This window comes from Tachypleus tridentatus, chromosome 9 (genome assembly GCF_004210375.1).
Source record: "Tachypleus tridentatus isolate NWPU-2018 chromosome 9, ASM421037v1, whole genome shotgun sequence".
NCBI lineage: Eukaryota > Metazoa > Arthropoda > Merostomata > Xiphosura > Limulidae > Tachypleus > Tachypleus tridentatus.
This window is the reverse complement of record NC_134833.1, coordinates 40,186,157-40,306,570: the sequence shown is the minus strand read 5'-3', so window position 1 is coordinate 40,306,570 and position 120,414 is coordinate 40,186,157. Positions and strand designations below refer to the sequence as shown.

The 120,414-nt window shown below is 34.1% G+C and overlaps 2 protein-coding genes across 8 annotated transcripts; one reads left to right on the top strand and one right to left on the bottom strand.

Annotated features, from left to right (window-relative positions):
• Positions 1 to 6,049: 6,049 nt before the first annotated feature.
• LOC143225112 (uncharacterized) lies at positions 6,050 to 92,372 on the top strand. 7 transcript variants are annotated; one of them, XM_076453903.1, is made up of 19 exons: positions 6,050 to 6,182; positions 7,383 to 7,551; positions 50,776 to 50,855; positions 59,057 to 59,171; positions 60,709 to 60,768; positions 63,917 to 63,991; positions 64,270 to 64,447; positions 66,842 to 66,900; positions 67,040 to 67,066; positions 69,736 to 69,864; positions 72,503 to 72,614; positions 73,718 to 73,848; positions 75,135 to 75,204; positions 80,561 to 80,622; positions 82,961 to 83,074; positions 86,616 to 86,744; positions 87,964 to 88,080; positions 88,316 to 88,414; positions 89,813 to 92,372. In XM_076453903.1, the coding sequence occupies exons 3-19, from the start codon at positions 50,851 to 50,853 to the stop codon at positions 89,855 to 89,857; spliced, it is 1,527 nt and encodes a 508-aa protein (XP_076310018.1). In that variant the 5' UTR covers positions 6,050 to 6,182; positions 7,383 to 7,551; positions 50,776 to 50,850; the 3' UTR covers positions 89,858 to 92,372. The 7 variants fall into 7 exon arrangements, 5 of the variants coding, with proteins under 5 accessions (XP_076310018.1, XP_076310016.1, XP_076310019.1 ...); XR_013013618.1 differs by lacking the exons at positions 6,050 to 6,182; positions 7,383 to 7,551 and adding an exon at positions 23,795 to 23,986 and having other exon boundaries at positions 89,813 to 91,685; positions 91,803 to 92,372; XR_013013617.1 differs by lacking the exons at positions 6,050 to 6,182; positions 7,383 to 7,551 and adding an exon at positions 23,795 to 23,986 and having other exon boundaries at positions 89,813 to 91,724; positions 91,803 to 92,372.
• A 1,384-nt stretch (positions 92,373 to 93,756) lies between these two features.
• LOC143227059 (venom allergen 3-like) lies at positions 93,757 to 107,486 on the bottom strand. Its single transcript, XM_076458602.1, has 8 exons — positions 107,175 to 107,486; positions 104,480 to 104,567; positions 101,785 to 101,951; positions 101,152 to 101,249; positions 96,421 to 96,518; positions 95,857 to 96,000; positions 95,394 to 95,659; positions 93,757 to 93,968 (listed from the first exon to the last, which is right to left on the bottom strand). The coding sequence occupies exons 1-8, from the start codon at positions 107,445 to 107,447 to the stop codon at positions 93,876 to 93,878; spliced, it is 1,227 nt and encodes a 408-aa protein (XP_076314717.1). The 5' UTR covers positions 107,448 to 107,486; the 3' UTR covers positions 93,757 to 93,875.
• Between the last annotated feature and the right edge of the window lie 12,928 nt (positions 107,487 to 120,414).

Here is a 120,414-nt window from a genome sequence, read left to right as displayed (position 1 = left end):
ACAAAACTATCAACATAATTTCACAGAAAAGAAAATCTAAAAAACAACTTCACACAAAAAGATATTAATTCTGTAAACAGCTTAACACAAGACTACAACGTCAAAATTTTAAAAGCAGATAAAGGCAATGCTATAGTTATAATGAACACTAATGAATAATTCAAAAAATGAACATCTTGTCAGATACAAACAAATTTAAATTACTGAACACAAATCCAACAAAAACACATGAAAACCTGTTGAATAAAATACTTCTACAAATGAAAAAACCAACACAATCTCAGAAAACATTTATTCTTATCTACGAAAGACCGACTCACGCACCCCCAAACCTCACAAATATGATTGTCCACTACGACCAATAATGTTGACTTACGAATCATTTAACTACAACATTTGTTAATATATAATGTGGACATTTTCTAAATATGTAACATCAGCCAGCTCTTTTTCTTGAGAGACTCTTTTAACTTTAAATTTATTCTTAATCAACTAAATCATAAAGCCTTAATGGTCAGTTTTAATGTAATCTCCCTTTTCACAGAAGTCTCAACCACTGAAGCCTGCAAGATAGCTTTAGAACTTTATACCCAAGACCACAACCCATTGATACATATCCACAGCAACCAATTAATTAGCAACCCTTTTAGAATTCACAACCACCAAAACTAACTTTATGTTCAATAACCAAAACTACCTACAAATAAATGGCCTAAGTATGGGGAATCCCGTGTCACCAGTTCTAGCCAACATTTTATTGACACTGATTGAATCACAAGCGATCAATTCAGCCTTATACTCACCACTACACTGGTACAGATATGTTGATGATAGAACTACTGGATTCACATTTAAAGAACACAAACTTAGTTTCTTCAATCACGTTAACTCGATACACCCCAACATTAAGTTTACCTATGAACGGGAAAAAACTAATCAAATAGCACTTCTTAAGCTCAAAACCACTAGAATCGATACATATTTCAAAACAGAAATCCACAGAAAAATCACCCATACTGGATTATACATTCCCTGGGATTCAGCACATCAAACAAAACAAAAGCTTAGCATGTTAAGATACCAAATAAACACAGCCACAAAACTATGTTCACCTGATAAAATTAACGATGAAATCAACAAAATAAAACAACACTTCATTAACATCAACAAACTTCCTCAAGAAAAAAACAGTGGAAAAATTATACGCACAAACATAGACCAACAACAAACAAACATCAATAAACCCCAAGATACAACAAACTACAAAACCTTGTATTGCTGCATACCATATGTTCTCTGCATCAGTGAAAAAATAACCAACATTTGGAAAAAACTTATAACAAAACAAAACATTTCAGTAAACACCAAATTTATTTAAAACCAAGTACAAAACTAAAGTCCATACTATGTAAAACCTACACTGCCAAACACAACACCAACACAATTTATAAAAATATAATGCAACAACTGCAACGACTTCTATATTGGAGAAACAAGCAGAAAAATGGAAACTAGGTTCAAAGGACACAATAAAACACCTTCACACGTTTTTGAACACTGCAAATCAAAGAAACACAACATAACCATAGTAAACCCCAGATATTAAATAGGAAAACAAAGATAAACAAACGCAAAATCAAAGCAGCTCTACTTATACAGCAACTAAAACCAAAATTAAACCAATATAAAGGAACGCCTTTATATCTATACTAACTAATAACCAAACATCCACCTACAATCCGATAACCGTTTATACTCTCGTCCCTAAGACATCTGTCCATCAACAGTCACACTCAAACTCTCTCTTTCTTAACCTGAAGATGACCTAAGAATGTCAAAACGTTGTTCTCTGCTTATAAATAAAAGTGTTAATACTTATACCAGCCGTTTTGGGATACATACCAACCTTTGTTTAGTAATAGTAATAATCGAAATTAAGAAAGAGGTCTTAAGGAAAAAAACAAACAAACATTTGATGCTGAATTTTAAAATCACCAAATAAAACAGCAAAAAGAATAAATACGCTTAGTGTTTTTATCCGCAATATATATTTAATATATCACATTATAATACCAGTAATATAATAGACTGAACAAAAGTGTATTGATTAGATTCTGCCGAATATTTTTTCTCACAGTCCAGATAATCTAAGGTGTAGTTCGGAGCTTAGTAACAAACAATTATCTTTATTGCCATACGGTAAGAACTTTACTTGATTGGCAATTACTTTAACCAGTTGCTCATGTGTGTGTTTTCTTCCGGTTCTTTTGAAAAACCACACTCTGAAATATTATGGATAATGAATGGATTCCCTAAGTAAATAGTTATAGATTCGGATAACACTTTTGGTCAAGAGGACAGGAGTTGTAGCGATATTACCGGGTTGACTCACACATTAGGCCTCTGAAAGCCTTTTCGCGACAATATGAACTAAACAACTCCGACAAAGCACAGTCAACCTTCCCCTTGTGAGAAACATAACACTTAATGTAAAGGGAGAATTCTGTATGCATGATCACACATTGTAAGCTGGGGGAACAAACTTTCCTAACAATGAAATCACACAAGCAGAACAATACTCATAATTCAGATACAGTAATATCATCTATATAATCTGAAAGAACCCCTAATTTTTATCAGAATTTACGTCAACTACAGACGTATATTAGGTTTGTATTGTTTAAAATTCAAAGAAATGATGTAACAAGGTGCATTCGGAAAAGTTACACAATTGGCAAAAGAAAAGAATTATACAGAATACTTCAATACAATTTAAAGTAATACATAGGTAACCTTCAGACAAGATGGGTGAGTGTTTCATCCTCACTGGCCTGTGATGCAGGAAAAGAAAAGTCCTAAGGAAGTCCGAGAAAACTTGTACGACAAAAACTTAAAAGGATAGACTGATCGAACCAGAAGCTGAAGAGATATGTCTTGGATTGATGACTTTAGTGTGAAAACAAACCCCCAAACAAAAGGTTTTCATCTGTGAGGAAGTAACATTTAAAGTACGGAGACATTTAATATATTCGATGTTTTCAATGTCTACTCCTACATTTGCTGATGTCACAATGTCAGCTTCTGTTTCTATCTGATTTCCAGGTTTATAATTATAAGTACAATAGTACCAAGAGTGGGAACAGGTTGGAAACACAGTACATGCAGCACAAACTATTCATTCATACACACCTTTAACAACTACATAATAAATCTTTAAATGTATTTTAAAACACGCTTATGTGATAAACAAAACACATAGAAAATTACAAATCATAAAACAAATTAGAAAATCAGCAGAGTAGACAAAAAACAGAAGTTTCCCAATCTGACTGACTCACATTGTTGAACGCTTCTAGCTGTGTAATAAACAGACTTACCATAGTTATATGTGGAGCGAGTAAATCTATATTACTAGAACCACGTGCTAGTAATAGCGCTTGTCCATATCAAGAACCACCAAAAAGAAGAGTTGTTTGACGTGCATCAGGTAATACCTTGAACAGGATTTGTTTGTTTGCTTTTGAGCTCCGCTCAAAACTACACGAGGGCTCTCTGCTCTAGCCGTCCTTAATTTAACAGTAAAAGACTAGAGGGAAGGCACCTAGTCATCACCACCCGCCGCCAACTCTTGGGGTACTCTTTTGCCAACGAATAGTTGGATTGACCGTAACATTAACGATCCCACGGATGAAAGAGCAAGCATGTTTGATGTGACGGGGATTCGAACCTGCGACCTCCAGATCACGAGTCAAGTGCCCCGACCACCTGGTCATTACAGGCCTTGTTTAATTGAATTTTCTTTATGCAACTACTATCATTAATGGGTTTCTTATCTTTTCACATAACTCTAATTAAAAACATACTTTTAATATTCGTCAGTACTATTTCGATATTTTATACTAGTTATTTAAATTTTTGACTTCCACACTTATTTTTCAAGCTTTATTTTAACTCATTTCTGTAGACATTATCCCCCATCCGAATATTGTTTGTATAATCTGTTATGAATTTCTATTCAAAATGTGTTCAAATAATATTACTGAGTAATATGTGACACTAAAAAGAGATATTAAAAATGAGTTAAAGCGTTTAACATGTTTCTGAATCAGTGATTAGTACATTCAAATATATAAATTAATTTGTTATAACTTTTAAAAGCCGAAACGCTGCGCTATTTGAAAATATTCCAGGGTACAAGCTATAATGTGAGATTATAAAATGTACCCTAGGTTTTGGAGGTGACTAAGAAGTAGGATCCACATTGCGGTGGGAATACACCATCTATCATTCTCCACCTCTTTCCGCCAGTCTCACATAACAAATAAACGAGTAGCAATAGATATAGAAATAGAGATTAGGAGAGCAGGATGTGGGTGCTCAAGCCCACAACGTCCCACATCTATATCACCCTTTACTGCCTGCAGACGGTTGTGAGAAGGTCTATTTCTATTTACACAGCTGTTACCGCTCTTCGTAGTAATAATAATAGTGAAAATTCGCAAAATGTTAAGACGTAAAACGACTTCTACTAACTGTTTACTTAGGAACGTAAGCTGAGTAATAAATCGTTTGCTTTTCAGATCACGTGACCACGTATCAGACGCCTGATTTGCATAAAAATAACCTGAGAGGTTACTTACGTTATTTTATAAGGACTTTTTTTAACCTTCATAGCTGAAATGTTATGATTTTCAGTTGTTCTTCACTTAGTTTATGCAGCATACGTATCGTTTACATTAATTTATAAAAAATATTACTGAATTTTTAGAATGAAGATGATGAAAATATTAACCGAATTAAGATTTCAATATTCATTGTACGGGATGTGGTTGAAGTAATGTTTAATGTACTTAAATGTGAAACATATGGTCCGCAATTCGATCTCCGTTACTATAATTTCAAATTCCGTACATTGAGGTCGTAAGTGCGTTATAAGAGTAACTGTCAAATCTCACTATACGAATAGAGTATCCCAAGTGTTAGCGGTAGGTGCTGTTGTCTAGCTGCACTCTTCATAATCTATCAGTTCAAATTTAGGGAAGACTAGAGTAAATTTACTTTGTATCGCTTTGCGCAAAAATACAAACAGTTTCATTTAATATTTGTTACAACTACCTAAAATAGAAGAAACCGATAATTATTTAATGTGAGTGGTTTGTTATAGCAAAGCCACTGAGGATTAATAATTTAGTTTCAGTTAGGTTACCAACAGAAATGTATCTTCATAATGTTAGTTAGTGTGTTTGAAAGACCAAACTGCCTTAGCCTGGTACAGTCAGTTTATCGGCACAAATGGAAGTGTTATTTGTTTGTTTATATGTGTGAAAAAAATATATTTAGAAAGTAATTGAATGCTCAACATATTAATAATTTAGTTAAAGATACTCCACTACTGACACACACAAAAAATGACATTTTTTTTCGATTTATTTTTCAGAAACAATACCGAATTTTGAGGTCAAGCTCGTGCTGCAGGTCTCAGACCTTCTCCTACCAAGAAATAAGGGTTCTGTGTTGTCGTGGCGTTGCTATTGGATACCCACTGGAATTACGGACACGCATGTTATTTAGGAAATTTCTAATGATCTAAGAACAATACAGTGGTAGTTGTATAAAACCTACAAGTACGTAGATTACCACTGAATTATTTACGTTATGTACAACTAGACTGATAAAATTATAAATATGTTTATTGTAATAATTTATCAGTTTGTGTAAAGTGAAGTGGAAAATTATTTTAAAATCGCATATTTTTTACTCTTTTAAGGAAGAGGGTATAATAATATGTACCTAAATGCTAGGATTTTAATTTACAGATAAATAAGAAAGTACACACACAAATATATGTATATGTACGTATACAATTGGTAGATAAATAGAGAAACAAAAATTTTCAGATTTACCTAAAATTTTGTCAGTTACTATTTATGAAAAGAAATAGATCAATCCTACAACGTGATAGGAACGTTAATAAACTTTTACCTAAGTACTAGTATGTTATGAAGGTTAGTAACCTATAGGGGGAGCAGCTACAATAACTGAATTAGCTATAAATATGAGCTATTACAGTGTGTAGCAATAACAAAACCAACAGACGACAACTGCAATAACAGTAGTATTGACTGTGGAGTTTCCAAGCAATGTTCTTTTAGTAGCGTATAGGGAGAAGGCGTAACTAAAACGTATTGTATTTTGTAAATTTCTTATATGTAAATCTCTCTTTTTCTTAAGCGAAACAGTAACTGTTTTTTCTCAGAATTATAGTACTTTTTTAACTGCTTTTGCTTTTCATATGCTCCATTTTTATCACAGAAATAGAAATATTTCTAGAGATGTTTTAATGATAGCTTTAAGTCAACGAAATAGCAAGAAACTAATTTTATTTTGAATAATTTTTGTCATGTACAATACAATTTATGCCACCTGAGTCTAGCTGTTGAGATTCAGATAAAAGCATGTTATTAGTTATTTAAACAAAATTAAGACAAAAACAATACAAACAGTATACAAGGTAAAAACGAAAATAACTTTTGGAAAATGATGTTTAATTAACACCTTTTCTTATATGGATGTCTAAAATTAAATTCAAAAGTTAAATAAACGAAGTTCGAACAAAATCTAGCGAGCACTAAAACATATTTTTAAACAAAACGAATAATCTGTTTTAATTTTATTGTTCAAGTTGTATTATTCGATACTAGTTTAGCAGTAACATAAATACAAAATCAACCAAGATCTTTTACAGTCCGTTTTTTAACGTCTGAGATGATGATTTAAAGTTTTAGAAATATAAGGTCTGTTAATCTTCAAACAAAAGAAATTTGTTAGCTTTTACTAATACATGAACATCAAAGAGTTAAATATTTTATCTGTTATTGAGTTTCTATTCAATATTCAATTGAATTTAAGTTAGCAGTTCTTAAATCTGTCTTTCGTGTACTCTCTTCGAGTGGTCCGTAGAAAAGTTGTATAATTACAGACAGGAAGCAGCAGTACAGTGTGTAGATTTCATTGTGTATACTGGGATAACAAGAAGGATTCTTGACCAATAGCTGCACCACTTGAAATTCTTTTAGGCAGGATAAAAGTTAATTAATCTATGAAACTTTGGTCATGGTTAAATACATCAGTCGAAAGGTCCTGACCTCTTTAGTCCAAAACTATAATTTGATCTTAAATCAGCTGAGAGATAACGGAGCTATGACTTAAAAATTTGTACTTGAAAAACTGAGAGCCGTTCTATGAGCTGTTGTGCCGAGGTTAAAAATACGAGATTTACTGAATCAAGTAATATACATCATGCACAAATCATATTATTTACCTCTTTTCTTTTATGAATATTCTGCCTACTTATTTTGAGCAATCTTTCTATATTTGTGTAGAGGAAAAAAGAGAGACTTTGTAGAGTTTCGGAGCGAAAAAGGACTAGTGGCAACATGATTCTGTCGACTCAGACACAGCCCCTAAGGGACACGAGGATAAGAGGCTTTGCATCTAATAATTTCACGTTTCCAAGGCAACGAATAATTCACCAACCTCAACAAATTCAAGGTAAGATCTGCATTCCTGTTGTTTGATAAACAATAAGAAAAAGGTCACCGGAAAGAAAGATTGAGTTTTCAGGGCATGTGAAATATTCCTTGTGAGTCATTAAAAAAATAGTTAAGTGATACTTAGGTGGACCTTAATCTGGTGTTAAACTTCACATTAACGGCTTTTACCGCTCTTTTGTATTTTTTGTTCTAACACTATTTAGATCGGGATTAATATACGGTACTTGGTTACCAGTTAGGATTGTAGCAAAGCCTGTATGTAGCATAGATGAGTAATAGATATAATTATTTTAAAATTCTTTCTATATAAATTTTAGTACATGCAATTTCTGCGACCATGTAATACTATATTTTACTAAGGCGGCTAATAACTGTAATAAATGTTGGATTATAAATTAAACATTTTACGCATCGTGGTTCTGTTTCAGTTGTGATATTTTTGTTTATTTGTTGTAAAACACAAAGCTTCACAAAGGCCTATTTGTATAACACTCAACGCGGGATTCGAAACCTGACTTTCACCGCTGAGCCACTGAGGGGATTGCGAACTCTCTGTATAGTACATGTACTTAATATAAATTAACCATTTTAAGTTCACTTTTTCATGAATTTTCTCATTATAGATCCAGTACAAAATTAATTTTTCAGGTTAATTTTTAATTATCATTCCTTCTACGAATCATTGTGTTCATAAATCTCACAAATTAAATAGAAGATAAAGCATGTTAACAGTATCTTCGTACTACAGACACAAAAAACGTCTTTATGTTAGGGATAATAGCGCACAATAGTTGTAGCATGAGAAACGTTTAACACATGCTCGTGGTTTCAAAATCGAAATCCATATCTGAAAGCGTTAACACGTTCAACAAACGTGTATATGCAGGTGAATTAATCATTTTCGTTTCACCTGCAGGATCGAGAAGAGACGAAGTGTTAAAGAATATACAAAGACAGTCACATGTGAATTAGTCATTTTTCACAACACCCACAGGAGGGAAAACCGGAGAACTGACAAAGGATAAAAGTTTAGAATACAACGTGCCGTGTTATTATTTTTTATATTCATTTTTCTCTAACTTAAAAATTAAATACGATCGGTTCGAACTTTATATATCAGCCTCATATATTTTTCTCATAGAAATGAAAAAAAAAGTATATTGAAGAATAGACTAGTTTTTACTTACTTGTAATTTTCAAGTTATAAGTAGATAATTCGAAAACCTTTATCGCTAATGTCCTTCATTCGATATTCATGATTTCTACTGATCGTGAAACTTCAATCTAACTTTTTGGGAAGAGAAGATTTATGAAGTTATACAGTTTTCTAGTTGTATGAAAAAGAGATAATATAGATCTGTAATCAATATTTTCGTTTTACTATATGACCTTGAATATTCAACCTAGAGTATAACACTCATAATGATATCAATTCCACATTTTATAACTGCGCGAATATGAAAACTAATATATGTGTATGTAGATATTAGGTTATATATATCTTAGAGGTTCTCGTGAAAACGCCCTGAAGTAAAAATAAGCTATTCTATGATAATAATTTTCAGTAATTAAGCGTAAAGCACATAGTAAAATATGTCTAATTTCCATGAAACATTAGTTCTAGAAAAACATTTGTTATCCAGGTTTGTTTATCTAGTTTCAGGGTTATTAAAAATGTTATATTTAATAAATAATTAACGCTAAAAAATCACTATTAAATGATACTGATGGATTTACTTTCTAAATAATGATTCAATTTCATTACCAATAAATAAAGAAAAAATAGTGTTTGTTTGATCGTTTTTAATCACAAAGCTGCTCAGTTGGCTGTATGTGCTGTCCTCAGTGCGGAGATCAAGCCTCAGAGTTTAGAGATACTCATAGATTTTAAGTTTACTGCTGAGTCGCTAGGAGTGAGAAAGAACATAAAAAAAGAAATGCCAAGTAACATAGATGTACGTTTTCAACCTCAACTTATTGGTATTTTTCAAGCATTAAACACCTGATTTAAACATTCTACAGCTATAACAAAGGATAAAAAAGTTAATGAAGTTAATATACGACAAAACCTAAACTTTAGTACGAACTCACTAAAGGTATAAGATCTCTATATAGCTTAGTAAGTGAGTTTTAAATTAAAATTAAAAGCTTTGAAATGGCTAAGCTTTATAAATTTCTATGAATTTTCACTACAATCGTAACAATACACAAACTGTATTTGCATTGCTTTCTAGACAAACTTACCAAATTGAAATACGATTAAGTTCAACTTTGGAAATAATTAACCATCAAACTTTAGTAAAAATTCGGTTAAGTTCAATTTTGAGAATAATTAACCATCAAACTTTACAAAATATAAATACGGTTAAGTTCAATTTTGGAAATAATTAACTATCAAACTTTACAAAATATAAATACGGTTCAGTTAAATTTTGAAAATAATTAACCATCAAACTTTACAAAATAGAAATACGGTTAAGTTCAACTTTAGAAATAATTAACCATCAAACTTTACTAAAAAATACGGTTAAGTTCAATTTTGGAAATAATTAACCATTACTCTTTACAAAATAGAAATACAATTAAGTTCAATTTTGGGAATAATTAGCCATCAAACTTTACAAAATAGAAATACGGTTAAGTTCAATTTTGAAAATAATTAACCATCAAACTTTACAAAATAGAAATACGGTTAAGTTCAACTTTAGAAATAATTAACCATCAAACTTTACTAAAAAATACGGTTAAGTTCAATTTTGGAAATAATTAACCATTACTCTTTACAAAATAGAAATACAATTAAGTTCAATTTTGGGAATAATTAACCATAAAACTTTACAAAATAGAAATACGGTTAAGTTCAATTTTGAAAATAATTAACCATCAAACGTTACAAAATAGAAATACGGTTAAGTTCAACTTTAGAAATAATTAACCATCAAACTTTACTAAAAAAAGTTCAATTTTGGAAATAATTAACCATTACTCTTTACAAAATAGAAATAGAATTAAGTTCAATTTTGGGAATAATTAGCCATCAAACCTTACAAAATAGAAATACGGTTAAGTTCAATTTTGGAAATAATTAACCATCAAACTTTACAAAATAGATATACGGTTAAGCTCAATTTTGGAAATAATTAACCATTACTCTTTACAAAATAGAAATAGAATTAAGTTCAATTTTGGGAATAATTAATCATCAAACTTTACAAAATAGAAATACGGTTAAGTTCAATTTTGGAAATAATTAACCATCAAACGTTACAAAATAGAAATAGAATTAAGTTCAATTTTGGAAATAATTAACCATCACTCTTTACAAAATAGAAATAGAATTAAGTTCGATTTTGGGAATAATTAACCATCAAACTTTACAAAATAGAAATAGGGTTAAGTTCAATTTTGGAAATAATTAACCATCAAGCTTTACAAAATAGAAATATAATTAAGTTCAATTTTGAGAATAATTAGCCATCAGACTTTACAACATAGAAATAGGATTAAGTTCAATTTTAGTCCCCTTTGGATACTTCCCATACTTTACATTTTAGTTTTTGTTGAGATTGGCACAAGAGACTCGGAGGAGTTACGGTGTAAACAAACACACATTTCGTTTATATATATATAAACACAAACTATTGTTTCAGTGTCTTTGTTTGTTGGGCCTGGCATGGTTTAGCACGTTAAGGCGTGTGTTTCGTAATCTGAGGGTCGCGGGTTCGCGCTCGAGTCGCGCTAAACATATATATAAACACAAACTATTGTTCCAGTGTCTTTGTTTGTTTGATTTTAATTAAGTATAAAGCTACAAAGCGAGCTATCTGTACTCTGCTCACTACGGCTATCGAAGCCCGGTTTCCTGCATTGTAAGTCTGCAGACATACTGCTGTGCCAATGGGTGACAGGGGCGTTCACGTGTCATTGGAACGTATGTTCTGCAGCAGTAGTTTCGTGTAAATGTGAAGTCGACAGCACTTTTTTTTTCTTATTTTCTCTTCAGGATTTTTTGAAGTGTTAACTACAAATATATATATATTATTTCATCAGCTTTACCCCTTGTACTTATAAAAATACTGACCAAACACCGAAATATTTGAATTAACATATTTTGTAAATATTTAAATTGCTGACACCACGAAGAACGGGATTAAACCTTCTGTGCATTTACTGAAATAACTTAGAATACACCACAGCCAACAATACATTAGTTATCTATAAATACAGTTTTCGTGACAACCACCATAACATAAGCTATTTTAAAATATATAATTATCATAAAAATTTCAGTTTTGCTGCATGCTATACTAATGTATATTCATATATATATATATGCATACATAAATTTGTATTGGAAACTTCGAGAAAAATTAGTTCAGTTGAGATTCACATAAAATAAGTAACTATTTTATCGCATTCTGTACTCAGTAGGTTTGTACTTTTCATGAATACCAATGAATCGAATGGCCTCTTGACGGTTTTGTCCTGTTCATGAATAATTTTACTCGCATGTCGGAAAATATTACTTGATTAGCAATTATAATATTAAAACTAACGTGCACGAGAATTATCTTATTACGTAATGGCCACTGGGGCATAATGAACACTGATAATATACTTTTTATCAAAAGGACCCAAGAGACAAATGTTTAAAGTCGTTAAGTACAGACAACCATTTTTAAAATATCAAGCCTTGGTCTTTTTGAAACGTTGTTTTAAGAACGAAAGTACATAATCGGGTGTTTGCACTTTGTAAGACTGAATCGCGGATTTTGGTTCAGAAATGTTCCAGCAGGAGATATAGTGTTTATTTTTGAATTTCCCGCAAAGGTACTCGAGGGCTATCTGCGTTGATCGTCCCTAATTTAGCAATTTTAGACTACAGATAAGGCAGCTAGTCATTACCCCCAACTCTTGTGCAACTCTTTTACTAACGAATAGTGGGATCTACCGTCACATTATAACGCCCCATAGCTAAAAAGGTAAACATATTTGGTGTAACAGGGATTCGAACCCGTCACTCTCGGATTACGAGTCAAGCGCCTTAACCACGTGGCCATGCATGGTATATACTAATTTTACTTAATTTATTATCATTTAATAAATAAAACAATTTACTACTCGAACCCATACAGATAAAAAACAATCATGTAAACCAGCGTGTTCACATTTATGTTCAACCAACCATAATAGTTGCATATATATATACTTGTGTGTGTACATTCACTTCTTTCAGTTACAATGCTAGAAACTAAATTAAAAAACCCTAATAAAAACTGGAAATGAAAATAGAAATGAAAAAGTAAGTTGAACTAGAAGGCTTAAAGGCTTCAAACTTGAAACATGTAGTAACCTAAAACTTTATCCTTGTGGAAACTGAGATGCGTAAAATATTTCTTACTATTTATTGAATATGTCTACCTTTAAAGGCTGAATGCGACCTAATGTTTAGCGCACTGGACTCTAGATTTCGAGGTTCCATGGTACGCTCTTTGGTGTCGTAGGTGCATTATAAGAGTGACGGTTACATTCCACTCTTCAACTGCAAAACTCACGAGCTGACAGTGTGTGGTGTTGACAAGCTAGCTACCAATCACTTCAAAATTAGGGACGGTTAGCGCAGATAAACTTCGAGAAGCTTTGCTCGAAATTTAACAAAAATATATCTATCTTAAGAGCCGTGTTACGTCATGATGAAACACACCCAAGCAAGAGAGACAGGCTTAGCTAAAAAAAACAAACAGACTCAGTTGGATGACATGTCAGATAAGGAGAAAAATATTCGGGGAACTCAAGAACAGGCAAGATGAGTTGGAAGTGTAGATAAAATGTCATTGGACAAACTGTTGTTAATTTAAATTAAAAAAAAAAGCTGTTTCATCTTACCAGGAAGTTCACTTTTAAATAAATCGATCTGACTTCTAGAGAAAAACCCGGTATGGCTTAAAGAATTCTTCACCATTGTTAATCTAAAAACAAGTACGAGGTTTATATTGGCTGAGCGTTGTTCTAAACTTGATATCGAAGGGTATGTAAGAGAGAGAAATGTATTTGGTCAAGGTCATCACAAATTCCATACTGTTATTACGCCTAACCTAGTTTTATAAATGTTATTTTATACTCTTACCTGTACATTAAATTAATGTACAGCCAAAAGACGACACTTACGATATATACCGTATTTTAAGCCTTGTAAGACGCACTTTTTTCTTTAAAAATACTTTGAGAAGTCTCCATGCATCTTCCAAGACAAAAGTGACGGGTTAAGACAAGAGGTATACTCAGAATAGATCGTAATCTCATTACTTACAAACTACAAGTATTTTCAACAGCATAAATCATTCAATTTAACCAATATTGTCCATATACTGTGAAAAATACGATGTATTTGACTGTATTTACTCAATAGGTTGAAAAAAGGTTACATCAAAGTGTTGGTTGCTGAATCAACATATTTTTTCTTAGAATTGTCCTTCCATGATTACGGTGCGGTTTCCACAATGTAGCATCTTACAAGGCGTAAAATACGGCAATTTTCTCACCAAGGATCAACCATGTTTGGCATTACGCTGTTCTACCCAGTAGCTGAACAGACAGGCTGAAGCAGTGTTTTTCTCTTAACTATAAGAAAAATACCTATTAATGTACAGGAATTTTATCAATGACTAATATGTATAACTGTAATTAAGCGCCGTGTGAAGCAATAATGTAATAGTAACGATAAAAGTACGGAAAATTATTTTATTATCAGACACACATCCACTTTTGTTGGGAGATTAGCGGTTTGACTGAAATCCCTGTGTATGTGAATACAATGTATAAGAAATACAGAAAATAATTATGTAGCTAAACCGAAAGTATGATTAATTAACACAGAACCATGAGTTACTTTACCCAGACAGATGTCAAGGTCGTCACCACTAAGTTAACTAAGATCGTGTATAGTTAACTTTAATTATAACTACAACTAAATTAAACTAATAACCACAAGTAACTAAAATTAAAGGTACACACCATTAATTATAACTACAAATATATAAAAAATCGTAACTACAAACACTAGTCTGAAGACTTATAACGCTAAGTAACAGGTAAGTAACTCATTGCTGAAATTTGTGCTTAACAAAAATAAACAAAAGATATGAAGATCTCATTCCGTGGTATTATCATCTATATTTTAAACATCCATTCGAATAACACTATTTTTAAACAATGTATTAAAAAAATCGTTATAATATTACAAGTCCATTTCATTGAATAACTTGTATGTTTTAAAACTGTAATAAATTTTAGCTTAATTTCTGACATAAGCAGATTCGAAAATTTGTTTCTACACTTTACATGCCGTGTAACTGTATTGTTGCTTATACTCACATCGGGATGCGAATTATAAAATTAAAAAGTGATGTGAAATATTACAAGTCAAGTTCTCAGTAGGGAAGGGGGTGCACCGAGCTAAGATAGAGTAAGTGTCCCTCTAGGTGGTCCATATGTAGAGTAGTATTATAAATATACAAATAGTTTTGTGTGTTGAACGTACCAAATTAGACAAACAAAAACACAGCAGAAGAACATAATTTTTATTCATATACAAAATATATTTTTAAAGAGCGGCGTTATATGTTCAGAAAATATAATAGGCAGACGTCATTTATTGATTAATTGTTTTCGTAAATTAGATAAATAAGTTTTCCAAGACATTCAACAAGAAGTTACAAGTTTGCTCTTTGCGTATGTGGTCTGTGTATTTATAAGAAACTGGCCCATTCAAATAACGGTCAGAAAATGGAAATCACGGACAGAAAACATAGTCAATGACCGTTAGAAAAGATTTTGCTCATTCTTTAGGAGAATCCTGTTGTTGTTGTTTTTTAGAGTATACAAGCTAGTTATAATCCGGCCTGGTTATTGTTGCAGTTCGATAAGCTCAACATCACCGGTCATAACGGCTTTGTACAAACTTCATATCAGATATGTTTTGCCAGATACATCATGTGAAAAAGTTAGGACACCCTATGAAAGCCTGTGTATTTTTGTAACATTTTTGGATATATAGATATTTAATCTCAATTTCAACAATACTGAGAGATTATAGGAATATAACTAAACAATTTAAACTGAAGAAAAGACTTTTCAAGATCTTCTGTAAATGTAATTCTACAGAAATGCATATTCTAACTGAGCAAAAGTTAGGACACCCTACCCCTTATAGCTAGTGTTACCCCCTTTGGCTGAAATAACTGCAGTGAGATGCTTCTTGTAGCCATCTACTAGTCTCTGACATCGGTCTGAAGAAACTTTGCCCCACTCCTCAATGTAGAATTCTTTCAGCTATGAGATGTTTGAGGGGTTTCTTCCATGTACAGCCCGTTTCAAGTCACCCCACAGCATCTCAATGGGATTAAGATCTGGGCTTTGACTCGGCCATTCCAGGACTCTCCATTTCGTAGTTTTCAGCCTGTCCTTGGTGGATTTACTGGTATGTTTTGGGTCATTGTCGTGTTGCAGGGTCCAGTTCCGCTTCAGCTTTAATTTTCGTACAAATGGTCTTACATGATCCTCAAGCACCCTCTGATACACAATAGAATTCATGCTGGATTCTATAATTGCGAGCTGTCCATGATACTTCCACCTCCATGCTTCACAGTTGGTATGAGGCTATTTTCCTGGAATGCTGTATTTGGTTTATGCCAAACATGTCCTCTGTTTTGGTGTCCAAATAATTCAATTTTGGAATCATCTATCTAAAGAACATTATTCCAAAAGTCCTGGTCTTTGTCTACATTCTCTCTGGCAAACTTCAGTCTGACCTTGATGTTTCTCTTAGAGAGCAAAGGTTTCCTCCTTGCACACCTCCCATGCAAGTTAAACTTGTGCAGTCTTTTTATGATTGTAGAGGCATCCACTTTCACATCAACAGTAGCTAGAGCCTGCTGTAGGTCCTATGATGACATGTTAGGATGTTTGGAGACCTCTTTTAGCATCTTGCAGTCTGCTCTCTGGGTGAACTTGCTTGGACGACCAGACCTGGGCATGTTGGCAGTTGTTTCGAAAGCCCTCCACTTGTTGACTATTTTCCAGACAGTGAAATGGCTGATTTCAAAATCTTTTGGGATCTTTATAAATCCCTTACCAGACTCATAAGCTGCTACAATTTTCTTTCTGAAGGCCTCAGACAGCTCTTTTGCTCTCACCATGGTGCTCACTCTCACTTCAACAGTCAGGATAACACCAAACTAAATGTTCGAAATTTAAATAGGGCAGGCCTCACTCAAAGTGCTGAGTAACGATCTTCTAATCATGTACACCTGGTGTGATACACCTGTGTGTGAGTTGAGCCATTTTAAGTGGGAATAAATGTGGGGGTGTCCTAACTTTTTCCTCAGTTAGAATATGCATTTTTATAGAATTACATTTACAGAAGATCTTGAAAAGTCTTTTCTTCAGTTTTAGTTATATTCCTATAATCTCTGAGTATTGTTAAAATTGAGATTACATATCTATATATCCAAAAATGTTACAAAATACACAGGCTTTCATTTTGTGTCCTAACTTTTTCACATGACTGTATTTGGGGACCCTGTTGAAAATTGATAATCTGGAACTTTTCCGAAATCTTTTCATGTATAAAAGTGAAAATTTCGAACTTATTTTGTTATAAAAAAAAACAAATTAATAATCGAATTGAAAACAAACACACATACAAAATATGTTGAAATACTTATGAGGCTCTACTATTTTAAATTCTCAATTAAAACCAAGATTATATGTTCTGGACGCCACTGTTTATTTATACAGAGGTTGAGCACGTTATTTTAAAACGAGTTGGAACCCCCCCCCCAAGTCCTTAAAGTCTGTATTGCAACATGCGATAACGTTCTGTTTGACGATCATCATCTTGACAATAGATCTGCATCGCAGTGTCCATTATAAAGAGCTCTGTAAAAGTACATCACTCCATTGCGCCTGATTTTATTAAGCAATCTAATGTAAAACAACGTTTTTCCAGCGTCCGTTTCAACATTTTGGTAACATAGAAATCCATAGGTGCTGTATTTGGCAACTTGACTGACATGTCGTCCTATGGAATAGCACAAATAGGCGTTCCATTCTCCAGCTAATTACGGTGTGACACAATTGAAGGGAAAGTATGATAGAAAGAGTCTTATCTTGATAATTCCTATGATTTTGGCCTCTTTTTTTTTCTGATGGAGACTCTTTATGGTTGTGTTGCATAGCGTTGCCTGGGGCACGTGGACAGCTTTCCACAATGTCCTTAGTGTTTGAGGCTTCTAACCTATAAAGAAACTCCACACTTTTTCTTTACCACGCCTGGTTTACTTGCTGCAGGTCTATTTCTGGATGGGCTTGGTATCTTAAGTCGATGCACTTTCGTTTGTTTTCCAATAGCGTTAAATACAAGAGATAATTCTGTCTTAGAAAGTTTAACTTCCCGATCTAAACACTCTTTTATGATCTAAGTATATGAATATTTTACGTCGGAAAAGGTTGCTCAATACATTTCCAAAACTACAAATCTTTGATGACATAAATAATCTACGTAACACTTAACAATGTCACAATGTAGTTCTGACACGTATTGTTCCTCCAGACTTTATATCCGTTGTAATTATCATATAACTTGCTGATCTACACAATAAAAATCATTTTACGAAGCAATCTCTTATTTAAACAGCAGTAGAAATGTTAGGGTATTGTGAAGGTAATATATAAGCCTTATACATTATTTATGAGGAACTCAGAGTTGTATGACAATATACAATTGTATAATATCCAAATAAATTATCATTTGTTTTTCATAGTAAGGTTCAAAAGTTGTATCTCGATTCAGACAATGGTTATGGCATTGTCATAATAAATTATCATTTGTTTTTCATAGTAAGGTTCAAAAGTTGTATCTCGATTCAAACAATGGTTATGGCATTGTCATAATAAATTATCATTTGTTTTTCATAGTAAGGTTCAAAAGTTGTATCTCGATTCAGACAATGGTTATGGCATTGTCATAATAAATTGCCTTTGGAACTCTCATCATTACCGAACTCTGTGAAACCAGTGAGAAACTGCTGAAACAACGTGTCTCTTGAGAGTTATTTTTTCTTATCAAGATTGAAGAGAGGTTGGATTCCAAAATTGCCTACACATGTAAAGTATCAAAACGTCCATGGTGTTACAAGTGTAGCAGGTGAGGAAATGACCACGATGACGTACCAGTTGCTCAAAAAATTAACCAATAGAAGAAGAACGATGCAAGATCAGGTAGGGAACAGAAAATACTGACTTTTCTGAGTAAAGTTAAAAATATTAGAAGAGTGACTTGAGAAAGGAGTACAAAAATAATGGAAACTAGCATGGCCATAACATGAGGATGGTCACTTTGATAGAATAGAAATACCTTAATGACTATTCGGTTCAAGAAAACAGTATAACAAAGTGATACCTGATTGAGCCCTCCACATCTATGTACCTCACATCTAGACTTACAGATCTGATGGGATACTTCACCACTTACCAAAATAGTCATGTGTTTTGCTGTTGAGTTCAAAATTGCTCGATAATATGATGAACCTTGCGCTCTATATCATGAGAGCTCTTCAGGAAACACTTCATAATCACTTACAAATTGTTGATAACATCAAATTTAATTTTACGAATAGATAAATGATGTCACATTTAGAGTTTAAACCTAATTTCTGTTCGTAAGAAAAGACTATAAATACAAAATGTGAGCGATATTCCGTTCAAGTTGAGGATATCAAACATAATAACAATAAGGTTTGATCTATTTACGTTTCCGTTAGTGGTTAATAGAGGAGACTCATTTTTTATGGAATTTGTTACAGACAACCAGATGAAATTCATGATGAATTCTGCATCGAGATAAAGAATTCAACTGTTAACGACATTATGATTATTGTAGATTTTAATTTTAGACACATAAATTGGGTAATTTTAGAGACAATTTGTGAAAGAGACAAATTTTTTCAAAACCGTTCAAAATGATGTTTCTCAGTAATTGGTCAAAAAAACTTACTAAAAACAATGCTGTTTCAGGTTTATCTTTAATTTCGAATTAAAAAATGATTGATAGGATGAAGATTAGGAAACATTTGGGTGCAAGTAATCATTTCTCAATTAGACTTCATGTTTTGCTGTGCGTGAAGATAAGGAATATCATTTTGGTTCCAAGTTGTAATAAATGCAAATTTTGAAGAGATCAAACAAAAATTATCTGCTGTGAGTTGAACAAGTAAATTAATTTGAAATTCTGATCAAATGTGGAAAGAAATTCTAAATACTTAGTGTAGCATGCTTCTTATATAAAACCGGATGGCCGCAAATAAGAAAATCAGGTTGACTTACAAAGGGGCCAAGCGTGTTAAGGCGTGCGACTCGTAATCCGAGGGTCGCGGGTTCGCATCCCAGTCGCGCCAAACATGCTTGCCCTTTCAGCCGTGGGGGCGTTATAATGTGACGGTCAATCTCACTATTCGTTGGTAAAAGAGTAGCCCAAGAGTTGGCGGTGGGTGGTGATGACTAGCTGCCTTCCCTCTAGTCCTACACTGCTAAATTAGGGATGGCTAGCACAGATAGCCCGCGAGTAGCTTTGTGCAAAATTTTAAAACAAACAAACAAACAAACAAACAAACAGACTTACAAAGGATATAAATGATGAAACTGAAAAAATATATATTATTAATATATAAAGTTTGAATTGATTGTAAGGATGACAGGTTTGTAGGCTTATGGAAGATCAGGACAGCTGTTCAACAAAGAAATTATTAAATTAAAAAGTATATAAAAAACGTGGCTGAAAATCTATAATTTAATAGTGGGATTTCTTCAAATATATTAAATGTTACAAAACGTTAGGATTGGGATAGAGCCTTTAACTGGTAATACAGGAAAGCTTATATCTGATGATCATGAGGTGGTTATTTAAATTAACTCACGACATTACTTTTCACGATGTTGCTGATAAGGATGCTGCTGGTTTACAAAGGGATTTTGATTTTTTGGTGAGAAGGACGAAGAAATGGCAACTGTGTTTTAATTATAATAAATTTAAAGTAATCTTGAATATCCCATTCAGAATTATGATAAGTTTGATGGAAGTAGCCTTAATAATGTTATGTAAGAAAATATTTTGGTTTTCATATGGCAAGCTTGATTGTCACTCTTTAAAAAAGCTTACAATTGAAACCTCGGAGCGTGTTCAGCGGCACCGTGACGAGTCTTGGACTTTCAGATACGTAGCCCGTCACGCTAATCACTCGTTTACGTCCGGTTAACGATGATCAAATTTAAATAGTTATCTAAGAGTAAAAGTTTCCAGTAAGTAGATCAGAAAATACGAAGTTCCTGGTGTATAGATGTAGAACTACCTAACAGAAAAATATGTTAAAACCGTACGCTTAGGATCTTTTAAAATGAAGTCTACTTACACAGCGTTTTACACAACCGTATAATTAATTGTTTCAGTTTATTTGTATCACGGTTAAGTCATCTATATTCTGAGGTTTCGAATAATAATGCGTGATTAGGCTTTAATCTTTATAAGTATATTCCCTCCGTGGCTCGAAATGCACAGCGAATTTTTTGTGACGTAAGAACGCGAGCCACGAGCTTCAGGATTCACAGTCTGAGCACATTAGCCACATGGCCACACCAGGCCATATTCAAAACAATTAGATCGAGAAGAATTTTAAGAGGGAATTATCCCTAACAAATCAATGTATATCATATTATGATAAGACTGATCCTTAATTAAATAATACCTGTTATTAAAACCAACATGCTTGTTATCCTAATCAATATACCCCCCGCTAGTACAGCGGTATGTCTTCGGATTTACAACGCAAAGTCAGGGGTTTGATTCTCCTCGGTGGACTTAGCAGATAGCCTGACGTGGCTTTGCTATAAGAAAACACACACCTAATCAATATAATTGCTAAACTTATTCTTAATAACTATAAAACAATTACATTACAAAATTAGGTAACTTAAAGTTAAAATATCTAATAGCAGGAGGGCATTTGAAAGGCAAAAATCTCCATTTACCACTGATTAGTTTGTTATTAAGCACAAAGCTATACGATGGGCTATGTTCCCTCTATTTACTGGGGTATTGAAACCAGATTTTTAGTATTATAAACCTTCAGATTTATCGCTGAGTCATTAGGGTCTTCCTCACTGAAGAAAGAAGATAATGAATATCATTCGTTTTCAAAAAAATAAGGTGAATCTTTGTTTGTTATAATTTTTTTGTGATTCTCTCTTATTATCACCGACATTTATTTAAAATAACTTGATTGTATAGTGATTCATTAAAAATATCATGCTAAGAGCTTTGGTTGATTGTAATTGTGAAGGTACAATATTTCCAACGAAAGTCCTTAACAATAATCTCATTATAATGGGCATGATAAAGAACTGGGATTTTAATACATGAAAACAGATGCAATTAAAATGGTCCGTAGCCGCAAAAAGGTGAAAAAAAACAACAAGATTCGATAAGAAAAGAGTTTACAGTAAATAATGTTTGGTAAAATACAACAAACAAACAAAGCATCTGATGATAAAGATTACGCTTGTAGACCACTACTCTGCACTATCCCAGATGGTTTGATAAGCAACAGATATGGCAGATAATGTGGTTAAAATATTATTACATGTTCTTTGCTTTGATTCTTACGTTCTTAGACTTTCAGTTATTGTCCCTTTGCTGACGTGATCTGTGAATACGGTTATTTGCAATTCACCTTAGAGACATGGGTACGTTGTAAAAGTATATCTCGAGTTGTTGATGACGCTGTTGGTTAGCTGACTATCCGTTTTTATCTATGAGTTCAAAAGGTAAAATGGAAATGTGCTGATGGCACTTGTGTAACATTACGAAACCTTTTAAATGAGCCTTAACACCACAGTGGTTTCTCAATAGAATGCACGTAGTAAACATGATTTACATGTTACGTGTTATAAACAGAAGTACCGATGGCTGCTCCTAATTTTCATTTTTATGTGAGGCTTAAAAAAAGCTTGTACCGTATTTTTACTTGCCAAATGTTTTAAATCTGTTTTTTTTTTTTAAATAGGTATGGTTTGTTTTGAATTTCGCGCAAAGCTACTTGAGGGCTATATGCGCTTGCCATCCCTAATTTAGCAGTGTAAAACTAGAGGGAAGGAAGATAGTCATCACCACCCATCGCCAATTCTTAGACTATTCTTTTACCAACGAATAATGGGATTGACCGAAACTTATAACACCCCCACGGCTGATAGGGCGAGCATGTTTGGTGCGACAGGGATTCGAGCCCGCGACCCTCAGATTAAGAGTGCCTTAACCACCTGGTCATGCCAGGCCTTTGAAATAGGACTAATACCTCAGCAATTGTATGAAGACGCCGCTGTATTACATTTCTTTGTTTTTGCTTAAATGTCCCAAGTCACTGTCTCTGTTTCGTTTTGTACTAAGTTATTAATCTTAATACATTAGGTTAGTTTTTACTAATATACTGCTATCAAATATCCAGGTAACTCAGTGAGTCAGTGGTGACGTTTTGGAATTAGAATGCTGAAGTCTAAGGTTCGATTCTGCATTTAGACAGATTACAAATAGTCCATTATGAAACTTAGTATTAACGAGACAAACAAACCAATTAATACTCTATCCCCTTTAAATAGTGCATTTCGATTACAGTATTGAAAATATATAATTGCAAAACGTCTCTAAGCATCTTAATTTACTGAGCTCTTGTATAATGTTCACTTTATCTATACTCATTTATTCGCATTGCGCATTTACATGTTTAGCAAGTACCTTAGTATTACTACGTTTGATTTATTTCACATTTACACCATTAAAGAGTATATTAGTTCTGCCTTTAATTCATTCCATATTTACACTCTTAAACAAGTATCCTCGTCCTGTCTTTGCTAGTTCAAGCAGCTTGTCACTTTACAGCATTATACATTAGAGAGGTTCATGTCTCTGCTTTTAATATTCTCCAAATACCAAAGTGAAAGTTTGCGTTCACTTCTTCTTTTATAATTTCAGACTTAAATATGCAGTGGTAGCATTCTTATCTTCTGATTAAGAATTGGCTTTTTCTCAGTTTATTGGCAAAAGAGTCAATTCAGGAAAAGTCGATAATGTCCACACGAAGCGGGTGGCGCTGCTTTCGTTTATTTTTGTGGTCTAAAGGATACCAAGTCAATGCAGGATACCGTTCACATTAGTTAACAGTTGAGTTACCAACTGTACGTCAAGAGCAATGTTGATAATGTTAAGCCTTCCCACCTGCTGATCCAAGTAAACCATTTTATTTTTTCGAAAAGTGAATTATGCGTTAGACAATTATTACCTCGTTTCATCTCAAATTTTACTACGTGATGCACATCATATAACTGAGGTGAGTGAATGATATCGAAAAAAAATAGTTGCACAGAACTATGTTAGAACAATAATTTTAATAAATGAAAAAGTTCTGGAAGAGAGTAATTATACAACATTATGTTCGAACAGTGTTTATAGTAATCATGTTTGTGTTTCAAGAAGGGATAAAAATGTACAAAAATACGCTAGAATATGTTATTGTACTCAATTAGCCCCCCGCTAGTACAACGATAAGTCGAGGGATTTACAACGCTAAAATCAGGGGTTCGATTCCCCTCGGTGGGCTCAGCAGATAGCCCTATGTCGCTTTGCTATAAGAAAAAACACAAAAAACACATTGTACTAAATTAAGGGCAAAGTGGATAGTTTCATATAAAGTGTACTATATAATGTAACAATATGTTTAATAAGTGAGGAATTATGGGACAGTAGCATTTGTATAAAATTATTATAAAACAAGGTTTGTAATCCGAGGCGGTGTGAAGGTTCTTAGTAGAGAAATCTGTGTATAATTACGTTTGAAAGGTATTTGTGATGGATAACTAAGTTCTATGATCATATAAGTCTTATAAAGTTACAAGACGTAATATTTTGTAATGGGTGCGTTTTCCCGTGTACAGTAAATTTCACACCTCTGACAAGACAGACGGTTTTACTGTATAACATTACATTGTAATAAAATTTATAATAAGTAAAATGGTTCTGAGCTAGTCTAAACTGTACAGTATTATTAAGGGACAATGTTTCTAATGAGTGTGAAGGTTTTCAGACTGAGTACGCTGTAAAAAACTATGTTGATTTAATGTCTTCAATGAAAAATTGTTTGTTTGTTTTTGAATTTCGCGAAAAGCTACACGAGAACTATCTACGCTAGCCGCCCCTAATTTAGCTGTATAAGACTAGAAGGAAGGCAGCTAGTCATCACCCCCCACTTACCAACTCTCAGGCTACTCTTTTACCAACGAATAGCGGGATTGACAGTAACTTATAACGCCCCCATGGCTGAAAGAGCGAGCATGTTTGGTGTGATGGGGATTCGAACCCTCGACCCCCATATTACGGAGTTGAGTGCCTTAACCATCTGGCCATGCCGGGCCGTAATGAAAGAGAAGTCCTGAAATAGTATATAATGGATAAAATTACATTGATAATAGCAATGGGTGAAGACTTTTCTGGTTGTTTGAAGTGTACATTATTATTTTTGCAATAGCTACAATAAGAATGTGGGAAACGTGAAATACAACTTTCGATGAAACATATCTCACAACATTTTCAATTTTAGATGCCCAGTTTTTCAATTAATAATGTCACGTCAAAGAAAAAGCTAGCTTGACTGCATTATAATTGCTTATACTCGTAGAAAATAAACATCTTCCTAAGATTATTATACAAACATTAGCTTACTTATTATGCTATAGTCATTCGTATTTTTTATTATTATGTACACTATGATTGCTTATACTCGTAGAAAATAAACGTCTTCCTAAGATTATTGTACCAACATCGGCTTACATATTATGCTATAGCAATTCGTATTTTTTATTATTATGTACTCTGTGATTGATTATACTCGTAGAAAATAAACATCTTCCTTAGATTATTGTACCAACGTTAGCTTATTTACTATTTTTATTATTATGTGCATTACTATTGTTTATACGGGTAGACAATAAACATCTTTCTTAGATTATTGTACTAAAGTTAACTTATTTATTATGCTATAGTTACTCATATTTTTTATCATAAGTTCAGCACAATAACCTACACACTATATAAGTTAGCTCAACTAGTTGGAATTGCTTTATTTAAAGCTTAATTTAAAGTATTTTACCTGCCATTGAAAAATTTAATTCATTAAAATTCGTAACAAAAGAAACTAAAACTAAGACGATGTGAATAATATTATTTATCATATGAATTTATATTGTGCACTTTTAAAACCCAAACTTAATACAGAAACAGACGTGAGTTTATTCTCCATACTAACGTGTTAAAAGTATTATGCGTTTACTACGTTTGTTGGTTTTAGTATTTCGTGCACGAAGACGATCTAAATTATTTATTTGAGGTTTAAACAAGCTGGCACAAACTTACATCTCAATTTGTTATTCTATTCAAAACAAAAGTAAATAATTTCACTTGAATATAAAGTATTGGAAACATGTTTTTAATACGTTTTAGCATTTTTTATGAAATGCTTATTCGTTTAAAATTGGGGGTGTGAAAGTGGGGGTTGGGGAGGTAAACTAAGAAAACGACTCAGCTAGGGCGTTATACTCCCATTCAGCTTGTTGCGGGTCCAAAACCCCAAAGTATATTTACTCTTTAGGGTTACTCTTGACAGTAGCAATCTCCCTTGGATAACACAAAATACCCGATTGGCCGGCCTCATATCTTGGTAGAATTAAAGCCGAGTGAAAAAAAAAAAAAAAGATAACAAATTTACTAACCAATGTAATCAACAGTAGTTTTTGAGCACTTATCATATAAATGTCAAAACTAGGTAATATGTTGTTTTTATTGATGAATTAAACAATACAACTGTCGTTAAGATTAGTGTTTTTTAATTGTTTGCCATTGTATGAAGACTGTGGAGAGATATTCGTGTAAGATTTTTATGACATATATAAAGTTACAGAATATAGAATTTTCTTCACTTCTGAAGATAATTGTTGTTTTGCCTCATATATATTTAATCAATGCTAAAATGATAACAGTAAATTAGTACCACATCTCACCATTTTAGTGAAAATAGAGATAATCTAATTTCTCCTAAACATACACCTTGGTGCTTGATACATGCTTACAGGGGCTAACAAGTAGCATTAAACAAAACAGAAATATTACATGAATGCAGACTAAATACGTGAAATGCATTGTGATTGTCCACGGGCAGATTGTTTCTTTGTTAAACAAAAAAAAGCTACACAGTGGTTATGTGTGTTCTTCCCCTCTTGAGTAAGCCTGGCACAGCCAGGTCGTTAAGGCACTCGACTCGTAATCTGAGGGTCGCTGGTTCGAATCCCCCTCACACCAAACATGCTCGACCTTTCAGCCGTGGGGGCGTTATAAGTGAGGGTCAATCCCACTATTCGTTGGAAAAAGAGTAGCCCAAGAGTTGGCAGTGAGTGGTGATGACTAGCTGCCTTCCCTCTAATCTTACACTGTTAAATTAGGGACGGCTCGCGCACATAGCTCTTGTGTAGCTTTACGCGAAATTTTAAGCAAATCAAAACCAAACCCACTTCAGGAATCGAAACCAAATAAATAGTATTATGAGGGGGAGATATGGGTAGAAATAGATTATTTAAAGTGAATATATTTACATTTTTACGGCTAATTTAAGTAGAGGTGTAACGCTTGGACTGGTGTTTAGGGCATTTTACTCGCAATTTGAGGGTCGCGAGTTCGAATCTCTTTCGCCGAACATGCTCTTCCTATATGGTTGCCGTATGAGCCACCCACCCAAGTATAAAAATCCTTAGCTTACAAAATTACCGGCTGATCCCAGCTGAGATTAAGATCGTTACGGAGAAGGAAGGTACTACATAAGGAAAACCAAGATTGGCTTCAAATGGCAGAGTTTATACGAACTATAAGTTGCATTACGTTCATTACCTCTTCAGAGTTGAAAGCAAGCTTTCAGTAAATTCAAGGTCAAAGTTACAAAAAAAAAGAAAAAAATCTAACATTATCAGACAAGAATCGAATAACGGTGATAATAATATACATGAAATCATGTAGAAAGTTTGATTGTAATTAAGCACAAAGTTACACAATGATTTATCTGTGCTCTGCCCACCACCGGTATCGAAACCTGGATTATAGCGTCTTAAGTTCGCAAACATACCGCGGTGCCACTGGGCGGCCCAGGTAGACCTAATGACAACTGCAGGAAATGACAGCTCTTGAACAAGGATGTTATTAATTCACCTTTCCACTGGAAGTTGTAAACTTCTTTCTAGTCTGTTTTAACATGTTAACAATGCTACTCACATGATCAACTACTTTACCACCTTGTCACTTTCCTTCACTATTCTATAGATTATAACGTACAAATAATTCGTGATTGTTTTTGCGTTGTGTATCAGTAAATGTCTAGTGATCAGCTAATCATTAGAGCCTACATGTTTATTATGATTAAAGCTAGTATAAACCATATCGTTTAAAGCATTCACTTTTAATCTACTTCATTAAGTTAGGCTTTTTAAAATTCAAAAATGTACGTCTTTAATAAACTAAATTAGCTTATTCAAGCTTTTTAGTAAACTAAATTAGCCTGTTCTGAGATGTTTCGAATTTATATAAATCTAATGAAAATTTTAAGAAAAACAATTTACCAGCCATAATTAGAACTTAAAGGTAAATCTAGTAGTTACTATAACAAATACAGGAAATAGTTTCTGGGAAATTTTAATAAAGTTGAAACTAAAGTCCGCAACACAGGTTTAATTGATTTATATACACGAGAAAGTTCGTGACTGTTGCATCAGAAGTTGAACGTAAACATATAAAAACTGGATCAAAGCAGTACGTCTGTTGTCTGAATCTTTCTGAAGTCGGTTGACAGCGAAGAACAACCAAACTCTTGGAAAACCTGACGTTTGATCAATACCTTCGTAAACCGTACGTGATTACAACAAACACACTCAGTGAGGAACTCAGGTACGGTGTGTTGACCTGGGTGAAATAAATCAGGGTAAATGTGAAATTTTGTTTCAGAGAAATATTGAGTGTGTAAGATTTGTAGGTATTCATGTGATGACGAGTTAAATATCTATCACATAAGTAAAGTTTTTACGTGAAGATGGGCAACTATCGTGAAGAACTTGAGAACTTCTTCCTTGGAGAGCAAATAAACATCTAAATACAAATTAAAGATAAAAATACGAAACCCTAGAACCCGATCTTTGATAAGTAAAGGCCCACCTTTGAAAAATGTTTAGGTTACAGGTTTTCATATTTTTGTCTTTAATTGATATTTTGTGTATTTTAATTTCGTGAAAAGCTACACGAGGGCTATCTGGGATAGCTGTTCCTAATTTAGCAGTGTAGGACGATAGGGAAGGCAGTTAGTCATAATCATCCATCGCCAACTCTTGTGTTACTCTTTTACCAACGAATAGTGGGATTGATCGTCAAATCATAACACCCCCATGGCTGAAAGGGCGAGCATGTTTGGTGTGACGGGGATTCGAACCCGCGAACCTCAGATTACGAATCGAGTGCCTTAACCACGTGGTCATGCTGGGCCTCTCATTTTTATATGAAAACATTGTGAAATTACGAATCGAAGTGTGTACTAATAAAGCAGAGAACAACGTTTCGATCTTTCTAGGTCATCTTCAAGTTAAGAGGAAGGCAATTTTACTCAGTATTATCGGTAACTTTGGATAAATATCATTGATAGTAATAAAAAAAATAACCATTACTACGCTATCCAGGTTAGGTTTGTGTGGGAGCAAGAGTGCATGTGGATTCAGTCGATCCAGTACTTGAGTTAGCTAAAGCTGTGCAAAGTTATGAGTTCGAATTCAGCTTAGGTTTTAGTTTTCTCTTGTTAAGATCCATTTCTAACTTTACAGAACGCCTTGCTGTCTTTAAACATTTTTACCTTTCCTGTCTAGTCTAAATAGCGCTTTCCAGTTAAAAACTGGACACAAATTTACCTGGTTTCCGCAATAAAGAGAGATTCTAAGACCTAGTAGTTGAAGAACAGGTATACTGATTTGCTATACATGGAAGACAATAAATAGTGTGAATTTTATTAAGTTCACAAACAATGTTTACAAGCGGATGGATAAGCAAAACGTTTGCTGGTAATGCAAGTTGAAAAATGGAGGACATATTGCGTTATGATTAGGGCAAAATAAAATTTATTTACCTAAGAATATTAATGAAATAAACTGTATCTAACTTACTTCATTAACTCTTCTTATGTAAGTACAGTTTAACAATTTTGGTACAGTTTATTAATCTATCGAAATGGTTAAAGTGTAAAAACTTAAGAAGGGTTAGTGAAATAATCTGTACCTAAATGTTAAGTTTTATCTTCGTATGAAGGGTTAGTGAAACAAACTGTATCAAAATGGTTAAAATGTAAAAACTTTAGAATTGTCAGTGAAATAAGCCGTATCTCAGTAAGCGAAGTTGGCAATAAAAGGTTTGTTTGAAATTAAGCACAAAACTACACAATGGGCTACCTGTGCTCTGCCCACCACGAGTAATAAATCTCGGTTTCTAGCGTTGTAAATCCGGAGACATACCACTGTGTCATTTGGGGGTGAAAATAAAAGGAGTGTCTAACTACACAAAGAATAATATGCATGAATAAACAGAGGTCAAATGTTATATTAAATGGTCGAGCTTCAGTAGCAAGTCTTAACCTTTTATCTTCAGAAGCGAATCTGAGTGAAATTGACCAAGTTATTCTCAAGTTCAAATTCTTTCTATAAGCGACAAATCACACGTAAGATACCATTATACAACTATTGCATGAACCAGTAGGAAGAATTCTCGACTGAACCCTGGTACAGAGAGTAGGCGATAGTTATTGGCAAACGATCACATGTACACAATAGATGAATGAGATAATGGAGTTACACATATATCACGGTAGTAGTACAGTGGAGATCTACATGTTGTTGAATTGTGTCTCGGTATACACAAGAATATACGTCTTCAATGTAAATGATTAAATAATATATAGATATTTGTCGGAATGATTTTAGTATATTTTTAATCACGATTTGTAGTCCAGAATTTGAAAGCGTCCTTAGTTTTTATTAGTTTTATCACTCTTAATAAAGGTTTTATGTATGAACTTGGCGTTTTGACAGTTTTAACAAATCTTTATGTATAAACTTAGTGTTTTGACAGTTTTAACAAAGCTTTGTGTATGAACTTGGCGTTTTGACAATTTTAACAAAGCTTTATGTATGAACTTAGCGTTTTGATAATTCCTTCAGCTGTATTTGTGCTTCTAGCTAAGAAGGATTGAAATGGTGTGGAATATTCATTTAGTTTGATTTTGAATTTCGCGCAAAGCTACACGAGGGCTATCTGCGCTAGCCGTTCCTAATTTAGCAGTGTAAGATTAGAGGGAGTCGTCACCGCCAACTCTCGGGCTACTCTTTTTACCGACGAATAGTGAGATTGACCGTCTCGTTACAACATCCCACGGCTGAGAGCGAGCGAGCATGTTTGGTGTGACGGGGTTGGAATCCGCGATTCTTAGATTACGAATCGAGCGTCCAACCACGCGGTCTTGCTTAAAAATAAGGATCGTATAATTTCAAGTCGAGAGTGTTTCAATAATGAGTCAAGTGACACAGGGTTACTGAGTCAAGTGGGAAGTGATTTATACAATAATGTGTCAAGAGGTCAAATTAAGACTACATGAAAAATACTTTATTTTCATATACATGTATTCCCTGGCAATTTTGAAATGTCTTTCCACAAGACAAGGTTAAATGGACATAAAGGCACTACTGAGTCAAGTAACACAATCATTGTACACCTATACAGAACATAGTAAATGGCATTGACGCGTTTTCTTCTGCTGAAAGTACTTTCATTTAAAGTGGGACAAACATGTTACAATGGGAAAATATATTGTAAGTATTTCCATAAAACAAAAGAGAAAAATCGAAAAACTATTTCATGTAAGAGGGCGCTAGAACAATAAGTGTACAGATCATTCTATTTTATACAGAAATAACTGTAACAAAGACTCTGTGTTTAAGACTTCCACTTAACATTGCTCGCGTAAGTTCTGGTATGAAAGAATGCAAATAAAAACAATGTATATTAATCTGTAGTTAATAAGTATTATAACCATTCGTAGCTTAGCATGATGATACGAATAATGATAAATAATGTACGTAGATGTCTTGTAAAATGATATAAAATAATACATCAACGAGGCGTTACTGGAGTTTTATTAAAGAATGCTAGAAATTACAGTTGTATGTTTATTCTTAGGGAGTTTCACTCTAAATCAAATTCCTAAAAATATTTTCTACGTCAGCGAGTTATAACACTAGTGTTTAAATTTACCGAATCTCCCATACTGGGCAATTTGTTTGATAAAGGTATCCTAATTTTTTATTATAAACTATAATAAAAATTAGTTGTCCGTCTTTTCTGTGCCCGGCATGGCCAGATGGTTAAGGCACTCGACTCGTAATCCGAGGATCGCGGGTTTGAATCCCCGTAACACCAAACATGCTGGTCCTTTCAGGCGTGGGTGCGTTATAATGTTACAGTCAGTCCCACTATTCGTTTGTAAAAGAATAGCCCAAGAGTTGTCAGTGGGTGGTGATAACTAACTGCCTTTTCTTTAGTCTTACACTGCTAAATTAGAGTTAATTTTGCGCGAAATTCAAAACAAACCAAATCGTCTTTTCCTACAACAGTATGTCATACATTAGTAGTTTAAAACTTTATTTCACAAATTTGTGAAAGGAAAGAAATATAACATTAATAATCCCCAAATTTCCAGAGACGGGTAAAGAATTTTGTAAAGGGATGAAGGTCACGAAACTGAATGGACTAAATATATTTGTCATACAAGTGGGAAGGGACAATCCAATACCCGGAGAACAAGTTCACACTGTGGGAAGGGACAATACAATACCCGGAGAACAAGTTCATACAGTGGGAAAGGACAATCCAATACCCGGAGAACAAGTTCATACAGTGGGAAGGGACAATCCAATACCCGGAGAACAAGTTCATACAGTGGGAAGGGACAATCCAATACCCCGAGAACAAGTTTATGGAAAAAAATTCACTTTATTTCCACAGAACCGCACTTCCACGATTTCCTCTATTTTCGAAATCAGCATACCTTAAACCCCCGATGTATCAAATAACATCCTTTTTGCCGAGAGTGAACTGTGTATTTGCTATGACAAACATATTCGCTGAGTTGTCTCTTTGTAGATACATCAGGCATATCACAATCTAAAGAACTTATCGCGTATCATCTGGGAAAAACAGCATCCATCTTTGAGTATCCTCCTCAAAACGAGTCGATACAACTTATCATGGCCCGGCATGGTCAGATAGGTTAAGGCATTCGGCTCGTAATCCGAGGGTCGCGGGTTCGAATTCACGTCGAACCAAACATGCTCGCTTTTTCAGCTGTGGGGACGTTATAATGTTTCGGTAAATCCCATTATTCGTTGGTAAAAAGAGTAGCCCAACAGTTGGCGGTGGGTGGTGATGACTAGCTGCCTTCCATCTAGTTTTACACTGCTAAATTGGTGACGGCTAGCGCAGATAGTCCTCGAGTAGCTTTGCAAGAAATTCAAAAAAAAATAACTTATTGTAAACGTGAAATAAGTTTTATTTGGGCGGCCATGTTGTTTAATCTGTCATGTTATGTGCACGCTCACTGCAGCTTAATGGGAATATAGAATTTGTTCCTATTTTAGAATAATTTCTAACAGTTCTAAGTACGTATATACATAGTATTTCACAATAACCTTTTACCGCCATTGATCCACAAGGTCTTTGCACGCAATAGTTAACGTATCAAAGAAACCAATCATAAACTTATGTTCACATACCTTGCGAACTGTTTATTTATAATATTTATTAAACAACTACCTCTATCTTTATAGCCATATAAAGCTTATTAACGGAGATTTGAAAATTTTAACATTTGGTGTTATGATATAAATTTAAACGTTTTATATATTTGATATCACAAAGCGTAAAGACAACGAAACCGCATATTCAACGCTAGAATGAACTGTTAACGACAGGACAGAAGACATATTGTACTTTATAATGATCCACTCTTACGATTTAGCTGAATTATTTTGTGGGCGAAGTACATGTTGCTAAGATTACTTGAAAATATTCTTGAGCAGTCTTTTTCATATATTTTATTTTATATTATTTCGTGAATTTACGTTTTCACTGTTTCGGATAATAGCATTTAATACAACGAGTTTAGCATTGTTTTTTTACTGATGAATAGGTAATTTTAACCTCTAAATTAGAGACTTGTTTATGAACTGTTAAATGCCAGTGGAATACACATATTGCACAATATTAAGTAATTCTTTTATTTTCCTGTTACAATACTAAATTGACAGAACTGACTTAAAATTTGATTTAAACTATTCATTTTATATGTAAAATACAATGTAATTAGTGGAACTATTCGTACCGTTCGTGGATTTCTATTTTAATATTCCCTGCGACCCACATGTAATTAGGGACAATATAACTAACAAAATAGTATATCTATAAATACTTTAGTGCATCAGTAATTTATAAAAAAAATTAAAAAGCAGTGGCGTTTTAAACCCTTTTGATAATTGTAAGGTTAGGGCTAATCATTGTAACTTTAGTTTTAAAGCTTGCTTTTGTAATTTTAGGGTTACAGCCAGTTGTGACAATTCTAAATCTAAAGTTGTAATCCTAGAGTTAAATGTTAAAGTTTTATGTTGAAACTTGTATTTCTAAGGTTAAAACTTATGTAAATTTTAATTTTAAAGTTTTGTTTTAATTGTAATGCTAAAATTTCTTATTGTAATTCCATGGCTTAATATGTTGTTGTAATTTAGGATTAAAGCTTCTTGAATGACGAATAGACTAAACCACCTAAACCACAAGTAGGTTTTACTTATCAATGTATGAAATCAAAATTATTGTAATTTACTTAACTGTAATTTCTTCCTGCTTGTTAAAACTTATCCAGTTACTCTTTCTGTCAAGTATCTTCTTTCCACACTGCTACCATTTTCAAATGTTCAAAATCAATAGAAACTACAGAAATATCTTTAACAATACCGGTGTAACTGTGACATAAGTATTTTTTCAAGATATGAATGATGTAAATAAAAATAGTTTTAAGTAGTTTGAGTCTTCTGTATTAGAAGAAAGACAATTAGTGAACAACTCCGAACTCCTCAACTTGTAGAACTGATTAATGGGAGTTGATCTTTAGTCATATAGGGCCCGGCATGGCCAAGCGTGTTAAGGCGTGCGACTCGTAATCTGAGGGTCGCGGGTTCGCATCCCAGTCGCGCCAAACATGCTCGCCCTTTCAACCGTGGGGCGTTAAAATGTGACGGTCAATCCCACTATTCGTTGGTAAAAGAGTAGCCCAAGAGTTGGCGGTGGGTGGTGATGGCTAGCTGCCTTCCCTCTAGTCTTACACTGCAAAATTAGGGACGGCTAGCACAGATAGCCCTCGAGTAGCTTTGTGTGAAATTCGAAAAACAAACAAAAACAAACAAACTTTAGTCATATAGCGCACCCACAGCCCTTAAGATCTGAGCGCGTTATTATGGCATTGAACCATGAGGACCCAACATGGCTATATGGTTAGAGCAGCCGATTTCCAACCTGAGAATCGCGGTTTTTTATCCCCATCATCAAATAAGTTCGTTTTTGCCAACTATTCGTTGGCAAAGGAGTCGCCCAAGAGTTAGCTGTGTGTGATGATGACTAGCTGCTTTCCATCTAATATTTCACTGCGATATTGGGATGGATAGTACATATAGCCCTCTTATAACTTTGAGCAAATTCAAAACAAATCATATCAACTGACCATGAATCATGAGATTCACAGTCATTGCACTCTAAGCAATAGGTAAGACGTGGCCTCAATAGTTTTACGTCCACCATATTATTTATGTAGACTTACCTGCATAATAACCCAAAATTAGTCTCACAGTATGAAAACTAAATGTTTTGTGGTTGGCTCCCAGCTCTGACCTACAGTGTAATTTCAAACTTAAATGAAAAAAATCCAGATAAATGTGTGTATTTAGTTTAGATACATATTCTATTTCCCTTTACGACTTTAATTCTAATTATTAGGTTGTCCAGAAATGAATTTATTTTGGAGCTACGAAGTTTGGAAAAGTATAAACCAGTATTATAAAACATACTTTAATCAAGTTTAGCATTATTTGCTTTAACACACTTTTGCCAACGTGTAATGATACTGTTTATGCCCCTGCTGTAAAATCAGTTTCTATGGTCAATGAACTCCCTGAAAGCTTCTTCTGCAGCTGCTTCGTTTTGGAAACGTTGTTCAAAAGTTTTCAAAGTGCTTAAAAAAATAAAAAAATCTGTAGGGAAAAGGTCTGGGGAATAAGGTGGATGAGGCAGAACATCGATTTCAGATTCGTTCAATTTTTAGAGCTTCATCCTTGACAGGTCTCGTAATGCAGATTTTGTTGATCTTCAATCAGCTCGTGCGGAACCCACTTATCTAATTTTTTCGTCATTCCAATCGCATTCAGAGTGCGAGTGGAATGTCCTAAATACAATAATATTCCAGGCCAAATACACATCTTTTTATCAGGTTGTTTGAAAAATAACGTTGGATTTTAAATTTTAACATGAATAAGAAATACAAAAATTCAAAAACAACTTTATTAATTAAAATAGAAACCTAATGAATTTATACACTTTTGCCAACAAGAAACGAGATTATTTATGCCATGAAGATAAAACTCTGAAGTCTTAGAACTAAAAAAATTCATTAAAGTCATTCTCTGCTGCTGCTGTGTTGTTGAACTTTTTTGTCCTGTAAAATGTTGTCTGAGTGCTTTAAAAAAGTAATACTCAGTAGGCGACATGTCTGTGGAGTAAGGAGAATGAGGCAATGTTTCGTAGCCCAATTCATTAAGCTTCTGGAGCGTCATTTGAGCAACGTATGGCTGAGCATTATAATGAAGCAAGATTGGTCCTCTTCGATTGACTAGTGCTGGCATTTTTTATGCAACTTTCTGTGCATTAAACAGTAAACCTCCACAATGATGCTCTGGTCCTGGTTGAGCAAGCTATAATGGATAAATACGGCCGCAGATCATCAGACAATGACCATAACCTTCTGTTGGTGAAACTTCGGCTTTAGGAAATGTTTTGGAGCCTCGTTAAGGCTGAGCCATTGCACAGATCGCTTTCTATTGTCGTAAAGGGTCCACTCTTCGTCGAAAGCGACAATTTGGTGAAGAAATACATCATTTTTGTTGTGCAAAATCAGTACAAAGCACAGTTTAAAACGGCGATTTTTCTGATTTTCACTGAGTTAGTGTGGAACCCACTTGTCGAGCTTTTTCACCTTTTCAACATGTCAACATCTAATTCTTTTGCCATTTCGCGAACAGTTTAGTACAGGTTTCTTTTCACTAATGCTATCAATTGGTCGTTTTCAACAGTAGAAGAACGTCTTCTGCCCTCCTTATCTTCAAGACTCATACCTTCATGATGAAACTTTTGAAATCAAGGCTGTATTGCACGTTCGGAGGTGGTTCCTTCGCCCATGCTTAGTTAATATGACCAAGTTTCAATTCATGCAAAAAATGATGCGCAACTTTTTTTCCATCATTAAATATAGGGGTTGAAATATTGGAAATAAAGTTTTAGAAAAGAATAAAAGCATTAACGAATAGAAGAAAGCTTTAGTTTTCAATGGTGTATATAGAGTTGGAAAAAAGACGACGGGTCTCTTATTCCTATAAAATACTAAAAAAGACGGGTCTTTTATTCCTATAAATAACTAAAATTTTAATGTGAAACTCTGCCATTATTTCTCGAACAACCTAATATGTGAGCAGATAGTGCGGTATATATAGTGCTGGGATTACATGAAGTATGTATATATATGTTTGTTCTTGAAGTCCTGTTTTTCTTTTGTTTGACAAATTAACCTCAAATCTAAAACACGTATTAACAAGTAAAATTGATTCATAGTAAGAGTTATAATTTTTATTTCTTGCATTGAAGTACCTTTACTTCGGTTATTCCTCAGTTCTGAGCAAATTTATAAATATATTTCGAAAGCGCCATTAGACGGCATAGTCACTGATGCAACCGCCAATTGTAACACATATGCATTAAAGATATCATGAGGGTCTAAATGATTCAATTGTAAGCGTGAGGACTTGTCATGCTAAAATCTGAGTATCTATCTCTGCGGTGAGCACAGCGCAGATAGTTCACGACATACGATTTAGTCTTCTGATTTGAGTCCATAATGTATAAAAGCCTGTTGTGATTCAAGGGTTAAAAGTCGTTGTTGTAGTCCTGGAGATGACCTTTGAAATTTGGCAGAAATTTATAATAATAATCGTAGTTTTAAGTGTTCGGGTGTAAAGTTTAATAACTGAGACGTGTAACCAAAATAGAATCGATCACTATATCTTGTAGCTTTTCCTTCTGCTTGTCATTCAGTTTTTCACTGATATTGAATATCGTGTCGATTATCATTGTCCTTTCTAACCATCATCTTCCACACTGTTCTAAATCATAAATAACTCACACTACTTGTTCCAAGTTATTTGAAACCAGAAATAGCTTATCTGTCCTATTTCATAATATTTAAAACGAGAAATGGCTTATCCACACTATTCTGAAAATTAAATCATATCTCATGTTTTATTGAAGTAGCTTCTCCATCTTATACCATATACAGTCATGTGAAAAAGTTAGGACACTCTATGAAAGCCTGTGTATTTTTGTAACATTTTTGGATATATAGATATTTAATCTCAATTTCAACAACACTGAGAAACTTTCGGAATTTTACTAAACAATTAAAACTGAAGAAACGACTTTTCAAGATCCTCTGTAAATGTAATTCTATAAAAATGCATATTCTAACTGAGGAAAAAGTTAGGACACCCCACATTTATTCCCACTTAAAATGGCTCAACTTACACACAGGTGTATCACACCAGGTGCACATGATTAGAAGATCGTTACTCAGCATTTTGAATGAGGCTTGCTCTATTTAAACCTCAAATAATTAGTTTGGTGTGCTCCTGACTGTTGAAGTGAGAGTGAACACCATGGTCGTGAAAGTGTCATGGGTTGGGGCTGCTTTGCTGCAGCAGGACCTGGACAGCTCATAATCATAGAATCCATCATGAATTCTACTGTGTATCATAGGATGCTTGAGGATCATGTGAGACCATCAGCACGAAAATTAAAACTGAAGCGGAACTGGACCCTGCAACACGACAATGACCCAAAACATACCAGTAAATCCACCAAGGACTGGTTGGAAACTAAGAAATGGAGAGTCCTTGAATGGCCGAGTCAAAACCCAGATCTTAATCCCATTGAGATGCTGTGGGGTGACTTGAAACGGGCTGTACATGCAAGAAACCCCTCAAGCATCTCACAGCTGAAAGAATTTTGCATTGAGGAGTGGACCAAACTTTCTTCATACCGATATCAGAGACTGGTAGATAGCTACAAGAAGCGTCTCACTGCAGCTATTTCAGCCAAAGGGGGTAACACGAGCAATTACGGGGTAGGGTGTCCTAACTTTTTCCTCAATTAGAATATGCATTTACAGAAGATCTTGAAAGGTCGTTTTTTCAGTTTTAATTGTTTAGTTATATTACTATAATCTCTCAGTATTGTTGAAATTAGGATTAAGTATCTATATATACAAAAATGTTACAAAAATACACAGGCTTTCATAGGATGTCCTAATTTTTTCACATGACTGTACTTCTAAACCGTAAGTTGTTTATTTGTCCTGTTTCATGCTATTTAGAACCAGAAATAGCTTACCTGTTCTGTTACAAACTATTCGGAACCACAAATTGCTTATCCATCCTGCTATATGCTATTCGAAACCAGAAAAAGTTTCTCCATCATGTTACATACCATTAAGTATTTATTGGGCCGGATTTTTTACAGTAAGTGTTTGTAAATTGTTGCGATAAATTCCAAAAATAAATAGGCACAATACGATTCATTTACTTTAAATAATATATGCAAAATAAGCCAAATTTATGAACAAAAATTTGTTACACAATTGTTTATCACAGTTGCATTCAGAGCTTTAAATTGTTTGTTTCTCATCAAAATCCAAACATGGATTCAGTCACTTTTGAATATCCTTTAAGAAAACATTCTTCTCTATCTCTGTTATTATAATACATGCTGGGAAACTAACTTAAGAAAGCACCCATTGTAGCTAAACTGACAATAATACAATCTGACCTTATTTCCACTCTCGTTCACTTAACTTGTTTTTTTACCTACACGTATTCATAACACGACAGAAAATGGCGTCATCAGTATTACAAAAGCCTAGTCCAACAATTAAACTACATACACAATGTTACAAAGTTACAGAGTTACAAAACAAAACTTGTCATAATTATCGCTTTTAAAATAATTAACTTTTAGCATACTTCTTATGAAAACTAAATAATTACACTATGTAACACAAATTTTGTTTCTGAATAGTATGTGTCATTTCTTAGTTGCTTATGTTGTAAAAGTACAGAAAATGGCCATTATTCCCTTCAAACTTTGCTTTTGCGACCTGGATAATGAAATTTAGAATTAATCTATTTTCTATGTAAAAACGGACAAATTTGCACATTTTCATTTACATAAGGTCTGAATAAAACAATATATGAATCAATATTTACATGTATTTACACTAAAGTTATACAAAAATATTTAGAAGTGAGTAGTTTTTCGAGATTTGCGACTATATTGTGAATCATTTTCACGTATCGGCCCCCAAATATAATCTCCCATCATGTTTTCGTTATATGCTCCTTGGTAGCGGTGTTCAAAGTCCAGTATATCTTGGTGGAAGCGCTCGTCTTGCTCCTCTGAGCATGCTCTCATGTTCTCCTTGAATATATCTAGATGAGCGTCAAGAATATGGACTTTCAGAGGCATCCTGCAAGAACCACTTTGCCGTGGTTCTTCACCAGTGTCTCAACCAGTTCCGCATAATTTTCGGCCTTGTGATTGTGGAAAAAAGCCTCAAACCACTGCGAAAAAGTTGCCCCAAGCTTTTGTTTCCTTTCTTCTAATCTTCTTGGGGAATTTTTTGCACTTTAATATCTTCTTTATTTGTGATCCAACAAAGACACCAGCTTTGACTTTTTCTTCAAACAGCTTAGGGAATAAGTTTCGAAGGTACTTAAAGGCTGCAGACTCCTTATTAAGAGCTATGACAAATTGTTTTATAAGACACTTGACACACTTGACATTGTGCCTGCCCACAGAGAACTCGGTCCGTTGTGGCCAGTGTTTCCTGTTGTAGTGCGCTGTGGTGTCCCTGCTGTCCCAAAGGCAAAAATAACAGGAAAACTTGGTAAAGCCTCCTTGGAGATCCATCAGGAATACCACCATTTTGAAGTCTCCGATAACTTCCCAGCCATACTCATCATACTTCAAGGCTTCTAGCAAGGTCTTGACACTGTTGTATTCCTCTTTGAGGTGCACCGAATGAGCCAGGGAAAAGAGACGGATACTTGTTCCCGTTATGGAGCAACACAGCTTTAGGCTTCTGTATGAGCTATCAATGAAGAGGCGCCACTCTTTCGGGTTACAGGTAATTCCAATTGTCTCGCACAGACCAGATATATTGTGGCACATGCAGAGTTCGTCTTGACGAGTGAAGAAGCTTGAAAAATGTCGGTGATGCTTCCTTTGACTTCTACAACATTCTAGAAAGTTATTGTAAGTTCGAGAAAATTTGTTTTAAAACGAATCAGCAACTGAATCTACCTGGAATGTTCTGGAAAATGGGTAAATTTGAAAATTTCATTACCCAGGTCACAAAAGCAAAGATTGAAGAGAAACATATGTCTTCTCCATTTACTTTAGGCACAAGCAATTGGGAAATAACATTTTCTGCCAAGGAACAAAAAAAAAAGTAAAAGTTTTGTTACATAGTGTTATTTCATGTTAAATTACTAAGTAAACTAAACAGTGACTCTTGAACTTATGAATCTTGTATATCTAATAATAAGCCCCTCTTAAATAAAAATAGTTACAATATTTTTCTTGCATAATATGTAAAGACTGTTCTCAGCTCACGCATAGGATTTACTCATACACTATACCAAAATTTGTTCTGAAGATACAAAACAAACCTCATGGTTCTTGCACTGTTGACTTTTTACCTCTAGATTTATGTAAGGGGCTGATGGTCCATCTGGATGTTGAACTCGTTTCCATAGAAGTAATCCTGGAACTTCCAGATAGATGATAAATACTATGGCCAGACATTCTTAATTGATCAGAGTATTTATTTTCACTACTCAACAGCTTTTTACTTATATACATTAACGGAAACAGTCCATCTTCATGTTCTTGTTGGAGTAGAATTCCAATTCCAGTTAAACATTGGTCTGAACAATGAACACTTCGTTTAAGTCTGGCATTCTAGAAATTGATGAACTTCCCAACATATTTTCTAACTTCTGGATTGTCATATGCTGTGCTTGTTTCCACTTCACCTTGTTGTCAAGAGATTCATGGGTGCAGCAACTTCAATGTAGTTTAGGATAAGCTTACTGTAGTATACTACTAACCCCAGAAAGAATCTTACTTGCTACTTGCTCTTTGGTGCATCTTACATGTGGGTTCCCTTCTACTCTTAATGGCTAACTGTTAGTTACTCATCTTGTGTTTAACAAAGTCCAGCACAGAATAACTGATGTGGCACTTAGATGGTAAAATGGTCAGACCTGCTGTCCTCACTCGTTTGAATGGCTATTTAAGTGTACTTTAGAAAGTCTTCGCATCTGGCTATGTGGGTCATAATGTCATCCACATTATATTTGATGCTGATGTTTTTGTTAACATCTTCCTCATCATGCTTTGATGTGTTGCTGATGAGTTGACTAAACCAAATTACATTCTCTTAAACTGATAACATCCGTTTGGTGTCAACAAGTTGTTTTGTTTTAGATCTTGTCATCATTGAGATCTCCCAATAGACTTTACTGAGGTTGATCTTAGCGAAACCTTGGCCTCATTTAGTTTCGTCATAATAGCCTCTGGGCTGCCCAAAGATTTAGAGACAAACTTTGTCACAATTTTCAGCTTCCAGAAGTCTGTGCAGAAGCAGTTGATCCGCATACAAACTCTCTCGAACAAATTGACAGGTATCCTCCAGTCCGTTTCTGAAGTATAATACATACTTAATGTATTATATGTGTTCTTCATTTCTGACTCTTTTTCACCTATCCACATCTCTTTCAATATCTACCCCAGACCTCGTACTGTCCTTCTGTACAACTATCTACCCCAGATCTCGTACTGTCCTTCTGTACAACTATCTACCCCAGACGTCGTACTGTTCTTCTGTACAACAACTCGAAGGGTGAAAATCCTGCACTTACTTATGCAAATAATACTGCTTGCAGATACCTGTACCAACCATGTGATCTCTCCAGTCACATTTTGTTCAGCATGGTCTTTAAAACTTCATTGACATTCTCACATAATCCATTACATCTAGGGATGTACTAGGAGGTAAAACTTACCTGTCAGCACACACCATTTAACTTTGTCAGAAGCAGGTGCTTTTATGCTGAACGACTTTTCTATTAGAGACTTCTTACTCAGGGATGCCTTGGGTACCTTCCCTCTAGGTATTGTCATTTGGCAAATATCACATGATCTGCAGAATCTGGTCACATCTCCAATGACCCAAGTGAATGAAAGTTGCTGGTGGATCTGTCTGCCATTTTCTTTGCTCCTAGGTATTCTCCCACAATTGACTTGTGAGCATGAGTCATCATTTGAGTTTAGTGTTCTATTAGTACTATGATCTGCTTAACTTTCCCAGTATAATTATTTTAATAGATCTTGAACAGCTCACTCTTACAGTCCTCCATTCTGCAAGTTCCTTTCTTCTTTGTCTTGTGCTTGAACTTCGCCCAGGTGCTGTAAGAAAGTTTCTGCAGCAAAGGGTCTTTATCCTAAACTTTTTTCAGTTCAAACATTCGAGATTTCACCTTTTCACACATGCAGAATTACGAGGTCTTGCTTGATATTTTTTCCTTCACTGATGCCTCATAAGTTTGCTTTTTGCCTGGTTCTTCCAAACTTCTACTGCCTGGTATATTCCTAATCACTAAATCAGATGAATGCTTGATAAACATATGGCTTCAACTTCTCCAATGTAGCATGAAGTGCCCACCTTTATTTTTACAATGAAAAACTTTCTCACTGATCCCTCAATTAGCACACCCAGACATAACTGTCCATCCTCAGATACCATACTGGATTTCACTGTTGCACCTAATATCTTGTAAGGCCTTCACTGTCTTCACCATGACATAGCCTTCATCTACTTAGTTGTAGCGATTTATATAACTTTTCATAGTACAAAACATCTTCTGAAAAAAGCGATCTGATAAAAATTACCCAGACGCCTTTGTCCCAGTTCTGAATTGAGCAAACCTTTCATATATCTCAAAGAAAGCATCCATGTCATTTCTCTGTTCATCCTGCTTGTGCAACTTGGGTCAGCTAGCTCTAACCTTACAGTCATTCTTGAATCCTTCCTCTTTCTATCGTTTGAGCTTGGCGATTTCTGTTTATGCTCTTATTCTCTCTATTTTCAGTCTTTTTTTCTCTCTTTTCTTTTTTTTTCAATCTGTTCCTTTATTCTCTCTGTTTCTAGTCTCTTTCCATTCTTTTACCTCTATCAGAACCTTAAAAGTACATCCACTTATCTATCTTGTTGTATTCCATTTTGAACCGTAAGTTTTTCATACATCCTGCTACACATTATTCTGTGCCGTAAGTTGTTTTTCCACCCTACAACTCATTATTCTGAGCTGTAATTTGTTTATCCACCCTACAATTCATCAGTTTGAACTTAAGTCGTTTATCCACCCAACAACTCATTATTTTGAGTTGTAAATTGTTTATCCACCCTACAACTCATCATTTTGAACTTAAGTTGTTTATCCTCCCAATAACTCATTATTCTGAGCTGTAAGTTGTTTATCCACCAAACAATTCATTATTCTGAGCTGTAAGTTGTTTATCCACCAAACAATTCATTATTCTGAGCTGTAAGTTGTTTATCCACCAAACAATTCATTATTCTGAGCTGTAAGTTGTTTATCCACCAAACAATTCATTATTTTGAGCTGTAAGGTGTTTATCCACTCTACAACTCATCATTTTGAACTTAAGTTGTTTATCCACCAAACAACTCATTATTTTGAGTTGTAAATTGTTTATCCACCCTGCAACTCATCATTTTGAACTTAAGTTGTTTATCCTCCCAATAACTCATTATTCTGAGCTGTAAGTTGTTTATCCACTCTACAACTCATCATTTTGAGCTGTAAATTGTTTATCCACCCTGCAACTCATCATTTTGAACTTAAGTTGTTTATCCACCCAATAATTCATTATTCTGAGCTGTAAGTTGTTTATCCACTCTACAACTCATCATTTTGAACTTAAGTTGTTTATCCACCAAACAATTCATTATTTTGAGCTGTAAGTTTTTATACATTCTACAACTTATTATTCTTAACTGTAAGTTTTTATACATCCTACAACTTATTATTCCTTACCGTAAGTTATTTATCCATTCTGTTCCGTGCTATTTTAAGCCGAAAATAGCTTATTCATGCTATTTTGAAAGCGAGATAGTTTCAATTTTGTCATGTTATTTTGGTTTGAAAATAACTTACCTATCTTGTTCCATGCTATTCTCATTGCTTATTTGTTCATTCGTTCGATTCCATGCTATTCGGAACCGAAAAAAAAAAATCATCCTGTTACGTGTTCTTTTAAGCCGAAACTAACTTATTCATGGCATTCTAAAGATGAAATAATTGATTTTACACTGTACTATATCGAATGGAAGTAACCTATTTATATTGTTCTATACTATTTTGAAAAAAAACCAAAACAAATAAACATTTCATCCATCCTATTCTAACCTCTAAATAATTCTGGGTTTTAACTTTTCGAAAACCATCACAATTACTAAGGCTTTCTCTGTAAAGTTGGCACTTTTACAAGTATTTCTTGGTTGCATTTATATTTCTATTAACAGTGATGTTGAGTATCATTGACAGTGAAGGTTTATAACAAAAAGAATGAAGACGAACACACTATATCGTCTTACTCCAAGATGACTCCGCTTTTGGTAACCGTTGAGAGAAGACGACGAACTACATAAGCTTAATCATAAACCTTCAACAACATTCTGGAGGTTGCGTCCTTTAGAGAAGTGAATGTCAATATTCATCATTATTTGAACGTTTCAAATATAATCTTCTTGCTAGAGATTTGAGTTATTGCTTGAATTTTTCTTTCCTAATATTTTCAAACAGCTCTGTTATATTTACTTTCTGCAATTATATATTGCATCTCATCCGTCCTTATATCCAACTAGTCTTATTTATTTAAATTAATTAATTTAATTATCATTAAACACGTATCCTGGTGAGCCTTTGTATTTAATAAAATTCCTACTAGTCTTTGCCAATAAAAACCTATTCAATACGGGATTACCTAGTCTCACATGGGAAAATAAAATGTTAAGAAATGATTAATTATTGTATATTTAGTTTTGATAAATTTAAATGATTTTTATATGTAGTCTATGCAAAAGCTTCACATGAGGTGTATTTTATCCACACACATACATAACTTGCGAACGAATAAGAAAACTCATGATTTCAGTGATTAGATTTTATACGTATTCGGATGAGCGTCATGGGCGCTTAAAAAATTCAACTATTGCATGTCAAACAATACCAATTAAAGACACTTAAGTTTCTGTTAAACTAGAACTGTTTACACGACTATTGACAACCGCTCTGGGTTTGTGTTCTTTTCGTTGCTAAGGGAACCTTGTGATACAGTTATCAGAAAGGAAGTTTGACCTACTTTTTGTAAACCAGAAAACCCTAGACCTGGTCTAATTATGCGTCAGAGAAATCTGATATTATAATGGGTGATAAATGAATGTTTCTTTTCCCATTTTTGATTTATATTAAAATGTATTTTAAAACAGGTTTATCCTGTTTATTCACTCTACACGTTGGCCAATTTCACTATTACATCATACAAAAATAAACTCACGGATTGGCTAGTCCGTCATTTTTAGAAGGTTATGGACAGATAGTTTTTGTTTTTTGTGCTTGTAGCTTCGTAGGAATTTCAACAAATAAAAACAATGTAAGTGTTTATCTATTCATTTCTCCGAAATTTTAACTTGATAAATTTATTCAGAATTATTAATTATAATGAACTTCATGTTATGTTCTTACGCTTGCAAAATGAAATATTTAGAACCGTTCTTTATACATTCCCTCGATATCTCTTGTTCCAGGAATTTATATCCTTGGCGGATGAGATAACGTTACTACTTTTTATAATAAAATGGAACAGCCTATTCTAATTTTAAGATGGAGGTGGCGTCCTATATGAAGATGTGAAAACTTATTCGAACTTGAAAAGCTATTCTTTTGAAATTCAAAAGTAATAAAATTAAAGTATACAACCACAGTCAAGAAGTCAACCTTCCTCTCTTCTAGTAACTGGATGTTTGAAAAGTTATTGCTAAAAAAGTATTTAAGTGTCATCAAGCTTTTATAAATGTCTTTTGTTCTTAGAAACCGACGGTCTTCCGTTAAAGCTTATGGTTGTTAGTATTTTCGGAAATTTTGCAACACTATGATAATCACATTTTCATTAGAAAGCAACTAGTCTCTGACGAAGCTGCTTAGTTGTCCACACAATACAGACGTTCTGTTTTCATAGAAAAATTTAAAAAATGAATTATGACATGTCACACTAAATTGTTTATCGGAATGACCTCGTGAACTAGTAAAGAATAAAGAAAACTATTTCTTAACAAACTACAAAAAGAAAGCAGATGGAACAAACGTTCAGCATGCGCAATCGATCTTCGTAGTATATGCATAGTGGGATGATTTAGAAACATGGGGTATTTGTTACAGCAAACTTGTATACGACGATGATTCCTGTTATCTTTTGTCTTAATAAGACAATATCTTGGTGGATATGTGTGTGTTTCTTATAGCAAAGCTACACTGCTCTATGTGCTGTGTCCACCAAGGGGAATCGAACTCCTGATTTTAGCGTTGCAAATTCGAAGACTTACCGCTGTCCCAGATGGGGACCAATATCTTGGTATGTTGATATATGTTTCTTTGTTAAGTAATGGAAAACGTTACTCGTTCAAGACATTTCTCTGAAGAAAGACATACTAAACTGAAATAGAATGTTATATATTAAAATAACGGCACACAAATCAAGACTATGACTAGGTGTCACAAAACGACCTACGAATCTGATATTTTTGTCACCACTTGTCAAACAACGACACATAAATTCAGACTTTGATAGTGGGTGTCGTCATACAACATATGAATTTAAGGTATTTGCCACAACTTGTCAAACAATAACATGGAAACCTAGGCTTTGTCGCTAGGTGTCGCATATGATTCTAAGATATTTGTAACTACTTGTCAAAGAATGATACACCAATTTAGCCTCTTTTAATGTGTCGATACAATGATATATCAGTATTTATTATCTTTTATTATATGATAATATGGAAGTAGAGATATTAAATTATTTATTATCGTAAATACAACATGTTGTTTCACGAGCTAGTAGCAGTGTAAGACTAGGCAGCTAGTCATCACCACCCACCGCCAGCTCCTGAGCTACTTTTTACGAACGAATAGTGTGATTGAACGTGACATTATAACGCTCCATGGCTGAAAGGGCAAGCATGTTTGGTGTGACGGGGATTCGAACCCACGACCCTCAGATTACGAATTGAGTGCCTTAACCGCCTGGCGATGCCGGGCCCAACGACATATTAATCTTTTTCTAATTTTGTCTCATGTCAACTATACCAACAGAATGACCTATTATTTCCGACTATTTAGTATTCAATTATAATATTAACATGCGAATTAGGTTTCTCTTGTTATCTGTTTATACAACGATAAAGTATTAGGCTGTTGTATATTTCATAAACTAAACCATATTTATATTGTTTTTGTCCCCCATAGTTAAGTGATATTCGTGTAATTTTTTTGTACGAGTTCAATACGGTGACAACAGCTTGTAACATCAGTCATACATTTAATGATGGCAAAGATAATGAACGCACAGCACAGCTTTGGTTTAGATTTCGCTCTGATGACACAGTTCGAAAATGAGCCTCGGAGCTGCCTTCAGACAGCTATTAATAAGGAAGAATTGAAAGCCTTAATTGAATCAGATACCTGCCAAACTTTAATAAAACTTTTCGACAAACTTAGTGTTTATTAATTAACACTTTCTTTACATATTGAAACAATTGGTGAGGTGAAAAAGCTCGATATATGAGTATCTCACGAACTGACTGAAAACCATCAAACAAGAAGGGTCGAGGATTTTAACTCACTCCTTACTCCCAAAGAAAATGACACATTTTCTAAATTATAACTTGTGATAGAAAATGGATTTTATACGATAATCGATGACCATCTGGACAGTGGTTTGACTGTAAAGAAGCACCAAAACCACCTCTTCACCCTGAGAATCTTATTGTGAGTGTTTTGTCGTCATCAGGTGTGACCCATTGTCCACTCTTAAACCAAGGAGAAACAATCACGGCAAACACATATTGTTGTGAACTTGAAATTATGCGCCACAACTTTTCACGAAAATATCCAGTAATAGTCAATCTCCGTAGACCTGCACTGCTTCATGACAATGCTCGACCTCGTGTCTTACGCATTACTGTCCAAAAACTAAAAGGGTTTCAGTATGAAACTTTACCTCATATTCACCAGATCTTTATTCTGCAGGTTATTACTCTTTAAACATCTTTAATGTAAAAAAAAAGTTTGCAAACCAAAGGTTAATTGAAAGCGTCTTTAAATATTTCATTGCATCAAAGGATGTCCAATCATTTTAAGATGGCTTTTATAAGCTTACAACTCATTGGCAGAAGCTTATTTTGATTAAATAAATTAAACAAGAAAGAGATGTACTTGTTTAACATTTTCCTTTAAAAATCCAACATTTCATATGCAGCAGCCTAATAAAACCAACTGTTTGTTATTTGCTAATTCATATTCTTATTATATTTTAAAACATCAACATAATAATGCTGTTATTTGTTATTAGATTTTTATTTTTTATATGTTAAAACAAAGAGTTTATAAATCCAAACTGTATGTGATTATTTGTTAACGTATATTAATCTAGATTCTTTGTTATTATGTGCCAGTATGATAACTTATTTATTATATTTTACCCTAATGATGGGCTAATAATAATATTTTACATGTATATCGTGTACACTTCTGTTCTAAGATGTTATATAGAATGTAAGATATTTCCATATACTGCATACTTCTATTCTAAGATGTTTTTATATAATATATTCTTGTGTTCTAAGATGTTTTTATATAATATATTCTTGTGTTCTAAGATGTTTTTATATAATATATTCTTGTGTTCTAAGATGTTTTTATATAATATATTCTTGTGTTCTAAGATGTTTTTATATAATATATTCTTGTGTTCTAAGATGTTTTTATATAATATATTCTTGTGTTCTAAGATGTTTTTATATAATATATTCTTGTGTTCTAAGATGTTTTATATAATATATTCTTGTGTTCTAAGATGTTTTATATAATATATTCTTGTGTTCTAAGATGTTTTTATATAATATATTCTTGTGTTCTAAGATGTTTTATATAATATATTCTTGTGTTCTAAGATGTTTTATATAATATATTCTTGTGTTCTAAGATGTTTTATATAATATATTCTTGTGTTCTAAGATGTTTTTATATAATATATTCTTGTGTTCTAAGATGTTTTTATATAATATATTCTTGTGTTCTAAGATGTTTTTATATAATATATTCTTGTGTTCTAAGATGTTTTATATAATATATTCTTGTGTTCTAAGATGTTTTTCTGCCAAGTCAAAACATATTGACGGGCTTTTGTTCAACAACATTTACTTTTTCTGTTTAGAAAAAAGAAATATTGAGATCGTTGAATTAAACACAAGTGAAGGGATGTCAAACTTTTTTCGAACGTGAATTTGATATGAGGTAGGTACAGCGCTATATTTTTAAAGTTCAAGTTTGGCTTCGAAATTTGTTCCTATCTTCTATCTCAGTTATATTAACTAATATATAAAGAAAAATTATTTGAATCCACAGTAACATAAAGATGTCATTTAAACTTTTGTCTCTCTTTTCTACAATTTTTTCATTACTATCTTCTTTTAATAATATGTTTTCCCCAAAAGTTCAGAGCTAAACGCCTTCCTGAGGGTCGCAGGACCGAATCCCTGTCACACCAACCATGCTCGCCCTCTCATCTGTGAAGACGTCATAATGTTTCGGTCAATCCCAGTATTAGTAGATAAAAAGAGTACCACAAGAGTTAGCGGTGGGTGATGATGACTAGCTGCCTTCCCTCTAGTCTTACACTGCTAAATTAGGGACGACTAGCGCAGATAGCCCTCGAGTAGCTTTGCGCAAAATTCAAACCAAACTTGTGGTAGCTTTTCTAAAATTCTGAAGTAAAAGAACGACATTTCAGGTCTAAAGGCCAAAATGAATACTAATAATCAATATTATTTATTTCATTCCAATGTGGAATACGTATATTACAAAACACCATTATACTCAATATACGTATATTCCAACAACAGTAGCATATTAGTGGTATCCTATCTTTTCGTCGAGGTTGCTTTCTATAATACACTACTTATCATATTTAGTGTAACTAAGCTCAATAATTATTATTTTTATTATTATAAAAATTACTTCACGTTATTAGCTTAATTTATATATTTAGACTAACCTAAATTTACTGCGTTAACCAAACCAAGTATAATTGTTAACAAAGTTTAGTAATGCATAATTAGGCATTAGGCCCCCCCCAAGGAATCTTTTGCCACAGTATGGGCACACCTTATTGGTTAGAAAATTTATACGCCTACTTTTATTTTTCATATATGATTATTGTTTTGCATTGTTAGGTTCGTATATGGACTTATGACTACTTAAGCTTCTTGAGCTGTCTAAACCTTGTGAAATATTATTGGGTTTATGGTGGAAAATATCATTGATATTTAGAATACACAATTAACGAAACAATACATTTTAATCATTGACTATGTTCGTTACTGGGCATAAATTTTTAATTATTATATATTTAGATAGCTTGCTTTCATCAGAAATTAATATTAAAAAAACATTCTATGAAATACAGAAGCAAAATAAAGCCAAGGATTCCAGATACAGTTATTTTATTAATATAATATTATATATGTAAAAACCTTTCGCTGAAAGAGGGCACTTTGGTCCAACATGTCCAGGTGGTTAACATCGACTGGCAATCAAGGTGCGCGGTTTCAAATACAACTATTCGTTGGCGAATAAGTAGCCCAAGAGTTGATGGTGGGTAGCGATGACTAGCACTCGTTTGTTTCGGGTGAAAATCGAAAACAAACAAACAAGGTGGTACTTTATTGCAAATTATTGGAAACTTTTGTATTAAGAAAATTGTATTGTATTTTCAGAAAATCTGAATGTAATTGAAAGAAATATGTGGTATATATATATATATATATATATATATGAATTCTAATGTAATATCAAATTAACTTTGGAGCACACACATGAATACCTTTAAAATAGTAAATGTTTCGATATTTAGTAGCACGTGATCAGTACTATGAGTTTTTTATCATTATAATACACATTTAACTAGACAGCGCACCTCCGCCAAGAAACGTTGAGTATATTCGGCTCTCAAAAAATATGTCGTATGTCGATTGTTATGAATGAACATGAGTTATACTAGGCACAACAATAATGAATGATATGCTACATAAATCCACCAAGTTGCATCAAAATCTGTTCATTTATGACTGAGTTATAAAGTAAACACTATGTGAAAAATCGATCTCCATGTTATCAGGTAGGGATTTTTGGATTTTCATGGCCTACGACCCTGACTCTTCAAAAACTAATCGCTTATAAGTACACCTACTTTCGTCGAAATCTACTGAGCCATTTTCGAAAAATCTTGCTGAAAACACACACACACAAACACCTATACACATAAGGGTGAAAACATAACCTCCGCCCGAACACCTTTAACAGTGAAGGTAGTAAAAGTATTCTAAAATAAATGCATGATAAATAATTGAGTATAATGGTGTTTTGTAATATACGTATTTCACATTAGAATGAAATAAATAATATTGGTTATTAGTATTCATTTTGACCTTTAAACCTGAAATGTTGTTCTTTTACTTCAGAATTTCACAAAAAGCTACAAAACGTTTAGTTTGAATTTCGCGCAAATCTACTCAAGAGCTATCTGCGCTAGCCGTTCCTAATTTAGCAGTGTAAGACTAGAGGGAAGGCAGCTAGTCATCACCACCCACTGTCAACTCTTGGGCTAATCTTTTACAAACAAATAGTGGAATTGACCGTCACATTATGACGCCTCCACAGTTGAAAGGGCAAGCATGTTTGGTGTGACATGGATTCAAACCCTCGATCTTCGGACTACGAGGCCAGACTAATATCACCCATAACCTACTCTTGCCTGATCGAAAGCTGGAATATGACTGTTACGTTTATAACTCACTTACGGCTCTAAAATGAGTTCTACAAAACCCAAGCTCATTGCTATTATTACAAAAAATAAATACTTTAAACTATCGATCTTATCAAGTGCAGGAAATTTATTGTAAATCATTTTATTTTAAACCTTTCGTGAAACAAAAATGAGATATCAACTGTTACAAGTCTCTGAGATTTCCTTAACCGTTGCTCCAACAGCATTTCTATCCTTCCTGTTGATGTCCTCCAGTGGTAGTGGAAAATCTGATGACTTATAAAGCTAAAAACCTAGTCTCGACGCCCGTGCTGGGCAAAGCGCAAATAGCCTATTGTAATATAGGTTATAATAAGCTATACTTTGCACTTAACAACGAAACAAAAGACAAAACTTCCTTTTATATACTTAAGTACATATTAAATGTCATGCTGTACAATGGTAAAACTGGCACATAGAATACATGGTAAAAACAATAAGATAGTATTATATACATATCATACTTCAGATTGAATTTAAACAGTTTGTTTTATAGATGAAGACGTTTTCTTTGCTCTTTTTTGTATTCCCTGGCGAAGTATTTTACACTGATTTATTCTTCATGTTATCACGTACAGTAAATTCTTAATATAAATAAGACATGTAAACAGTAAACGTAAGTTTATTAAAAGTCAAGACAAAACAAATTACCTTCAAGCTTTACTCATGATGATGACTTACACTTTATTTAACCAAAACAAGTGGAGTAAGAGAATAGCTTATACTTTAGTAAACCGAAATATGTACAATATGAGGATGGCTTACACATTAGTAAGCCGAAATGTGTAGAGTATGAGAATGACTTATTTTTTTGTAAGCCGAAATATACATAAGTTTAGGATGGCTTATATTTTAATACGCTTACATATCTACGGTTTGATGATGAGTTACATTTTAGTAAGACAAAATACGTAGAGTATAAGGATAGTTTACTCCTGGTTCACCGAAATGTGTAGAGTAGCTTGATGTCTATCACTTTACAGCGCAGATAGCCCTCGAGTAGCTTTTCGCGAAATCCAAAACAAACAAACTATCACTTTAGTAAGACGATACACGTAGAGTGTGAGGATAATTCACTCCTGGTTCACAGGAACGTGTAGAGTAGCTTGATGTCTATCACTTTACAGCGCAGATAGCCCTCGAATAGCTTTTCGCGAAATCCAAAACAAACAAACTATCTCTTTAGTAAGACGATACACGTAAAATGTGAGGATAATTCACTCCTAGTTCACCTAAACGTAAAAAGTAACATGATATCTATCACTTTAGTAAGACGAAACACGTAGAGTAAAATTTTAATTCGCTTTTACTTTTAATCAACTTGTTTGCATATTTTCAACGTTGCGTTTGTTATAGTTTTATACTTTGTCTATGATATCTATAAAGTTTTAAATTTCAATGTTTTTTGAAACCAAGAACAAACTAAACCAATTTCTATTTGGATCATTCAGTCAACTTGATACCAGGATAATGAATACAATACATAAAATACAATACTTTTCAATTACCCAAAACTTAATAAAGAGTTATACCTTGGATAGAACGTTTATCATAGCTGATGTTGTTTCTGTTTGTATTTAAGCACAAGGCTACAAAATGAGCTATATTTGCTTTGCCCACCACGGGTATTGAAACCTGAATTTTAGCGATGTAAGTCCGCAGACATACTACCACTCTGTCACTGGGAGAGTCATTATAGCTGTACTTCAACAAAAATGTATTAGATCGATTGTTGATGCCTTATAAAATTAATATATATAAAGTATTTTTCCTTGGGTTGATTTTAAATGCATTCTAAAAATTATGAACTAAGAATTTGATAGATTAATATAAAACTTTACATTTTACGCTGCTGTCATCTTTTGGCAGTTTTTGGAACCTTAATATCAATATTGTGCAGATAAGAGTTTAAGTAAAATAAATCAGCCAGTGATATATAGAGTATTATCTTTAATACAATTATAAAACAGCCTTTTTATATCACTACTTGTCGGCTTTCATAAGGTTTATAAAATTTACTGTTCGTAAAACTATTACAGTTTTTTTTTTTAAATCAGAGTTAAAGATAACCAATTGTTTTGCTTTTATTCTTCCTTTTCGAAATATTAAACAAATACTCTAACGAAACTAAGAAATCAAAATAAATTTTGACTGAAGAAACTATAATCTCAATTTTCAGTGTCGTTATTGAAGGAGTAGGCAGGTGGTTTTCTAAATTTTATAAATATGTCACATTTTAGCAGCGTCTTTGAGCATTTATTGTACGTTTGTACTTAAAAGAAAAATATAGTTTACCGCATGGGCAACAAAGACATCGAAATTAAAGAATAGGTTACAGAACTGCAGAGTTTTTATATTTGTATTTTAAGAGGATAACGTTTCGAGTTTGCTCTGTTAGTCAGATCGTACAGCTTACAACCTATATACATTGTTATGAGTTGTACGATCTGACGAATAGAGCTAACTCGAAACGTTAGCCTCTTCAAATATAAATACAAAAAAAAAACACTCGGCGATTCTGTAACATGTTTTTTATTTAAAGAATAGGTCACAGAACTGCCGAGTTTTTACATTTGTATTTGAAGAGGATAACGTTTCGAGTTAGCTCTATTGGTTAGATCGTACAATTCACAACAATATATATATAGGTTGCAAGCTTAGCCTCTTCAAATAATACAAAAAAACAAAAAAATTCTGTAACATGTTTTATTTTAGGTCACAGAACTGCCGAGTTTTTACATTTGTATTTGAAGAGGATAACGTTTCGAGTTAGCTCTATGGTTTTAATTACGTGTTTACTTAGACAAATCGAATGCTTAATAAACAATCATAATGTAAATTAATTTTGAGTTAGGGTTTTCAAAGGTTCACTAAAGCAACGTTATATGCAAGCCTCATGTCTACGAACATTAGCCATTGGACATTTGTACATTTCGTAGCTTAGTATCCATGTTACAGTAGGAAAGCTAATTCTGTAATTATATCCTTGAAGATGAAGTAGTGTGATCTAGTCCGCTTAAGATTATTTTATTCACATATGTAGAATTTTTGTGAAATAGCTTCGCTAACACTTCAGCTTAATACATTTAACTCATTACAAATTAGAGCCTTATTGTTTGTTTGCTTGCGTTTTGAATATTCGTGCAAACTTGCCCGAATGTTGTTCGTGCTAGTCGCTAGCTATTGGCTTACTTTTGTCTGACCAAATAGTGGGATTGACTGTCACTCTATTGACGCACTTAAGGCCTTAAAGTTTGTTTTGTTTGTTTGTTTTGGAATTTCGCACAAAGCTACTCGAGGGCTATCTGTGGTAGCCGTCCCTAATTTAGCAGTGTAAGACTAGAGGGAAGGCAGCTAGTCATCACCACCCACCGCCAACTCTTGGGCTACTCTTTACCAACGAAAAGTTGGATTGACCGTCACATTATAACGCCCCCACGGCTGGGAGGGCAAGCATGTTTGGCGCGACTCGGGCGCGAACCCGCGACCCTCAGATTACGAAGCGCATGCCTTAACGCGCTAGGCCATGCCAGGCCCCAGGCCTTAAAGTGTGGAACGCAATTCTTTATATATATTTTTTTTGTAGTGGATTGCAAACGACGGACCCGCAGAGCACAATCCAGCATATTAAATACTGGCCTACATCGAGAGCATTAGCACTGTTCATTGGTAAAACAAAACTAAAACCGTCCTACTTAGAGTTTAAACGACTGAAATATACTTCAATGACATGTTATTAATATTTGATATTTGTGAGAAATCCAGGGTAAAACTTTTATGACTATGGTACTTTACGGACTTGTCAGTAAGTTTTTAAGTGTTTGTTAAAAATTGGGTGATTTCAGCTTAGGCACAAAGCTACACAATGGGCTATCTATGATCTGCCCACCACGAGTACCGAAATTCGGTTTCTGTCATTGTACGTCCGCAGGCATACTACACTGTCACTGAGGGAAAATTTTAAATGAAACATATTCTTTCCAACTCAAATTTTGAAGCTTTTAAAAATAGTTTGTACAAATAAAAAGTATCAGAAATCACATTATTCTGTTTTTAAGCAGTTAGTAAATTTTTCACAAAAATAATTACGGTTTATGTATTTTGTTTATAAAAATAAAAATAAAAACAGCGTACTAAACAACCACCTTCGTATTTTTACACCCAGCACAGTGATATAACAAATTAATCGTTTTACACAAGGCAAGTTAAGATACCAATGAGTGAACTCATAGTGATTCATTTTTTTCCTAATAAAAACATCAGTTCTACAACAGGTTACTTGAACAAATTATGAAGAGGGTGCTGATGATTTACAAAAGGACTTAAATCATTTCTTGAGTTAGACAAATAAACAGCAAATGAGTTTTAATTATAAAAATGCAAGATAATGCATGTTGGTTATCATAATTAGAATTATAAGTATAATTTCTATAAGAATAACCTTAACATGAAAGAAAGGGATCTTGGTTTAATAGTTGATCAATCTCCGAAATCACATTTGGAAACTATTTTCAGTCTTGGGCACTTTACCTTAGGAAGACATTGAATTGTTGGAGAAGGTTCAGAGAAGGGTTACTAGAATGGTTGAAATTTCTTACATTGTTTTCTACTGAAATAAGAAGAGTTAGAGGGAATGTCATTGAGGTGTTTAAGATTGCAAAACGAATTGGTAGTAGTGTTGATGATTCTGACTTTTGTTTTGAAGTTCGCGCAGAGCTACACAAGGGCTATCTGCGTTATTAAGACTAAACGGAAAGCATCTACTAATCACCACCTACCGCCATCTTTTGGGCTACTTTTTTACCAACAAATAATGGAATTGACAGTCACATAATAAAACCCCCACGGTTGAAAGAATGAACATGTTTAGTGTTGATATATAATCTTGTTTTGTACTTAAGATTAATAACAGTAACACTAGGGGACAAAAATATAAATTTTGACGGGATAGGAATCATCTGCAACTAAGACAGTTTTATTTTTCTAACAGGGTGGTTGGTCTTTGGAATGGGTTACCTGAGGAATGTTTTAGACGCAGTAAACTTAAATGAGGTTAAGCAAGTGCCTGATAAGTAAATGAATGATAAGAGTTTGCTTTAATGTATTTTAAAATGTATTTAATAATAGTTTTAGTTTATTTTAGATGATGGAATAGCCGAGATGGACAAGTAGGTCCCATGTTGCATCAAAACATTATGTTATCTCTGTCTTGAAAATTATAAATTCTCAATCTAAACATACCTTTGTTATCTGTATTTGAATATTTGGCCTAAAAATAACTCTTTCATACCATTTCCACAAGATACTGGTTTTTCTGAAGCATCATGCGACTTACAAAAGAGAAGCATTGAAACATAGGTTTCATGTATTATTTCCCACCGCATTTTTATATCAGTCGTTGTTGTTTGTTTGTAGTTGAACACAAATCTACAGAAAGAAGAATCTGTGTTGTGCTTAACGCAACTATCGAAACTAGATTTTGAGTTATAATCCTTTTGACTTAATACTGAATCACTGGCAGACAGTTGTGGTTGTTATGTTTTAATGTAACGTATTCAGCATTCTGTATATATTTTAAAGCTAAAAAAACTTTAAATTCAATGTTAATTGTTCTGCCTTTCTATTATTTTAGTTCTGCCGACATTTTACAACGTCAGAGACAGCGCGAGAGGATTGAAGAAGAAAAGACGAAAACGAAAATGACAAAAGAAATCCAAAAGCGCCAGAGAGAAGAGGAAAAACGACGGGTTCGTATCTGTTTTTCTTTATCACTACCGTTTTATTTTCTACTATAATTTGAATGTATGTATACTCGTGAACAAATATTATAAGAAATATAAGTTAAACTAATAAATTTTACAGCCATAAATAAAACTTCACTGGTCTTTTTTTCAACTAATATTAAAAATGTATCTCATTCAACTTTAAGGAAGTAAAGATGTTAAAATTTTAAAACAACAAACAAGATAGAGTAATACGAAATGCAAATCAGTTTTTGTTGTTTTTAAACATAATAATATTCTTATTATATATTTTAAATTACAGACTAACTAAATAAATTAATTTTGAAATTATGATTAATTAAAGTCATTATTTATTGCACAAATTTATTGTGAATTCGATTGTTACTGTTGTTATCGTTTCATGTAAACGATACTTTAAGCTGCACTAACATAACAAACACTATGCCACCAAGGGAATATAGTTAAAATAAAATAAAAAGCAATGTCAGGAAACTACTTGTCATTTTTATTTTATATTTATGTATACCACACAATAAACTTTCTTTTATGGTTACTTTTAACTGATGATGATCTATTATAAAAGATAGATTTTAAGTAAGATAGTTTCTTCTGTGAGGAGTTACTTCAATAAACTGTGTTGTTGTTTTCATTTAACATTACTGTCTCTACAAAATGACTAAATCGCAGCTTCCAAATAAAAACATTATTTCTACGAAGGGTTACTTGATTAAATTATGTTAGTGTTTTTTATTTCAATATTATTCTCTTCACGAAGAGATCCCAAGAAAATGCCACCGTTTATTCAGGGGTTTAAAAGCTTTATGTTTCATTTCATAGTTTCATAGTTTTATTAATTTTAAAGAAATAGTGTAAGGAATTAATATTTGTTTTATTATTACCATCCTATGTCCAATTAAAGTATTTATTTTTCATTGTAACCCAGATCGCTTTATCGAGTTGATGTGAAAATAATAAATTTAGTGTTTTTGAATACGTGTATTAAATGACCGTTATTACAGTTATATAACACTTCAATACGTGTATTAAATGACCGTTATTACAGTTATATAACACTTCAATATGTGTATTAAATGACCGTTATTACAGTTATATAACACTTCATACTTATTGTTTTCTTTAAATGAGATTTAAATGTGTATATGACTAAGCAACTAATCATGTTTATTATATTAGCTGGTTGTAGTGTTTGTATGTGTTGATCTTAATGTTTGGATGATAGTAGTGCTGTTTGGATGTATTGGTATTATTGTTTAGTTGATAGCTGTAATGCGTGGATATGTTGGTCGTAATGTTTGATTGACAGCTGTACTATTTGAAAACGTTGATCTTAATGTTTAGTTAATAGCTGTAATGCGTGAATATGTTGGTCTAATTTTTAATTGATAGCTGTACGACTTGGATATATCGGTCGTAATGTTTGGATGTGTTGGCCTTAATGTTTGGTCTGTAGCTCTATTGTTCAGGCATACTATGATTAATAAGCACTTTAAAAAATCTCTTTTTATGAAATAACTTTCAGGATATGGAGATGTTAATAAGTTATAATCCGTGGAACAAATCAGGAGCCGGAGCTCCAAAGGTAAGCCATTCTCTTTCCTCGTAAAACTATATAATTTAGTAAAACATTTCCAGCTCTTTTACAATAAAACTAATTACTTTTAGTATTATGAACTGTACACTATTACCAATATGAAAATTTGTATGACAAGTCAAAATCAACTTCTCTCTAATAATGTTCCATATTTGAGAAGTTTGAATTATGCACCGTGTCCTCAATGTGGATGGTCTTCATCATTGCGATTAATCCGTTAAACTATAGACTAACAGCTTACGGTTTAGTTTCTTTGAAACAGTATAATATATAAGTCAAATTGCCAATGAATAATTTAGTTTTTTTAACAAATAAAAATCTCCTAATTAGAGCACATTAAGATATAAAGATTCCCTTTTCTGTTTAGTGTCTTTAACAAATGGACGATAAGCAGTTTATCTACTTTATAAACCACTTCGTGATCACTTGAAAACTAGATTTACGGTTACATTGATTGTTGTGCCAAAGTGTATTACAAATCATCATATGGCAAGGAATTCATGATTATCAACTATTCATTGTTTATAATAAACCATGACAACCTGCTCTTCTTAAGCTGTGCACATTGATAATAACATTATCTTTATTGTCTATATTATAAGAAGTAACCACCCCACTTCAGCATTCAAAGAATGCCGCTTCACGCTGATTGGCCGCCTCAAGAAAGGAGGGGAAATGGAAATGTCATAAAAGATAAAGATGTCGTAGTTCCATAGGTGCTCATGATATTATAGTTCTACAAAATGTCACCAAAGGGCGCAGATAACATATAGTAGGCTGAAATTATAAAAATATATCGTAGTTCTATTCGAGACAGATGGTTATGATGAACGGTTACGTAATAGTATTACAAATTAGGAAACATGTTTTGAGGCCGCAAAGACAGGCAGCTATGACTCATATAATACATGTCTCAACAAAAATATAATTAATTAATTATTTTTTTTAAAAAAGGACCCTTAATACTAATTCATTTATAATTAGTTCGTCCTAACAAGGATGCTTAAGAGTAATTAATTAAATGATTTATATTTCAAAATAAATAATCACTGTTAGTTTAGATGCAACATCGACTATCTAATAAAACCAATCTTTGTAATATCACGAATTGAGTTTCTACTTCCCACGTTCTTAGGGTTTTAGAAATTCACGCAACATTACACATGGACTACCAACACATACTTGTCTTTAGTCTTGTATTGATTAACTAGAGAGAACGTAGCTAGTTAACAGCTCTCACCGCCATCTCTTAAGCTAACCTTTTCTGATCGATTGGTGGAATTTGCCTCACGTTCTAATAGCATATTAACGTTCTTAAAGTACAGATTTCGTTTATTTGACAAAGGGTTACGAACCTCCTTGGTTTCAAAGTCCGGGCATGCTGACTTCTAGGCCACAGATAGCCTATATAATTCAGGAACAGCAGATACGCACCCATTACTGTGTGGTTAAAGTGAAAATCTGGAGTTGGGGTGGCAGGGCTATGCTACTATGTTACTCTTCTTAGAAAAAAATTAAAACTACTATTCAGTACAATATTTTATGAAGTACATACACTTTATATTAGAGAAGGTAAAGCCGCCATCATTTCTGACAAAGTTCATACCGTCTTAGGCCTATCCTCGTTTTAACTACTGGTATCACTCTCAATCGACGTGAATATTTAGAGTTAGGATGATTTGAGTTTGAATCCATGACCAAAATACTACGTTGATCTTTGTTATTCTAAAGTAACTAAGGGATCACTTTGTATATTAGTTTCATGAGCTGGTACTCAATATTATATACATCATTGAACGTGAGTATATTTTTATTATTAATACAAATACGTGTACTACAAATAATTCGTCATGTATTTATTTTACACTTTAATATTTATTCTATAAAACAAAGAAAAAAGAAAGCAACTCTCTCGTAAGGCTTTAAAGGTCTTTATTTACAAACTCTCCTACAATATAGTCGTAAACGTGAAACAACATAATAAATTAGTATTCTATGTATGAACATGAAAATGCTGTTACTTTGTTTGTTTATTTCGCTGTAACACAATGCTACAGAATAGACCATCTGTGCTTTGTCTACCGTGGGGAATCCTGAATTCAACATTAAGCTGTAAACGCACCCCTTTACTCCATCGGGAGTCAATGTTTACACTACACATTCTGTTAATAGTCTCCAATAGACCAACTTCTTAGCAATAAATATAGTTTCCAGTAAAATTCCATTTTCACGTATTACTACTTTACTAACAGCGTTATTGTAACCACAGAAAATTCGTAGTATCTGTTCAAGTTCACTTTTTAGCGTGTTTTTTTGAAAGATATTGTTTTTGGGTGGTTTATTAACCAAAAGTTTTGGGATAACATGAGACCTAATTGCCCATCTCGGCTGTTCTATACTCTAAATTAAACTAAAACTATCAATTTTCTTTTAATCTTAAAGTCAGACTTTATCATTCATATACTTATCAAGTTTTCTCTTAAACTCACTCAGATTTACTGCTTTCGCAACATCTGAAGGCAATCCACTTCAAAGAAAAACAACCTTGTTAAACAAATAAAACTGCCTTAACTGAAGGTGACTCCTACCATGCCAAAATTTGTATTTGTGTCCCCTAGTCCTACTGTTCTCACCGTTAAATATGAAAAGTATGATGCAGCAACACTTTCAATTCATTTTACAAGCTTAAACACCTCAATCAGATCACCTTTAACTCATCTTTTTCTCAAGATCAAACAAGTTGAGAGATTTCGACCTCTCCTCGTATGACAACACCTCCATTCCAGCATCCCTCTAGCAACTCTTCTCTAACCCTCTCCATCAGTTCAGTGTCTTCCTAAAGCGAGGAGCCCAAGACAAAACACAGTTCTCTAAATATGGCCTAACCAGTAACCTATGGAATGAAATTATAACTTCTTTAGAGTTAAATTCAGTATTTCTGTACATATAACCTAAAATCATATTTGCTCTACCACTAGCAACAGCACACCGTTTGGATGGCTGAAGAAGATTGATCAATTATTACACCAAGATCCTTTTCTTTCACGACATTTTAAGGCTATTCCAATTCAAATTATATTTATAATTTAAATTATGATAGCATAATAAAAAGTATTCCTTACTTCATTTTTTCTAGGAAGATGTAAAGAGAAAAAAAAATATAGAGCCACAACTGACTAGTAACATTGAAGAAGACGACGATGCCTTGGGGGTAGGCAAATAGTTTATAAAAAATAGCAAAATGTTTATGATAGTATATGGTTAAGTTCAACTAACAGCGACAATCTTGCATTATTTATCGCTTTGATTCTATTTATTAAACAAAATTAATTGTCGAATTAATTATATTACATGCGTATGTCAAATTTAATGAAGACACTAGAATTTTTAAACTTGGTAAAATTTAAATACATTATCAATTACTTTATGTATTAATTATTTATAATCTTAATGATCTCAGCTTAAGAAATGTTCCTTGTAAATTTTCAGAACACGTTATTTGGATTTGGAAGACCTGGAGCTGGCGCACCTCACCGTACTATGTCAGGTCGGGTGAAGACTCAAATATCTGGAGATCCGGATATACGGTTTCAAGACGCCCAGCACGTCCGGCTAAGTATTGATAATCAACTTCGATATAAGAATTCAGACAACGAGAAAACAAATGGTAAGATATATGTACTAAACATAAAGGTGTTATTAGAAGAAAAAAAACGAGAACACCAATGGTAAGCTTTGATAAACATGAAAGTATAATTTAAAAAAATGAGAACATTAATGGTGAGCTGTACTAAACGTAAAAATATTATTAAAAACAGAGAACTAATGGTAAGTTGTGCTAAACATAAAAGTATTAGTTTCAAAAATGAAATTAATGGTAAGGACACATATTGAATTAAATAATGTATATACATATACACTGCTCGCCAAAATCTTAAGGCCAATGAACATAAAGAAAAAAATATGCATTTTGCGTTGTTAAACTCGACCACTTATTTGAGTCGAGCTTCTAAAGATGAAAATAAGAAAAGGGAAAATATAAAAAAATAGCATTTAATAGGGAAAATGTGAACACTATGAAATTAGCCTAAATACTAGCTGGTCGAAAATTTAAGACCATACTGAAACGAAGCGTTAATCGGCAAACACGTAACGAAATTTAGTCATTTGTGTTCAAGCATTAGCGTTGTCAACATCTTCCACTTACATCTCCTGTGTTACATTGGGTAAAAACATGGCAAAGGCTAAAAAGTTGACAGAGTTTAAACGTGGCAAAATTGTCGAGCTGCAAAAGCAAGATCTCTCTCAACGTGCCATCATTGGTAAGATTGGCGTAGTAAAACTGCTATTGCAAATTTCTTAAAAGACCCTGAGGGATACGGAACGAGAATTTCAAGTGGTCGGCCCAAGAAAATTTCGTAGACGTGGAGCAGGAGGATTTGACGGGTTGTCAAATACCAGCCGATCGTCGAACCATATTAAGGCCCTTACGGACGCAGATTGCAGCTCAAGAACAATAAGACGGCATCCACGAGAGAAAGGCTTTAAAAATCGTATACGTCTTCAAAGGCCACGCATCGTTCCACACAACGAAACAGCTCAGTTAAACTTTGCTGAGAAGCACCAAACATGGGACGTAGAAAAGTGGACAAAGATTTTGTTCTTGATGAGAAAAAATCTAACCTGGCTGGTTCAGATGGCTTCCAACGTTAATGGCACGATAAGGATATCCCACCAGAGACATTTTCTACACGACACAGTGGAGGAGGCTCCATCATGATCTGGGGTGCTTTCTCCTTCATGGCACAATCGAGCTTCAGGTTATACAGGGGCGTCAAACAGCAGCAGTCTACATTGGCATGTTGGAAAGAGCATCTTTATTGACTGAAGGCCCTCACTTGTGTGGAAATGACTGGATCTTGCAGCAGGACAACGCTGCAATCCACAATGCTCGCAGGACAAAGGACTTTTTCATGGCGAATAATGTGACGACCATCAAGTGTGTTCGCCCGAGCTGAACCCTTCTGAAAACGTTTGGGACTGGATGGTAAGGGAAGTCTATAGAAATGAACGTCAATTTCAAACAGTGCATGATCTTCGTGAAGCCATCTTCACCACTTGGAATAACATTCCAGCCAGCCTTTTGCAAACGCTTATATCGATCATGCCAAAGCGAATGTTTGCAGTTTTTCGCAATGAGGGCCGTGCAACGCACTACTGAGACATCTTATTGGGCATTTCCTACCCTGTTTAGGACTTTTTTTTTTGGTATGGTCTTAAACTTTTGACCAGCTAGTATTTAGGCTAATTTCACAGTGTTCACATTTTCCCTATTAACTAAAAAGTTTTTTCTTTTTCTTTTCTCTTTTCTTATTTTCATGTTTCGAAGCTCTACTCAAATAGATGTTTGAGTCTAACAAAGCAAAATGCATATTTTTTCTTTATGTTCGTTGGCCTTAAGATTTTGGCCAGCTGTGTATCAGTGCGAAATAAAGTACCCTAAGTTTCATCTGCACGTTTTTGTACTTGATTGAGTGGTAAACTAATTTTATCGATAATATGTTTACAACTAGAATATTTCAATCCGTGATGACTAGAAAACCCACTTATACAGAAAATTGTATATGTAAAAACGGCTGGTATGGATAGAGAACATTCTATGTAGAGGAGCTATTGGTCAAATTTTAAAAACATTTTATAATGGTCGTTAGCAGAACTTTCTTTTATATACGACAGCCATCCTTAATTTAACAGTAATAGATTAAAAGGAAGGCAGCTAGTCGACACCACTAACTGTTAACTCTAAACTACTCTTTTATCAATTTCACATTATAACTCCTCCACAGCTGAAAAGGGGATAATTTTGGTGAAGGAGATTCGAACCTGCAATCGTCAATTTGAGAGTCGAGCCTTAACACCCAGCCCGACCTTGTCAAAGAGCTGTTCAAACATTTGCAGGAAAATGACAAACAATTTTCATGCGTTACCATAGTTTGTACGTGACTCTTTGTAACTTTTAAAATAAACAAAAATACGTTAAAGTATTTTATTTTGTATTTAGAAATGAGGAGGCAAGATGAATTAACAAGAAAAGAACGTCTGAAGCAGATGCAAGATATGGTGAGTTACGTAACAAATATGACCCGTATATAACATTATTTATATCATCAGTCCTATCAGACCGTTATAAAATAATTATCTTGTGGTTACACATTACATATATAATACTTACCTGTTTCTTCTTTCATCTTACATGCAGCAAATGAAACATTTGGAGGATGAAGAGGTGAGCTTTAATTTGTACCAAAATAAAATAAGTATAAATATTTTATTAGGTATTCAGTCTTGCTAGTATGAACAAAAAATCAGTCAATACATTAATTACAATCGTTGAAGCTTTGTGTAAGGTATAACTTCGAGCATTTTAAATATTTGTTTAATTTCTGTGTAATTCCAACATATCTTCTGTTTACTCCTGATAGTAATCATTTATGCTTGGGAGAAATATGAAACATGAAACAATGTTTTATATTGCCTGTGATAATGTCAGTAGTTAGATTTGTACTTGTATGATATCCGCCAGAGCGCGATACAAGTGTGTCGACATGGGATGGGGATGTAATTTAAGATAAATTCGTCGTAGTTCTAAACTTATCCATCAGGGGTGCATTGTGAGGCGTCCATGATGCCATAAGTTACCACTAGGGCACGTTGTCAGTGACACGTTGCTAGGCCGCCATCACAGGCAACCATAATGTCTTATATTTAACATCAAAGGGCATTGTTAGGGAAGTTTGCTAGATCACTACGATATGTAGCTATAATGGAAAATTATGTAACAGTAACATAAACTACAGAACGTGTTTCTAGATGGCCAGAACATAGTGACTCATACAGTATATCTAAACATGAATATAATTACTCACTAATTAGATAGATAATTAAATAATTTAGTTAATTCGTCTTAAAAAGGACACTTAATAGAAACATATTAGTTCATTAATTAAATTACAATAAAATCAAATCCTAAATAAGAGCACTTAACTCTAATTCATTAGTTAATTAAATCATTTATAATTTATTTGACATAAGAATGCTTATTATTAAATTAGTTACATTTCCTTATCAATTAAGTAGTCTTAGATGGATGATATGTTACTCAATTAAGTGATTAAAGATTTTCAGTTGCATAATTATAATAAACAATCTGGACACAATATTTCTTTTTAATATATTATTTATTTGTTTTCTTAGTTTTACAATGTGATCTAAATTCACGTATATTAAGGATATGTTTACATTAAAACGTCAATTAATTACCATTATTTCAATAAGTGTCCATTTTAACAAATGAGAAGGTATTGCTAGACCATCTACAAAATAGTGAACACAGTGCTAGAGAATTCTGTTTTTATTCCATAAAACTAGTGAAAAATAACGTTTTGTTATATGAAAAGAATTTAATGAAATCAGCTAATGTTTATTTTATATTTCTTGCTGCTGTTTTGAAGAGATTTTTTAGTTAATAGAAATTAGTAAGAAAACATTTAAAATAAAATCATACAGAGAACTTTGTAGTTAATTCAAAGTGGAGGAAATTCTATATCTTTTTTCACGACGTGTGGTAAGGTTATGTGTGGAGTTTATTCGAGAATAAATGAAAAGTTTGAGTAAATGGTTAAATCTCATCGGTCAAGAAATCTGTTACGTGTCTGGCTGCTGATTCTAATGATCGCAGATTCTATCAATGCGCCCTCTGTTGATTTTTATCATTGCAGCCAAGATATTGTTATTTTATTCTACTTCGTCTCGGTTTGTTTGTTTTTTTTTTTTGTTTTTTTAATTTTGCTCAAAGCTACACGAGGGCTATCTGCGCTAGCTGTTCCTAATTTAGCAGTGTAAGACAAGAGTTGGAGGTGGGTGGTGATGATTAGCTCCTTCCCTCTAGTCCTACACTGCAAAATTAGGAACGGCTAGCGCAGATAGCCCTCATGTAACTTTGCGCGAAATTCAAAACGAACCAAACCAATCATCATTTATTATTTGTAACATTAATGTTGACGTTTTCATGATGAGAAATACAAATAATGGACCTGTTAATGTTTACCCTGTATTACCTGTGATGTTAATACCGACATTTTATTGAAAATTAAATCAAATAATGAACCTATTCATGTTAATCTTGTATTACTTATACAGTGGAACCCCTCTAAAGCAGCCACCTTCGGGGCTGAGGCAAAAAACTGGGCCGATTAGAGGGATGGCCTGATTAGAGGGGTTCCACTGTACATAATTAGGGATTATGTAAACAAAAAAAGAGACTGTGATTGAATGACCGCTTTCAAGGGGTGACCGAATCTGAGGGGTGGCCGCTTAAAGGGGTTCCACTGTAGTTCTAAAACGATAAAAATTCTATAACTCGTGCGCATTCGAACGGCGGACTTGTTTCTTCAGGTCCACCTGCCCCACACTGGCACAGCATTATGTCTACGGATTTACAACGAGTTTCAATATTGATGGTGGGTAGAACATAGCCCATTATGAGGTTTTGTTCTATAAATAAACATGTTCTACCTTTCGAAAGTGCTCGGGTCATAGTTTTTATTGCTGTATATTAAGATTTTTTGAACCTATGTGTTTTTCTGACATTAGATATACTTCTAATTGTCTTTTTTTTTTTGCAAAAAAGTTCAAACAACGTCCAGTTAGTGTTTGTGCCAAGATTAGTTGTAATCGTATATTTTTTGTGGAATAAGTACAATTAGTTTACCACCACATTTCTTGTCATCACAGATACGTTTTGTTTTGTTTTAAAATAAAATATTTAGTGGGCTGGTTAATCCCTCTATTATTTTTATCAACATCTGGCATGTTTTTTTTAAATAATAATTACGAAATGAGATGGTGGATTACTTTCATTCACATGAAGTATTCTTTTACTTTTGTGTTGAGTAGGAATACCAACCATGGGGTAAAGGCTTTGGAAATCCAGATCGGGACAGTCGAGGAAACGTTCGCAGACACAAGTTTTCCAAAGAACCCCAGCAGGGAGCTTTGGAACCTCAACCCCTGACCGAAGATTTGGTAAGTTAGATAATTACACAAAATTTTTCAGCCTATCTTATTTTTTCTGGAAATAAATTATTCTATAAAGCTCTCTGATATTCAACTTTTGCACCGAATTTTAAATGGCGTAACTCCGAACCCTCTGATCTATGGAGTTGATCGTCAAGTGACCTCCCATCACAACTTAAACATGATATGCGAACCGAAGACTTTTAACCGATCAACCAACGTTTGTTTAATTTTCTTTCTAAATTGTCTTTCGATCCTGTTTTAACAGTATTTTTCCCCACACAATTTGCAATTGCTTTATGAAATTGGTTTTCAAACAGGTGTGCCAACATTCAAAACGGCGTGTTTGTTTTAGTGATATATACATGATCTATTGTCTCGCTCAGTAATAGCTGTCTAATGGCTGTTATTTGTTTTTTATTAAGCGCATAGCTACACAAAGGGCTATCTGTACTCTATCCACCACAGGTATTTAAAATCGTTTCCTAGCGGTTTAAATCCGAAGACATACCATTATGTAACTAGAGGGCTTGTTGTCTAAATGAGATATATGCTTTAAAAAAAAGAAGAAAAGTATTATAACCAAGAATTTTCACAGAACAGTGACTCTCCTATTACTCTACATAAAACTGATCACTGTAGGTCAACTTCGTGTTATTTTCTAAATTATCACTGATCTGATATATTTTTTTTCTAGAATCCTTATTTAGAAACCTAATTTAATGTAACATTTTAAAGCACTGACTTTTGATACAAATTTATTGGCTTGCCGGTGGCTCAGCAGTTTGTTTTGTTTCGACTTTTGTTCATAATTTGGCAATGATGGACTAGGGAGAAGACCGTTAGTCAACATCACTCACCGCCAACGAATAGTGTGATTGACTGTAACGTTATAACGACACCACGGTGACGGAAACTCCAACCTGATACCCGCATATTGCGAGTCGAGCGCCCTATCCACTAGGCCCTTCCTCGTCTAGTACAGAAGTAAGTGAGGGCTTATAACGCTTAGAGATACCACATTGGGCGGTTTTGTTCTTATCGGCGAACAAACTACCTTCATCCGAATAAAAATGTGCTTTCTTTCCAGCCTTGTCGATCTGTCCGCAAGTTTGTCCAATGTCGCAGAAAATATCAATATTTTAATCATGTAACTCATGATCTTTAAGTCACGTAAAAATCTATTCAATGGATGAAAGTTTTATGTAGCATTTAATCTTTCAATCAGGTATGATTCAATTCCAGAAACTGTGTAAAAAGTACTGCAGTTATTTATTTTTTGTTTGTATTTTGCTGTAATTTTGAAAACTAAACATCATTAATTAAGATATACTTTAATTATTTGAGATACGTGATTATTTAGTTCTCCTGCTGGTAAAGATGACATACCAACAACACTCTCTTGCTTTTTTTTTTAAATTAAATAAAACAAAACTGATTGATGGAATTAGATCATAGTTTACAGGAGCGTCAAGCGTCTCCCAAGAGTAAATCGATCAAGTATTGATGGCTTGTAGGTCGAAGGTCAAAGCTGTATTGAAACTTTATGAGTTTTTCTTAATAGTATAAATATGTATATATTGAGAGTTTTTCCTTGAAGAAGAAAGGCCCACCTTTCGAAAGCGCTCAGGTTATAGGATGTTTTTTTTTTATTATTTCATTTCTATCAAGACTTCAACATACGCCATTAATATAAATTGGGAACAATATTGTAATGTTCTATAATGCATACGCCGCAACTTTCAGGGTTCAATCATGAAAATATAATATATACACAATAATAACATATATAAATAAATTCAACACAGTTAATAAACAAATACCTGACCAATATTTCTCACCCATTACTAAATAAACAGGTTATTATAAACATTAATAAATCAATAATAACTGAGTCAGGAGAAACAGCCAGAGTTAATAAAACTGATCTCCCCCCACATAAAAAAAAACTATTCAAACAACACCTTTCAATAGCAATATTGAGTGACAACCATTAAATAACTCTCCTTTTCAACAACTATCTCAACACTCTCTTTTCATGAGGTTTCTGGTAGGGTATTTATTTACTGAGTAGGTCACGAGAGTACAACTTCATGTGACGATAAATTTGCATACAGTTCTGCTATATTAATAATATCTATACGTCACTGCTAGGGAAGCTGGATTAATTTTATCATACACACACACATATGTATATTTAATTATAATACAAATTATTAGCCAGAAGATGAGTTAGCATTTTTAATGCAACTAAAAATTCATGGATAAACTAAACGATAAAAGGAAATAATACATGAACGATAAACGAAACCACAATCATAAAAACATAGAATTTTGTATCTCACAATAGTATTTTAAAAGAAAATACAACACACACACACACACACACACAGGAACAAAAATGGTGCCCCCCAGTGGTTCAGCGGTATATCTGCGGACTTACAATGCTAAAAACCGGGTTTCGATACCCGTGGTGGGTAGAGCACAGGTAGCCCATTGAATAGCTTTGTGCTTAATTCAAAACAACAAAAAATGGAACTTTTTATTATGAAAATCAACATCCTGATATTTTAATCTTCATAACAGTTTATTTCCAAAGTGAATAAAAAATGAAGAAAACGTTTTAAATTATTTATAATATTCAAAGGGAACTGCTCTACCTTTGAGTAATCGTGGTGGAAATGGTGCTCCTCAACTAACTGCAAGCGGTAATCTGAAGACTCGACTAAAAAAGACATTGGATAGTTCTACAGTTCTCGGTAAGTGGCTCTGTTAACGTGTTTTCACGGTCGCTTTCTTTGTGCAAGTTGTGTTAAGTGTTGTAATTCATGCATATGGTACTTGACCATCAGGACATGTGAGGAGCGAGCCTTAAATTAATTTTTGTATGCAAGTCATTTAATTTCAATTTATTATTTATATTAGCTTAAATGTTTTCTTTATAGATTGTCAGTTGTTGTTTTCATTATTCTGAACTGTGTTGAATAAAATTTAATTAAACTAGGAGACACTTTATATAAATATTGCATATTACGCTCTGGGCCCGGCATGGCCAAGCGTGTTAAGGCGTGCGACTCCTAATGTGAGGGTCGCGGATTCGCATCCCCGTCGCGCCAAACATGCTCGCCCTTTCAGCCGTGGGGGGTGTTATAATGTAACGATCAATCTCACTATTCGTTGGTAAAAGAGTAGCCCAAGAGCTGGCGGTGGGTTGTGATGACTAGCTGCCTTCCCTCTAGTCTTACACTGCTAAATTAGGGACGGCTAGCACAGATAGCCCTCGAGTAGCTTTGTGCGAAATTCAAAAAACAAACAAACATTACGTTCTGTGTCATTAAAGTTAACCACATTTCAATTTCCCTGGATTTTAGAAGAGTATGCAACGTGAGAAAGGTAACAATGTATTTCTTTTATAATTAAATGTATTATGCTATAAAGATGTCAGATGAGTGGCTATGCCCTCACGTGTTTCGATTTAGCAGTTGCTTTTAATAAGGCGGTAGGTTCCATCAGGTGACTGACTATTCTGTCTTGCAACCTTCTTTTTCAAAATAATGTTTTGCCATTTTTTTTTTTAAATATCTCATTATGGATAGTTCGAACATTCAGGTGGGCGGTAGCTGTAACAGTATTATAGTTTGTTTTTCCCCCTTTTTTTTTTTCAGTGAGTGGGTGAAGGCACGTTCACTGTTTTACTAATAATCTTCCATTATATCCGAAATGTACTAATAGATAGTTAAGTTGTCATGTATTTGCTTCAGTAATTGCTTTCAGTCGTTACTGGTGTTCCCAGAACTCATTCACTTAATCAAAATAACATACCGTCATGACATTATGTCAAATCGTAATTGGTTTCATTTAGACCAGATCAATGGAGCTAATGCTGCGCCATCTTTCGAGGAAGAGGAAAACTACTATCCCTGGGGAAAAAGTGGAGCAGGGGCTCCTCTGAAGGAAAAGAACAAAGCTGGAAGAGACTTTATGGAAAAGATGGTATAATATGTTCTTGTTTATTACTCTACAGGTTTTACTTATGAGTCAATTCAAATATTTACACTTCAATTTAATATTTGGCGAGATCAGTTTTTTTTTTTAAATTATATTTTCAAGTTCAGTAACATAAAAAGTATTGATGCATTTGTTTCGGGGCATAATTAATTTATTTATGTCGCAAAAATGTGTCCCAAATACGTTCTACAAGCGGACAAAAATGTGTCCCAAATACGTTCTACAAACGGAATACTTTATACTAATGGCAAAAATGTTCTGGCTAATTTTAAAGGGACTTTCCCAAATAACTCAAAGTTTAAATTTTGTCTTGTTTTAGAAGTGAGGTGTATTGCGACTAATTTTTTTTATTGCTCGATAAATTTATTAGTTGCTCTTAAAGGAACCAAATAAAAAAAACAAAACAACTAGAATCCAATAAATAAAATTCCAAAAGCTGTTTAATCTCTAAGTTCAAGAGAGGTCCAGTCAATGTACACTTTGATCAGCGAGTGTTATTGATTTATACTAGTGAAGGTCAATGTACACTTTGATCAAGGAGTGTTATTGGTTTATACTAGTGAAGGTCAATGTCCACTTTGATCAACGAGTGTTATTGATTTATACTAGTGAAGGTCAATGTACACTTTGATCAACGAGTGTTATTGGTTTATACTAGTGAAGGTCAATGCCCACTTTGATCAACGAGTGTTATTGGTTTATACTAGTGAAGGTCAATGTCCACTTTGATCAGCGAGTGTTATTGGTTTATACTAGCGAAGGTCAATGTCCACTTTGATCAGCGAATGTTATTGGTTTATATTAGTGAAGGCCAATGTCCACTTTGATCAACGAGTGTTATTGATTTATACTAGTGAAGGTCAATGTACACTTTGATCAACGAGTGTTATTGGTTTATACTAGTGAAGGTCAATGTCCACTTTGATCAGCGAGTGTTATTGGTTTATACTAGTGAAGGTCAATGTCCACTTTGATCAGCGAGTGTTATTGGTTTATACTAGCGAAGGTCAATGTCCACTTTGATCAGCGAATGTTATTGGTTTATACTAGTGAAGGCCAATGTCCACTTTGATCAACGAGTGTTTATACTAGTGAAGAACTGAATAGCGGCCAATGACACTTTTTCTCACTGTACTTATCCAGTGTATAGGTTTTTTCTTTGTTGCTATAAAGCACGTTCACACCAATAATATGTTCAAAGTTAGAGTCTGGCAAAGATAACTTTTTCTTTTTTGCGTTGGTAAGTTCAACTATTAAATTCAATTTTTCAGGGGTGGTCAACGCCTAGTAGTTCCAAGAGGAAGAGTCAAGAATCAAAACAAAACTACCTAAATACCTTACGTAAGTGTATAAAATTCGACACGAATGTAATTTCTGAGAAATTCAAAATTTACATTTTCTTAAACTTGCTTTAAAAATGTGATATTCAGAGTAAATGACAGATATTTCTAAACACTGTATTTACTCATATTGTGCGTAAAAAGTGGCTGTGGCTCGAGCAACTGATAAGATAAAATGCTAAAAACTACAAAAGACAACACTGAGTTGTTTCTTACAGGAAATACCAGAAAGAACATTTCCGCATTCTTATATCTAACACAACGCTATGTAATGGTTTCTTTTTGGTCATTGCTCGTCCTATAAAAATGCCGAGGGTCGCGGGTTTGCGCCAAACATGCTCGCCCTCCCAGCCGTGGGGGCGTTATAATGAGACGGTCAATCCCACTATTCGTTGGTAAATGAGTAGTCCAAGAGTTGGCGGTGGGTGGTGATGACTAGCTGCCTTCTCTCTAGTCTTACACTGCTAAATTAGGGACGGCTAGCACAGATAGCCGTCGAGTAGCTTTGTGCGAAATTCCAAATTCCTATAAAAATGAGAACTACATTCCACCGTTCAATGTTTCTAAATAGCATTAAATCTAACCACGTAATGTATATAAATAATTTTAAGGTCAGCCACGTAATGTGTCTAAGTTACATTAAATATAGTGTTACGTATTGTTGTTTATTCCGGACGAGTCTCCGATTTATTACGTTATGTATGTTATGTGTTAATATCTCAAATAATTCCCCGCTGGTACAGCGGAAAGTTTACGAAATTAAAACACTAAAATTAGCTGTTCGATTCCTGTTAGGGGACCCAGCAGATAGTCCGATGCAGCTTTCCTATAAGAATACACATGCACACTGTCTCAAATAACCGGAAATTTTAGCTTAATAGTTAATTAAGTTTCAATACATATATTACATTTGTTATTTGCCAATAAGATTGATGCACACAATTTCCTTTTTTAACTCAAACATAATTTAACATATAAACATAAAAACAATACAATTTATAATAACAGTTAATGTTCATAGTTATTACAAGTGATGGTTTGTATACAATAGTTTTACAAACAATACTGAGTCTCATATATGTACTAGAACTGAATGCTTTATCGACGATCCAAGTCCACGAAGAACAGATTAATTGCGAGTTGATATTATTGCAACTCTCTTAAGCTAACGACGTTTTTTTTGGCTAGTCTTACATCGGTTAAAAGTTCATTTCTTACCAAACGAGATATTTAATGTAATCGTAGAAACAATAACGTCCAAAGTAATTCACTGAAGTTTAGCAGTTTGTTATACACTGCTGGCCAAAATCTTAAGGCCAATGAACACATAAAGAAAAAGTATGCATTTTGCGTTGTTAGACTCGACCACTTATTTGAGTAGAACTTCGAAAGACGAAAATAAGAAAAGGGAAAATAAAAATAAAAAAATTTAGCATTTAATAAGGAAAATGTTAACACTATGAAATTAGCCTAAATACTAGCTGACCGAAAGTTTAAGACAAAACTGAAACGAAGCGTTAATCGGTAAATACGTAACGAAATTTAGTCATTTGTGTTCAAGCATTAGCGTAGTCAACATCTCCCACTTACATCTCCTGTGTTACATTGGGTAAAAACATGGCAAAGGCTAAAAAGTTGACAGAGTTTGAACGTGGCAGAATTGTCGAGCTGGAAAAGCAAGGTCTCTCTCAATGTGCCATCGTTGGTGAGATTGGGCGTAGTAAAACTACTGTTGAAAATTTTTTAAAAGACCCTGAGGGATACGAAACGAGAATTTCAAGTGGTCAGCTCATGAAAATTTCGACGGCGTTGAGCAAGAGGATTTGACGAGTTGTCAGGCAAGACACCAGCCGATCGTCGAACCAGATTAAGGCCCTTACGGACGCAGAATACAGCTTAAGAACAATAAGACGGCATCTACGAGAGAAAGGCTTTAAAAACCGTAAACGTCTTCAAAGGCCACGCCTCCTTCCACACTACGAAACAACTCGATTAAACTTTGCTGAGAAGCACCAAATATGGGACGTACAAAAGAGGACAAATGTTTTGTTCTCTGATGAAAAAAAATTTAACCTGGATGGTCTAGATAGCTTCCAACTTTACTGGCACGATAAGGATATCCCACTGGAAACATTTTCTACGACACAGTGTAGGAGGCTCCATCATGATCTGGGGTGGTTTCTCCTTTCATGGAGCAATGGAGCTTCAGGTTATACAGGAGCTACATTAGCATGTTGGAGAGAGCGTCCTTATTGACTGAAGGCCCTCGCTTGTGCGGAAATGAGTGTATCTTTCAGCAGAACAACGCTGCAATCCACAATGCCCGCAGGACAAAGAACTTTTTCATGGCGAATAACGTGATTCTTTTGGACCATCCAGCGCGTTCGCCCGAACTGAATCCTACTGAGAATGTTTGGGGGTGGATGGCAAGGAAAGTCTATAGAAATGGACGTCAATTCCAAATGGTGCATGATCTTCGTGAAGCCATTTTCACCACTTGAAATAACATTCCAGCCAGCTTTCTGCAAACACATATCGACCATACCAAAGCAAATGTTTGCGGTTATTTGCAATGACGGCCGTGCAACTTACTACTGAGACCTCTTGTTGGACATTTCCTACCCTGTTTAGGACTTCTTTTTGGTGTGGTCTTAAACTTTTGACCAACTAGTATTTAGGCTAATTTCATAGTGTTCGCATTTTCCCTATTAAATCCTAAAAAAGTTTTTTTTTTATTTTTTTTTTTCTTATTTTCATCTTTCGAAGCTCTACTCAAAGAAGTGGTTGTGTCTGACAACATAAAATGCATATTTTTTCTTTATATTCATTGGTCTTAAGATTTTGGCCAGCAGTGTATTCGAAATCTATAACGGTCAAATTGTGCAATTTTTCAATTAATAAACGCTAATCACAATTATAGCTTCCTAGGGCTATAGCTGTCCAATAATATTCTCTTTTTTCGTCTTTTGGCTCGCCGTTTTTCTTAGGAATTACTCGAGTTTGTAGAAATTTCGACACTGTTCTAGCGTGCTTTCATCACACAAGTATTGTTGGTTTTTACACTCAAGAACGTTATACAAATTTCGGGAACATGTGGGGCTTACACAGTACATAGTCAAGAATATACGTCACTTCCAAAAAAGAAAAGTATACAGAAACAAAAGTAGGCCCCAAATATATGTACAACGGTAAATCCGTTACACTAGCCACGTAATGTATTTAAATAACTTTAAACCAGGTAATGCACCTAAATAATATTAAATCTAACCAAGTAATGCATCTAAATAAAGTAGATCTAATCTTGACGTTCTTGTCTACAGCATCTCAATTTGCACTAAGTTTCATCTATATCTTCTATATTTTGGATATTTCTTGGAGTGTGTCACTTAACTACATGGATTCAGCAGGGCCAAGTGTGTTAAGGCGTTCGACTTGTAATCCAAGGGTCGCGGGTTCGAATCCACGTCGAACCAAACATACTCGCCCTTTCAGCTGTGGGGGCGTTATAATGTGAGGGTCACTCCCACTATTCGTTGGCAAAAAGTAGCCCAAGAGTTGGCGGTGGGTGGTGATGACTAGCTGCCTTCCCTCTAGTTTTACACTGCTAAATTAGGGACGGTTAACGCAGATAGCCCTCGAGTAGCTTTGCGCGAAATTAACAAAACAAACAAACTTAACTACATTATATGTATGCATATTTGGCCATCAATTTTCTAAACGGAATATAAGAATGTATAACGAATGGCCATTACTTGATGCTGGATATATTTTTCGGATTTTAGCTGTGGGTGCATTATAGGTGTTGCGTTGAATCGAGTTATTAGATCATCCCTAACCTGTAGACCAACAGTGTTCAAAGGTCCCTTCTCGCTACATGTCGTCACGACTATTGACTGTGGCGAACTGTTGTTTTACTACCTATTTAAAAAAATTAAAACATTATTGTGTATTTTTCTATATTATAAAAAACATTTATTTTTTTCTCATGTGGCGAAAATGTTAACACATTCTTCAAGTTTTGGTGATCATGAAAAACTGTTGGACACCTCTGCTGTAGACATCAGGCGCTGTTGACTGCTATCCCTTCCTCTGGTCAGCAATCCCGAATTGAGAAAGACTAAGCCAAACATAACGAGGTGGTTAGGGGCGTTCGACTAGTAATCTGAGGGTCGCGCGTTCGAATCCTCGTCATAACAAACATGATCACCCTTTCAGCCGTGGGGGTGCTATTGTGTTACAGTCAGTCCCACAATTCGTTGGTAAAAGAGTAGCCCAAGAGTTAGCAGTGAGTAGCGATGACTAATTGTTTTCCCTCTAGTCTTACACTGATAAATTGAAGATGGCTAACGCAAGTAGTGCTCGTGTAGCTTTGTGCAAAATTCAAAAACAAAAACAAACAAATTTAGAACGACTATGGAAAGCTTGGAGTCTCTGACATCAGAGTGTGAATACAAAATACCATGTTAAAATGCGACACTAGTTCTGTTATTACCAAATATTCTTTTGCTAAGTTTAAAAATCGTTATTATTTAGTTCACCTACGTACCAGTAAGATAATTAATAATCAGAAATATTTTCTTATAAAGATTGTCTATGTTCATTGGTTACTTCAGTACTATTTTTTTGCCCGGTATGGCCAAGCGTATTAAGATGTTCGACTCGTAATCTGAAGGTCGCGGGTTCGAATCCCGGTCGCACCAAACATGTTCGCCCTTTCAGCCGTGGGGGTGTTATAATGTGACGTTCAATTCTACTATTCGTTGGTAAAAGAGTAGCGCAATAGTTGGCGGTGGGTGGTGATGACTAGCTGCCTTCCCTCTAGTCTTACACTGCTAATTTCGGGACGGCTAGCGCAGATAGCCCTCGAGTAGCTATGCGCGAAATTCACAACAAACAAACAAACCTATTCGTTGATAAAAGAGTTGGCGGTGGGAGCTGATAGCTAAATGCCAGTGTAAGCACTGCTAAATTATGGACGGTTAGCGCAGATAGCCCTCGTGTAGCTTTGCGCGAAATTAAAAACAAAACAAAAACAAATTGTTCTGAAACAAAAACGTTTCAAAAACTTTGTTTTTCACTGTCATTTTATTCAAATGGGAAATTTTCAAATTTTGCAAGTTCAAATTGATAAAGAACTAAAAACTAAGCTATTTTGTCTTGATATTCCGTTGTGTTATCGTAACCTAAATCTCATATTCTTTATTATACCACCTGGTTTACTTATACTTTTGTTCAGACACTACAAATACCACCTGCCATGTATAGTTCACAAAGTGTAGTATTCATGTAACGTGTATCTTGAAGTAATTCAGATTTATTTTTGCTGTACGTAACGTTACCATTTTTGTATTAATTAGTGAAGGAAGCAGAAGACAAGAAGGCTCGGGATAACATGGAGAAGCAATATCTTAGTGACAGTGTGAGTGTCTGTTTACTCTTTTGTTTAACACGCTTATTATAACATTTAACGAATTCTCGTGTTCTTCCTCTACCTGATATCAGATCTAATTGTAATGCCTTGTAATCAGCTTAGTTGATCTGATTCTTAGGTTATATCAGACTGTTTGGGAAAGTAGAGTCTGTGATAGGCTTCAGTAACACGTCTTCGTACTCCAAAGGTATCGTGTTTTGAAGCAAGTATCACACATACCCTTATTTTCATATACGAGAGAGAAGGATATCCTGAGACTTTCTTCAAAACCACCTTCATCACTTTTTTAATTCGTGTGGTACACAGTATTTCAAACTGAGAGTGAATAAAACCCAGACTTTATTACTTCCCGTTGGACGAGTAAAGAATCTTTTACTTGTTAACCACCAGAATATTTTAACATGTTTTAAACGCTAAAAATGAATTCACAAATGATAAAAATTTATTCTTTAAATATCTGTAATCATTTTAGACATCTGGTAGCAAAACGTTTAAATGAGGTAGAAAATTGCGAATTTTAACGTCTCTCTCTAATACATAGCCTGTTCTCTGCAAGACTAGTATAATAATTAATGAAACTTTTATAGCTGTTCCCTATATAACATGCTTCCAAATGCGACCATGGTGGAAGAATTTTTATCTCAACTTGCTTGTTCTCCTGTATTATAGGAACCACTTCGGTATTTCTTTTGTTTACAATATAAGTTCATTCCCAACATTTATTTATCTCCAGAGTTCGTCTTCTCTTGCAGCGGAAATTGTACAACCATACCATATTACCACAATGGATTCTAAATCGTGACAGCACTTACAATATAACAACTCTTTACGTTTTCATTAGCTGATTTGAATCTTTCTCGGATAAAGTTATATATGGCGTAAAGTTAATTATATCAATGCACATTCTGTGTAAAACTCTTCTGAATGGTTATAAACTAAAAAGATACTGTGGCACTTCTAGTTTCCTCTTGGATCTTCATGTATCGCTCGTCAGTAATTAATGAGTAAGAGTGAAAGATATTAATCTAACGTTTTCTGATGTTCGTCTACTGATTTTAAAGTGCATAGTTATATCTCTCCTTCATCCTATCAAAAAATGAACGAAGAGGTGTTCTTGTTTTTTTCACTCCAAGGATTTCACACATCTTCACAAAAGAGATATATTTAAACTCCCAAAATTAACGTGAGCGAAGTCCTATCGGCACTATAAATATTAAAAGAAATTCATTTGGAAGCTTTATAGCTATGTCTTATGCTTCCTGTTTAGAAACAACATATGTTTGGGGTTATTAAGCAGATTAAGAATACACTTATTTTCACTGAATAACCGGTTTATGTCTCGTGTATTTCACTTAAGCATGCGTCAGTTGAATGGTTGGCCACATTAGCTCTATTCATCTGTTGATGTATCATATCGATTTTTGTTCTGTAGCACGTTAGATAGGTTGTCTTATTACATTGTTTTCCTTCTTTTCGTAGTTTGTATTCTTCGGTAATACAAGGTCTTGAAAATATTGTCTTAGTTTTCTGTAACCTTCTTTTTTATCTTTCTTTAACTTTCTCTCTCTGATCTAATTTTCTGTCTCATTTGCCTTGCTAAATACAGTGTATTCCACTGCTTCATCAGTTTCAGGAAACTTCCAATCTCATTTCGAGCACATGACGTCATCTGGAATGTTGTTCTTGATTTTATTTTGATCAATAAAATTCTACTCCTCACACCAGCCTTATAACGGTTTTTATAGTTGGGTAGATTCCTTTTTATATTCAGTAGGAATAATGCAAATACTGAAAATTAATGTGCCATCACTTCATGTCAAAACCCACTTTAGCAAACAATATACGCGTGTAACTTAAAATAAGTTTCTAAAGTATTCCCCCTCTAGTGGCTCAGAGGAAAACTTGAGGGCTTATAAGGCTAGAAATTAGGTTTAAATACTCACGGTTGGCACATAATAGTGTATCTTTGCACTTAAGAACAAATTAAAATACCTTCTCTGGAATATTTAATGTATAAATATAATTTATAACTAATTCACTGAAAAAAAACAATTACAAAACTGGTTATTACTTAATGTGTATATAATGCTATAAGAATAATTTTAATTTTTTAATCTATATACATATGTTCATACATATATTTCCTATAGATAGAAAATGGGTATCTTAAAATAACCATAGGAAAACAAATACATCATTTTAGCTTTTATATTGTGTGAATAAGAAATAAAGTAAATCCTCCTTAAGAACGTAAGATTGAACATCTTATCACAGATAAAGTTGTAGTTGAGTTCTAGATAATAATATTGAATTTTACTTTCTTTAGGGGTTGGATTTAGTGTCAGTAATGCGAGAAAAGACCGTTGGTCATCCTAAAAGAGATGAAATAACAGGAGAGTTGCTCAACCAACCGAAAGGTGTCTCTGATGTCACTGCTACAGTGAGTGTTGACTGATGTTATTTTTATTGTAGTGTGATGTCTTAGTTTATTTCTTTTTAACTTTTATATATGTGTATTATTGTTACAATTACGTCATTTCTCAGTAATGTGTAATTTTTGCAACATTTAGCTGTTCAATATTTTCATGTCGGCAAGCCCGGACTGTGGATCCGATGATTTAGGGTTCGCAATCCGTTGTTACAGTTCCCTGTTGGGATAACGATAAGTTTAGGGACTTAAACACTAAAATCCAAGGTTCGATTGCCTCATGTGGACCCTGCAAATAGCTCAATGTAAATATGCTTTAATATAACCAACCAGCCGTAGCTGTAAAAACGTGCTCCGTACTTTGGGGCCATGGGTGTGCTGTAAAAGTGATAGTAAAATATTTCTATTCGATTAGAATAATCAAAAGTAGACGGTAGGTACTGTTGGCTATATCTGCCTTACTTCCAGTCTATCGGTTCAAAATAAGAAAAGGCTACGGGAAGATAATTCCTTGTATAGCTAGACGTAAAATCTCGAAACAATACATATATATATATATATATAGATTGTTTTTGTTTGTCAGACTAAATGAAATTTTTTAATGTGATTTCCAATGGTCTGAAGTGCCTCGATGTTATGATTAAGTCGTTAGATTTATCTTTTCATTTCAATAGAATTATAGCAAAGTGTTTAACATTTCAAGTCTTTTGACAAAATATTGCGAGAATTCCACGAAGACTAAGTCACATTACATGCTTTCTGCATAGTACTTTGTAATGTATTGAATATAAATCGGAAAAATATAGATCGGATGCAAGCAATAGTCACAGAATAAAAGTCTTTAGGTAGGAGACTTAGTATACACTAGAAATTCGGACCTAATCTTACGGTCAGCTTACTGAGCATAAAGGAAATTTAATGGAAACTTGCTTTAATACACTCTCCAGATGTCCCCTTTCTCCAAGTTGAAATAAATGTTTTCTTTTATTTAGTCAATTACGTAGACAAATTTTAAATCAATGTTTCTTTTTGTGAAGACAATTATTCAAGTGCATACAGTGTGACATTCCTTTTATTGTTTTGTTCAGTTCTTTCATTGTGGACAATATTCCACACAAGAAATATATATGTACACAGTTAGAGAACCATGAGTACAGGTACTGAGCACCGATTTTCGTTCATCTTCTGTTTTGGATCTCCCTAAGTGTCGGTTGTCACTTAGTAATTCCAAAAAACCGATATGTGATTCTGATACTATGACAATTTTTGCACAACTAATCTCTATTTAAAGGATCTCTGGTGAAATCACGTCTTTAGTCAAATGACTTTTTCTACGTCCCGTACACATTTACAGGTCAGGCCTGTAACGCATCCGTTCAGTACAATTTCATTTCTATAGTTATTGAACCATCAAGAGATAATTTGTTTATAATGTATGAAACAAATAAAGAGATCTCGGAGAACCATAGTAGAGAACAATCTTGTCTTCTCTGTGTCTTAACATCGTTGTCTAATATATACTTGGCCGGGTGTGGCCTATTTGTAAGCAGGCCGAAATGCAAATCTTATGACTCACAATTTACGTTTCCTTGCCACAAAAATCACACCCTGCACTTTCAGGTCGTGGGCCTGTTAGGAGAAGAGTGGCGTTGGATATTGTTGGCTTTGTTACTTCTCTCTAGTTAAGGAAAATCTACCTTTACATTACAGATAAATATAAAAATAATACATTTTTATTTAAAACTAACGTTTCGCCTTTGCGGCTTCTTCAGGGTTAATATTCACAATTGTTTGATATTATAATATTTGGTGTGTAAAGGTCGTTTCCCTTACCTTTTACCAAAATGTGTAAATCATTTTGAAATAAAACAAAAAAGCATTCTTCTTTAACCTATCAGTTGTTCAAAATTTAGGCAAATTTTCTTTATTCAGCTTTATAAGAATATCTGCAGAAAACAAACAAACAAACAAAAGAAATTTGATTCCAAGTGTTTATCTTCATTGAGTTGAACAGGAAATTATTAACATTTTTTCAGATTTATGTCGCATATTTTAATTTTTGGTCTAGGCGTGGCTCAGTGGTTAGCATAACAAGAAATGAATAGGAAAACTCAGGACGAGGTGCTGCTAAACACACCCTATACTTTCTGCTGTATAACTAACAATGTGTTTTCTTATTCGGCTCAAAAAGGCACATAAAGCCCCTTCTGGTAGCGGGCTGCCTTCTCCCCTGCTAAAGTATTCCCAATTTAAAACATGAAACATCAGATATAAAAGATGCGTACACAGTTTAGTAAAATTCGAGTTCTAAAGTATATGAAAAGCCCACTAGTGGAACAGTGGTATATCTGCGGACTTGCAATACAAAAAACCGGGTTTCGATATCTTTGGTAGGCAGAGTACAGATAGCCCATTGTTAGCCTTGTGATTAATAACTTCAAACAATATGAAAAATGCAGCTTGTAAACAAATATTATGAAGCTGTAATCAATTAAATATTTCTACAATAAGTTCACAAGTTCTGCAATTTCTGACCAACTAAAGTACTGAAAAATGAATCGCGTGCAAATAGTTTGAGATATTTTTTACTAACCAATGTATTAGTACGGTTAACTAAATTGTAATGGCTTCACTAAAATAACAATCTAGTTGATGATTCAAAGCTTGCTTGCTCAATAATGAAATATTTTATTTTCTAATTATATTTAGTTATAACTGTTTGTTTGTTCACCTGAAAGACAACTTATGCACTCAAAGGGCTAAATTACTTAATCAGAGACTCCTATGGTTCGAGCATATTATGTGGACCAGACGAGAGGACACCAATCGGAGAGGTTATAGTAGCCCGATTAAATTAAGAGATTCTTTAGTGACCCAAATTGCACAATGTGTTATTAGCGCAATAGAAACAGTATAGTGATCATCCCATGGGTATCATAAGGCTTAGGGCCCGGCATGGCCATGTTTGTTAAGACGTTCGACTCGTAATCCAAGGGTCGCGGGTGCGAATCCCGGTCGCACCAAACATGCTTGCCCTTTCAGCCGTGAAGGCGTAATAATGTGACGGTCAATCCCACTATTCGTTAGTAAAAGAGTAGCCCAAGAGTTGGCGGTGGGTGGTGATGACTAGCTGCCTTCCCTCTAGTCTTACACTACTAAATTAGGGACGGCTAGCACAGATAGCCCTCGAGTAGCTTTACGCGAAATTCACACAAACACAAACAAACATAAGGCTTAGTCAACAATGACTGTAAGAGTATTATAAATAAACGAGACTGCCAGACTTCATATCACAATATGCTCTCGAAGAACTGAGCCCTATACCCAAGTATGTGTTTATGGCGCTTCCAGATACCCTACTAAAAGGCTTTGAACAGCCAAAGATGAAACCACATTTCCTAGCCACATATAATAGGTGTTTGTTTGTCTATTTCTCTGTTTTTAGCCTCTGCAACCCTTGTATATTTTGCTGAATATAAACTAGAGCTATCTAGTACATAAGCGTAAGGATCTATTTTTATTTCACTTTGGTATCTTGAACTTCCGTCCACAGAAACTAGATATCAGACGGGCCAAGTCAGATGAAAGTGTTGATTACCACAACTACTTGTCTCAACAGGCTGAAGATCGTCAACGACAACGGTATCAACAGAAAGAACAAGAAATTATTGAAAGTCAGAAGGTTTGTAATAAAACCACATCTGTATCCTTTATCATTCTTGTGTTTGTAATTTCAGGCGAACAGAAGAACGATAGAAACATCGGAAAAACACTAGTAGATAGGAATAGAAAAACGAACGGTGAAGTGGTTTCTTTGGGAACAGGTTACATGAATAAATTTACAAAATAAACTGGATGTAATGGTTGCACTTGTACATTTTTGTCGAAGTTGTAATTATGATGTAATGGTTGTACTTGTACTTTTTGGTCGAAGTTGTAATTGTGATGTAATGGTTGCACTTCTACTTTTTGTGAACAATGTAGTAAGTGATTTTTACTGAAACATGTAATATTTGATGTTAACATTTGGTAGATTGTTGGTTGTAAAAATTAGCCTTATAGTTAAGTACAAGGAAACGGCATTATTATATTCTTTAGTACAACGTTAACCACAGTATAATGATACACTTTGTTTGTAAAGCAATGACAGTATAAAACGAAGCAGACGATGTAATCTTAAAAATAAGAACGTTATTCCGTAGAAATGTTTCTTTCATATCATGTTTCTGTTTTCCAGAAAGTTTTAGTTGTTACTGGGAGAAACGACCGCAAGACTCTTATTATGAGTGTTATGTTTTTTATTGTACTATTAAATATTATTTATGGCCACTGACTACCTCTTGAGTAAAATCAGTAACGCTGATTTCTTGTAGCATCGTCACGTTATTTGTTTATAGAATTAGGAATTGTTAGGTTCTGATTTCTTGTAGCATCGTCACGTTATTTGTTTATAGAATTAGGAATTGTTAGGTTCTGATTTCTTGTCAAGTAATTGTGTGTTGTTGAACGAGTATTATTGTATTGACTTCTTTATGATTTCTAAATCAGAGACGACTAGCGTAGAGTGTAGTTTTATTTGAACCTCAACAAAACAAAACTTTGTGTGCAACTCTTAATTTGATAGGTTGTTATATGAATTTTTATATTTATAGGTTACAATGTAAACAGTGCTTCGACACTAAGAAATAATAATGCAATAGCGTGAGTTGGGAAAGTTATTCATAGAAGAGTGTACAAACCAATGAAAATTGACACTGTTAAAAACAGACAATGTACTATTCAATATTCTATTTACAAATGTTTCGTTAATCCTTATATATATCTGTGTATTTGGTGAGGCTATAGGTATTTCGTAAGTCCTATATTTGTTATTAAAATTTTAAATATACTGTTTCTTGTAGCACCTTGACACATGGAATGCCTTTTGGGGTAAAGCAGGAAACGGAGCCCCTGTTAACCCTAATAATCACCGCAAGCCTAACAACATAAATTCATTGTTAAACAACTCGGAAGGCGGAGTAAGGGATTATTCACACATTTTTTTTAATAATCTTTCAATACCTTTTATAAATATTCAATATTAATATGCAATTGCTGTAAACAAACTTGAATATATTGAAAAGGTATGGAGAAAAAACATATCATTATGCCTGCTACAGTATTAAACCTAATTTTTATACATTTAAATAGTAATTCAAGTTTTCATGAACCAACCTATTGAGAATAGTGTTCATTTGTTGTATTTATTATAAGATGGGAGAGCCTTATGTGAAACGCTACACTCAGGTAGTAGCACCCAGCAAGCATCGCAACCGCTACGACACAGAAAGTGACCCCAGTAAAGTTTTTACTGTAAGTTGAACTTACCACATTAATTATTCGTTTTCATCTTATCTTAACATGTTTATATTTTAACTGGGTACAGAAATTTTCTTAAGAAGAAAACCCTTAGATTCTATTTCTTTGAACACATATATAAAGGGAGTGAATGGGTCATAATTTGATGGATGAGGTATTAAAATTATTTCATTTTACAGAATACTTCGATTGCCAGGAGTTATAGCAGTCAGTACATACAGTAAATATGTATATACTTTCATTGTGAATTATTTAAAAAATATATATATAGATCCTAAAATGTCTCTATAGAAACGCACACAAAATATAAAATACTACTGGACTTTATTAAATATGTTAAACCAGTAATCCCTCCCCTCTATGATTAAGCTGTAAATATTCGAGTATGCCGCGAGTTAAGTAAGTTTGGGAACTGTTGAACTACAGAGATAAAACACTCAAGATGGTTATCTTAGAAAAATCACTATTAAATAGCCAACAATATTCAATACACTATAGTATCTAATAAAGTTTTACGTTAACCACTAAATACTCAATGAAATTTCTTTGGTACTCTTTCTTTGAATTTTTTTTTAAATGTTTTTACAACTTACAGCTTTTACAGTAAATAATATCTATCTTCAAAGGTGCAGTACCCATTTAAAAATATCCTTCCTCGATATAAAATCAGTACGTAACCTGAAGTGAAAATATTCTTTGTTATTTTTTTAAAAGTTAGATTGTTGTTGTTGTTTTGAATTAAGCACAACGCTACACAATGGGCTATCTGTGCTCTGCCCACTAGGTGTATTGAAACCTGGTTTTTAGTGTTTTAAGTCCACAGACATACCACTGAGCCACTTGGGGGGATTTCCAGTTAGAGGTTTTACAGTAAAGGAAGGCATCTTTCTTAAATGAGAAAAATGACATTATATTTTAGTGCATGTGATGCTTTGTTTTCTCAGTTTGGAACAATATGAAATTTTCTTAAGATACCTTTCTGAGAACTCTGTCCTTGAGAATATACTCATTTTGATTATTTTGTTGAATAAATATATGCTTTCTCACATTGTTATAAGATATGTACAGTCTCTTTCATTCTCCACAATTCATTTAAAGTCTGATAACGTAGATTGGTTTTATACAACATTTTCTACTTGAACACTCAGTTATTACTGTTAAGGGAAATCAATGTACCCGAAAATACCAAACAGGTTGAGATTAAGTTTCATTATACGTGCAACTTTCATCATAGACCATGTTTTTACTTACTAACAAGTCTCTAAGGATTAATTGAAACTGTCTATTTGTCATGATATTTTAGTTTTATTTTTGAACTTTCTTTCCTAAGTAGCGTTAAGCATTAGATTGTAATGAAATGCTTTTAAGTGACGCTGTTTTTTTCTTTTACAGAAAGATTACGAGTTTCGAACCCCCTGGGCAGCAACAATGACCTAATTATTTATTCTTTGAGGAAACTTAATGCGGTAATGTGTAAGGTGTACAGATGTCAAATGATATACGATTTGATTACGTCTTAAGGTGTGATATATATTGTAAGAATAATTTATTACATTTTATGTTAATTAGATTAATAATAACATTTTACCATGCAATTTATTTTACACGAAATTTACAGTGAGATAAATATGAATTTCAAAAACTAATTTTTCTGAACTTTACATTAATACTATAAATATTTCTGACTCGTCATTGTTATTCCGATTGCTTTTTCAACTCTTTATTGTTATTGTAATAGTTTCTGAAATTGTCATTGTTGATGTGTAAACAATATGGCACATAGGTGCTTTCGTTCAACATTCCATGTCAGACATTCACCTTTTAAAGACATCGTGGTGACTTTATTTGAAATTTAGATAGGATCTTCAATAGGTTCGATTAGCTTTCTTAGGCCTATTTCTACGTTTTAACCATTGCTTTATTAGTGTAAGAATTAACGGAACCTTCAAGTAACAGTAAGAACATAATGACTCAAATCTGCAGAATACATTATTTATGTGCATGTAAGCTTGTATCTGCTTTTCTAATAAAATGCTTTTGTTTAGGATTATCCATCATTTAGAAAATTCACATATCCAAACTGGTAGGCTTTTTTCTCTTTCCATCGCGGAAGGGTAACTTAGCCAGTAAAACTAGAAACAAAACCTGGATAGAATATCGAGTTGTCAAAGTTGAAAAAATAGAAGTGTCTAAAGAAAAATAGTTCTCTTCTAAATTTTCTGATAAACTCAGAAATTAGTACTTAAGAAGAGGAGTAAATAAATTATCATGTCACAAAGTGATATAGGAAGAGGAAATATTTTTATGTTTTAATGTTATATAGTTATAAATGTCGTTATTTAAATATTATATCCACAAAAAATGTTTAAAGCTAAACACAGTGTGTTGTATTTAAGATCGTTAATCATTACATTTATCGACATATTCAATGTTCGTTATTATCAGTATTTGTATTTTATTTGAAGCGATGCAACACTAAATGTAATATTAAGTTATATAACAAACATAAAATTTGGTCGCACGACATCTCTGTACACAATAATGTTGTTGTCACAAAGATTAGCGATAACGTACGTTGATGTACAAAACAAATGTTTGCAATACAGCTTTTATTGTTAATTAAGTACGTTCCAAAGAACGTGCCTGTGTCTTTTTCAATGTGTTTTGAGAAGTTATATAAAAAACATTTATCCTTGAAACTAGGGATTGGACTGTGGTTCTAGAAACAACGAAAGATGATTGCCACTTTGTGTGTGTTTCTGTCCCTTATGTGGGATTTCTCTCCAGTGATTGATAAAGATGTACGCTTCTGGGTGTTCTAAACGATGTTAAGCATTAAACTATACAGTGGACTATCTGTGCTCTGCTTACCACGGGTATTGAACCCGGTTGCTAGTAGTGTGAGTCCACAGACATACCACTCTGCTACTGGGGGGTTATGCGCTTTACCTATCTTCTTAAAGTTTTTCCTACGAACGTTGTAGTAAACAGAACTCCTATAAAAATCGTTAAGATAACCTTAGTATTATCCTTTAAATGAAAAAAATTCTACATTGTATTGGGACATAAACAATAGATATTTATAATATACTTGTTGTATGTATGATTAAGTTGGCAGTGACACTGTACACTACTAAGAACTGTGCATCTCTGAGAATAGAAAATATAAAGAAAACAATCTGTTATGTGCAAATGAAACAAATATTGTTCTTAAATGATGTGAGTAACTCGTGTGAAGAAAATAATGGAACGGAAGGGTCAAGAGGTAGATGGTGCTTTTAATGGAACGGTATAGGGTCAAGAGGTAGATGGTGCTTTTAATGGAACGGTATAGGGTCAAGAGGTAGATGGTGATTTTAATGGAACGGTATAGGGTCAAGAGGTAGATGGTGCTTTTAATGGAACGGTATAGGGTCCGGAGGAAGCGAGTACTCATAACGGAACGATAGGAGAGTGTGTAGATTCCACTTCGACAGTGTTTTTTTGTGCAATTAAAATGTTGTATTTTAGAATATCCTTAAGCATTATTTATATAATATTATTATACTTACAAATTCATTTATTTTTGGAAAAAAATCAAATTGTTCCTATTTCATTTAAAGAAAAGCTCAAAAGTATAGCATGTAATTGTAATATTCGTGTTTCATAGATTTACAATAATTACATAAGCCTGTGAATTTAAACGTCATAAAAGTTTGTTTAGTCTTAGTGACAGATTTTCTATAATTCAGCTTCGCAGATATCATGTAAGGATTTTTACAAACCAGAAGAAGAAAAAAAACTCTTAATTTGATAAAAATATTTCGTTTACCACCATTAACGTTTTTATTATTATGTTTCTTAATAAAATTACAAACAAACAGCAGAAAAGAACATTGATGTCAAGCTGATATGTATTCTCACTAATTCGAATTTTGAGTGTGTATAAAATCTACGTATTTTAGTCTCAAAACTATGTGTTGTGGTATTTCTTTTATGTATTGCGTTATGGTGTTTATGTGAAAAATCTGTAAGCGATGGAGAAAATGGGATATCATTTTCGGATTCAGCGTACAGGAATTGCCGTAGAACATGCAAACATTTCAGGACAATAAAACCATCGCAGGTTTGTGTGATCACAGAAAACTGCTTTACTTAACAGGCCGTGAAGGTATTAAATCAAATATAAACTGGATAAAGGTCGTCTTCAGTTATTGTTAAACGTGACGCGTGAAGAGAGATTCGAATAGTAAGACAAAAGTTAAATATTAAACATGAGGCGGGGAAAAACATATGTAAAATAGGATAGGGGTTATCTTTATTTGTGAAACGAGAACAGAAATATGAAAAATGATATAAATGTTATCGTAATTTTGTTTTGAACGTTAAGTGGGAAAAGCGATCTGAAAAACGGTTGTTCAGGACTTAATATTGAACGTGACATGGGAAGTTGTGTTGACTTAACGTAAGCATAGCGTAAAAAAAGTGATACAAAAAGCAGCTAATCCAAATCTTAAAAAAAAAATTAATAACTCTATCTTGAAATCCAAAACCATTCGTAATGACGTCCATATTCTACACTAACGTTTTATTTTTATACGTTACAGTTTTAAAAGGTTTGATTTAACATACTTGTTTTTTGTAGTGGGTCAAGTGAATCAAGTAGCTGATAACGCTTTATTAAAAAAAACAACAACCAAAGCTTTCTTGTTCACTAACTAACGAGAGACTTTACATTGTATATATTGTACTATAGTAACCATGCTTCTGTAAAGTAAGTCAGATATTTAATTGTAGCAGAATAATGTTGTTTTCATATAGATAAGATCTATTCCTTTTACTCTAAAACATTGAACCAGATTTACAAGTTTGACACAGAGGAAGAGTTGTTACGTAACGAAATATATTGTAGGTTATCATATACCCACATTCTATCTAACATATATGCTCATAAGGAAATATACGCATACGTATATATTTTCATATTAGTAATCGCTTCCACTGTCTGTTATGTAAAGGCATTATTATTCTCATGTCTAATAATTTTACGGAAAGAGCTTTTACATCACTAGCAATAGATATCACTACATTTCATATGCCTCAGTCACCACTTGTGGCGTTGAAGTCGTATTTCAGCACGACAGATGGCATAATGGTATTTATTATTTCGGTCACTTAGACAGATAGATATAGATGAACACGTCATTGTTCAATAATAGTAACATTGTCTTGTCACTTGTTTTGCATACATGTGGTATCTAATAGTTACTAAAACTGCTTAAAAGATTTTTACAAATGATAGATATTTAAATAGATAAGCCGGTAGACATATTTACAATCATAAGCAAAAGAGTAATACATTTTATTTTACCTTTCGAAAAGCATAAACAATGAAGAATAGTTCCTACTACACTTAAAACTCATTCTATTGATGAAGAAGATAAATGATCTTCCTTTAACAAAAGAATCGTTTTCCTCAACAAGCGCCACTTGTTATAAAAACATCGTCGATTCCCACGATGTAGTTCGAGGAAGAAGTCTGGGTAAGCAAGGTAAAGTGAAAACCAATCTGAAAGTTAATAGAGTTTGGAGAAAATATGAATCAAAGCTGAAAGTTGTACTAGATAAAAGAAGTGTCAAGCTACTTAATAGTATCTTTTCTGGTGACAAAAGATTAATCCGGATGCATATTCAGCGTCTTTCCATCCTTAATACACTTTGTGCATAGAAACTTAAACCAAGAAATGTACTAAGACAGATTAACATCCTTATCTTTATCTTAATATTATATGATAATAAAACTACAAGAACTCATTATTTCTTTGTATACAAATTCAAATAGGTTTCCTTTCTTACTTACTTACTCAACCTTATTCTTGTATGTTTTTGAATTTCGCGCAAAGCTACACGAGGACTTTCTGCGCTAGCTGTCCAGTGTAAGACTAGAAGGAAGGCAACTACTCTTCACCACCCACCGCCAAATCATGGGCAATCTTTCTTGTAGTGCACTAACGGTTCCAAAATGTGAAATTTCTTTAAACGACACGGGTCGAGGACAAAGAAAACTTGGATTCACTGTTCAGGAGTACTAACCCATGTAACTGCAATGTTACAATGGAACGTTAAGTGGTATTTACAAATTTATTTCGAAATGTCATGTAACAAATTTCATACTGCTAGCCAAAGTAAGCCCAGCATGGCCAGGTGGTTAGGGCGTTTGACTCGTAATTTGAAGCAGTGGGTTCGAATCTCTATCACATGCTCGCCTTTCAGCCGTGGGGGCGTTATAATGTGACGGTTAATCCTACTATTCGTTGGTAAAAGACTAGCCCAAGAGTTGGCGGTGGGTGAGGATGACTTGCTGCCTTCCTTTCTTACACTGCTAAATTAGGGACGGCTAGTGCAGATTAGCCCTCGTGTAGTTTTGCGCGAAATTAAAAAAATGAAAGAACATAATCAAAGTATTTAATCACACTCTTTACAAAATGCACTTCCTTCAGAGAAATGGTTAAAAGCCCGCGCTTTTAATTTACTAAATATACCCGTGTACAAAAAAAATGCATTAAATTAAAATAGCTGTTTAAACATCATTGACTTATATGCTTTCTTTAACGCAGTAATATTTCATTGGAACTGGTATGAATGATTAAGCCGTGTTCTCACGAAAATAAATTTAACTTGAGTCAATATTGCTCCACTCATCTGAAATACGCAAGATAAATCAAAAAGTTGGTTTTCTTATCAAAATGAAATTAGGATAAAACCACTGATGTCTAATTATTATAATTAATTAAAGATGTATACTGGAGAAATACTCCTAGTCACTATAATTCATAAAATTTTAAAATGATTTTAAAATATTTTTAAAGTACTGATAATTGTTAATTAACTCCTTTTTTCTTCAGAGAAAGAGGTGGTATTATACCACAGTAAGAAATTATTAGTGTCCCAGAAAAAAAACAACTTTGAGGTTTCTAAAAAAGGGTTTACTTACGAAAATTGCACCATCAGTAACCATTGAAAAGAAAGATCTATTCCATTCTCTGCTGTCTTCCTTGATGAAAAAATTAGAGACATCTTTATGAGATGATAATATAAAGATTCTGAGAGGATGTTCGAAAGCTTCATCTGTACCAATTGGGTGTTTCTTATACCTCAAACCTAAACAGACCTTTCTTTCTCCAGCTGGTATTTGTGCCATTTCAGACAGTAAGATGTCGCTACTCTCACCACGTTTTATCTCAACTTCAAAATGGCTGCCTACATAACGAAATGATAAAAACGAGGCACTAATGGAAAACCTTATTTTTTTCCTCATTAAATATTAAGTATATCATGAAATATTGAATTAAGAATACCCATTAAATATTCAATTTATTTTTTAACTTACCTATAATAGTGTATATACCCTTAAATTTGTTATGAAATGCTTCTATAAAAATTATGCTGTATGTTACCATAGGGACCAGTTTTTACTCTTCTCCACGGAGTTCCTGCAATATGGTTAACACTGCACTCTCTATCGTTTTCGAAATTACAGGCAAACAGTATTTGTCTGACAGGTGGCGCTACTGTTATGACTGGTGGTTCAGCACCTAGAGCTGACATAATTATATGAAAAAAAATTATCGAATAAGAATCGCAAAAACACTTAATACTAAAAAAAAAAAAAATTATTGTGAAACAATAAAAAAATGGTACAATCAGAAAAGTAAGTTGTTAATTATGTGTGTATTGATAACTGTGTACCAATATTTACAGTTTAAATATTTTATTTTCCACCGTCTTTAATATTTTTAGCAAGTATAAATTCTTAGCGAAAACACAGCACTTGTTTCGAAGTTCTAAGTGAGATTAAGTGTTTTACAAAAAATAAATTTTCGGGGATAAATCCAAACTGATTATCTGGAACACTGAATGTTTTCGTAAAAAAATTAAACGTAATAAATTTTTTTTATTTTACTCGTGTCATTTTGTTTAAGAAACATTAGTACACAAAAGAAAGCCGTCATCATATTTACCACATAACCCATAATAGTTTCTTGAGCATGAAGTACCGCCAGGACAGTCGCTGCAGGGTGCACCTTGTTTGTACATTGGACTTCTGAGAACGTTACCCCTATGAGAGTTCAACATGTTATATTAATTTGTCTTAAGACTTCTGAGAGCATTACCCCCAGAAGAATTTAACATATTATCTTAATGTGTCCTAGGACTTCTGAGAACATTACCCCTAGAAGAGTTCAACATGTTATCTTAATTTGTCCTAAGACTTCTGAAAACTTTACCCCTATAAGAATTCAATATGTTATCGTAATTTGTCCTAGGTTAGACAAATGAATCAAGCTATCAGCACATTTATTCATCGTGTATTTATAAATGAAATAATTCTTGTAAACTTGATAAAGGTTTTACCAAATGGACATAGCTCGGCTTAAAACTAAAATTAAAATATATTCTTCAAAAAAAGAAACGCAAAAGGCAAAATTTGAGACATATTGTTAACAAGTTTATTCCAAGTTTATTCTGTATGACATGTGTGAAACTTTGCACATTCACTGCTGAACATCCAAAGTCTGCAAAGGCGAAGTCCATGCTCACTAATTGACGTTTAACGTCACTCAACGTCAATAACGAGTATGTCCCCCGTGAGCATCAATAACTGCTTGGCATCTCCTGCCCATGGAAGCGATGAGATGACGAATCACATCCTGTGGAATGGCTGTCCACTCAGCCTGCAAAGCTGCTGCAAGCTGAGATAGAGTCTGCAGTTGAGGTTGTCGCCGTCGCAGATGTCGGTCCAACTCGTCCCAAAGATGTTCGATGGGGTTTAAATCTGGTGATCTGGAGAGCCAGGGAAAAACGTTGCTGTTGTGGTGTCTCAAGAAGACAGTGGTGAGTCGGGCTGTGTGAGGACGGGCGTTGTCATGTTGAAAAACGTCGTTGACGTTCACCATGATGGGTTGCACATGGGGCCTAAGAATCTCGTCGACGGTTGCGTACTGCCTGATCGGAAATCCTACGCAGCCCTGGTATGGTTGAGGCAGTAGATGTCTCAGTGGTGGTCCTATCCCGAAGGTGACGTAACCGGATGTAGCGATCTTGTGCGGGCGTGGTCACACGAGGTCTGCCAGATCGTGGACGGTCACAAGTTGATCCATGTTGTTGGTGACGATTCCATAGCCTTGTGATGGTGCTTGGGTGGACATTCACAGCTCTGGCAACATCTGATCGAGATTCGCCTGCTTCCAAACGACCAATGGCGTTGTTGCGTTGTGCTTCAGTCAGTCTTGGCGTAACTGTATTGCGTGTCGGTGGCTTAACACTGAGCTATGGAAACCGAGAACCCGTCACTTTTATAGGGATTTTGCACATGTTGCACTTGCAGAACATGCAAATCTCTCAAACAAATTTATTGGACACGCATGCGTTTTGGCGAAAAATCCGATGTTTTCCTCTGTTTTCAAAGTGCACAACTTTTATTGTCATTTTGGTCTGACAATCAGTGCCTTAACACGTGTAACATCACATACTCTGAGCTTGTAACGTTATTACATATATTTCTCTTTAAGATAAGAAAAATATCCCTTTTACGTTTCTTTTTTTGAAGAATATAGTATCCGAGAGGATACTATTTTAACATATACTAGAAAGACCAGTCAGAAGTAAAGATAATCCAGAAGTTCTAAATAAACTTTTATTTTCAAACCAAAAATTAAATATTGAATATTTTTTATGTTCTATCTCGTGTAATATCTATAGTCATTAGCTATTTTTAGTTTCAAAGAAAATTAAAGATTTATCAGTCAACACATATTTTTATATAGTTTAACTATTACAATGAGGAGAGAAAATGTTTAAAAGAAACCAGGAAATATGACACTTATGAAAGTGTTAACCAATTAGAGAAAATCTAAAACAGGAACTATTACGTTGAAGGGGTATGAAAAGTATATTACTCTATTTGTGATTATAAAAGATACTGTTGAATTGTGGAAGATGTAAGAAATAGTACTAGTGAAACGAAAAATGCGTATGACGTGGTACTAGTGAAACGAAAAAGATGTATCAAATGGTACTGTGGAAATGAAAAAGATCTATGAAATGGTACTAGTGAAATGAAAAAGATGTATGAGATGGTACTAGTGAAACGAAAAAGATGTATGGAATGGTACTAGTGAAATGAAAAAGATCTATGAAATGTACTGCTAAATAAGAAATGTATTAAAGTTACGAATTAATTGACAAAAATTGTTGTTAAGCCTAAAGCAGCAAGATGAGCTACTTGTGATGTGTCCATTAAGGGTATTGAACTAGAGTTTTAGGTTATAAGCTCATAGACTTACCGCTGAGCCTCTGAGAAGTGACAGTATTGAACTGGGGATATAGGAATGGTACTGATGAGAACGAGATATTTAATATGTACTACATGATTTTAAATCTAAACTTTAATTTCATAAATTAGTGCCGAATAACTCTTTGATTATATTTACTCTCTCAAACGTAGTAGTACCAAGCACAAAATATGTTAGGTTTTATGTAGTATAGTAAATTACGCTGAACTAGAAGTGAAAATACTTTTTCAGACGCACCAAGTCCTGAGCAAGAGAAACCGAACATAATTAGTGTTCGAGCTCTTAAATCAAACATAAATTATCACATACATTCTAGCATATGTGATGATGTGCCTTCATCAAATACAGCTAGGACTTCAGCAAAAGAAAGAATACATTATGAAACCTACGAGTTTAAATCCATTCTCAAGACGACTGGTATGAGTATTAAAACTTTAATTGAAATAAAGTACAGAACCGTTTTGACCTTCTTACGACATCTTTAGGTAAACAAAAAGAGTTCACAACTAACCGTTACCAGCCTCATGTCTTAGGGACGATATTGTAATAACTGAACATTTAACTGCAACTCAGAACGGCTGGTATTGGTATTAACACTTTTATTGATAAGGAGAGAACAATGTTTTGACCTTCCTAGGTCATCTTAACGTTGTTCTCTCCTTATCAATAAAAGTGTTAATACCCATACCAGCCATTTTGAGATACATATTTATTTCAAGTGGGTTTCTCGTCATCAAGAAAGATCTAACTGCAAGGCCCCTACAATCGATGTACACTCTCGTCTCTAAAAGATGCGCCCGGCAATGGTTAGTTGCAAACTGTCTTTATTAACCTGAAGAGGACATAGAAGGTTGAAACGTTGTTTCGTTCTTTATTTTAATTAAAGCTAAATAACCGTACCAGCCGTCTTCAAGGGGGTTTCTCGTCATCACGAACCTGCGAGTTTATATATAAAAAAAGACATCTCATATTGTCAACCACAAAATCTATCTTCATCAAGTAACAATAAAGAATAATAACATTTTGGCTCCAAATTCCCACATTTCTGGATTAACCTTCACCACTTTAAAACATGCAAAAGAAAATGTTGTTTTTGTATTCTAATTTCTACTATAACGTTTGGTCTGGCATGACCTCACAGTTAGAGCTCTTGACTCGCAATCTGTGAGTTGCGAGTTTGAATCTCTTCATCAAACATATTCACCCTTTTAGTTGCGGGGACGTTATAGTGTGAAAGTCAATCCCACCTTTCGTTAGAAAAAGAGTAGCCTAACAGTTGGCGATGGGTGTTGTTGCCTAGCTGCCTTTCGTTTCTGAATTAGGAAGAGCCATCGCAGACAGCCCTTGAGTCGCTTCGTGCTACATTCTGAAAACAAGAATAGTTCTACAACATTTAGTTTCGAGAACTGTACTAATTTTAGCAATGGTAAGTTGGGTAACTTATTATTTTATATGGGAGTTTGGATTTTACTGGTTTACATTATGATGTTTCAGAACTAAATGTTTCACTCCACATGCTTACTGTCTGTTACCGCTTACAATACAAGCGACAATATAAACTTGCATGCGTCTGGTATCAGATTGCTGCCGCTAATTAAAATACATCTAGGTAAGGGCATGAATTCCGTTACGCTCTTATACATAAATATAAAATCAGCACAACATAGCACATAAATTTGCATGAGTCACGCCCTTAAAACTAGTCTAACAATGACGCTACTTGAACGTTAGGTAATAGTTATGTCGTTTAACACCATTTAGTAATAAAGTTTTTCTATTCAAAAGTGGCTTCAGAGGAAAGACACTTTATAGGCCACATTATTGGTGGAGTAAATGCATTACAAGTTTCAACGACAGGACACAAAAATAAAGAAAAAATTGTTTGTGTGGTAATTAGGTAATAGCTGTATCAGAGGTATCATTTCATCTTCAGATTGCCATGGCCAGATGGTTAGGGCACTCGTAACTTGTGAATGGCGAGTTCGAATCCCCGTTGCAACAAACATGCTCGCCTCTCCAGGCGTGGAAGCGTTATAATGTGATGGTCAATTCCATTATTAGTTAATAAAAGAATAGCCCAAGAGTTGGCTGTGGGAGCTGACAAGCTAGCTTCCTTCTCTTTAGTCTTACACTCCCTAAATTAAAGACAGCTGGCGCAGATAGCTGTGGAGTAGCTTTGCGTGAAATTTAAAAAAAAAAAACATTTTTAGATCCTCTATAAGTTCCATTATCACTAATAAAAACCTCGAGATTAACGTAACTACTAAAAAAAACCCTCAAGTGTTTTGCATCAAGGCTACCTTTCATTATACTCAAGCATGAATAACTTCAACTTCTGAGAAAATAAACACCAAACTTCGCTTATAGCTAAAATGAACTCAAAAATGATTTACTTACGTCGGGCCGTAATTACACACGAAGAGCTTCATGGACTTTCCGTTTTTGTAGTAATGGGTGAAGCCACATCCCACTCTATAAGTATCACCCCACACGACCTGTCGAAATCCTTAAGTTAACTGTAGATATCTTATGAAAGTTATTCTTCCCTTAAACTAAAACGAAAAGATATGAAAACAACAACAAGCACAACACTGATTTCAGAATTTAAACAGCCCCTTTTATTTTCTACATCTTATCCTGTCGATTTTGAATCATCGTGAGTTCCTGACCAATAGAAAAATCAAAGGCATTTTTAATAATACACACGTGTCATTATCAACTAAAATCGAAACCGTTTTCAATAAAGCTTCTTGTTTTTTTTAGATTCTCGAATCTTTAGATTTAACACGTTAAAAACATTTATGTATTGTTTACGTATAGTCTTTATAGCTTGAATGTAATAAGGCTCATTATAAACGTACTACAACACAAAACTCGAACTTGTGTTAAACAATACTTACTTTTATTATTCAGAGTAACTGGCGAATCAGCAATCTTTTGTTTCAAAATAAGCCTTTTAAAACAGAAAAACAGTGTCTGGAACTATTGACAATTTTATATAAATGTAGTTATTTATAACTGTGAACTAACCTGACTAAAATGGCCTGTTCCTGGGACAAACTGAAAAGGGTTGATGCGATTGGGTCTGAATAGTCTAACTTGGTCGTACCAGTTTTTGATTACGAACTTCCAATCAACTTCGTTGTCATCAAAAGTTGAAGCTACGCTTGCCATATTCTGTCCGACGTTAAATCGTTCTGGAAGTTTAGGTGGTTCCATATTTAGCGTAAATTTTCCACTTTCGTGATCAATATTAATGTTTATGTTTACATAATATATAATAAATTGAGTACACACCATTTATAATTTACAGTCTTTAAAACGTTTCGAATTTAAAAATATCCGAACAGTAATTTAAATTATAAAGTCTATCAAAGGTTGTCAAAAAAAATGTCATTTTTGAACTGCGAAGTTTGGAAAAGTATAAACCATTGTTATAAAACATACTTTAATTAAAGTAAGCACCATTTGCTTCAACACACTTTTGCCAACGTGTAACAATGCTGTTTATGCCCCTTCTGTAGAAATTAGAGTTTCTATGGTCAATGAACTCCTTGAAGACATTTTCTGCAGCTGCCTGGTTTTGAAAGTGTTTATTGTTCAAAAAGTTGACAAGTTCTTGAAAAAATAAAAATCTGTAGGGTAAATGTCTGGGGAATAAGGTGGATGAGGCAGAACCATAATTCCCAATTCGTTCAATTTTTGGAGCGTCATCCTTGACAGGTCTCATAACGTCGATTTTATTAATCTTCAGTGAGCTCATGTGGAACCTACTTATCCAACTTTTTCGTCTTTCCAATTCCACTCACGTGGTTAGCAAGCTTGATTTTGCTTGTGCCTAACTTTTCTGCAAGTTCACGTACTGTTGTGCGAGGATCTGTCTCAACTACTTCCCGTAATGTGTTTTCATCTAAGGATGGCTTCCTTCTACGACCTTCGTGGTCTTCAAAGGTTTCGACATGGAGCTCAGTAACAGATTTATGGCTGAATGCCTGGTTGATGTTCCGTATAGTGTCAGTAGTGTTTTGTACAAGTTGAAGTCACACAGGAAAATCAGGCGAAAGTCCTTTTCCATGCTGCCTTGGGAGTTGCAAAAGTTACTCTGAATAGAGTTGAAACAGCGGACAATTAAGACACCTTATAAGCGACAAATGTTGGATTAAGCCAACCAACCAACGATAAGTTATTCAATATTCAGCTTCTAAATGTCATCGTGAGAATTCCAACCTTTTATTTCTGGACAACCTAATATTACATGAAACTTGAAAACTAGCAATTATCCCGAGAAAATGAAAACGAAAACCTTAGAAAAGTAGAACTTCTAAGGACATTTTAAAATTTTAAATTCAGTTTTGATATATATTTTGTTTTACTGGAGTTACAAATAGACAGTTATTTCTTGTTAAAACATTTACTAACAGGTACATACAAACAACACATTTTTATATACAACGCAATCTTAAAGAAATATATACGGAAAAACAACTGTAAATTACCTGAGTTTGTTGTTAAACACATAGCTACACAATGTGCTAACCGTGCTGAGCTCACCACGAGTATCAAAATCCGGTTTTCAGCGGTGATTACCCTCAAACTAATCTCAGAGACACTTAGGGTCAATTATCTAACAATATTTTCACGCGACAATAGTTACGTTACAATACGCCAGAATATATGAGAAATTGTAAGTATAAATGAATTTTACTGTTTGTTTACGTAGAACACAACCAACTACCTAATGCCATTGTAATAATAAAGTTGGTGAAATTTATTTATTGTGTTTAAAAGTTTTATATAATTAATATTCATTTATGTGATTTTTTTTTTGTTTAAATTACTTCTGAACACAGTAAATATGAACATTAAACTACATTCTTCAATACGTAATTTATCTAACAGTGTCAGGGTGGTTCATGGTGCGTGGATGAATTTCTTATTCCCCCTTCCACCTTAAACCATTAACAAACATTAATTTCACGAGCCGCTATATCTACCAAAGCGGTATTCTTAGCACAGTTATAACGCATTTAAATGCACAGCTGTCAGGGCTGTTTCTCAGTAAAGTTTGAAGAAGCGATGATCATACAATTCTCACATATTGGCAAGGTAAGCATTGCTGTGTAAAACCCTTCATCTTTTTATTTACGCTGGTACAACAATGTACACTTCAGAAGGCTGTGACTGTGTGTTTAGACCTAGTAATATCCAGTTCGATATAGTACTTAAACCGAGGGAATGAAGTGGCAGTGTGGCTACTTTATATTAACAGATAATAATTATAAGTATTAAAATTATTATTCTGATGTATACACGTACAATTCACTAAAATAACGAGTAGACAGTATTCAACTTATATTTAAAACGAATATTTATTTCAATGTGAAGTTCTTGTTATAACACGAAGAATTTTGTAAAATATTTTGAAGTTTCTAAAAACTGAGATATTCTCTCTGTGCTTAAAACAACGTCTGCGGGATATCTTTACATTTTTAAGATACACCAGTACAGTATTTTAAAGGTAAAAATTATGGAAAACTAAATGGTTCATTTTTGAGTTTCCGTAAGAGTATGAGTGAACTCAACCTCGTTATCAGGTGTCAACAGAGTTTTGATAAAACTTATATTAAAATTGTCTACTTAAGCATTCCAAAGGTTTTACTACAGTTGGCTATTTCGATAAAATTATTCTTGAAATAAATTAGATAAAAACAGAAAAATTACCTACCAACTTCTCTACATCGTGAACAGTCGTGTCTAAATATACACTGATCTGCTAGTCTTTGCGCCAATCTGGCGAGTTCGTCATCCCAGTACTGCAACAGAAGGAAAGGTTTTTACCAAATATACACTGATCTGCTAGTCTTTGCGCCAATCTGGCGAGTTCGTCATCCCAGTACTGCAACAGAAGGAAAGGTTTTTACCAGAGCAAACTATTACACTCAGATGAACATTTGTAACTTTCTTATATTGAAGCTGCTTCAATAAATGGAGAGGAACTTGGTCCAAATGGATTGTTGTATTCCAGTTTCCTCGGCCGACTTCGTTCTCCATTAAAACCATCTACTGAATTTGAAATATGGATGGAAGCTTGTGAACTTGCTTGTGGTTTTGTCTATTTTAAAGTATTTTTAACAATGGTATTAGGTGATAAGTTTTATCGTAAATGCAAAGTTGTTTTTTTTTTTCAATCTGTGAAGTTTCTTTTAACACCACAGCTTTAATTTTTTTCGGTAACGACAATAGTTCTGATTTACCTGGAGTACAATTTTGGAAACAGACAATATGGACTTCGTTAAAAGTAAAATGCACTGAGCAGGCCTGTAAAATGTTCCACAATTTGTTCAGAGGTAAGAAAGATATATATATATTACAAAGTTCTAAAGCAACATAGAGTCAAAGGACACAACGAGGACATCAACTCTCAGAGCAGAGCTTTCGGACAGCAGTTGTTTCCAATTAATGTCATTTGACAGCCATCACGACATTCGGCCCGGCATGGCCAAGTGCGTTAAGGCGTTCGACTCTAATCCGAGGGTCGCGGGTTCGAATCCCGGTCGCCGTGGGGGCGTTATTATGTGACGGTCAATCCTACTATTCGTTGGTAAAAAAGTAGCCCAAGAGTTGGTGGTGGGTGGTGATGACTAGCTGCCTTTCCTCTAGTCTTACACTGCTAAATTAGGGACGGCTAGCGCAGATAGCCCTCAAGTAGCTTTGCGCGAAATTAAAAAACAAACACCTTGAAGTGAAGCAAGTAAAAAAAAGTGCAATAAATAAGTCCTTTTCTAATACTGTTGTACCAGTAAACTATAAACAGAATATATATTAGTTTTAAAACTGTGAATAAATAGTTGCTTGAAATGAAACAGGTTAACAGGACTTAAACTGGAAAACCTAGGCTATTACACACTGCTGAACTGATACAAGCACAATACAAGACTTCGTTATTGAGTGAGCCAAATGTGACTTTCTTTCTACAAGTTACCACACTGGAAAACAAAACAATGCCAAAAGTTAATACACTAATAAAATAAAACACTAACAAAAGTTAGCACACTGAAAGAATAAAACTGTGACAAAATTAACACACTGAAAGAATAAATCACTAACAAAAGTTAACACACTGAAACAATACAACATTGACAAAAGTTAACACACTGAAACAATACAATACTAACAAAAGATTCACAAGCTCGTTTTCACAAAGGAACATACGAGGCCAGTCACACACACACACACACACTATAAACAATCCAATAGAATTCTGAGAATGCAACCTACTTCTTTTCGTGACCCTGGCGATCTGGAGCAGGTGTAGCCCAAAAGACGATATTGAAATATTAGGTTGAGGAATAATTCGTGAGCGTTTTTAAGTAATTTCATTCAAGCATTACATGCAAGACTATACAATACTTCAATGCATGAACACATTACACCCAAAACATTTATTATGATACTTTATTTCATGTAATACCTAGGTATATAGTATGCATTGTTTGAAACGAAATTGCAAGAAATTAAATGCGAAAAGCAGATGGTGTCGAAAATGCTCGATTTTGTCCACTTGACAGTCCATTTAATGAGCTGAAAATGAAAGCAAAAATTAAAGACATATGAAAATCAAACACACCATCTATTAGAGCAAAAAATTATCTACCAAATGACATGAAATATTTTGCGAAAGCGTTTCAAATATATTTTTTTAACTTGAAAAAACGCTCACGAATTATTCCTCAACCCAATAGCATATTAATTACATTCCTCTACAATAAAACTACAACCAGAGGTGTCGCTAGGCGCTGGCACATGTCCCGATTCTATTTGACAGTGCCCCGAATCCACAGTCAATGTCTTAAAAATCAGAATAAAAATCAATAATCGAAATAATATAGGAACCACGAAAATTTCCGGCGCCTATGAGCCCGAATCACGAATCTTTGGAACATCTAGCGATGTCTTTGATTACAACATTAAAAATATGTTTTAACGCACATATTTTTTGTAAAAATATAAATAAGCCATACAGGTGTGTTGTGTAATATTTACAACATGTAATCTAATTTAAGTCTGCACACTTGTGCTTTAGGCCAAATAAACAACAAATAATAAACTGATTAACACATTACTGGTTAAAATCTCTTACCGATTAGTATTTCAGCCTTTTGTACCCGTTGAACTAATGGTATTTTTTTCAGAATAGATCGACATAAAGATTTTTGAGGATCGAATAAAAGGTTTAAGTGAAAATGAGGCATTCATATCATTTTATCAATATCGTATTATATTTTATAAACGTATGATCAAATAAACATTTAATAAAACAATTAACAAAAATCATCACAAATCACACTATACAGTATTAAGCAAAAGATTCAAACTTATTGAAGCGCAAAGAATAGATAATATATGTATATATGTTTTACCATTTCTCTCATATTAGATGCCGGTGGTTGACGTCCTCTGTGTTCGTTTCCCAGTGCTATCTGTTGTCTAAGTGTGTTATGAATACGAACGATTTCCTGTGCTTCAGGTGGTGATATCATTCGCCCAGAGATGGCGCACTGGGGATTTTGTCCTCTATACTTACACATGGTGTGGTGAGGGGTAAATTTTGCAAAATTACACGATTGTCCTAGCTGGCAAAAAAACATTAGTATTACCAGCCGGGACACAGATAAAGTTGAATACAAATTCATAGTTTACCAGTTTCTGGATCCTGAAGCAATCAAAGGAGTCAACCTAGTCCAAAAACAGAGATGATAAACAAACATTTAAAAATTAGATCTCGAATTTCTCAGACTCTATCAAACACAATCAACTCACGTAATACAACGAACTTTTTTCACCTGTTACAGCTTGGAAACAACATCTCTAACATCAAGTAAAAGTGAAATATCCACAGTTACTTTACCAAGATATATTTTTAAGGGAAATCAATAAAGTCAGGATGAAAATAACAACAATAAGTTTGTGATGACGAGAAACCCACTTGAAGTAAAAATGTATTCTCAAGATGGCTGGTATGTGTATTAGCACTTTAATTAAAATAAAGCACGTTGGTCTGTAATTTATTTTAATTGAAATGCTAATACCCATACCAACCGTCTTAAGATTGTTTGTTTTGTTTGTTTTTTTGAATTTCGCGCAAAGCTACTGGAGGCCTATCTGCGCTGGCTGTCCCTAATTTAGCAGTGTAAGACTAGAGGGAAGGCAGCTAGTCATCACCACCCACCGCCAACTCTTTGACTACTCTTTTACCAACGAATGGTGGGATTGACCGTGACATTATAACGGCCCCACGGTTGAAAGGGCGCGAAGGGGATGCGAACCCGTTTGGCCATTCAGGCTTCCGTCTTAAAAATACAACGATAAGTGTTCATTTAATTTCATATACGCTAAGATGTCCGGAAATACTAATGTTTGACTTGTGTACACATTTTTAGACAACGGTAAGTACACGGACTCAGAGGGCAAAACAGATTGATCAATGTGACTTTGCCCTAAAACAATCAACAACAACAACAAGTATTTAGTAGAAACAATCATAATTAAGGTTGGGTGAAGAGGCTGGTTAATCTAGTATGAAATACTTTCTTATAAGAAAAAATAAAAATTCACTGTACAATAACGTTATTTCGTTTCTAAAGTCCAAAATACTAATAAATTAGGCACATTAGCCTCTATCATGCACAAACCAAATTATGTACGATACCACAACACCCTTTGATTACCATTGTACTACTCATGAGGGGTAAACCTCATTGCTGGAATGGCCAGGTGGGTTAAGGCGTGCGACTTGTAATCTGAGGGTGGCGGGTTTGCATGCAAGGCGCACCAAACATGCTCGCCTCTTCAGCCGTGACGGCGTTATAATGTGACGGTCAATCCCACTATTCGTTGGTAAAAGAGTAGCCCACGAGTTGGCGATAGGTGGTGATGATTAGCTGCCTTCCCTCTAGTCTTACACCGCAAAATTAGGGACGGCTAGCGCAGATAGCCCTCGAGTAGCTTTGCGTGAAATAAAAAAAACAACATTATACAATGATGTGTAACGCCATTTTAAATAAGACTGAAAACTAAATTAATTATTATTTTTTTTTTTGTAAATTAGAATATGGATAGGAAATTAAAATAATGAGATTATATGCAACACATTTTGTAATAGTTTGTACCCATAGTAACAAAAAGCTTTTGTGATATGCTGTTCAAAATAATCTTATCGCAAACGAACATTTTGATATGTTTTGTTTATCAACGTATAACAAGTATAAGTCGTGTTCTAGTCTTGGGATAATAAATAATATATTCTTTTAATCTGATGTTTTTTTCCTTCATGTATAACTTATTTGATTAAAAACTATATTTGAGGATTATGTATAAAAAGTGGCCTAGACATTTTTGTTTACCCTGATACTACTGCTCCATATAACATAACCTGAGCAGTTATACAGAGATTATTAACTTTAAAATTACCAAAAAAAGGCAAACATAACTTCAGCTAAACAATCGTAAAGGATCCATAGCATAGTAAAAGTAAAATTAATGTTACCCTAACTTTACTTTCTATATTTCAAACAGCACTTAGTGTTTACTTATTTAAGAAAAAATAACAGCAAACGTTTTTAATTATACAGTTGTGTAAAACGTGAAGGTTAAACATTTGTACATACTGATCATGCATGTTATTTATCTAACAAATGCTCGGCATGGCCAGGTGGTTAGGGTCTGAATCCCCTTTTAGCCGCGGGGCGTTATATGTGACGGTTACCCACAAGAGTTTGCGTTGGGTAGTAGTGACCATCATACCAAACATACTCGCTGTTTGAGCCGTGTGGGCGTTATAATGTGTCGGTCATTTCCACTATTCGTAGGTAAAAGAGTATTACAAGAGTTGGCGGTGGGTGGTGATGACTAGCTGCCTTCTCTCTAGGCTTTCACTGCTAAATTAATTAGAGACGGATAACGGAGGTAGACCTCGTCTAACTTTGGGAAAATTTTCAAACAAACCTTAACAGAATTATATACTTAAACGTATTCTCAGAAATCTTCACTAAATAAAGGCATGCGTTATTAATCATATTAATTATTATTAACGTCCATGTAGGTTGGCTGAGCAACTAGTACTTCATTTAAAAAGAAAACATGATACAAAATAATAAGTCTTCTTCTAGGCTTATTTTCTAGTGAATGCGACTAATCTCATACGCTAGTATTTATTTTTTGTTTAATGTAGTGTTAACTTGAGTATCATAGACTTCGGTTAGAAAAGAACATCCCAAGAATTGTCTGTGGGTGCTGTTAGCTAGCTAACTTCCGTTGAGCCTATCACTTAAGAATTAGGGACGATTACACTTGTAAAACTCTTGTGTCTTCTTACGCGAAATTTTGAAGCAAACAAACTCCCTCTTTTGGTTGAGTTTTAGGTATATTTTGAGACCTTGGAAAGTCAGATGCAGCAGAGACATGCAAACTTGTTACATTTAGTGTTTTTTCCGTCGATTCTCTTAACATGGTTGTCTTTTGAATTTCGCGCATAGTTACTTCATTGTTACCATCCCCGTCTATTCCTAATTTAGAAGTGATAGATTACAGGGAAAACAGCAAGTCAACGTCACCACTCTTAGGTTAGTCTTTACCAACAAAGATTATGTTGACCATCACGTTATAACTCTCTCACATCTGGAAAGACAAGCAAGTCTGGTGAAGAGATTCGAGCCTTCTACCTGCAGATTGCGAGTCGAATGCTCTTGTCACAGGATTTGTCAATAATACACATAAAACAGACAACTACCACTTGAATTTCTATGTTAAAGTATGTATTAATCAATATAAGATGAGTATAATGATTGTTGAAAAAAAGAATTATAGAAAATCCTACCTTACAAGAAAGCTTGCTTGTACATGGTTATATTAATTTTCCGAATTTAATTCTCTTTTATAGGCCATTTACACAACTGTGTGTTTGTGTATCTTAGCTTCGACCCTCATGGGGCACAGTATTAAGTTGCTATAGTTTGATGTCGACAGACTTTTCCAAAACTATGCTATTTTTTCCAGGTGGATTTCGAATAATGCGGGAAAATGTAGGCCTAACCTCTATTATGAAATGTTCTGAACCTTTAGGTTCGCAATAGGTTTTCAGTTTACGCGAAAACAAAGCAATAACTAGAATCTTTGTACATTACTAAGATAAAATTATACTGGTTAGAAACACGAGGAAATGCTGGTATTAAGAAAGGTTTATAATTCTGTATATCAAAATAATAACAAGAGGCGGGTATAAGCTATTAGGTCTATCTTAATTACTATCGATTTCTAAGGTAAAGAAAATAATATGGATTGCAAAGCAGCTTACATCAGATGTCATCGAGTTAGCCCATATTATGTGGTAAATGGTAGGATACGATTAATTAAATAAATAAAAATTCACCACCATCATACATACAATTAGAAACAGCATGCTCTGTCGTCAAGAGCTAAGTTGTTTCTCTTTAAGCCGTCTCTATCATGCCTGTGGAGACAAATTACTACACTTTTGTGTTTATAAAAGGGAGATAAGCAACGTTTTAAAATTATTTTTCTGAGGGTATTTTGAAATACTTTTTGTATCACTTTTACAGCTAGTTGTTATGCAGTGCCTTTTTTATTACGTTTCACAGTGATTTGTTTGTTTGTAAGTAAGCACAAGGCTAAACAATGGACTATATGTACTTCACTTGCCTTGAGTGTCGAAACCAAGATTCTAGTGTTATAAGTCTGCAGTCTTACCGCTGTGCCACTGAAGGCTTCTCAGTGATTACTAAACAATTTGGCATTTAATAATATACAACATATAGGAAGGTCAGAAATCCAAAATCACAGTTATAACTATCCATAATTTTAAACTGCAAACCAAAGGAAGAGAAAATCAGTCTGCAACCCCCGCCACCTACAGGAAACACTGAAACCAACAATTAAATAATGAGTAGTATAATACATAAAATAACCGATAAACTGAAAACGTCCTTTCAGCTAAAATAAATATAAGAAATATCATTACTCAATAAAATCAGGACGAACTTAAACTTTTAAAAATTTCATTTAAAATTAATTAATTCAAAAGGTAATTAAAATAATTCTGTGTTAATTCCATGGTAAATATAAAAAAGCTAAGTAATGAAGCAGTCATATATTTATAGACAAGCATATTCAAATGTCAACTTCTTTAGAAACATGATATAAAACCAGGTTTTGGTTGATATCTTCAGGAGAACATGTCTGTTCTGATGTTGTTGTTGTTGTTTGTAATTAAGCACAAAGTTACATAACGGGCTATCTGTGCTCTGCCCACTACAGGTATCGAAATCCGGATTTTAGCGTTGTAACTTTGCGGACATACCACTGCTCCACAGGGTGGCGTGGTCTTGTGTACATTACCACTAAGTCTGAAAATCTCCTGTTGAAGTCAGTGAATCTCTGTTGTTTGTTTGTTTGTTTGTTTTGGAATTTCGCACAAAGCTACTCGAGGGCTATCTGTGCTAGCCGTCCCTAATTTAGCAGTGTAAGACTAGAGGGAAGGCATCTAGTCATCACCACCCACCGCCAACTCTTGGGCTACTCTTTCACCAACGAATAGTGGGATTGACCGTCACATTATACACCACCACGGCTGGGAGGGCGAGCATGTTTAGCGCGACGCGGGCGCGAACCCGCGACCCTCGGATTACGAGTCGCACGCCTCACGCGCTTGGCCATGCCAGGCCGAATCTCTGTTGTGAATCGATGTTGACAGTACTAAAACTTCAGTAGTTACTGAATGTCAACTGTGGTGACTGTACTGGAAACTTGGGTAGAGAGTGGCTATCAACTGTGGTGACTATACTGGAAACTTGGGTAGAGAGTGGCTATCAACTGTGGTGACTGTACTGGAAACTTGGGTAGAGAGTGATTTTTTTTATTTGTTGTTTTTTTAATGATCGTGCTCAATTTCCTTTTTCTTGCTCTATTATAAGGATATGAATATTTTAAAGGCGAGGGACATAAACCTATTCTACAGGGTGTTTGGAAAGTCACCGTTCACTTATATCTTTATTAACATACAAAACTGCACAGTGACTTTCCGAACACCCTGAATTTGATGTGGAAGATCATATCATCTCTCTGCTGTCTTGAAGTGGAGCATAATCTTTTGAGCAACAAATTAAGATTAAGTTCTTCTAGTGCATTATATATGCCCCTCAGTGACATAGTGGTATAACTGCAAACTTACAAACTGTAGAAACTATAACGGTGGTAGGTCGAACACAGATAGCCCATTGTCTTGCTTCGTGATTAACCAAAAACAAACCAAATAATCATATAAGGTTTAATGAAAGCAGAAGACGAGTGGTGACCAGTGTTCTAGTAGCCAAGAAGCCAAAGCTATAACAGCCAGGGTAGCTGCATTTTGGTCATCTCCCTGAGGCACAGTGTATGTTCTGTGAATAAGGTTGAAAAGTGAGTACTGTGGGCTTGAATCTAACTTAAGTGACGTTTCGTTTATCCTTTTCAGGAATCCCTACCATTGACACCAGGAATAAGTTTTCAGGAGTCACTTGATATGTCTAGAACTTTATAGTTCAGTATGTTGGCATATAATACGTTCATACCCATTCAGTAGATTCAAACCCTTGTTTCAACACTTAGTTATGTAAAAAAAACCCTTCCAGTGACCCTATTGCACAACCATGTTAAAGAAATGTAAGTGCCTGTTGCACAACCATGTTAAAGTAATGTAAGTGTTACATTATCGATACTTATCATGTAAAGCAGAAAGTTAGAAAAAATAATTTTGAGATGACTGATTAATAGTCAACATCATAATTTACACATTTGTTGCTACACTTATTGAAGAAATTTTTGTATATGGATGGCATATTTCATTACTTTTGTTGATTTTTCATATTTGGCATAAGATGTATACATTATTTAATAACTGTATTAATATCTACATAGGAATATATTGCTGTTTCAATTTCTTCCACTGAGAAAAATACGAGCCCGAAAAACTCAAATACGTTATCTATAGATTTTTTTTCAAAACTAGCTCTACGTATTTATTCTATGTTTCTGACATACTGAAAACAGGCGTTATAATAAAATATAGCTTGTTTTTTCCACACTTGCATTATTTCGTATTAAGATATCTATAATTAAAGACTTTTCTCGTATTTAATTAGTATACAAGTAATTCAATGCACGAAAAAACATTTGGGCCTCATATAGTTGAAGTGATTAGATTCGTAGTGTAATACTTTGTGAAAGATGGTTTTGTTCAGGTAGTTACAAAGAGATACGATTACATAAGTTGAGGACACAAAGTGTGGAGTTTAAATAGTTCTGGTAACAAATGAAAAAATGGAAAGTGTGTATGAACAATGTTTTAGTGGATATATATCCCTGACATGGAGGTTGTTTACAATGTCCCTTTATCAACATCCTGTACGAATGGAGCCAGAAAACTCATTTGTGTTTCCAATATTTGTGATGTTCCCTGGTACCACCCAGTTCTTATGTTACTGAAAGTAAACTATTTCCTATTTTACATCTCAGAAGCCACTATCAGTATCAGCTGGCTGCCACATTTCTGATGGTTTGTTTGCTTCTTGTTAAGCGCAAAGATGCGCAATGAGCTATTTGTACATCATGGGTATCGCAGCCAGACTCTTCACGTTATGACATTTCTAATGGAACAACGCGCTATCCTATCGTATAAGATAGTATCAAATATAATATCCTTCAATAGCGCATTCACCAGTTTTTAACGTCTGAACTTCACATATCTGCACAGCAAATCTTTCACACGAACTATGTTCCAATCTATTTACTCTTTACTAAAGGTTTCAAAGTTTTATCTTCCAACATTATTATCTAATGCAATACTACACCTTCCAGAGTTTTGGCCAATCCATAAAATCAGTAGCAGTAGCGTTTCCCAGACATTACAAGCGCAAACCATCTTTATTGTAAAAACGTATTTGTACTCACAAGCTGTTAGCACATGGCTCATGTACATGTTCTATACTATCCTATACCTCTGCATCCCTATAGTTATGAATATTCAAGACTGATGAATAATCAAACTATGAACAAATAATCTGTATAAATTTATGCATTTAATTAAAGAATGTATCTGTTTTAGTCGTTGTAAACAGTGACCAAGCTCTCTTGTACGAGAGAGATAAATAAATAACCAATAATATGACGGAATCCTATGAAGATGCTGCCATTTCGTTTGGTCTAATAACAAGGGCTGATAACAGCCCTTGATAACTGTAACTTTTGGAAAATCAGTTGACCCTGACGACGTCATTGAGAAATTTTATTTCTTCGTGTATTAATAAGCACTGTGATGATTTTAACATAAAGTCTGCATCTTTAATATATTATAAAACCAATCTCAAGCTTCAGAAGTGGCCTGAAATTTGTGATCAAGAGTTCGAATGTTGCCTAGGATAAAATTTATGTTTACAGAAGGTACAGGTAAGACTTTGGCTACTCCTTTATCCACTAGAAATTCAAACTCAGATTAATATATCATTTCAGACAGATACCTTATGATGTCAGGGACACACTTATGCTGTGGTTATAGCAATGAAATATGTACCATTGTCATGGTTAGTAGCCTTTACGCTCACATAAGTCTAATTCTTAATTGGTAACTAATTATTCTTTTTATATTTTAATTGTTATTTTTAGTTATTATTATTGCATTATTTATCAACGTTATTTTTTATAACTAGATGCTTATTATTAATTAGTTTTGTCCTAAGAAGGAACATTTATGCGTTGGTAATGGTAGGATTAAATCCTGCGTCTTCGTGATAGAAATTATATGGTGTGTTATCTACTCGAGTGGTTGTACTTGGTTGTAGCTTCAATCAACTAAGTATTTTCAACACTTCCAGTAAGTTACTTCTGAACATAGAAAGCCACTCAAGTACGTAATATAAACTATGGTCGGGACGTGGTCCATTTCCTGACTGTTAATAGCTGCGTTCTCTTGCAGCAAAGATAGCTTGTGATGTCCCAGGGTACAAAGCTGCCTTTCGTGATGACGAGAAATCCACTTGAAGTAAAAATGTATCCCAGGATGGCTGGTATGGGTATTAACACTTTTATTAGTAAAGCAGAGAACAACGTTTTGACCTTATCAGGTCATCTTTGTAGGAGGTGTTGCAGTTGGATGTTGAATTTGTTTGTGTTAATTGAATCTGGTTTCCATTTTTCTGCTTGTTTCTCCAATATAGAAGTAGTGACAGTTGTTGCATTGTATTTTATAAATAATGTTGGTGTTATATTTGTCAGTGTAGTTTTTACATAGTATGGATTTTAGTTTTGTACTTGGTTTTTGAATAAATTTGGTGTTTACTGGAAACTTGTGTTTTTATACGTTTTTTTCCAAATGTTTTTAATTTTTTCGCTGATGTCGGGAACATATGGTATGCACCAGTGTAAGGTTTTTTAGTTTGTTGTATTTTGGGATTTATTGTTGTTTGTTTGTTGTTGATTATGTTGTTGATCTAAGCGTGTGCGTATAATTTTTTCAATGTTTTTTTTTTAGAAAATTTGTTGATGTTGATGAAGTGTTGTTTTATTTTGATGATTTCATCGTTAATTTTATCATTTGAGTATAATTTTGTGGCTGTGTTTATTTAGTTTCTTAATATGTTAAATTTTTGTTTTGTTTCATGTGCTGAGTCCAAGGGAATGTATAGTCCAGTATGGATGATTTTTCTGTGGATTTCTGTTTTGAATTTTGTATGGGCTCTTGTGATCTTGAGGTTGAAAAATGCTATTTGATTAGTTTTTTTTTTCCTGTTCATAGGTAAACTTAATGTTAGGGTTTATAGAGTTAACGTTGTTGAAAAAACTAAATGTGTGTTGTGTAGATGTGAATTCAACAATTGTATCATCAACATACATGTACCAGTATAGTGTTGGGTGTAAGGCTGAAGTGATCGCTTGAGATTCAATGTATGTCATAAAAATGTTGGCTAGAACTGGTGACACGAGATTCCCCATAGCTAGGCCAAACTGTCGGTTGTTTTGGTGGCAGTGAATTCTATAAGGGTTGCTAATTGGTTGCTATGGATGTGTATCAATGGGTTGTGGTCTTGGATATAAAGTTCTACAGGAGGCTTCAGTGGTTGAGACTTCTGTGAAGAGGGAGATTACATTAAAACTGCTAATTAAGGCTTTATGATTTAGTTGATTAAGAATAAATTTAAAGTTAAAAGTCTTTCAAGAAGGAGCCAGCTGATGTTACATATTTAAAAAATGTATTCACGCTATGTATTCACCGATATTGTAGCTAAATGATTCATAGGTCAACATTATTGTGGTGCACATAAGTCGGTTCTTCAAAGGTAAGAACAAAGGTTTTGTGACGATTTATTTTATTTGTAGTAGTATTTTGTTTAATTGGTTTTCATGTGTTTTTGTTAGATTTGTTATATTATTTTAAATTTGTTTGTATCTGATACGATGTTGTTCATTTTTTAATGTATTTATTATAAATATAGCATTGCCTTTATCGGCTTTTAGAACTTTATGTTGTTGTCTTGTTGTAGGTTGTTTATATAATTAATATCTTTTCGTGTGAGGTTGTTTATTTTAGTTTTCTTTTCTGTGGAATTGTGTGTGTGTTTTTTTTCTTATAGCAATACTACACCGGGCTATCTGCTGAGCCCACCGAGGGGAATCGAACCCCTGAGTTTAGCGTTAAAAATCCGTATACTTACCGTTGTACTTGCCGGGGGCTTCTGTTAAATTATACTGACGGTTCTGCGTGAAAATTCGTTAAAAAATTTGTTTAAGACACTGTTTTAGGTGTTTCAAGGAAATATATGTTTTCAGTTCTACCTGGAAAGATAGGTTGTCGATGAAATTGTTGTCCAGGTTGTTTTCTTTTGGTGGTTGTTTTCCGTTGTTTTGTTAGTCTGAAGATGACCTTTGAAGGTCGAAAGGATGTTCTCTGCTTTATTAGTAATAGCTGCCTTTATTATTGTCTAAGTAATAAATCCATACTTTGTTTCTTAATAATCATTACAACTCCTGTTAGTGGACTCTACTTTTTGCTCTTCGCAAAATTCGTGAACTGGAATATATCACAATATGCTATTGTCTTATCACTTTTCTATTTTGTTCCATAATATTCTTTTTTTTTTTTGCAATAATGGACTATTGCAAGAAGCTCTATACTACCGAGTCTTCTATGTCTCATATGCTCCAGAAGTTGATCTTTTTGCTTATCCAATATATTAAAATATGCATTCATAGTTAATACACTCCAAACCATCTAAAGGTTAAAGATAGAGAAGGAAAACATCATTTACAACAGGTAATTTTTTGTTGTTGACTCCAGCATGCAGTGTCTTCACAAAATTAATCTTGATTAGAGGTGAAACACACACATGACCTATATGATGTTGCAAGGGCTTGCTGAGCAGACTATCTGTAAACTTGTCCGTGAGAATCTTCTCAGCCATTTTCTTTAAGGTTATTAAGTGCTAAGCCTACGAAGCGCATTATCAAACATCAAATCCTTGTGTCCAACTGATATTCCCTTGCTATGCCTTTAAGCCCTGACTGGTTAACCTGTTTTAACACTTTACCATTGTGAAACAGTAGTGCAGACACATATTTTCTGCTAAAATCTTCACCAGTTATGCAGCTGAAACATCACTAATGTTAGAGGGAGGACCTCTTAATCCTCCACAGGACCAACACATATATCCTAGTGAATGTGGTGTCCTTAAATAAGACCACAGTGAAGTACTATGCTGAAATAGGATGCGTGTTGTTTATCTCATCCACTGGATGCAGTCTCATCTTTGTTCCTTGCCTGTATAAAAGCTTTTCAAATTTCCCAATGATCTGCTGGATCATAGCGAGATTGTGATTGCTGCACCAGATAGTGTTGTTGTTCTTCCTAGTAGGCTTGATCTATCATATGCCCCTCAGTTCTCTCCCTTGCCATAAGTGACACTGACCAGTGCCTGTTAACCTAGTATGATCTAATCAGTGAATGTTAAACGTTTTACAGAGGCTGTGTTATTAGTTTTTAAGTTATCCAGGCTTGTCATTGCTATTGCAACTAAACCTTACCTTCCATGCTTTTGAACATTGGGCTTAGCCAGTGTAAGTCAAGTCGGTGCTACAATATTAATTTTGTTTAACCACCTTTCTCCTTTCAGCCATGAAGACCAATCAAGAAAGTGAACAAAACTCTCATCGAGACTCCAACTGACTATCATTAGATTAATAAATTAATTTCTTCATTTGATATTTTCCACCACAAGTTATTAGTATCGTGACTTTCTCTAATTTCGCTTCATATATTGTCCCAAGTAACAGTTAAGTAAACATATCTTTAAAAAACTTTTATGGAAGCTCTACATCTTCTTGAATTTTTATCTTTTTGAAACATGCCTTTAACAGAACTCTTATGGAACTTCATTAAGATTCTCTATTTCTATCCATTTGCAATTTTCTTATTTGAAGTGTCCGCTGTCTTTTCTGTACCTGCCTTACTTTACACATAATGAACATTTTCTTATTCGATTATGTTTATTTATTTTAATTCACGTTTTCCCTTTACATTTTATCTTAAATGCTCCAAATAAATATTGTCACAGAAGAATCATAGATCTGATGACCATACAAACAGTAGACGAATGTTTTATCTAATCACCAGCCCAACAGAAAAGTTGTTGAACTATAAACTATCAGGTCATCCCTTAAGTAATGTCCGATTTTAGGTTCAGAAAAAGAGAAAAGATTTCAAACGCTCCATTATTATTAATTATTTCCTGCCAACGATTCACAAGCTTCTGAATGCCATTTCTATAAAATTATTTGGGTTTGGAGGAAAAGAACGTTTCGAGGGTAGTTTTGACATCTTCACGTGTTCTAACTTTTTTCCATTAAGATAGTTCTGCAAACTTCGGAACAGATGATAATCAGATGGGGAAAGGCCTGGAGAATAAGGAGGATGTGGAAGTTTTTCCAAGTCTACCTCTTCAATCTTTGCAGATGTGATCCCTGGTGTATGGGATTATCCTGGTGTAACACAACACCTTTACGATTGATCAAAGCAGGCCTCTTTTCTTTCAGTGCAACATTTAAGCTCTCCAATTGTTGACAATAGAAGTCTGATGTAATCGTTACATTGAGTGGCAGCAACTCAAAGTGGATCACACCAAGAGCACCCCATCAAAAACTTAACAAGACTTTCCTAGGATGGAGGGCCATTTTGGGCTGTGCTTTAGCCATTTTACCAGCACTGAGACATTGTCTACGGTGCGAAACATTTTTATAATATATCCATTTTTCATCTGCAGTCACTAACTTGTCCAAAAAAGGTGAGTTACGTTTACGAGAGTGCAGAGAAGTGAAAATGTCCACTCTTGCTCTAAAGTTGGCTTTGTCAAATCATGGGGGGGCCTATTTTCCAAGTTTTGACATCTTTCCAAGCTGTTACAGATGACGGTGAACTTGTGAATGGGTTAAATTAAGCTTCTGTGGTTGTTCTTTAATTATTACAGCACAATCATTATCAAGTGCTTGATCAAGTGCAAAATATGACCATATTGTGCTGTGCTTTTGTTACAACTTAACCCAAAATTAAATCAATTTTTCTCT

What these genes read in the sequence shown, in the direction of transcription:
- LOC143225112 (XM_076453903.1), top strand. An exon ending in TAAACAACTCGGAAGGCGGA is followed by an intron (nt 88,081 to 88,315) that starts GTAAGGGATTAT and finishes ATTTATTATAAG; the next exon opens with ATGGGAGAGCCTTATGTGAA. An exon ending in ACCCCAGTAAAGTTTTTACT is followed by an intron (nt 88,415 to 89,812) that starts GTAAGTTGAACT and finishes TTTCTTTTACAG; the next exon opens with AAAGATTACGAGTTTCGAAC.
- LOC143227059 (XM_076458602.1), bottom strand. Translation starts at nt 107,447, where the DNA reads ATGAATTTGTATTCAACTTTATCTGTGTCCCGGCTGGTAATACTAATG. An exon ending in GAACAGGCCATTTTAGTCAG is followed by an intron (nt 101,250 to 101,784) that starts GTTAGTTCACAG and finishes GGATTTCGACAG; the next exon opens with GTCGTGTGGGGTGATACTTA. An exon ending in TTACTGATGGTGCAATTTTC is followed by an intron (nt 93,969 to 95,393) that starts GTAAGTAAACCC and finishes ATTAACTTTCAG; the next exon opens with ATTGGTTTTCACTTTACCTT.